We start from the raw sequence: 144179 nt of genomic DNA, 5'->3' as shown, positions 1-144179 counted from the left end.
AATGTCAGAGTGGGAATTTAGAGCCGGGGTTATCCCTAAATGGACCACAAACCAGCAATGGTGTCTGATGCTTGGAAGAGTCAGTTCTTTTCTCTGTGCCTCACTTGTCCAAGGACAGGTGAACCAAGATTGGTCCAGCCATCTAAGTTTCCTTCCAAATTGAAAATTCACAGCTTGTCACAAAAATTTGGATAGTTTCCTACATCATAAATTTAGCAACAAAATAAAACAAAAACCATGCTGTTGTTTAAAGAACAATATTTAGGAGTAAATGGACTCTCTAAGATACAGAGATCACTGAGAAGGCTCTGGAAGGGTCTCCATGATCAGTCATTGTAGTGTTCAGTCAATTATCATTTTCATTGAAACAGGCAAGAGTTCCTTTCACAGTTGTCCTTTTGGGTCATTAGCTGTGTGTTGTCATTAGTCCTGGGAAGAAGAGATGCATGAAGTTTTAAGGAAACATCTGGTCTCTCCAACTGGATAATTTCTCATTAGAAAGCTCTATAAAACTGCTACCAGTAACTTTTCTTTTCATGTCCATCACTTTCTATACATGACTTCACTTAATCCACACACCTGACCTATCAGGCAACAGTTTGTAGTCCCATTGTATATTTGTAGGAACAAAGAAGTAAGCAAATTAACCATAGTGCACACAGCCAATAAGCAGAGGTATCAGGATGAAATTCCAGGTGTTACTCCTTTTCTCAACTGCTTCCAGCTGTGTGATATGGTTTGTTTATCTTTCTTTGATTTTTTTAAACAGGGTATCAAAAACTATGGTTTATTCTTCCATGGATTTATGGGCCAGTTATAAAGTCTTACTTTTCCAGATTTTCTGCCTGCCTGCTTGCCTGCCACGGAGAATTAAAGTATCAAGAGAGCCACAGAGCTGTGAAAATTGCTCCGGCTGCTTTGCTAATTGTCTTCAGGCAGCAGCTGCTTGCAACTTGGGTTTAAAGCAGGGAGGCGGAGGCAGGAAGCAGACTCAGGGCAGAAAATAAAGAAACTGTTTAAACATATTCTTCTTTAAAGAAATAAATTTTGCTAGGTTCGTTTTTGCAGAGGATTTCTTTACTGTCTGAAAACTGCACAGAATGAAATGAACTTAGATATATTGAATTACATTTCTCACTAGCACATAAAAAATGTTAGATCTTGGAGCTGAAGAGACGACTTAGTGGTTAAGAACACTTGCTTCTCTTCCAAAGGATAAAGGTTCAGTTCCCAGCACCCACATGGTAGCTCACAACAGTTTCTAACTACAGTTCCAGGATATCCATCACTACCCCTTTCTGGCCTTCATCAGCACTGCACATGCTTACATACATGCAGGCAAAACATTCTTACATATTTCTCAAAATGTTAGACCCATGGAATTTTGTATTAAAAAAAGCAAAACATATCCATACATCATACCTAGGAATAGTTTGTTTTTAAGAAGTCATCCAAATGAAAAGGGAGTTTATGCAATCAGTCCTTTCAGTTACTACAGTGTATCTCCATTATATTATCCCAACATACATAAGCTGGTTTCTTTTCTGTTTCTTTGTTTGGTAAGCACAGTATAGCCTTGGGCTCCTGATCCTGCTGACTCAGCCTCCTCCTGAGTTCCCAAGGTTATAAGCACATACCACCACATCTAACTTTTTTAAACCTTTGTATCAGACTTAGGAAAAATGAGATAGGAAACTAGGAGTGAGACATTGTCTCAAGCAGTAAAAGCAGACAGCACTGTTTGACCTTCCATTCTTTGCCTTGTGCAGATGTGTGACTACCTTCTCCCGCTGTGCTTCTGGATAACCTTGCCGTGGAAGAATATTAGTGAACTTAACAAAAACTGACTCTGACTACTCTTTAAGAGTCTGTTATTTGAGCTGGGTGGCAGTGGCGCACGCCTTTAATCCCAGCACTCGGGAGGCAGAGGCAGGCGGATCTCTGTGAGCTTGAGGCCAGCCTGGTCTACAAGAGGACAGGAACCAAAAAGCTATAAAGAAACCCTGTCTCGAAAAATCAAAAAAAAAAAAAAAAAAGAGTCTATTAGTTTTAAGTGCGTAACAGATGAATATCATCTGTTAGAACATTGTTTTTAAAGCTAAAGAGAAACAATTCACAATTCATCAAAGTATTAGGAATCAGAAAATAAATAGTGTCTCTCCCAACACCTCTTAGCTATCACACAGCATTTTGTAGGCTTCTAAAAGATCTTTTACACAAGAATGATGAAGTTTAACATTTCACCAGAACCTTGATTTCCAAAGCACAAGGATGAAAAACATCGTAGAAATTTGTCTTCACATGATACTTCAAAGATATTTGAGATCTTACAGGAACAGAAAGCATGACCCGACAGCCAATACATATCTGCATTGCTTCACACCATTGAAAGCTTCTTCTGGTTTACCAGAATTCTCTGGATATGGAGATCTTGGCAAGAGAAAATTGTGCATGTTTGTGTGTATGTGTCTGAAGTAGTCTTGTCTACACAAATAATATTCATGAACTTGAGAAAAACAAACAAAGGATATGTTATCAAAATTCCATGATCAGAGATACTGTTGAAGAAGTAAAATTACTTCACTAAAGAATTAGAAGCCACTGGAAGCTTTTTCCTTCACATGCTACAACCCATTCTCCATACATAGCTGCATATTCATCAGGATTTTTGCGTCTACCAGGCTCAGATTTATGTGACCACATGCATGCACATCTAAATGATATATTTAAAGTAGCTGTATCCTTTGGAACTAAATGATTGTGATGGAAGAAATTAGTGTGTGCCCAATACATGACATCATGCAGTAGACGTTTTCTGACTGAGCCTATGAATGATGGTGTAAATACATCCATGGTTTTTTACCCCCTGAGAAGTCCTGCTTTAGAATTAAGGCTTGGAGAAAAGCATTATGGATCAAGGACATGGAGATTTGGTAAAACCCTAATCTTTTCTTCGAGAACCTCGTATGACAGTGTTTCACTAGGGACTCCTGTTCATAGCCACAGTTTAGATATGCCACCCCCACAAAACTATATGTTTCAACTTTATATTTATAAAACACTAGCTTTTCATGATAATTAAAAGTGCTTAAAATTCAAGTTTCTTTTTTGTCAAAATCATGTTTCCTGTTGTAAATTGTTAAAATTCACTTCTGAGAATGTTTCTTTAAATTTCATCATTAAATATCAGCAGTATGATTTTGAAAGATAACCATTTTAACATTTGATAAGAGAAATATTTCTAATGTAGTTAAAATGTGTAATCATAGACATGTGGAAAATCAAGCCATTTTAACAAGCTGATCATTCAGGATTTCCTACATGTTTTAAATATAATTGGGTTATTAAAAGGAACCATCATTTTATTCATTTTTTTCAGAGATATGCTTTGATTAGGTTAAATATTAAACCTAGAATGACATAATATGCATGAGTCTGTTTGTTGCTTATACTATTAACTACTGCTATATGTAATTAAAAACCAATGTTTCTGCAGAAACTCATTTCAGAAGTAAAAGTGCAAATGGAAAACCACGTACATGGTGTCTATTTTAACATCACTGCCATCTGTCCGGATGGGACCAGGAAGCCAGGTGCAATTGGATGTGGAAATGTGACAAGCAATGATGAAGTATGTGGTGTGTGTTTTTCTTGTTTAAGAAAAATTGTTTGGTGTGCTTTCTCACGAAAAAGATCAATCTACTCTTTAAAAAATGCTACTAACTATAAGAGTCTTGTTTGAACTTTAAAGTAGCCTTCTTGTCTCTTCTCAAAGTTTCTTCTTAATGTAAATGACTATTCTCTCAAATGTCCAAGTTAACATAAGTATGTATTGTGTTAAGTACTTATTAAATCTTAGTAGCAATACATTTTGTGGCACAATTGGTCTAATGAGGAAATCACATCCTTTCTAACAAGCAGTATCTGTAGTTATACTAGTGATAAAGTGTTTTTAATTTCAAATCTGCTCATTCTCAGAGGATGGGATTGAAAGTAGCCATAGGAAAGAATGGGACAGTTGATAAAAGCGAAGAATTCCAAAATCTTTCACTTTTTGATGGCCTCAAGAATAAGATAAAAGAAATTGGTTAAAAGCAGTCAAATCGGAAGGATGACACCATTTATCCAATAACGAGAAAGGGTGTGGGATGCCAAGGGAGAACGCCAGTGTCAGTGTTATCAAGAGGCAGGAGCAAATGAGAAGTGCACAGCAGAGCACAGCAGGCAGAGTGGACTCTCGGTGGGGTCCTGGGGTTGGGGTGTCAGCTCCCCAGCATCCTTTACTTCCGCTGCATCGGAATGACCTAGGTGAGAAAATTTCAGATTTTTCTTACTTCTCACTCTAAGGTTCTGTAATTTTATTACTTTAATTACATCCTGGTTGGGAAGGAGGACTTTTCAAAGTCCTAAAGATCTAAAATTAAGTCAAAAAGAGCACATTTTCCTCTTCAGTCAGAATAAATTTTTCCTCCTGGGAACATTATAAGCTGTGGGTAGTGTGACTGTGCCATAAGCCATGTATCTTTAATTAATTATTCCAAGCTTCTAATTCTGTAATTTCCTCTATATTTATCACTTAAAATACATCATATACTAGTTTGAATAATACACATTTGATTTCTGCTAGAGAAAAGCTTTTTGTAGCAATGTAACACTAAGTTAACTGCTGAAAACAAATCCAAGACTCTTGAATTTACAACAGTGATTTGTCTTCTTTCTTCTATGGCCTTCTTGCTTTGAATATATCCTCTTCAACTAAGTTGTAGAAACAGTTTGACTCCCAGGAGCAGTTTATTCTACTAGTCATAATTGCAGTGACCACATCATTTTACACATCTATGAATCCTTAAAATTCTTAGAGGTAGAGACAACCTGAGTACAAAGCAACACCAACCGCTGATTTTGATGTGATAAATCCAATGCAAATGCTTGCACAGAAAAGACTAAGTGTAGGCCTTTTATTTCCTGCTACATAATTTCCTATTGAAAAGCCCAGAATACTTTATTTTAATCTTGGAATTTAATTATTGCAATGAATGTCAGTTCAATACACATACACACATATACAGAAAGTTTATACACACAGTTATAGATATTAAATCAATCATGTTATGGAAAAATAAGGAATTAGAGAACAAGGAAGAAAACTGTCAGAAAAATAAACTGTAGTTCTAGGAGAAAAAAAAAACCTCTTAGTTCTTGCCAGTACATTGTTAGTTCTGGAATGGCTTCTGCAGGGTGACAACAAAGTGGTTCTGTATTAAGATCTTGAAATTGGAGAAAAAGTCCTAAGCCTCTTTCTCCTGAGTCACATCAGAGACAGTATTGCATTCTCCTACATGGACAACCTGTATACGCTAAAGATCAACTCTGGGCCTTTACTTTGGCCTCTAGAAAATAGAATATAAACAGATACTATTGTCCATAAGAATACCTCAGGGTTCTGAGCCAGAAGAGCAGAGACATGTTACTTTGATTCGCTGGCTCCTAATACCAAATGTTTACTAACCCCAAATTTTCAATTCAGAAAATAAACCATAGTTCCACAGTTCTCTGTGAAACCAGTTATCTAAGGGGCACAGACACTTGAGGACAAGCGGGCATATGGCGATTTACAGGCCATTTAGAAATCGTTGCTTCCGTTAATTCTAATTGATCAGTGAAGTAAAAATGGAATTAAAGGTTCGTTCTGCACCTACATGTGAAAGAAATTGAATGTGTGATTTGTAAATATTGTTTCTCTAAGATATTGTTGATTCAATTATTACTGAATATAGTGTTCTAAAGATGTGAATATATTTACTTTTTCCTTTGAAATTTAGGTTCTTTTCAATGTAACAGTTGTGATGACAATATGTGATGTCACGGGAGGAAAAAACTATGCAATTATTAAACCTATTGGTTTCAATGAAAGCACTACAGTCCACATACACAAAAGCTGCAACTGCCAGTGTGAGGACTGCAAAGCATGCGAAGGACGGTGTGCTGAAGCCGCCCTGGATCCCAAGTGTCCACAGTGTGATGACAGCAGATGTTACTTTGATGTAGACCAGCTTCCCTCTGAAACTTGCAAGTTGCAGGAGGATCAACCTGTCTGTAGTGGCCGAGGAGTCTGTGTCTGTGGGAAATGTTTATGTGACAAAACCAAGCTTGGAAGAGTGTATGGCAGATACTGTGAAAAGGACGACTTTTCCTGTCCATATCACCATGGAAACGTGTGTGCTGGTGAGTTGATACACACAGGCAGTTGGAATTAATTACAACTATATTGCCGTATACATGTGTGTATCTTTAAATCTGATGTGATGAAATGTTGTCACTCAACCCTAAATTAAAGTTCAAAACCTCATAGTCTATGAAATTAGGTCAAGGCAAGATCATATTTATATTTTTAGTCTGAGTACAGCAACTATTTTTTAAAATCAAAAGCTAAAATTAAATGCGAATTTCATGTATCCCTTGATCTTGGAAAGATTTACGCCAGCAAAGGAAGTTACGGGTGATGGCTGACACATTTCCTAGAAGAATGGGGGGTATTCTTCTCTAAAGGTCTGACTCATTCTGACAAGTAGTACCCTTCCTGCTTGCTCAGAGGGTTTTTATTTCTGTCAGGATGAGGGGAAGTAAGCTACAAAAATATAATTCCATTCACTGGAAAATCCTTAAAGCATCACTGTCTCTGATATTGTAAGTGCTCTGCCACTCCCACCTCGCCAGCTGATGTTTGGAGAGGCCCCACCACCAGAGTGAGAGTGTGCAAAGGACGCACTCTTCAGAAAGCGCTTGATTGCTCAGTAATCCAAGAGTTTCCTCTGGCCACACACAGACCAGTTTTGGCAGTGAAATATGATAAGATAAAAATATCAAGATTATTTTTTGACTAATTCAGTTCACTCCACCTACTGGTAAAAGTCCAGAAAAACCTATGCAGCATCTGAAAATTAAAATAAAATATATCTTAAAATAAACCACCTGTTATTTTAATTCCTTGATTGTTTTTCTGTGAAAAGGTAAGTTTACTTATCATAAAAATCCCTCTTTTGTATGTGCATATTAGTAAGGAAATATGTGTTAAATTATTGGAAAATAAAAATCAAAAACTATAAAATTTAATTATCTATTCTTGTATAGGCAGAAATCTTGTAAAGTACAGAAACACATTATTACAAGCAGTCTTTTTATTCTATCATATACACAAAATGCTTTGTACGCTAGACATTTCTTCAGCTGTGACTAGAACTGTGGATAGGAAGGAGGATAACTTCAGAATAAACCAGCAGTTGTCTATTATATTTTATAGAGAAAAGAAATATTTTACAACGACGAAGAGAATGACATTTCTAGCATCAGTCAACAGAACTGTCTCTCTAAGCAATTTCATATACAGTGAGAACCTGAGGTTCTGCTCTATAATCTCAAAAATCGATGTATTGACCCTGTCTATATGACTGTGACCACACACCTCACACACACAGAGGCAACTGAAAATCTGCTTTTAATTGCTTGTGTGCGCACAAGCTCCAAGGCTCACATGCATTTTCCCTACCACATTCCCTTGCGGATGAAAACTCATGTTCCCAGGTCAGCTATAGCAGGGAATCAGATAGAGTGGGTGTCCCTTTGCCCAGCCTTCATTTGTTTCACACTTAGCAAACTGAGCTGGTTCAGCAGGAGGCTTTAGAAACAATTAGCCTGTGAGGTATTCAGCAATAAGACAGGGAAAGAGAGAGGAGAAAAGAAGGCAGAGAATAGAGGGAAGAAAGAGAGGAAGGACAAGGAGACAAAAAGGGTAAAAAGGAAGGGTACTTATAGTAAAGATTTACTATAGATTTATAGTAAAATAGGCTTGAGAAATACTATATAAAACATAAAGTATACCACCTTTGGAGACTTCTGTTTCACATTAACATATTAAATTTTGGACACTTTCTATAGTCTAAAATCCATTTAGTAATGTGTAGCCAAGATTTTCTCAAAAAGTTAATTGTCTGCATACAAGTTTCCAGCCACACACTCACATGCACATGCACACGCACGCACACACACACACACACACACACACACACACATCCCTTTTTTCTTTCTCATTATATCACCTAGTAACAGTTCATAGCACAGATTCAGCCTGTCTTGCTAATCCCCTGCATTCATTCTGAGGATAAAGGAGATGATTTCGGCTTCTCAGGAGACTTATCTTTTTTTTTTTTTTTGAGAATAAGAAAAAAAAAGTTTCCGCCTCCTCCCCGCCTCCCCTTTTCCCCCCCCCCCCCCCCCCCCCCCCCCCCCCCCCCCCCCCCCCCCCCCCCCCCCCCCCCCCCCCCCCCCCCCCCCCTCCAAAGAGCAGTCATGGTTCCCTGCCCTGTGGAAAGTCCAAGGTCCTCCCCGCTCCGTCCATGTCTAGGAAGGTGAACATCCAAACTGGCTAGGCTCCCACCAAGCCTGAACATGAAGTAGGATCAGAACCCCTTGCCATTGACCTTGGCTTCTCATCAGTCCTCATTGTTCGCCATGATCAGAGAGTCCGGTTTTATCCCATGCTTTTTCAGTCACAGTCCAGCTGGCCTTGGTGAGCTCCCAATAGATCAGCCCCCACTGTCTCAAACCACACCTGAATCCACAGAAGCAGTAGCATGGCTGCCCTGTCACTCTGCAAAGCTTTCCTGGGGCCTAGTATCTGTGACGAGGGTAACCTGGAATCCACCGACCAAATACTTTCTTGCTGATTTTAAGTCAGCTTTTATGGCTTCATTATATTTATGTGCTTTTAATTTAAAATTTGAAAGCATAATGGCATTTAATAAGTTAGGCAGCCACCAAGTAGGTGCTTTCTTCATGTATGTTAGCATAATATGTTGGTAGAAGAAAATTATCTCCAATAGAACAGCTTCGAAAACAAACACTCCTAAATATTGGCACTGCTTTGTCAAAACAAATTGAAACTGGTGCTGTTCCCATTCATAGGAATATTAAATGTTCCCAGGGAAATGAAGGCAGCTTACAAAGTTAGTGGGCCTGCTGGCCCTGATCCTGCTGTGTCTCTGTTGTAGGGCATGGGGAGTGCGAAGGTGGCAGATGCCAGTGCTTCAGTGGCTGGGAAGGAGATCGGTGCCAGTGTCCATCAGCCTTAGCACAACACTGTGTCAATTCCAAGGGCCAAGTTTGCAGCGGAAGAGGCACCTGTGTGTGTGGCAGGTGTGAGTGCACTGACCCCAGGAGCATTGGCCGCCTCTGCGAGCACTGCCCAACCTGCCATCTCTCCTGCAATGAAAACTGGTATGTTCTGTCTCCAGCAGGAGCAAAACAGCCCTTGCTGAAAGCTGTTTTCATTCTCTGTTCTGCCTTTTTAAATCTTAGTTGCTGGATCCTTAGTTATTCTAAAATAATGATAATGATGATTTAACAAACTGTGTGGGACATTCTAAGAATTAGGATACTGAAGTTCCTATCTTTGGCTAGTAAGTTTCTTTGGAAAAATTAGAACAAATCTGCATAAACTACTTTGTTTGGTTTTTTAAGATAGTTTTCTGAAAATAGAGACTGCCAGCTAGCCTACTAATGGCAATTTGGCTGTGTGGCGTACAATAAGCTGTTAAAACTCTGTGTCTTTGGTTAAAAATTGATGTGGGATGTAGGGTCTGGGTACCCTGGAAACGAACCATCAGTCTCCACTTACAAGATATAAGACTAATAACAATACATTTGTGGAAGAATTGAAGTTGCTACGAAGCACTCAGGATGCACAAGTGGAAAGCCCTGTGTTACATGACCGTTTGGTGCTATGAACATATTTTCCAATGACAATCTGAGACCTACTAAAAGAAAAAAAAGCCCCTGTGTAAATGTCACTGTGTCTATGGTTTGCTTGTTCCAGTTTTTAAAACATGTACTTTCCCACATCAGTAATGCAAATAAGAATCTTAGAAATAAGCATAGTAATTTATTTAAATCATTCAGAAATGTAATGTTTTACTATAATGGAGTTTATTCATTTGCTACTGGGTCTTTAATGTAGGTCTCACATATGTTGGGCAAGTACTCTACTAAGCAACATATCCTGTCTTTTTTCTTTTTTAATTTTTGAGACAGTGTTTCACCCTGGCTGGTTTCACTCTACAGCTCAAGCAGCCCTTTGAATCTTCCTGCCTCAGCCTTTCATGTAGCTGGGATTCCTGGACCACCAGGCCTTGCTCCTGGGATTAGTTCCAATTGGACCTAATCCAAATGTGTCCATTAGTTGCTGTTTTGTTGTTGTATTTTTCACAGGAAGTATAAGTGTGTTGCCTTTTTGTAGTAGTAACCCTTTGACCTTCCTGCACAGGAGCTGTATGCAGTGTCTCCACTCTCACAATCTGTCTCAGGCTCTACTTGATCAATGTAAAACCTCCTGTGCTGTCCTGGAACAGCATCGCGTGGACCAAGCTTCAGGTGAGTGTGGGGAGGTTCCTGGGGCTGAAGGGTCTGCCGAGCACTGCTTCCTTCCTCAAGGAAGGAGCGATGACTTCTTACTATTCCCTTATAAACACTTTGAAAGCAACTTTTACCACTCTGCCTCAGATACGCTTTAAAAAGTGTACTTCTTTGTATACACACTATTTCCTTGATGGTGCTCCATTTTTTTAATCTCCCATAGATGGAATAGCAGAGTGGCCGGAGTCACCTCTCATCCTCACAGCTCTCTTCCTGTGCCGCCTGCCTCCACCAAGGAGCAGGCGAATTATCCAGACAAACATCCAGAAGCCAAAGCATAGGTGCCCCGTGGAGAATAATTTCTCTAGGAGATCTGGAGCCATGATTTTTCCTTATAACCTACATTTGCTGCTGACCCTGCTGACCCTCCTCATATCTATCAACACTTTATTCTCCTGTTTCAAGTCAAACCGTATTTGAAGTGATAATCTGCTGTTGTAACATACCTAACTTCCAAAGGTTATGAGGCTGGACATGTAGTCTGTTGGGAGAGCACTTGCCTGACATGGGTAAAACCCCATGTTCAAGGCCCAGTACCACATAAAACTGGGCATCATGGCACATAACAGAACTTGGAATGTGGGGTCAAGAGGATCGTAAGTTCAAGGTCAGCCTCAGATACATAGGGAAATCAAGGCCAGCCAGGGCCACATGATACCTGCCTGTTACCCTAAAAAGAAAAGAAAAAGAAAAATGAAAGGAAAAAAGATAAAACTTCAAGGTGAATGATCTAAATCTGACAAAATAGAATGTGTTAGTTTTAGGCTCAAGACCTTAGCCTAAAGCATAGTAAGTGAAAAACATCAGCCCATTTGTAAAGCTTCCTGAGACAACACCTCATCTATAAAACACAGGGTCAGAACAGCATTTAAAAATTAAATGACAAAAAGCCAATGAACATAAAAGAAATATCTCAAGTCAGGGACTGAGAGATGGCTCAGAGGTTAAGAGCATTGACTGTTCTTTCAGAGGTCTTGAGTTCAATTCCCAGCAACCACATAGTGGTTCACAGTCATTGATAGTGAGATCTGATGCCTTCTTCTGGCATGCAAGCATACATGGAGGTAGAATGTTATATACATAATAAAAATAAAATAAGAGTCCAGTCAAAGGTGAAGTATAAATGGGAAAGAGTTATGTTCATAAACTGCTTTGAGTGCCCACCCACTGAGATGGTGGGGCTGATCTCATGGGAGCTCACCAGGCCAGCTGGACTGGGATTGATGGAGCATGTGATCAAACCGAACTCTCTGAACGTGGCTGACAAGGAGGGCTGACTGAGAAGCCAAGGACAATGGCACTGGGTTTTGATCCTACTGCATGTACTGGCTTTGTGGGAATTTATTCTGTTTGGATGCTCACCTTCCTAGACCTGGATGGAGCGGGGAGGACCTTCGGGGAGGACCTTGGACTTCCTACAGGGCAGGGAACCCTGACTGCTCTTTGGGCTGGAGAGGGAGGGGGAGGGGGAATGGGAGGAAGAAGGAGGAAAATGGGAGGAAGTGAAAATTTGTAATAATAATATAAAAATAAAAAAGTAACAATGAGAAAACAATTAAAAAACAGAAAAACCAAAAAATTGCTTTGAAAAAAGTTTATTTGGGTACTCCCCCCCCCCAAAAAAAATCACCAAAGTCCCTTTTGCACAGGTCCAAGGTGTAGATAGAAGTTATACTTGCAGTCAGGTCTTTAGAAACCAACCTTTTGTATCTACTACTTCAAGAAATGAAAAGCCAGTTCTTCAGAGGAACAGCAGAGTAGCAATACCCTACACATCTGAGTTTCTCATATTTCATTCCTGTCATGCTGATCTTAGCCCACAGTAAATTTGAAAAGAGTCCCATGTGCTGCCAGCTGAGGCTGCAGCAATCTCACCAGAAAGCCTAGTGCCTTCTAATAAAGAAGGGCCCTACATGTCATTAATTATGTTAAGTAAACACTACTCTGACTTAAGGGTTATTGCACACAGTATTTCCTTAAATCTCTTTAGAAAAAGGCCCAGCCTGACCTCGGCTATGAAAAGCATGACCAGGGGCAATGTTGGACCATCCATAACAACATGGGGAAAATGCATGCAGATTTGAACTCTCAGAGAGTCCTCTGAGGGCTTCCCTCCACTTTACAACTATTTTGCAAGGAAAGGAAAAGGGCATTTGTTAGGCACCTCAATTACACTTAATCACACTCAATCACACTTACAGGATCTCCTCTCAGTTTCGTGGCTAAGCTCCCACCAGGCAAAAAGCCAGGAGTGGGAGGGATCAAGCCATGTGTCCCTCTGAGGATGGGTTCAGCCTATAGAGTAGACTAGGTCAACTAAGGGACATCAATCTGTCAGGAGATAAGCCATGAGGGTCACTAACCTGAAGGGAGCTATAGAAGATCAAATAGCACCACCTTTGTACACTCATTTTGTATTCTGTCCCCATGACATTGTTAACAAGGAAACATTATGCTGCACTGGCTTCTGTTGTTTCCATTCCAATACATAGGAGTGGGTGTGTCTTTGACCTCCTCAAGGTTTTTTGTCACTAATTGTAAGCAATGGTCTCTATTAAGTCCACCTAGTTAGAAAAGACCTCTTTTCCCCATTACTGAATCTTTGCCTTGTTCAAGAGGCATACTGAGTAATCACTGGACATTCGGGCCAGAATCAACACTACTTGCATGCTAGCTGCTCTGCTTATGGCCTTGGTACATCCTCTCCCTAGAGGCTTTTTCAGAGGCAACTGCTACATTCAGACTCCATCCCTGAAGCCTGCCGAATGGGTGGAGAAACATATGCTTCAGTCCAGGAAGTGATTTTATGAATCTGGGGCAGTTTGTGAGCTCTGTGGAATACCCATTATTGCGAAACTATGTTCCTCAGAGATGAGAGTATACTTCGGGTAAGCATAGAGCCTGCAACTTTTCCAAGGACAGTTTGCCAGACCTTGCTAAAACAAAGGTTGAGCATGCTCCCTCTCCTAGTACAGCTTTTCTTTCTTTAGCTAGTGATTATTTGTTCTTGGAGGAACACTTAATGAATTTGTGCAAGCAAACAGACTAGATTAGTTAACTAGTAAAGAGTGAGACATGATATTTGGGTTTTATCTGAGATTTGACACTCCCACTTCTCGCAGTCATGATGTGTAATAGCACTGAAATCTTATACCAGGATTTAGAGGAAATATTTACTTGCCTATTAGAGACGTCCTGAGTCTAGCTTCTGCAGATGTTTACTTTACTTTCCATCATGCTGAACAACAAAGTTGGAGAAAGCATAAAAAGAGAAACACATGCTAAATGCTTAGGGCTGCTCAATATTTTTTTAATTATGTTTTCCACATAGTGTGGAGCATTACACACCACTACAGTTCCTTCTGTGACTATTGTAAAGAGACAAAGTCTCTTACATGCAGGTAAGAGATTTGTGCATAGCAAACTACAAATATGTATACGTGTGTGTGTGTGTGTGTGTGTGTGTGTGTGTGTGTGTGTGATCTTTAACTGTAGATATTCTCCAAGAGGGGTTTACTTTTTTGAGTAGGCACTAATGCCAGCCTCCTGATTTGAAAATACAGATTTGTAAATAACATTATTTCTGTTATAGGAATGTAAACATTTATTTGACAGGAAATTTTGGTTTACTTTTTAAACTTTTTTTTAACCTATCAATTTGTTGTCTTTCTTGCAGAATGTTTACCTGGCCCAAGCTACCTGCGAATATTTTTCATCATATTCATAGTCACATTCTTGATTGGGTTGCTTAAGGTCCTCATCATCAGACAGGTGGTTCTGCAATGGAGTAGTAACAGGATAAAGTCTTCCTCAGATTACAGGCTGTCTGCTTCCACAAAGGTTGGTGAATTCAGAGAATAGCTGTCAGAGTGTTGCTTCCTCTTCTAACACTCAGATTCTTCACTAACACTAATATTTCTTCTCCACCAAGGATAAACTGATTCTGCAAAGTGTTTGCACAAGAGCTGTAACCTACCGACGAGAAAAGCCCGAGGAAATAAAAATGGATATCAGCAAACTTGATGCTCATGAGGCTTTCATGTGCAGCTTCTAAAAAAAAAGATTTAAAAAGCAGTAACAATCAAAACAATGCTGCTGGAAACTGGATGATTTTTCGCACAACTGCTCCGAAAAAGTACAATATAAAATGTCACAGGAGGAGACAAATTATTGAAGAGTGTGCTATGAAGACTGGCAAGTGTCTTCACAACCATGTGGCTCCCCCAGCTGCTGAACTTTTCAGAGATCGATGTGTTTTACTACTGTTGGATACTAGTGTTGTAGCACTTTACTGTAATATATAACTTATTTAGATCAGCGTAGAATGTAGGTCATCTGAAAAGCACTGATTACACTTTACAGGTTCCCGCCATCCCTGCACTTCCCAGAGTCAGTGCTGGGAAACAGGTTGGAATGATGTGTCTACCACGGTGCAGTGATTCTTGTACATAACCTGCTGATGGAAAAGATCCAGGAGTCACTGAAAGCAGTCACTCACACCACTTGGCGTTGCGTAGATGTGCACCACCAGCTGAATAATGGTAAGTGTTCCACTTCAGCTGGAGGTGAACAGATAAAACCTTAACCTTAAGGGGTGTTGCTTTTAAAACTGTGGTTTGGAGCATGTGCATTTCTGTTTTCTTCTCTTTTGCAAAATAGATGTCGACTCTAAACATTTTCTCTTTTTTACATTTATATTCTGTTTTTTTTTTCCTTCTGGAATAAGTCTATAATGTCATAGATGACTGGATTACATAAGTGCTAAGTTACTACTGCCATAGAAATCTATATGACAATGTCACTTTATTAGAACTGGTTTTTAAAGCTGAATGTTAATAAGGATCACTGTAAAGTGTCTTCTAAGTCCACAGCTTCTTTGTCAGAAGACCCAGAATTTCGTATTTTCTTACCTGTCAAACTGGATGTGCTGTTTCACTGTCTCACTGATCTCACAGTACCTGAAATCCACAAGGAGTCTAAGGAACTGCCTCAAGTGGACGGCCCTCTTTTCTGGTTTTCACTCCAGTTGCATATCAACATTTTCAAATGGAAAGCTGTACTGTTTCTGCCCTCCTGTGCCATCTAAGGGCATTCTCTGAGTCATCCCAACCCTCCTCATGAGACCCACAACAGCATGAAATTGGAGAAGGGTGGGTGATATCTTGGAAATAAGCTAATCCCGCCCCCTTTTGTGAGTCAAGAAACTGAGGCCCGGAAAATTTAAATGATTTCACAAAAACACAAAGCAATGAAGGGGCAGTGTTAGAGATCTGCCTTGCAATTGCACGCCAGCATTGCACAATAGCACACTACCTCTCGAATCTGCAAAACACCCGTGGTAAAGGTTAAAATTTGATTTATTGGTGTCCTGAGTATGTTTCCGTGACACTATTTCTAAGCAAAGTAGAAATGGATTTGTGTAGAAGCAGCTTCTTGTTTTTCTCATTAGCCACCTTCTGATGAGGCTTTAGTGCCCTTCCCTACACACAATGGCTGTAAGAACAAACCTCCTGGACCTGTTCATGGCTCAGTTTAACCCTTCTTGTAGAGGCTTGGCACTTAAATTCTAACTTCTAACTATTTTATTTGTAATACGTGTTTTACCTGTGACAACAGAAGAATCTAAAGAAATGTCTCTCCCAGATTCGCTGCTTCCCAGCACTTGAAAGTTTTAGATATTTTCATTTTGATGAAGACTAACTTCAATTAGATATTGCACTCTAGGGCCTGGAAAGCCTTCAGCAGACATGACAAGTCCTTTAGAAGTGTAGTGGTGATGCTGCTAACTTGAACTGTCTCTTCTTTCTCCAGGGGAGATGGGCATCGTCAAAACACTGCATACTGTGACTCTGTGTCAGGAAACTGGTCACTGAAAGCTGGTGTGAAAAGCATACTATGCTGCTCATGACATACAGTATCCGTTTATAAATATATAAATTACTGGATGCTTTGCAGTTCCCCCCCCCCAAAATGGAAGATATCCACTAATTAAATGCTGACAACTTAAAAGTGAGCGGTGTTTAAAAGTGAACGATAGATTATCCAGGATGAATGGGCAAAGGAGTATATACATAACGGGAATCCATGAAAAGCAAGGATTTGTACTCTTTTAGCCCTTCACTAGTTTGCACTAATTTTAAGATGGAGCAAGGTTGTTACCACAGGAAACACAAACTTCCTTGCCGGGAATTCAGTGCCAGATGATAATATGTACTTAACACATGGGATGTCTTGTGGTTTCTCTTTCTCTTCTTTTGTGTTAACTTAAGAGCTAATTCTTAAAGATTGTAGGGCTCATATTTTACTTGAATAATTGATGTTCTTCTGTTTAATAGTTTGTTAAAGGAGAATTAATATTTTATTAAATAGAATTAATTAACAGGGAAGGGGAAATAGTAATCTTAGATTAAATAATTTATGTACTTAGAGACTATTTTCTAATGCTAAATAACTGCAAGAGTCTTTTGAGAGTTGTTGACAATGATGCAATTAATTGACTTTAAATTGTTAGAAAAATTAGTAACTTGAATGATTTTTTTTTTGGCATGGCAGCATTTTGTGTCTTGGTGTGTAATTATTCAGAAATATTCCATACATCCACTCCATATACAAGTTGTATCTTCTGAAATATTTTTACACTGCAGTATACATTTATTTATAGACATTTGATACAATTTTTAAACATTTTCTACTATTATTTATTAAGCCATAGAATGCTCTAAAAAACTTAAAAATTCACTGAAAATCAAGTTATATCCCCAATGTTCAATTTATTTTAGTTTATAAAGAGAACTAAGAATACATGTCTCTATAGGCAAACCTTTCAAAACTTATAAAATTAAAATTCTTTATACATTAAATGCAAAACTTTACCAAAGAATAAATTTCAAGTATTTTAATATTTACTTACTCTCTATTGAATATGTTCTTGTATATATCAACAGACATCCCTGAGACACTGAAATCATTTAATATTGCTAGATTATGAATATTTTTCTCCATAGAATATTTCTTCTGGTACTTGGTAGAATAAATTATACCCAATGGATTTTCCTTACTTTCCTGGTTCCTGTTTGTCCCATTCACACTTCTCTAGAATTTGGCCATAAGCTTCAAACTGTTATGTTCAATTATAAACAATAGCTGTCTAATAATATGACTAAGTTTTCCATTTCAAAAGATTTATGAATTTAAACACTCATTTGAACAAAGACAGCCCCAATGAAAACAAAGAATTTAAAATTTTCACAACTAGTAATTTATGTTTTTATAAAGGTAGCAACTCACTAGGAAGTTCAACCATATGAATATTGAATTCTCTTTGTTTACTCTTAATACCTAGTTTACAGTTATCCTTATGTCCTTAAACACATCATTTCATTTCATGTGATGAAAAATCTTCAAAGAAATATAGAACTAATTAATATTCCTTCAAATCCTTCATTTTTCACAATCCATAATTCCTGCATGGCAAATTAGTTATGATAACTGATTAAACATATCTACTGTATGTGTTGCTGATTCTAGGACACACACTTTTTCAATTTATAATCTCCAAAATTGTGATGTCTTTTGAAATTATCATCTGCAATGCAGTGTTTGAAGTTGTGTAGGAATAAACACTACACTACTTCAATTTAATTTAATATTCATGGATACACAGTTTTTCCTTTCCTTATACATGTTTATGAATTCATTTGTGATAACATGTAAAGCCAGTGTCCAATACAACTGAACCACATACCACTCAACACTGACCTAACTGACTGTCAGCTCATATCCTTGCATCTCCAAGTTACAAAAGCTCTTTTAGGCTCACATTTATGTGTTATGATAATAGCAGTGATCTAGGCAAACCTAAGTTAACTATAAAAATACAGAGGCTTTTCAAGCTTCCTGTAAGGATCTTCAGTCTTTCCACTTTTTTGAAGAAATTGTTTGAAATAATCATCTCACTTTTAAATAAGTTAACTGGAAAAAAGATTATATGAAAATATCATAGTTAGATTTAATGGCAATTGTATGCTTGATGTCAGCTGCAAGAGAATAAATGATGCAACCAGTGGTCTTGTGGAAAAGATTTCCTCTTAGGTCCCCTAACTTTCTTATTTTTCCTTATCCCTTCTGTTCATTCTCTGTTTTCTTTGCCTCGAATAGCTTGCCTTTTCAGCCCATGTAATGACTGTTACAAAACTCTATAGTTAAAATATAGTACTTATGAGAAACAATTGTTCCACTTTCTGGGCAGCTTTCAATCAAATATGTGAGAGTAACAACACTACTCTGTGTCTACCTGAAGTACCCTCCTGCATAAAATGTATCCTTCTATGCTAACACTTTCAACCAGGTGTCTGTTCTTCACAACCAATTTTAGTACAATTGTCAAACACAACGCCATAAAAGAGAAGAACACTGCATCATCAAGGATGGGATCATATGATTTGTGTAAAGAACTTTAACTGACTTTACACCGACAAATGTGATTTTATAGCAAGTCTGCACAATGACAACTATGGTACATAGACTTTTTTGAAATATTGAATAAAATTATTTTCGTTCTAAATTATAAGAAAGTATAAATTTGCACATTAATATAGAAATTCATTTTGTGTATATTTAACATACCTTTAAACCTATTTTACATGTACTAGCTACTTTATTAAGGTTTTTAAATCTCTGCAAAAATGATTAGACATTTTTAAATTATCAATAATGTAATCTTACTTTGTTTCACTTAACAAATGCTGCCTTTGTAAAAAGATATTTAACATAGACTGTATTTTTAAATCAAAATATTTGAATATAAAATAACTCAAAGATAAAAAAAAACCAAATTCTTCATGAACACATTTTGTATTGTTTCTGGCTTTGAATTATATGAAAGGTGAAATTGCCTTAATTGATACAGAAGATTGATAAATATAACAATTTCATGTACTATACTATGAATCTCTTCAATGACTGGTTGACTACTAATTTCTCTTTTATGTATTTATTAAAAGCTGACACTGTAGATTGTTGTGAGATGTTTATTTTTCTAACAGAGCTTATAAGAGTTGTGACAAGGCATTGAATTGATAAACCTATCTGTTTAAATGTAGGTGTTAATCAACATGAAATTTTAAGTTTTAAAATAAAACTTCAAGGCTCTAATAAAAATATAAAGTGTATTGTGCTTTATTTTCCATGTGCTTCACAACCCTCTAAACCTTGGGAAACAATACTGACAGAGGAGAGAATGTGGCAACAGTGACATGCTGTCTCCGACACAGGACATGGAATAATTTTTAAAAGCTACTATTTTTAGGCTATGAAAAAGAGCTGTTACATCCTAAACTTCTCTTGCCCCTTTAGGTGTGTGCCTAATTATGGAAACAGAAACTATATCCTCATGACAGGGTATTAAAAACATTAGTCCATTTTAAAACTGACATTCTCTGCCTTTAAGAGATTTCTACCATCAGATAAAGAACAATTTTATATAAACATTATTAATACCCATTCCAGAATGTCACCACTAAGCAATGGATATTTGTTAAAAGGTTTTAGAGGCTTCTTTCATTTAACCTAAGGGAAAGAATAAAATAACAAGGTGGAGGATGTCCTAAACACTGAATAAGACAGACTATCTTTAAAAAGCTCTTGATGATTTGAAGAGGTTGTACATACAATGCACCATTAGATAGAAAACACACTGGAAAGTTCATAGGAAAGTTACTAAAAAGTCGATCTCACAGGACTTCATTTTGAAAACTCACCCCAGTTGTTTTTGGACTACACCCAGTCTTTGAGGATCAGAGTTCTTCTACCCTGTTCTAATCATGGAATCTTCTTTCTGTGTTTCCATAGAGTACACTACAATTTCCAGACTCCATTGCAGTGGAAAGAAAGAGGATGTGTTCAAATCTGGCTTCACTTTCCCTTTTCCTTTTACCATTGTCTGTGACAACTAGAGAAACTGTGTTAGCATAGGAAACTCTGTCCTGAGACCTGTAGATAGCTTCCTCTTCACGGAATAGTGCTCACCTTAAAACTGGTCCCAAGCATGTAAACAGTGTAGTTGCACCATTTGACACAGCAGCAGATAACTTGCATTCTACTAATTCTGACTCATTATATAATTGTCCCAATGAATATTCACCAACATAAATACCTTTTTCCCTAATTGTTCAAAGAAGGTAAATGAGTTACAGAGAGGTTGAGGAACTAACAAAAATGTATCAAACCAACAAATGGCCAGGCCTGTGTCCACTTTTCTTTTCACAAATGACCAACTGTTGTGTGAGCCCGCTTGTTTGTTCCTGACTGCTCAGCCCCAAAATAATCACACAGAAACCATATTATTTGCAATACTGTTTGGCCAATAGCTTAAACATATTTCTGGCTAATTCATATTTTAAATTAACCCATGTCCATTAATCTGTGTATTACCATGAGGCTGTAGCTTACCGGGTAAAGTTCCGGTGTGTGTCTCTGGAGGAGCTACATGGATTCTCACTGCATTTCTTTCTCCCAGCATTCAGTTTAGTTTTCCCTACCTAGCTCTACTCTACTGATGTGGGAGTGATTTCTTATTAATAAAGAAACTGCCTAGGCCCCTTGATAGGCCCACCCTTAGGTGGGTGGAGAAAACAGAAGAGAATTCTGGGAGAAAGAAGCTTAATGAGGGAGTCGCCATGATTCTCCCGCTCCAGACAGACACAGGTTAAGATCCTCCCTGGTAAGCCAGCTCGTGGGCTACACAGAATATTAGAAATGGGTTAGAACAATATGTAAGAGCTAGCCAATAAGAAACTGGAACTAGCCGGGCCAGGCAGTGTTTGAAAGAATACAGTTTCCGTGTAATTATTTCGGGGCATAAGCTAGCCATGCGGGCAGCCGGATGCCGGGGACGCAGCCCTGCCGCCGCTCCTATTTCAACACTCTACCCTATCACAGATTATTTATTAACCAATGGTATTTACAACAAACAGAGGGGAATCCCACATCAACCAAACACATATATTTTGAGGATAATTAAACCAGTTCAGTTACCAGAGTCTACTGGGTCCCCAAGCCCCAGAAGATGTGTGCAGTGAAGAAAGTAGAGGAGCTGATACATGTGCACAAATGCTATATGGAAATAAATGGCAACTGAAATGCTCTGTACATTAAGATGCCTCAAGTAAGGGAGGACAGAGGAGTCAGAAATTAACATTGGCCTCACAGGAAAAGTATGTGTGGCCATGGAAAAGAGAGCATCAGGGGGGTCCTAGGAAATTTTAAAGCATGACCACAAGGAAGAGGGAGTGATAACTGCATTCAGAGATGGTATAGGATAATGAAAGGCAGTAACCTAAAGAACTTGGAGTCAAGGACAGGCATGCTATCCTATTGGTATTCCAGTGGTATTACTAGAAGAAACATGGTTGGACTATAACTCCATAAACTCTACTTCTAAACATTAATTTTATACTTTCAAATACTAAATGTAAATACTTATTCAGTACTATCGAGTATTTAGTGAATTTCCTTTTATTAAATTCAAATGGTATTTAATACTAATGTTTAAAAAAGCATACAAGATAAAAAAGAATTCAAATTCTGACCTCTGAGTGGCACTCACTTTCATATGTATATTTATATTTTTGTTTTATTTTCTATGCGATTGATAATTATTATTATTCAAGCATGAAAATAAATTTTCCAAACCAACCACACAGTTGATTATTGCCCTTTTTATTTCAGAAAAATTCACATCTGTAGCTAAGAAACACAGGATAAATAGTGATTACTGTTCTTCCTGAGGTTTTGTGTATTAAGAACTACATTTTTCTTCAAAAATATATCAAATATTTTGTGTGTAAAGATTTAAACCTAAATTTGGCGTAGTTTTTGCTGGTGTGTGCACATGTGTGCACACATGCATGTATGAAGACCAGAGGACAACTTCAGATGTTTTATGTGCCATTTACCATTTGAGACAGGGCCTTGCACTGGCCTGGAACTCACCAAACTCACTGTATCAGCTAGGTCGGCAAGCCTCTGGGATTTTCCTATGTCTACCTCCCCAGTCTGGGGCTTGTACAGTGCATGGAACCGCATCAACTTTTCCTTAAGTTGCATTTGGGAGTTGAACTCATGTTTGTAGAAAAAAACACATTACTGGCTGACCTGTATTGCTCCCAGTCTAAAATGCTGCTTAAGAGACAAACTGTGTTCTATTCATAAGTTTGCCATTATCATGTTAATCAAGGAAAGAATAAACAAAATAAGATAGCAAATATCAAGCATTGTTAACCTCAGATTTCAGGGGGAAACATTTTTTTTTTAAATAGGAAAGACTTGTCCATTTTTAACAAACATGAAAAGAAACCAGAGAGAAACATTCATATTGGGAAGGTTTGGGTAAATTGAGATATGATCTAATGTTGGCCATTTCAATCTACGTCAAAGTACAGTCCATGAAAAAGAGCACAGAATTTTTCCATGAGAAAGTAAAGATCCAAATAAAAGTACAAAGAGAGGGACTATTGGCTTCTGCCTAGAGAATCTCAAGGCAGCTTGGGAACTGACTTGATCTAAGCAATAAAAGTTATTCCAAGAGAATTCTAATGCCAGGCTCAATAGTTACTTTTGGCATCTGTCCAAACTGGATCAAACTCCCAGACTGGTTTCACAAGCCACATTATTCTTGCCAGGCCTTGACTTGTAGACTAAATTCTCACATTATCAAAATATTTGGCCAGACCAAACTAAAGCAGGGAATTTTAAAACCATGTCAATGATCATACTTTCAATGATTCATAAAATAAATCTAATTGAAAGAGCAGCAATATGTGTTTTAGCATGAATATTGTGGCCATATTTATGGGTCATTATGCATTGCATGAGAAAAGCAGATGGCACCTGTGCTCTGCTCTGTATCCCCTGCAGCACACTGAAGTTCATGCACTAGGGCCCAGTGCCACTCAGACTTCTGGTCTTAGTCAGACAAGCTCTCAGACCAGACTGGTAAGAGGAAACTCTTTCTTTACTAGGTTTTTAAAAAAAAATTACATGCTATAGTATTGTTATGATTATAAAATTCACTGTAAACACCACTAAAATAATGAAAATAACCCACTTAAGAAAAAATCTTAATTTGTCAATTTTTTTGATATTAAATGCATTGTTGTCTATGAGCCCCTGGCTTTCACAGATGAGCGCCTGAGCCAGTTGTAGCCATCAGTAGGAAACCCTGCTGACAAGGCAAATTTTGGTATCTAGCTGTCTCAGTCAGGGTTCTATTGCTGTGAAGAGACTGGCTACTCTTATAAATGAAAACATTTAACTGGGGCTGGCTTACAGTTCCAGAGGTTTAGTCCATTATAGTCACAGTGGGAACCATAGAGGCAGACATGGTGCTGGAGAGACAAACACAAAGACCATTCAGTGGTACACTTCCACTTTAACAAAGCCACACCTACTCGAACAAGGCCAAAGTTCCTAATCCATCTCAAGTCGAGTCATTCCTTAATGACCAAGCATTCACATATATGAGCTTATGGGTACCATTCTTACTTAAACCACCACACTAGCCCAAATTTTCTGCATTAAAAACTCTAGAAATGGGGCCAAGAAATGTGCATTCAAAAGCTCTCTACATGGTTCCAGTGACTTCCAATATTTAAAACTCACTCCATAAAGACTGGGAATTGGCAGCAGCAGACCATGAGGTATGGACAGTTTTATCTGATTTTAGTGAGAGCACGGTTGTGCTACAAGCATGTGCTCAAATTTGTTTCAATTCTGTGACATTTTCTCTTATTTTGGTAGTATTTCTACTTTATCACAGGTTTGACAGAAAAAAAAGTTCTCCAGGGGAAATGAGTAATAGCGGAAGAGGAGAGTGTTAGATTGAATGGAAGTATAAATGGAAAAAGTATAAATGTTCCCAACTTAATTCTCAGTAATACTCTAGCTCCAAAATAGAACTATAGGTACCTACCTACTTAGCTAGGTATTCACTGGTATTTCCTGTATTCATTTCTCTAACATATTAAATGGAATTGGGTTCTAGCATAACTGAGGATATGCATTGCTTTAGAGAAAAAAAACTATCTTCTCTTACAAGTGTTTACCAATTATCTAGAGTGGGAAGGACCCTCATATTAGTCAGGAGTCTAAGTGAGACTACTAGAAGAGGAATAGAGAACATTATGGGGGAAAGAATAGGAGCCTCGCAGTACCATTCTATATACTATGATTATATGTCACAGATTGTTACACATTAGGTACTGTCTTAGTCAATATTCGATTGTTGTACAGAGACAACATGATCATGGAAACTCTTATAAAGAAAAACATTTAATTGGCAACAGATTACAGGTTCAGAGGTTTAGTCAATTATCATCATGGCAGGAAGCATGCTGGCTGGCACACAGGCAGACATGGTGTTGAAGAGGTAGCTACATCTGTATCGGCAAGCAGAAGGAAAAGAGAGACACTGGGCCTGGCTTGGCCCTTGAAATTTCACATTCCACCACCAGTGACATACTTCCTCTAATAAGGCCACACCTACTCTAACAAGGCCACATATCTTAATCCTGTCAAATATGCTACTCCTTATGAGTTTATAGGAGCCATTTTCTATTCAAACTACCACATCACACTCCCTGGCCCCCTAAGGTTTGTAGCCATATCATAATTCAAAACTGCACTCAGTACAACTTCAAAAGTCTTCACAGTCTATAAAGAGTTTCAGCAGTATTTAAAAGTCCAAAGTTCAAAGTCTCTTCTTTATCCATTTATTTATTTATTTTAGAAATTCACCTATATTGCTCTCTGTGGATAAAGTAGGATATATCACTACAAACATCAAGCTCCATATGGATCATCAGTAGATTCCTAACATTTAGAATTAAGAGGGTATAAATCAAGGCCTGAGGCAAGGAACTCTACTTTGGGCTGGAGCCAGATTGAGACAACAAATTCCACAGGAGTGGGACTGAACCAGCTACTTAGGCTGGAGTGGGCCTGAGAAAACAAGCTCTATGGGAGTGAGAGCTAATCCAATCCCAAGACATTGGTGGACCAGGACTGAGCCAGCAACCTTGTCCAGAACAGACCTGAGACAGCAAACTCCACTGGAACAGGTACAGGGAAGTAACCGCTAAGCAAGAAAGCCAGAGCCAGAGACTGCTGAGGGACCAGATGTGAATCTGGGACCTTCAAGGAAATAGACCTAAGCCAGAACCCTGTGGGTCTGGGTATGAGTGTAGGACCTCTGAGGAACTAGGCCTAAATCGGAACTTCTGCCCATCTGGGTATGAATCTGGGACCTTTGAGGAAGTAGGGAGGAACCAGAGATCTCTGTGGGTCCAGGCATGAGTATGGAACCTCAGATGGAGTAAGCCTAAGCCAGGACCACTGTGGGTCCAGGCATTGGTCTGGGACATCAACGGGAATAGGCAGGAACCAGAAACCTCTGTGGGTCTGAGTGTGAGTCTGGAACCACCAAGGCAGAAAGCCTGAGCCAGGCCCTCCACGAATTTGGGTGCCCGAGTCTGGGATCTCCAAGGGAGTAGACAAGGGCCAGAGACCTTTGCAGGAGGGGATCCAGACCAGGATTTACAGAAACAGGTCAAAGCTGGTAACTTAGACCAAAGTAGGACTAAGACAGTAAACTCTAAGGAAGTTGAGCAAAGATCAGGAGCAATGAGTGATCTCCAGGAAAATGGAGTGAACAACAGGGTATAACTAGACCCATGGCACTGACTGTACCACAAGAAACAACCACCTGAGCTTTGGGTACACTGGCACCTAGAAGATTAATCAACAGAATCACAGACAGCCCCAACCACATTAGAGGAAAAGATGAGTAGAAAAGTTAAGAACACATGCAACACCACAAAGAGCAAAACGACACCAGTAAAACCTAAAGACCCTAAAAGAACAAGACTTGAATAACCAAATATAGATGAAGCAGAAAAAATAACCTAAAAATTTAACTTCAGGAGAATGTTTGAAACTCTTAAAAGAGGAAATGAGGAAATTCCCTCAAAGAAATGGAGGAAAAGACAAACAAAAAATTGGAAGACATCAGCAAATCCCTTAAAGAAAACCAATAAAAAGCAAACAAATATAAGAAACTATTCAAGACTTGAAAACTGAAATAGAGACAATAAAGAAAACACAAGCCGAGTTAATTATAGAAACAGAAATCATGAGAAAATGATCAGGAACCACAAATGCAAGCACAAACAGGCAGAATATAAAAGCACGAAGAGAGAATCTCAAGCACTGAACATACAATAGAGGAAATAGACTCATCAGTCAAAGAAAACATCAAATCTAACAAAGCTTAACCCAAAATATCCAGGGACTATGGAACATGATGAAAAGGCCAAACCTAAAAATAATGGTATAGAAGAAAGAGAAAAAGTTCAACTTAAAAGCACAGAAAATATATTTAACAAAATTATAGTAGAAAACTTTCCCAACCTAAAAAAAAAGATATACCTATGAAGATACAAGAAGCTTACAGAATACCAAATAGACTGGATTTAAAAAAAAGTCCCCTCACCACATAATAAACAAAACACTAAACATACAAAGTAAAGAAAGAATATTAAGAGCTGCAAAGGAAAAAGGCCAAGTAACATATAAAGACAGATCTATCAGAATTACACCTGACTTCTCATTGGAGCCAATGAAAGCCAGAAGGTCATGATCAAGCATTATGCAGATACTAAAAGACCATGGATGCCAGTCCAGACTATTAAACCAAGCAAAACTTTCAATTACCATAAAAGAACAAAACAGGATAGTCCATGAAAAAAACAGATTTAACCAATATCTACCCACAAACCCAGGTCTACACAAAATAATAGAAGGAAAACTCCAACCCAAGGAAGTTGGCTATAGCAACAAAAACACAGACCATCAATTGATAATCTCATAGCAGCAAATCCCAAAGAAGGTGAAAAAGCACAAATTAACATCACCAACAATAAAACTAACAGGAGAGAGCAATCACCAGTCATTAATATCCCTTAAAATAAATGGACTCAACTCAGCTATAAAAAGGCAGAGACTGACAGGTTGGATACAAAAACAGAATCCATCCTTTTGCATACAAGAAACACACCTCAACCTCAAAGACAGACATCGTCTCAGAGTAAGGGTTGGGAAAAAAATATTCCAATCAAGTGGACATAAGAAACATGTCAGTGTAGCTATCCTAATATCTAACAAAGTAGACTTCAAACTAAAATCAATAGAGACAAAGAAGAACATTTCATATTAGTCACAGTAAAAATCCATCAAGAGGAAATCTCAGTATTGAACATCTATGCCCCAAATACAAGGGCACTCTCATTTGTAAAAGAGATACTTCTAAAGCTTAAAACATACATTAAACCCCACACAATAATAGTGAGAAACTTCAATACTCCCCTCTCACCACTGAACAGGTCAGTCAGACAAAAAAGGAACAGAGAAATAAGAGAACTAACAGGTGTTGTGAGTCACATGGACTTAACAGACATATATAGAATATTCCATCCACAAAGAAAAGACTATACCTTCTCAAGCACCTCACGGAACCTTCTCAAAAATTTACCACATACTCAGTAACTATACAAACCTCAACAAAAACAAAAAAATTGAAATAACTCCATGTATCTTATCAGATCACCATGGTTTAAAATCAGAAGTTAACAGCAATACTAATTCCAGAAAGCCCACAAACACATGGAAATTGAACAATCCTTACCTGAATAATCAATGGGTCAAGAAAGAAATAAAGGGAGAAATTGAAGACTTCCTAAAATTCAGTGAAAATGACCACACATCATATCTAAATTTATGGTACACAATAAAAACAGAATTAAGAGGAAAATTCATAGCACTAAATGCCTATATAAAGAAGCTGGAAAGATCCTACAGTGGTGAATTAACAGAACATTTGAAAACTTTAGAACAAAAAAAGCAAACTCAACCAAGAGAACTAGATGGCAGGAAATAACCAAATTGAGAGATGAAATCAGTAAAATAGAAACAAAGAAAACAATACAAAGAATCAATGAGAAAAAAAATTGGTTCTCCAAGAAAATCAACAAAATAGACAAACCTTTACCAAACTAACCAAATGAAAGAGAGAGAATATCCAAATTAACAAAATCAGAAATGACAAAGGGGACATAACAACAGTCATGAAGGAAATACAGAGAATCATCAGGTCATACTTTGAAAACCTCTACTCCACAAACTGAAAAATGTAAAGGAAATGGACAACTTTCTGGATAAATATCACTTACCAAAATTAAATCAAGACCAGATAAGCAAATTATACAGACTTTTAACTGCTGAAGAAATAGTAACAATCATCAAAAGTCTCCCAAACAAAAAAAGCCCAGGGCCAGATGTTTTCAGCTCAGAATTCTATAAGATTTTCAAAGACGAACTAATTCCAATACTCCTGAAATTATTCCACACAATAGAAACAGGAGGAACATTGTCAAACTTTTTATGAGGCTACAATGTCCACTCTCTCCATATCTATTCAATTCAATATTCATATATATTCTCCATATCTATGAGGTCCTAGATAGAGCAATTATATACCGGAAGGAGATCAAGGGGATTCAAATCAGAAAAGAAGTCAAACTCTCACTGTTTGAAGATGATATTATAGTTTACATAAGCAATCCCAAGAATTCTACCAAGGAACTTCTACAATTCACAAACACTTTCAGTAATGTAGCTAGATACAAGATTAACTCAAAAAAAAAAAAAATCCGCAGCCCTCCTGTACACAGATGATAAAACGACTGGGAAAGAAATCAGAGAAACAACACCCTTCACAATAACCACAAGTAGCATAAAATATTTTAGAGTAACTCTAACCAAACAAGTAGAATACTTATATGACAAGAACTTTAAATCTTTAAAGAAAGCAATTGAAGAAGACACCAGAAAGTGGAAAGATCTCCCATGCTCTAGGGTAGGTAGAATTAACATAATAAAATGGCAATCTTACCAAAAACAATCTACAGATTCAGTACAATGCCCATCAAAATCCCAGCAAAATTATTCACAGACCTCAAAAGAAATGTACTCAACTTCATATGAAAAGGAAAAAAAAAACAGGATAACCTAAACAATCCTGTACAATAAAAGAACTTCTGTAGGCATCACAATCCCTGACTTCAAACTCTACTACAGGGCTGTACTGAAAACAGCCTGATATTGGCATAAGAACAGACAGGAGGAACAATGGAACCAAATTGAAGACCCGGATATTAATCCACACTCCTTCGAACACCTGATTTTTGACAAAGAGGCAAAAAATATCAAATGGAAAAAAGAAAGCATATTTAACAAATGGTGCTGGCATAACTAGATATCAACATGTAGAAGAATGAAAATAGACCCATATCTGTCACCATGCATAAAACTCAAATCCAAATGGATCAAAGCCCTAAACATAAAGCCAGTTACACTGAACCTCATAGAAGAGAAAGTGGTAAGTACACTTGAACACATTGGCACAGGAGTCCACTTCCTAAATATAACCCCAGCAGCACAGACACTGAGAGAAACAATTAATAAATGGGACTTCCTGAATCTGAAAAGCTTCTTGTAAAACAAAGGACATGGTCAACAAGACAAAATGACAGCCTACAGAATGGGAAACGATCTTCACTAACCGCACATTAGACAGAGGTCTGATCTCTAAAATATTCAAAGAACTCAAGAACAAATAATCTAAGAAAAATGTAGTACAGACCTAAGCAGAGAACTCTCAACAGAGGAATCTAAAATGGCTGAAAAACATTTAAGGAAATGTTCAACATCTTTAGTCATCAGAGAAATGCAAATCAAAACAACTCAGATTTCATCTTACACACCTGAAAGACTGGCCAAGATCAAAAACACTGAAGACAAAATATGCTGGAGAAGTTGTGGCGTAAAGGGAACACTCCTGCATTGTTGGTAGAAATGCACGCTGGTACGGCCCCTTGGAAGTCAGTGTTGTGATTTCTCAGAAAATTAGGAAACAACCTTCCTCAAGACCCAGTAATACCACTTTTGGGTATATATCCAAAGGATGCTTAATCGTGCCACAAGGACATGTGCTCAACTATGTTCATAGCACCATTGTTTGTCATAGCCAGAACCTGGGACCAACTTAAGTGCCCCTTGACTGAAGAATGAATAAGGAAAATGTGGTACATGTACACAATGGAGTACTACACAGCAGAAAAAAATAAAAACATCTTGAATTTTGCAGGCAAATGATGGAGCTAGAAAACATCATTTCGATTGAGGTAATTCAGACACAGAAAGACAATTATGACATGTACTTATAGGTGGTTTTGAAATTTAAAGCACAGAAAACCAGCCCACAAATCACAATCCCAGGAAATTTAGAAAACAATGAGGACACTAAGAGAGACATATGTAGATCTAATTTACATGGGAAGTAGAAAAAAAAACAAGATCTCCTGAGTAAATTGGGAGCATGAGGACCTTGGGGAAGGGTGGAAAAGGGAGGGGAAATGCAGGGAGGGGAGCAGAGAAAAATATAGAGCTTAATAAAAATCAATTAAAAAGAGTGTATAAATCCTAATATTTAGGATTAAGATTCATGCAGAACAAGTCAGCCATAGATTAGTTCTAATGACAAATAAAGCTATTGTAGTCTAAATTCTGTCTCCACCATGCAAACAAAATGGGACATAGCTGAGCATGTTCTTCCTAACTCTGCTATGCTCGCTGTATAGCTTGCTATATAATGTGAAATAAAAATAAGAATCTTCTTAAGAATAAATTGGACATGACTCACAACCCTCTATTACCTGACCAAAAATATTGGAATTTTTTTAAATAAAATTATCCTCTGTACTTCATTAGAATTTTTATTTTTCTACATTTCAATTTAGATTACTTTGCAAACAAAAATATTTGCCTTGATTTACAAATTGATTTTTCAAATACCAGATGTTTCTCACCTGATATTTCTTAAATTCTGTTTATATGACTAAGTATTTTAATATTTTAAGACAACTTCAATGCTTTTAATATTTAAAATAAACACCTTGCTATGTATTTGTCTTTGGGTAAACTGTGAAAAGACATGTTAACAAGCTGAAAAATGCTATTGCTTTGTCCTCCAATGACACGAATTTCATTGGGAAAAATGATGTGGAACTCTGAGTCACTAGATGACTAGAATAACACCTTACACGCCTTCCTTTCTATTTCCTCTGTTAATGAAAGATAAAGATGCCATTTACAGTTCTTCCTACCTCTTATTCTCTTAGTAAGACAGATCATACATTTCTGCTCTTCTATTTTGGTAAAGGGAGCAATGATGGTTTAATTAGTAATTTTAAAAGGAGAGCATAATAGCAGAAACCCACATACTTCCAAAGAATTGCAAGAAATAAAATGGGTTCTTAAAAGCAATGGTGACTAAAGGTGGCTTCAAGTGTTAGATATTGGTGTGGGTGGCTCAAGAACAGGAGAGAGAAACATGGGGAAAAACAACTCAAGTGAATTCATCATCACTTATTACCAATTCCACCACCACACAGACACATGCATACATGCTAACATGCACACAAATGTATACATACACATGCACACTGAGATATAAGAATGCATAGACACATACTAACACACATGCACACAAATGTATGCATACACATGCACACACAGGCAAATGCATTCATACACTCTCTGTATAGGTAAGCTATCATATTAGTGTTATGACAGCTTCCCAGAGCATCTCTGGATTAAAAAAAAAGTTTATATCATTAATTTATCACAGTTTGCAGAAGTGAAATTTTCCAATGATTGAGTTTTGAGAAATATCTACACCCAGGACAGCACCAGCCCAACTCATATTCAGAACATTTCTGGTCCTTTAGACTTTTAATCCATTCCCCAGTCAATCTGTTCCCTCCCATGATGGTTATACAAATATGATAACTGGTCAGGGTTACAGCACCCACATCTCTGGCCAAAGATTATGGTGGCTGCTTCTGTAAGGGTGCTTTAAGGTGAGAATTTTGTTTGGATCTGGGGACATTTAGTAAAGCAGATTGTTCTCCTTGATGTAAACGAGCCTCATTCAGTGAACTGAAGGCCAGACCAGGTCAAAAGTATGACTTCATAAAGGCGTAAAGTGATCTTAAAATGCTGCTTTCTGCAGGGCTCATCCTGTTTCTGCCAACAACTACCATTGGACTTTGGCTACATGTTTCTTCCTATCAGACTTTTGACTTGTCAGACCTCCATATTAGCCGCATTTTAAGTAACTGGCTTTCAAAAAGCAGATACCATAGGTTCTGTTTCTCCGAAGAACCCGTCCCTCCCATTCTACAAGCTCTGGTTCATCTACAAGCCCTCCCACTGCCAAATACTTTCCCTTAAACAGTAACATTTCTCCTCATAGGAAAATGCAGTGTTTCAAGAAAGACACCGGGAATACTGAATTTGTTGTGATATTGAAATTCTCTTCGCTTTCTTTAAACCCGGGATTATGAGAGTACTTTACAGAAAAAAAAAAAAAAACCCACTAACTTCAGGGGTCTGGTTAGACAGATCTTAGTAAAACATGCTTATGGTAGGAGACTCTTTACTATGAGCAATATGAAAGCAGCTCCAGCAGCTCCAAAGGTTTCTGAAGGCATTTGTACTCAGTCCTCTCTTCCTACTGATCTCAGTCCCTGACAACCACCAATGATCCCATAGTCTCTTTTCCAGAATGTAATAAGCATGGAATTGTGCTCTGTATTGTTTGCAGATTATCAATTTAAAATGTGTTACATTTATTTATGCTCTGGAAGATTTGTTTAATGATGTAAAAATGCATTACTTTTGTTTATGCTTATTTCTTTACCTTAATGAAGTCAGACTCTTTGCCTGTGTAAAACACCCGATGGTCTTTATTTATTAAAGCTGAATAGTAGGCTGGAGCAAGAGTAGGCAGGACTGGCAGGCAGAGTAAAAACAGAAGGAGCAAAAATAACAGCAGCAAGAGAAAAGGAGGCCATCAGGGGCAGTCACCCAGCTACACAGCCAGCCACAGAGAAAGAAGTGAAGAAGGGCATTCAGAAATAGACAAAGTAAAAGCCCAGAGGCAAAAGAGACATGGGATAATTTAAGATAAGAAAAGCTGATTAGAAACAAGCCAAGCTAAGGCCGGGCATTCATAAGTGGTAATAAGCCTCCATGTGTGACTTATTTGGGAACTGGGTGGAGGGTCCCCCAAGAGCAAAGGAACAAAGAGCCCCTCAAAAAATCCGAAAGAGTGAAATAGCAACATTTTGGCATTGCACCATGGGGCTGCAGTAGAAGAAAATACAACCCTGTGGGCCCTTTCCATTGACTTTCTCACCTAGCATAAGGACTTTGAAATTTATCTATGATCATATGTATCCACAGCTCATTTCAATTTAGAAGTTGCCAAGTCCCACCTTACAGTACATGCACCAGTATGATTTTCCACTTATGCTAACATCTTGTTTCATTTTGTTCCACTTTTTAAAAAATGTTTTACTTAGTGCAGGGGGAGGTTTCCAGGGTCTATGCATGGAGGAGAGAGGACAAGTTGGAAAAGTTAGTTCTCCCTTCCAGCATGTAGACCCTGGGGCTTAAACTCAGGTATCAGGCTTACTAGCCGAGTTATTCCACTGACCCTGCCTAATAATTTTGAAGTAGTTCTGTCTATGGTAATTAATTATGAATGGAAGTGCCATCCTCATTCACATACAGCTCTTTCTACAGAACGTGTTTTTGTCTGTTTTGTTTACTTTGATGGAGGAAGGACATTGGTTAATTATAATAAAGAAACTGCCTTGGCCTATTTTATTGGTTAGAACATAGGTGGGTGGAGCTGCTCGCTCCTATCTCTACATTACTTGCCTAGGAGTAGTGTAATAGGGCAAATGATAAGGAAGCATAAACATCACTGTGTAAGACATGATCAAAGTATATACAAATGGCTGTGCCATTTTCCATTTTCGGCAGCAAAATATGAGCGTCGAAGGTGCTTGGCATCCTTAGTAGAGACAAGTTGTGTCACAGTTTTAAGAGCCATTCTGCAGTTTCTGGGCTGGCTCAGACAGTAAAGCATTTGTCATGCAAAAAAAGACTACCTGAGTTCTTTGGGTCCCCAGCAGCCTTGTAAAATGTCAGGCATGCTATAGTGCATCTGTGACCCCAGTTGTGAGGAAGCAGAAACAGGAGGATCCCTGGGGCTTTCTAGATAGAAAGTCTTGTCAGATCAGTAAGCTCCAGGGTCAGTGAGAGACCCTGCCTCAAAAATAAGGTGGACAGCAACTGAGAAAAACACCTGATAGTAACCACTGACTTCAGTATGCACACACAGTTGCATGTGCACGCACACACATACACACGGACTAATCTACAGGATACATTCAGCTAAGACATTGAGGTAATTTTTTTTCATGTATTTTCTGATAGCTCTATGGCTAGCCTCCAAGATAAACCCCAAGTGATCCCAAGATACTGATGTTCACACCTCTGTGTGGTTCTTTCCTAAACTGTAACTATTAGGACACCATAGAAAACCTCTGAGATTATATCATAAAACTATTATTGTTGCCCCCCTTGGCTTGCTCATTTTGATGGAAACCAGCTGCTTTGTTATGGAAACATTCCCAAAATCTTATAGGGAGAGCTACATGATGAAGAATGTCGGCTTCCTGACATTAGCCAATACTGACTTGTGCAGGCAGGCTATTGAACAATTTTTATGTCAAATCCTCAAGTGCCAACTAACAGTTCAAAGTCTTCAGCCTTGGCCAACATCTTGACTACATCTTCAACAAAAACCAGGACTACTCAACTAATCTGCTCTTGAGTCCTAAGCTATGAATACTATGTGATAATACATGTTTTTAGTTATAGTTATAGGTGCAAATTTTGTTTGGATTGCTATGCAATAATAGACAACACAAATTTCTATATTCTCCTCTGGAAACTTCAAATAAATTTTGTCAACGAGACTTGACTGAGAATCACTATGGAAACAAAATTCTGAGTGTGTCTCTGAAGGTGTTTCTGAAAATATTTAACTGAAGAGGAAGACCTACCTTGAGTATCCCATGTCCTCCTCACAATGAACAGTATCCTTGAATCATCAGACAAAATAAACTCTTCATCCCTTAAGCTGTTTTGTCAATTATTTTTGTTAGTTAGAAAAACTTACTAGCAGCCAGGTGGTGGTGGCGCACACCTTTAACCCCAGCACTCAGGAGGCAAAGGCAGGCTGGTGTCTGTGAGTTTGAGTCCCGCCTGGTCTACAAGAGCTAGTTGCAGGAGAGACTCCAAAACTACAGAGAAACCCTGTCTCGAAAAAACAAAATGAAAAAGATGTAGGGAGGGGAGGGGAAGGGAGGGAGGAAGGGAGGGAGAAAAGGAAGGAAGGAAGGAAGAAAGGAAGGAAGGAAGGAAGGAAGGAAGGAAGGAAGGAAGGAAGGAAGGAAGGAAGACCTACTAGCAGTTTTAGAGGCCATAGTGTGAACTCCTGCCTCATAATATTTGGCTTTAGAGCCCACCTTATTTCCCTAGAAAGGGAAGCCTCACAATTCATGCTCTTTAGGATGTAAAATACTATATGAAAAAGTCAAGGTACTGGAGCTCTGGGAGGCCCATTAGGGGAAAGGTACTTCCTTCTGCAATCTGAGCTCAGGACATTCTGATATGCTCTGTCTTGGGGTTTATATTGCTGTGAAGAGACACCATGACCACAGTAACTCTTAGAAAGGGGCTGGCTTACAGTTCAGAGATTTAGTCCATTATCATCATGGTGGGAAGCATGGTGGCATGCAGGCAGACATGGTGCTGGAGAGGTAGTTAAGAGCTGTACATGTGGATCAGCAAACCACAAGAAGAGAGAAGGAAATGGGCCTGACTTTTGAAACCCTAAAGCCCCACCCCCAGTGATACTCTTAAATCAACAAGGCCACACCTACTTCCACAAAGCCACACGTCCCAATAGTACCACTCCCTTTGAGCCTATGGGACGATTTTCATTCAAACCACTATATACTCCAAAAATTTGAATGCTACGTACTATGTACTATTGTCTCCTCCGTTAAGAGTTAATGCAAATGGGCCTGCCAATTTCCCATCTAGGAGCCCATCCCACAGGAACTATGATTTACCTGAAAACAGGCTGAGATAGGAGAATTAATATCTCCTTAAAGAGACATTGTGCTTACTTCTCCAAGCAATCTCCCTGTGCAATTGTTTGTGAATCTTCACTGCTAAGCATGACAGTTTTCTGAGTTCCAGCACAAAAGTCTAATTTTCATCTTCTTTCTGTGTTCTTGATTTTCTGTTCCAGTTTTGTCGTTGTGCAGCAGCCAGGACAGAGTTAAAGTAAACATTACACATAGCGTCGTGCATTGCCTCTATCGTCACGTCACTGAAGGCATCAAACTGCGACCACTAAGTTTTTAGCTGTAGGCTCTCCACAAATTTCCTCTGGTGAGTTGAGGAAATTCCCTTCTGTTCTGAATTTATTTAGCACTTTTTCAGGACAAATACTCAATTTTATTAAATTCCTTTACTGGATGTAATCACGGGATTGTATTGTGATTGCATTTGGTGCTTTGATGTGGGACTTGCATTGATTTTCTTTGTTTGGACTCGGTGCCCACCCACCTGTTTTGAAACTTCTCCAGAGCAGATTTCACTTTCCATTTCCAACCGTATTGGGGAAGAGATGCAGTGAACATAAACCTGGTTCTGCACTCTTCCTCTGGCGATGCTTGGCCTCTCACGTGCAAGGCTCTCTTGCAGTCTCTTCCAGGGAGCCACTCTCCTTTTGAAGTCCGGTTTACTACCATCTCTTCTACGAAGTGTCTCATCTCCATAGCCCAATATTTTGGACATTAATGGTCTTCTAATCCACATTTTAATTGCAAGAAGTCATCCTACCAAGGGAGAAATTGCCAGAATGTGGGTTAAAATAAATACATAAATAAACCCGGAGTCCAAGAGGAGAGAACTAGGAAGGCAGGGTAGAATATCTGCTGCCACAGCCGACATTTTCTCCTAGCACAGTCATATCGGGGACAGCTCTCTGCCGCTGCGAGGAGATTCCAGTCCACCATTTGTAATCCTAGATGAGGCTGCTCCCATCCTTCCTGTCCAAGAAACAATTCTGGAACATTGTCACCTTTTTTTTTCTGTTGAACTGGGAAGATAAAAAGAATCGCCTGCTCCAAAATCTTTTATAAAAATACATCAAAATGTTACAATTATTTATTAAAAATACTCTGCAGCATCTTGCATGGGACTATTTACTAAGCACAAGCAAGATGAAAAATAAAATCTATTTATTCTCTGAATTTCAGTTATTTACATTGTTCCAAATACATTTTTTTCCTTCTGGTTTTTTGAGACAGGGTTTCTCTATGTTACAGTCCTAGCTGCCCTGGAACTAGCTCTGTAGACCAGGCTAGCCTCGAACTCACAGAGATCCTCCTGCCTCTGCCTCCCGAGTGCTGGGATTAAAGACATGCATGTGCCACCACGGCCTGGCTTCCAAGCACTTTTATATTTGTGTTGGACCCATTCCTGTGTAGCCTTCTGTTCCAAAACACCACTTGCTCTATCTACCCATGCAAAAGTGCCAATCAGTTAAATACAAAATGTTTGGTCCATATATATATATATATATATATATATATATATATNATACATATATATAAATTCAGCATTGTTTTATACAACCAATTTATTTTTAAGCATGAAATAAAACCTACAATTTGCTAATATCATTCTGCACATGCTGTCCTTATGCTTGTTGAGAATATCCCCTTAAAACACAGCAAACTTGTTTTCTTTAAAACAAACAAGCTCTGAGAATTAAAACAATCCTCAAACCTGAATAAAACAGTTGTGACATTGCAGGTTTCCCCGTGGTGGAGCTGGCAGTGCTTGGCAGGTGTCTCACCACCTATGCTTGTGGGCTTTTGCCTTAATAACAGATGATTACTAAATTACCTGGACATAGAACTGTATGCACACACTAGAGTGACTGCCTGGGACAGCAGGACTGCCCAATGTTGGATCAGAGCTATTTCAACCCTCCAATCAGCATCGTAAGTCACAGCGGCAAAACTTTGGTGATTTCCATGATCCAAGATGAAAAACAAAGAATAAAGTCGTATACTGTAACTAAGATTGGGGATTTTTCTCTCTTATTATAGAACTCAGCAAATTCAAGTTCAGCTGGAATTTAACAACACTGAACACCAGAACCAAATGTACAGCTTGAATAGAAAATGTCAGTTAGTTGCAACAGAGGTTACAGGATAGGACACATTATAAATCCCAATTTTATATCACTTGCAATCAAAAATTTTGTGAGTTTTGGTTCTACCTTGAGAGATTCTGTAGCCATCTGCCTGAAGGAAAACAAACCTGTGTATTCCTCTATCCTCGGCCCTCTGAGTGTCTGAATTTTGGCATGTTTTCCTAGTTTAGCCTTGTCAACATTAAGTAAATAATTTATCAGTCCTGGGGAAGCTATGGTAGTAGAAGAATAAACAGTTTACAATGGGATGCTTTTAAAGCCTACAGCTGTGTAGAGAGCTTCCTTCAGCGACCACTTACAAATCACCCCTAAGAACCAGTAAGAGCAATCCACAGCACTGGAGCCAATAGGCTATGTGGGAAAACCCTACAGAAAGGACAGATAGCCTTGCCACCTCTCGCTAGTCCCCTTGTTTTGCACAATCTCCATCACACACAGAAGGCTAGCCTCTGCGTGGTCTTTGTTTCTATCCTCTTCTTTCAAGGTGTGTTTGTTATATTATCTGAGAGGATTCTGTAGTGGCATCATCTGCATTTTAATAAATAAAGCTTGCCTGGGGATGGGGAAGGTAAAACTGTACTAGCACTATGCTTGTACTGTAGCGCCTGCACTATGAGAAGGTTTGTGTTAGTGCGAGCCAGGCAAGGGCCTGGAGATTTAAACACACAAGCACTCAGAGACAAAGACAAGGGTCATCCTTGAAACAAGAATGCCTTCTTTATTGTGTTCAGGGGCAGCTTATATAATGCTCTGGCCATGCCTCAGCTTTCCGGATCTTTCAGGTGCAGACCCATCAGAACACCCCTCCACCCCCAGCTATCAGGGTCTCCTGCTCAGCAGGCATAACAAGTTGTTTACTCTGGCAGGCAAGGGGTAACAGGAAATTTAGGGTCTGGGGTCCACAGTCCCCAACAAATAGCTCCACTGTCAGCCATACCACTGTAACACACACACACACACACACACACACCAGTTGCCATAGAAACCAGGTGCTGCCTGCCTTTAATCCCAATCCTAGAGAGGACTATAAAATGGAAGAAGACAGCTCTCAGACTCAGACTCATTCTGAAATTCCTGAAGGTAGGATCATCATTTTCAGACTGGTCGAGGTAGGAGCCAGTGGCTGACTGCTTTGCTTTTCGGATCTTCAGGTTGAACCCCAATTTATCTCTCTGAGTTTTTACTAATCGTGCATCAGTATTCAGTTCTCAACATAAAAACAGGAAGAACAAATAGACTTGAAAACACTCATGATAAACATCAAGTATAAATAGTAAGTCTGAAAGTGTCTTGTGAGACACAGGAGAAACCAGTGTTAAACACAGATGCAAGTCAGTGGCCTGTGGGATATGTCAAACATAAGTTCTAAACAAAGATGGGGATGGATAGTGCACATGTCAATGAAACATGAGATACCAAGGAAAGTATTTCTGAGAAACAGCATTTGGGAGATATTAGATTGCTCACACCTACATGTTACATTCATAGATAGAATCCAAAGCTTCTCAGTAAGCTAGCAGGCAGACTGTAGCCTGATCCTGTGTTTCTCCCAAAGTCCCCAAATTTATTGTACTGATGCCTTCCATATTTTTGAGTCACTTGGCCACCCTCAGTCCTATCTTTATAATCATACAGACAAAGGGAACGTGTAAAAGGCAGAGAAAGAAGTAAGGCATAGGAACATGTGTGGGAGGATTCTCAGTGTGCTCCTTCTCCCCACATTCTGTCTTGATCCATCCTCTGGATTCATCGTAATCTCACTGGTTTACATTGGCTCAGTGCACTGGAAAGATTTTAGTTTACTCTCTGCATTGTACTGCTCCGTGGCTTTAGGGATAGCTCATCTAGTTGTACACTTGGAGGCTACCTTTACATCAAGGTCATTTCTGCATGTTGCCCCTATACACCTCAAGTGTCAACTCAGCCTTGCTGCCATTGTAGAGTCAGGAAAATAGCATGGGGGAGTCCTACAAGTCCCAGATACTGCTACTGAATGTCACACTCTTTTAGTTAAGGTTTCTATTGCTGTGAAGAGACACCATGACAACTCTTATAAAGGAAAACATTTAATTGTGGTGGCTTGCTTGCAGTTCAGAGGTTTAGGCCATTATTTCCATGGCAAGAAGCCATGCTAGAGAAGGGACTGAGAGGAGCTCTTACATCTTGACTCACAGACAACAGGAAGAGATTTTTCCCAGCAAAAATTGGGAAAATGAGACCTCAAAGTCCACCTCCAAGTGACACACTTCCTTCAACAAGGCCACAGCTACTTCAACAAGTCACACCTCCTAATAATGACATTCCCTTTGGGAGGCATTTTCTTCCAAACTACAACACACACTTGGGACCTCATATTCATTCAAAACCTAAGCCACAAACTACCCCCCAGATATGAGGCTTCTTTTTATAAGGAGGTCAATTTTCTCACACAATCTCTCATGTTTTAAAGCTCGTTAGTTGGGAACCTTCCATTTTACTATCTTGCTTATGCATGATTATTTAGCCACTCTTTTTTGGCTTGATTTACAGTTATGAAACTATTAATAGAATTACACTGCGATGAAGTAATACAACAAAATAATGCCTAATTATCTTTGTTCTATATTTTAGTCAATGTCACTTGTTGGATATAAGAAGTTTATCAGAAGGAAATGCATGAATTCAACAAAGGGATGCCACAGTAAGTAAGTGAATCTGGAATACTTAATTTTCTAAGTAAACCCACAAATGAGAAAAATATTTTCTTCTGTTAGGAAAGAGAAAGATCACAATCACATGCAGGCTCATTTTGCAGTTTGTTATTTGTTTTTCTGTTGTTCATATTTAAGACATGAACACTAGGCATATAGCAACAGTTCTCAACCTGTTGGTTGCACTTCCGTTAGGGGGCACAGTTCTAACAACCCTTTCACAGGGGTCACATATCAGATATACTGTATATCAGATATTTACATTATTATTCATAACAGTAGCAAAATTACAGCTGCAAAGTAGCAATAAAAGTTTATGGTTGGGGTCACAACAGCATGAGAAACATTATTAAAGGGTCGAAGCATTAGGCTGACTGAGCACTGGCTTAGAGGAGGTAAATGCTCTGAGGATCTGAACAATAAGTGTAACTGCATAGTGATGTGGAAGTCCCCTCTGTGTGCTGTGAAGATGTTCTAACACCACTGGTAACTAAAGAATCTGCTTTGGCCAATGGCAGGGCAAAAAAAAAAAAATTAGGTGGGAAACTAAATTGAAGGCAGGGAGAAAAAGGCAGAGTCAGAGAGATGCCATGTAGCTGCCAAAGGAGAATGACGCTGGAATCTTATGAGTAGGCCACATCCTCATGGTGATACACAGATTAATAAGAAAGGAGTTAATTTAAGATGTAAGAGCTAGCTAGAAATACACGTAAGTCATTGGCCAAACAGTGTTGTAATTAATATAGTTTTGTGTGATTATTCAGATCTGGGAAACCAATGTGCAGTCTCTGCTTACAGCACAGAATTCTTCGCTGTGTACACAAATTAAAAAGTGGATAATAAACTTGCAGTGGATTCCAAAAGGCTTTCTTCTTTACTGATAGCCTACTACTTTATCATAAATAATTCTACTCTGTTAGTCCATGCACCAGTCACTCAGATGCCTTCTTCATAAACATCATTTATTTGTAATTTCTTGATAATACAGAAATCAGATAAAACAGAATGTCTTAATTCAGTGACCAACGTTCACTTGTACACTATTACTACGTCTAGTAAAGCATAAAAATAAAGTCTCATTTTATGCCAAAATCATATTAACATTTTATTATTAACCTAAAGTGATCATAAAGGTTCAAATGCTTTTGGTACTTAGTCACGCAATTTTCAAAATACATTTTTGTTGCTCCCTGGAACTCCTTGGGAATAAATATAACAGTACTGGTCATATGATTACAAAATACCATAGTCTCTCTGTGCATCTATTTCCTCATCACATAGAAATTAAAATAAGATATACATTTTATATAGTAATTGAAATATTTAACATTACAGTTGTATAGGAGGTACCTATACTAAATGCCTGGAACTTAATCATTTGTCTCTCTTCACTTGGACCTTATTCAAGATTTCTTTAATGTTTCTATGACATGTTCAATCTTTAGAGAGTAATGATGTTTGGATGGTTCTGTAATTGAGAACATTTGTTGTTCTTACAAAGGAACCAGCACCCACATGGTGGTTTACAACCATCAATAACTCCAGCTCCATAGAATCTTGTCCCCTCTTGTAACCTCCCTGGCTACCTTGTATGCATATATTGCATATTCATTTACGCAGATGAAACACTCACACACATAAAATAAAATAAGTAAATCTAAAACAAAATAATAATGTTAAAAGCACTCAACACTTACAAAAACTAGACTAAGTTAGGATTTGAAATAACAATACCTTAAATCATATTTTATGAAACTTTTCTGCATCTCAGGCATTGTGCAAGGTACTTTACCCATATAATCTTATGTAATAATTCAAATAACCTCACAAATATATAACATGTAACAGATAAGGAATGAAGACTTATTATAAATAATTGATTTTCCCTAAGAAAATAAAATCAGATCTTAATTTAATGAGTTCATGAAGTTTGTCTGAAAGTCAAAATATTATTCTTCATATACATGTCAAAATGTTTGAAAACATTTCTCCTCCCTATAATTAACTTTTGATTTTCTAGAGTACCTGGGACTCCTGCCTGCTAGGAACTCTGACATCATGATGGACCTGACTCTTCACAGTATTCATCAAAGAGGCAGAGACTTCAGGAAGCAACTCCCATCAAGAAGAACCAAGATAGGAGGTGCCTGCTGGAAAAGGGGGACCTCGCAGTGTGGGAACTGATAAAAGGAAATGCCTTCGAGAATAATCGTGAATGAATTGCTGGGTTGTGGGAAGTCTTTGAAATAAGTAAAATTGTTGTGTATGCTGTGCATATAATGTCAGCACTTGCTGAAATCTCTGTTGTTCCCTCCAGGGTCGCCTCTCTAACATGTTCCTCTCACAATTGTGGCATTTCAATCATGGTGGTTAAGACAAATCTCTTCATTTTTTCCTCAAAATGTGCTTAATTGTCCTCATTCTTCACGGTGAAATTCAGAGTTGTACAACAACTGTAAAGTCCTATTGCACAGCTGGAAAAGGTGGTTCAGTATACAAAAGTGTATTGTTGTGTAAGTGTAGGATCCTGAGTTCATATCCCCAACACCCAGGTTATACAATGAACATTTGTAATCTCAGGGCTGGAAAGGTAAAGGAAGGCAGATTCTGGAGGCTCACTGGGCAACCCCAATGGGGAGCGATCCTAGCTCAAAACAGAAACAAACGTAACAGTAAAGTACGATATCTGCCTGTCCTCCACATGTGCATGAGCAGATCAGCTCTTCCGCAATTATAGTTCTTCATCGTGTAACAGGCAAGTGTGTGTGCGTGTGTGTATGTGTGTGTGTGTGTGTCCAATTGGCAATATATCAGGATTTTAAAAAATGATTTAGCAACAACTGATCTCTGAAGAAGTGAAAGTGTTTCCTGCAGGAGTTACTGCTCAATGCTTCCTTTGCGCTTTCTCAGCACGCTGCTGAAATCTAATCCATAGGAGGTCCTAAGCATTATTCTTTAGGCAGAAAGTGAAAATTCATAAACTATAAAACTGAAGTACATATTCCTCAACTGAAGCCAAGTGAGCGCCATGATTTTCTCTGAAGCATGATTAATAAAAACTCAGAGAGAGAAACTGGGGTCCAACCTGAAGGTATGAAAAACAAAGCAGCCATTCACTCACTGGCTCTTACCTCAACTTCAGTCCGATCCTGCTTCCAGGAATCTCAGAATGAGCCTGAGAGCTGTTTCCTCCCATTTTATAATCCTCTCTAGTGATGGGATTAAAAGCAGGCATTGCCTGGTTTCTATGGCAAACTGGTGTGGCTACTGGGATTAAAGGTGTGTGTTATTGCTGCCTGGTCAGTTTTATTTATTAAATAAAAATGAAATACCACTACATCTCTTCTTCTCCCTCCTCCCTTTCCTCCCTGCCCCTCTCCTCTCTTTTCAAAAGAAGTCTCACTGTATAGTTCAGGTTATACTGTGAGCTGTTGTTTTGGCTTTTCAACCAAAACTATATATACTGGATGAGAAGACAAAATTGAATAAGCCATCCTGTGACCAGGAGCTTGACCTAATACTCTTAGCCTATCTTCTATCTAGCTATAATATGGATTTAAGAAACTAATTAATTTTTATGATTTATTATGGTCAATTTATATTTTTAGAAGTCTAACCATGTTCATCTTTTCTTGTGCTGACTATAATATAATTGAATCATCTTTGGAAATTATGCTTATCCTTTCAGCTTTCATAAAATCCTATCATTAAGCATTTATTCTTTGGAACCAAGCTATGTCCTCAATATCCTTTGGGCAAGGGCAGATGATAAGTGCATACTTGATTCTATTGGCCATTCTTAGCTTATCAATGAGAATTCACACACCATTTTTGAAAGATATTCAATTAAGATAATGATACAGCATGAAGGGGAAAAGCAAGACTCTAAGAAAGAAAAGGCTCGGGCTTCTCCCTGGGCTCTGAAGCCAGGACAGAAACAAAACTGCTTAGCTTGTTGGAGAACTGCCAGAACAGAGTATCCTCTGTGAGTAGTGGAAATGCGGCAAGGCCCTGATCTCAAACGATCTTTCCATTTATCTAGTATCTGGCTACCGCTCACACTGCATGTGATGACAAGCCAGAATGGAGGAAGACATTCTTTGACGAGGAACTTGGCTCAGTACTCACTTTTCCTGAACTGCCCAGAGTTCCATACGTGGGATATGAATAGTAGAAGATTCTGGACTTGATTGTTGAACAAATGGATTATGAAGCACTTCCGTGCTTCTGAAACTTAGTATTCACACTCATTCAGGTACAAATATTCTCAGTAGTCTCTGTCCTATGAGAACCATGTATGAAATATTTTTTCTAAATATGCTGGAACTCAGCAGAACATGATGAATCTGGGTAAAAGACCAACAGCTTTCTAAGTGTAAATGTCAATCAGGAAGAAAATCTGTCTGAAGACACAATTTTATATCTTACAAAGCACAGAGATGAAATAAAGCACAGAAAAGGGAAATGGGGAAGATCAAAAGGAAAGAAAGGGCAAGTGAAGCGAACTCTTGTGCAACTTTTAAGACTCTGTCTGGGATTATCTTTTGATTTCTTTTTTCAAAGTTAACACTAAATGCACACTTCATGAATAAATATAACTATCTTAATAGTTGCTTTAAAATGCTAATTTTTAAATATCTTTCAATGGAATGTAGATCTTGGGAAATATAGTCACACAAAATAAGTCATAACTTAAAGCTTGCTAAACAATTACAACTTGAATTAATTTATACAATGGTGCAAATTCTTAATTTAAATAGGAGCTTTCTGTATTTTCTTTAAAAGACAGCCTCTCCCTATCACAGAAAGTCATCAATTACCTCCCATATCTTACACTAACCTGTCAATTCAAGCAATGCTTTGTAATGAAAGCTGATACTAGATACTTGAAACGCTCAAAAATACAAAGTCTCCAGAATGCACTTCTGTTATAAATGAAATAAACATTGAACAATTCTTTGCCTTAAAATTTCATTATATACAGAGTATTGTGTTCCAGAATAATTTCTGTAAATATAAATTATATGATTTAATATAATTTATATATATAAATTTTGTCATTTATATAATCATTAAAATAATCTAAATTTATGTATCAGACATCTACATTCTTTTATTTACCTGTGTCTTATGGTGCCCTTTTATGTAACAGAGATTGTTTTGGCTCTTTTTCATGAACAAAAGAATTTGACTGGCCTTAGTCCCAAGTCACTGGGGTGATTTCTTGGAAATTCCAGAATGATCATATGCCTCTGTTATTGGTGGTGAATCCTGGCCTTAGCCCTGAGTTTGTGCTTATGAGGTGACTCAGTGGGTGTTCTTTGATAGCTTCTGCTAAGGAAATGATTGAGTGATTAAGTTTGGTGGTTTGGGGTGGGAGTGGGAAATCTCGCTACTCAGACAGAAAGACCAGGCATGTGATTAGAGTTGTGGCTTTGAGCTTGGAAAGAGCACAATTTCTAGGGTAGAGGGACTAAACTTTGAGCTCTCAACTAAACAAATAATAATGTATTCAGTCAAGCCTATGTGATGTGAAGTCATGTTGCACGTCCCACAGTCCAGCTTTGAGTCACTCCTCTGTTTAGCAGTAACCACGGCCACATCCTACTCTGAGTGGGAGGACTCCTAACAAATGACCCTCCCCACACCCTGCCCTATGCACCTCTCTTTTTAGCTGACATTAATGTATGTCCTCTTACTATAATAAAACTACCATTATTAACAGAGTGCTCCCCTGAGTCATTCTAACACCCCTGAGTTTATTGCCAGTTGGTCAGAAGTTGGGGTACCTGGGCGTGTCATGAACTTGTAGCTTATGTTTGACACAAGAAAAGTGAATATACAGGGTTTTTACATTAATTGAAGAAGTTCAGTCTACTTATATCAGAATCTATTGTGTTCCCCTCACCCCACTTCCAACTGTGGAAAAGCTGACAGAAGAAACAGCTTTCACCTCAAAGGCATACAAGAGAAGGTTTATTCTGGAGCCACATATGTGTGCCCATGGCTTGGGACCATAGACTCAGTTTCCTCAAATGCCATGTTCCAGTGAGGTAGTAATTCCATGAACATTTTATAGTAACCAAGCAGAAAAGGTCATAAGGTCATACGCTTCAAACACATGAGTCGTTCTATCAGGCAAATAGGTTCCTGCTTCTGCCACCACGCTGCAACTTACCTCCGACCATGACGGACTCTTATCCAGCTGCCATCAGAGCCTAAATAAACTCTTCCTTTTCCAAGTTGTGTTGGTCATGGCATTTTATCACAGCAATAGAAAAGTAACTATTTGTTAAGAGACTGTCTTTGCATTCATAATATAGAGTAACCAGCAAGTTAGCAAGCAGTACACTGAGCCTCTAGAATCACTCCATCTCTTTCTTCTCTGTGCTAGAATGCACAGACACTACCCAGGTAAGTGTGCTTGTTCTACTGGTCTCTGAAACCCACGTTATAGCTTGTGGGTCTTCAGTGTGAGAAGTTGTTTGCACTGACTGAAAAGGCACAGGTCAAATATGCTTGTAGCTATGTAAGAGCTTTCTTAACAAGGGATTTAGTCTTTTCACTGCAGGAAAAGATAACCTGGCATTTGCCCTTACATTATCAAGGAAGCTTTTGTTTATGATTTTATTTTTTGAAATGAAATTTCAAATGAAGAGATAAGTTGCAATGTCTTTGATATGCGATCAAGGAACTATTCATCAAAAATGTTAGCAAAACCTTTAATTCCCTAAGCTCAACCAAAACTCAGTGTTACTCTTTGCCAAAAAGTGTTAACCTATCAGATTCACATAGTGAATTGAACAAGTAAAATGTTCTCTTACCCAATTCTCATGGTACTTTCATGCCTGGTAACTCTGGTTGCAAGAGTTGAAAAAAATAAGGAACTGAAAAGGACAGTCACAGCCACTTCACAGGAGCAATTTACCACTGCACCCTTCGTTCCTTATGAGATAAAGGCCATGGCGAGCAGAAATCATCACGAAGTTAATTTGCAGACAACTGTCGCAGAAAGGGGCAATGTGGAAGACTGACTAATGTGTGAACCATCCGCCTTCTGAATTTCCCATTACCCAGCTAGCTTTGCTATTCTCTCTGCTTGTTCTTAGCAAGGGAGTAACTCAAAGAAAAGGCAACTTTTTGTGTGTCTGGATTTCTCTTTAAGCAGCAGGAAGTGTCAGAAACAACGGCCCTTCCCCCCTCTTCCCCACAGCAGTACCTGGCACATTTACCTCCTCCTAGTACAAGGAATTTCAGCATGCCCTAAGTAAACTTAAGTCTCTGTGTTTAGTGGTGTATCCAAGACTATATTCTCATGTATTTGTTCTGTTTGTTGATGAAATCCTGCCTTCTTCTGAAAAGAGGCTGAGGCACATTAAAGTAAGAATATGTCAGTAACATATTACAATGGGAAAAAAGAGCATCCAGAGAGATAAATATACAGATAGGAAATGTATACAGAATCTATGGATAAGCAAATCATGGAATCCATTCCATGGGCTTCTTAGCTCCAAGTAGAGTAAAGGAGAATATAATCTCTCAAATTTTGTTCTTGTAGAAGCATGTCATATATCACATGCTCTCAGAAATAAGTTTATAGGCAGAGGTCATGATGGGAAGTTTTGTCTCGCAGGTTCTTGGGCTTAGCACCCATGTTAGCACAGGCAGTCAGATGGGCAAAGGGAAACGTGAGGCAATGAGAACAGAAAACAGAGGCTTCTCAACGAGTGGAGCTGAGGTTGAGAGTGACTCTTCCAAGTTTCTTTAGTCAGATAACACAAACCTTTAGCCCATTACCCAGACTCAGGTTGGCCATCATGGGATTCAGGCTGTTCCTGGAAGTGGAACAGTGTTGTACCACCCTTGTTTCAGCAGAATTCGAGGAAGAAGCTGTGGAAGGGAGCCTTAGCTGCAAGTGATCAGAAGGCAGCAGGTCTGATTTGGTTGTGATGGCTGTGATAAACTCAAGCAGAGTCTCCAGGGTCTACTACAAAACAGAAAAAAAAAAAAAAAACTAAGATACTCTATGAAAACAAATTTATTACAAAACAGGATGAAAAACAATTACTTTTCATTACTTGGCATTCAAAAAAATCTGAAGTTACAGGAAACACAGTAAGCATATCTCATGGAACTATTTCCTAGTGTACCTTTGCTAAGGGCCACAACATTAAAGCATCTGTGTACAAAAGTGGCTCTGTGAGAAGGTAGTCCAATAAGAAGGTACCTGGGGTCTATGCTACTGGACATCCAGCTACAGTCACTCAGTTACTCATTCCTTGATTAAAAAACTGGGTGCCAGATGGGTGCAAGTCATCATGTTTTGTACAGGAGCTATGACATTAAATGAGAAAAGACACCACAGAGACCATGTATTTTCTCAAACTCCCATGAATGCAGGTGAAATTACAACTTTCATAACGAGGACCAGGCAGAATCTAACTGGGAGCTGACAGGGAGTTATGGAGGTAAGAAGCAACTCCTTGAGAAAGGTCGAAGGAGATCACAAGTCCTTCTTGATGTCTGGTTGTCCCTTGAAGAGAAACGAGGCAGCAGATCCTACACTTGAAGGAAGCAGCAGAAATCAAGAAGGCTACTGTGGAAGGCACTCGTGCTCTCTGCTCATGCTCACCAATGTTGCACTTGAATGTCAGACCTGATTGCTGAAGACATCACACACTCTGAACACAGAGCTTGGAGGACCTGATGTGGAACTAAACTGGGAGCCTCTTCTGTAAGGACTAGCTCTAATAGTGTCAGATGCTAAGGTGTCAAGGGGAAGAAGCGATCAATAGTCCTACCCAACTGTAATATCTGTGAGCCATGAAAATGACTAGGCTGCACAATAGCCTCAATAGTTAAATAGTACAACATTTATTTTGGGAGTAATTAAGAGTTTATATAATTGGATTAGGATCAACTAGATAGGTGGGAATCCATGGATGGTACTGTAAACCAACTCAACTACTCATAGCTGTAGAGTAGGCCCTAGAAAAGAACGTATTACTGCCATTTTTCCTAATTGATACTTTCTAACTGTATTATAAATACTTGTCTTATGTCTACAGATAAATATAGCTCACTAAAGGAACTCCTTTTTCCCAGCTACTAAGGCTACTACTGAGATCCACAACAGGTCAAAATGCAAAGACTAAATAACCACAGTGAGCCCCTTGTCAGTTGGTACAAACAGAGCACAAACCCTATATACCTAAGTCTCAGAGAGCATCATGGAAGAGGAGACAGAAAGACTGTAAGAGCCAGAGGACAAAGACACCAGCTAGACACGACGAGTCAAAGTAGAAGCTCTTCATTTTTCCAACAGCCTTGTAATTCTGGATATCACACAAAAATGATAGGAACGTTAGACAAAAGAGATGTCTTTTGGTGTATACCTAAGAAACTCCACATTAGACTTTAGAGAATTTTCATCGTAGAGAAGTTTTTAGGACCAATCTGTTTGACTAGAAATTTTCAAATCCCCTTTCAGCAGAAGATCAGATGAGAATTCCCCATAGCTGTAAAACAGCTCCCTGGTAAGGAATCTGTCTGCCACGAGGAACATCTTCTCAGTGATTGAATCCTGACTTATTCAATAGCCATCAAATTAGGTATTGGATTAGTTTCCAATATGTCACTGTTTCTGATTTAAACATATCATTTGGTTAAAATTAAGAGATACATTAAGCATTTTGAGAACAAAAGGTAATGAATTTGTATTTTATTGAGTTTTACAAATTATAATTACTTCAATTTTAACTAGTATTATTTTTGTTGCTTTCCTACTTTTAAAGTCTACACTTCAGAAAAATATTCACGCTGGAAAAGCAATAAATGGACTGGGGCTGTAGATCCATCTCAGAATGCTTGCCTCGCACATCCAAAGCCTTGGATTCAATCCTATACGTTAAGTAATGAGTTAAAGTAATAAACTTCAGAAACACAACTCTCAAGGTCTGAGGGCTTCAGCTGCCAACCTTGGCGATAGACTCAGGATGAAAGCACAGAAAGCCTTCACACCCGTGCAGCTGTCTGCCTTGTATAGGTTTCTTATTTCTCTGGCAAGACTTTCTTGGGGAATTAAGTCATTTTTGAAAAGTTACATAGGCTAATTCTGAATTTTTTCAAAATATTATATACAATAAACTAACATAAATTAAAATATGAGATTTGCACTACACAGATGAAATGCAGGGGAGAAAGGAAGAAGTAAAAATGATGTAAAGACCACATGCATACATGAAATTCTCAAAAACTAAAAACCTTAAATCTACCTCAAGACCCAGACATACCATTGGCCATATAGCCAAAGGATAATTCTCCCATACAACAAGGACACTTGCTCAGCTATGTTAATAGTGGCTTTATTCATAATATCCAGAAACTGAAAACAACTTAGATGTCCCTCAACCAAAGAATGGATAAAGAAAATGTGGCATGTTTACATGATGGAGTATTACTCAGATGCTAAAAATGATGACATCATGAAATTTACAGGCAAATGGATGGAGCTAGAAAAAACAATCCTGAGTGAGGTAAATTAGACCCAGGAAAAGAAAAAATGATATGTACTCTCTTGTAAGTGAATATCAGCCATTAAGTAAATGATAACCAAGCTGCAATTCACAGGGGAATCCTGTGGAAGATGGGTAGAAAGATTGTAGGAGAGAAGGAAGGACAGCAGGAGACCACAGCCCACTGAATCAACTAAGCAGAATGCGTATGGGCTCACAGACTGAAGCAGCAAGCAGAGGGCCTGCACTGGGCTACACCAGTTCCTCTGTAAATAAATAGTGCCTGTTAACTCAGGATTTTGTGGGACTCCTAACTTTAGGAGTGGGTGTGTCTTTAACTCCTTTACCTGCTCTTTGGGTCCTTCTTCTGTTGATTTGCCTTGTCCAGCTTCAGTGTGAGGGATTTTGCCTTGTCTTATTATATTTTGTTTTGTCTTGTTTGGTTGTTGTCTCTTGAAGGCCTGCCTTTCTCAGAAGGAGGAGGGGAAGTGGCAGGCTTGCTGGGCTTTAGTGGAGACATATTGTCCTCACTATTCACAATTTTCAAATGTCAACTCAGCTCTTAATACCTAGAAACACATTTTCCCTGGAACCCTTACTGGCAAGACATCAGAAGCCCAGAAGAATTTCCTACCAGGCAACACATTCTCATAAGTACCAGAGATGGCAACAGAAACCAAGGAACAAAACACCCACCCAACAAAGACAAGACAAGATAACAGCACCTAGAATTACAATCATCCTAAGCCTTTTGCTTACACACTAAAGCAAAAGCAAAATCGTGAACCACATTCAGAGGGACTAGTTTGGCCCTCTGTTTGTTCCTTCCCAGTCCAGCTAGAGTTGGTAAGCTCCCATTAGCTCAGGTAAACTGCCTCGGTGGATGAACCCATCAAGGTCTTGACCACTCTGCTCACATTCTCACTCCTTCCACTCCTCAAGCTTGGGAGCTCAACCCAGTGCTCTGATGTAGGTCTCTGCTGCTATCTCCATCTGATGTTGGACAAAGGTTCTATGGTGATATTTAAGATAACCATCAGTCTGACTACAGAGCAAGTCAAGATTGGGTTTCCTCTTTTCTACTGCCCACGATCTTAGGCACCGTCATCCCTGTGGATTCCTGCTCTAAGAGCTAGGTTTCTGCCAATGCTCCAATGGCTCCCTCAGTCAATATGTCCCTTTCATTTCTCTCATCTCTGTCTTTCCTCCATCTCAACTATCCCACTCCCTCAAGTTCTCCTCAACCCTTCCCTTCTTCCCTCCTCCTTCCCTTCCACCCTTCTCTTTCCCCTAGCCCCCATGCTCCCAATTCCATAGGGTGATCCCATCTGTCTCCAGTCTCCAGGTGGGCCTATATATGTATCTGCCTGGGTTTAACTAATTACTCAGCCTCTCCAGGATCACGAACTATAGACTAAGGTAATTTGGATTCATAATTCATTTTTTGACCACTACACCATTTTATCCTCCACCATTTCAATCATTGGAAAGATGAAGGCTTAACTCTTCAGCTGGTGAAATATAAGCCATGGACTGTTTTGTTTTGTTTTTTAAGTGGGCCACAAATGCATCTTGGATATTCAATAATATTAGGAAGTACTTGAAATGAAGTAAGAAAGGCCCAATCTACTACAAAACTTTCCTGATGTTCTAAATATTTCCAGAATACTGGGATTTCCACAACCAGTCATCAGTGCCCAGTTACCAAAGAATTTATTGTATAAGTTACAGAGGATTCCCTGGCCACCACCTTTACTTCCCCTAACTCCGCACCAGGAAACGCTATGCCATGCAGGAAGCACAGTCATTGTACACCTCCCAAACAGAGTATCTAAAGGGTGTGTGTGTTGTCTGTATCTGTGTCTCTGTGTGTGCAAGTACACACACATGTGCATGTACCCTTTGTCATAGTTAGCTTTAGCTGCCACCTTGACACAAATCTAAAGTCACCTACGAAGAGAGAACCTCAGCTGAAGAATTGCCCAAAGCAGACTAGCCTGTGGTAGTGTCTGTGTGGCATTTTCTTAAATACTAATTGGTGTAAGAGGATCACACCCACTATGAGCAATGTTATCTCTGGGCAAGTGGGCCTGGAATGCTTAAAACAGCAAGCTGAGAAAGTCAGTGGGAGCAAGCTAGTAAATAGCGTTTCTTCTGAATTCTGCTCCAAGCTCCTCCCTTGGGTTACTTCAATGATAGACTCTAAGCTATAAAACAAGCCATTTTCTTCCCTAAATGTTCTTTTGTAGCGGTGCTATCACAGCAACCGAGATGCCAACTAGACAACTTAGCATGAAGAATTAAGATATTTACCCTGCTCTTGGGGTAAATTTAGCAGTATTTATCAGTCACCCCTCAAATTTTCCTAGCTTTGAGTCAAAGTTGTTTTTAAGGATTTACTTTAAAAAATAGTCAGAGGGGATTGAACAGCTCAGTTGTTAAAAGTGCCAGCTGTTCTTCCATAGGACCTGAGTTTATTTCCCAGCATCCACAGAGGCAATGCATAGAGATATATATGCAGGCAAAACACTAATACACATAACATAAAAAGTAAAGATCTTTTAAAAAGTACTCAAAGATATATAAGATGTTTATGAATGAGATATTTGATAATGTTGGTGGTAAGTATACTGTCTAGTTCAATGTTACTGGTATGAATAGGCAAAAATATCCATGAAGGGGAAATAATTCAATAAATGGTTGTGTATTTACAAAACTGAACACTAAGCAGAAACTAAAAAGAATGAGGAAGGACAAACACAAGCTGATATTACTGCTTTTGAGATTGATTACCATATAAATAACAAGGCACTTCAGTTTAAGGCCATTCTTTATCATGTCTCCAGACTCTGTGGACTGACACTCCTTGGGGTGTCAGATGAGTGCTTAATTCAGCTGGCAGCTGGCCTGGAACAGGAACACTCAAGATCTGACTCAGTTTATCAGGTGACAGTGATGCAGAGCAACTTCAACTTTCTTCCATGCAGATTTTCCTCACCTAGAAGTCTAGGCCAGCTTAACTTATGTCATGGTTGTACATTCACATCAAACCTATGCTTGTATCAAGCTAGCTGGTGCCCATTAGCCAATGGAAGATGCATAGTCATGCACAGACAACAAGAAGAGGACTTGAGAGTCAGTTCTGGTAGGGATGATTCATTGGAGGACATTGATGGAACTATCTTCCATAACTGTTAAGTAAGCTAATGCAAAAGTAGAGAAGCCTAACAGGAGGGCCTTTACTTTTAAAAGCTCTCACACATTACATGTATTGCTGAAACAATGAAAAGAAATTTGTGTGGCAAGTAGTGTCAAGAATAGATGATAATTTGGAGGGATGGTTGCTGGAGCTTACACCCACACATAGGCTAGGTAATTTCTCTACCACCCAGACACCCCAAAAGGAGACTTTTTATGTTTGTATATGCCTGCTACCTATATTTTTATAATAACGATGTCTTTTATAACTTAAAATTGTGAAATAAGATGAGGTTATTAAAGAAGTGTACAAGAGAATGTTAATTGATATAATTAAAAAAAATATAATTAAAAAAACGTTAATACCTATGAAGAGCAGTTTTTCTCTTCATGGCTTCCTCTGCCCTTTGTATTTTATAGACAAAATGCACAAAAACTTTGAAATCAGAGAAAGTAACAATAAAGCAGCAGGATCAGCTCAAACCAATGTCTCCCTCTTCTTCCTCACAGATACTTCCATGGTAGCAGCATTTCCTCTGTAATTTACATCATCTAAATGCTCATCTGTCTGAAGTCAAGAAATGTCACTAGTAACTCAAAACTGCTATGTGAGCATGGGCATTCTAAATGTGGCCTTTGGACTTCCCAAACTCAAATCCATGTTTACTAATTTAGGAAGCCACTTCCACAAGACAGCTGTCATCATGTTTTAACCACGGGCTTTCATAGCAAGGAAAAACTGCATTTTGTTTTATACTATTTCTTGGATTTTTATTTTTATTACCGTAAATCATGTGGCTGTGGAGCAGGAGTATGCTCATGTAAGTGATGGTGCCTGCAGAGGCCAGAGGCAGCAGATACGCCTGGAACTGTAGTTACGAGCAGCTGTGACCAAACCTGACTTCTCTGCACAACCAGTCTGCACACTTGACTGCTGAGTCATCTATCCAACCATCTAGGTATTTCTTGAAGGTGCACTAGCTTACCCTTCACATTCAAGCTTTTAAGATTTGCAAATGTATCTGTTTTCACTCATTTTCAAAAACAGACAATATCAACATGGTCTGGTCTCATTTAACTGGGTGCTAGGTAAGGGTAAAAACAAGGTTGATTTTTCCCTACTTCTTTCAATTAAGAAAGATTTTTATTTTTAATTTAATATTATACTTATAAGAATTAATCATAGCTCATGGAGAGATAATTAAAATTAATATTTACTCATATGGCTTGTATTTGTATAAACATTAAACGTAAATCCCAGGACACAAACCACATTTAAAAGCAGTGATCAACTGTGTACACCCAACACAGTCATTGGTCATTACTGGCCCTGAGGAAGACTGAAGATTAGGGATCAAGGTTTCTTTTGCCCTGTCTATAACTTTTCAGTTAAAAAGTGCAAACTGAAAGTACTACTAGATCAGGATGGTGGAGAAACAACCATCGATTAAAGTATGTTTTCTTTGCTGTAACATTTGAAATTAAAACACTTTAATTAGAGGAGTATAAAAGTAACTCAATCGCAACTGGAACCATCATTGGGATGGCTGAGATATAGCTGAGCAAGACTACTGGGGTGACGTATGAAATAAGCCAGGCCCAGAAAGGAATCAGATGCTCTTCTGCCAAATTCTTACAGAGTTATTTTTAGGCCAGGACCTCTATCCAAGCCATGTATACAAGAGGACTGCACTTTCTTAATATGATGTTTCTGGGGGAAAAAAAAAAACACAGCCCCAGTTTGGCAATGAGTATTTATCTTTTGAGCTCCCATTGGGGATTCAACAGGAGATTGAATCAACTATTCCTCTGCTTTGGGGACTGGAAGCACGGCCAGCAATGCAAATCTAACTAGAACTCAGACAAATCCCAAATCCCAAAATTTCTTGACAAAGAGATAATATCCAGGGACAGAAATTTTTCATTGAATGGCCAGAGTTGACCTTTCCCAAAGATGGTATAAAAATATGACCTGAAGACCAGAAGGTGGGCTCCACAGGATGCTGCCATTGTAGGTATAGGCTAAGCAGTTCATATAGAATTGGGCTTCTGGCATTACAATGATGAACCATATGCAAAGTGCTCCTGAAGCTCTGTGCAAGGACTCTCGCTAACTCTCTCATGGTCTTTCCTGTAAGGTCTGGGGAGATAAGAAGGCATATTAATTATGTTTGATCAAGGATTATGGTTGGACAGAAGTTCAGCTATGATGATGAGACCCCCTAAGAGGTACTGTAGGCCCTCGTGAAGAGAATGGTCACTACTTTATATGCAGGGTCTCCAGATTCTCAGTCACCTGATCTTTCCATTGGATTATTTCAACTCAGAAAAATAATTAAAATTTCTTATCATATTTTGCAAATGACAAATTCTTTGTTCGATTTATGCTACACCTAACATTAACTCTGGATCTTTGTCTACATCCTCTCTCTCTCTCTCTCTCTCTCTCTCTCTCTCTCTCTCTCTCTCTCTCTCTCTCTCTCTCTCTCTCTGTTATTTTATGTCTGTGCACTTGTAGTTGCATAGTTTTGCCTATGTATGATACTGAGTTGTGTCTATTTGTGCATGATATCATTTAAGTTTCTAAGCATTTCCCATATATACTGTTCTATTCCCTTAGATTGAAAAATTTATTTGATCAGAACTAATTATTTCTTAAGCACACAGAAATTCATTCCAAAATCAGTCTTCACTAATGGGCAAGTACTTTCTGTCATCAGAGATTGTTGATTTAAAGAGCAGAGTTGAGAAATTGTTATTGAGGGGCACTTCTATTACAAGATAAAGAAAAACCAAACTGTAACTGGTTTTGAAGTTTCCTCTCTTCTGACTTTCATAATGCTGGAATGTGTTATACAGGCTACAGCGGGGACGGGGGCGGGAGCATCAGTGCCTCACCAAGCTGTGAACCCTATAAACTATTAAATTGGAAGACAAGATGTGTTCATGGCTGCAGAAGGAACACAACTATGGGGGAGGTAACCAAGTACTCAGTGATTAGATTTGAGACCCACTGCACAAGATGGAATTTGCACCTGGTACTATAAATCTAGTAGAAAATCCATGGCTGACAAAGTTGTAGGCCCTAAAGGAGAACTTGCTACTATTGTTTAACGAAATTGGCATAGTGCCAACTAACATTTTAAATATTCATATTTTATATATAGTCACATTCTACCCTCAATCTTTATCACATCAGTTTCACTTTGCAATGAATGGTGGTTAATAAAGAGAGTTATGACTGATCACAGTGCTAAGAATGAGAGACAATTGAGTAATCCATTTTAAGCAGGACATTAATGCCATTCCTTTCTTTATGGCTCAGAGAGCACAGGTAGAGGGAGACTGTAAGAGATAAAAGATAGGAGAATGAGATGCCAAATGCAGTCTTTTAGCAATGACACAACCATTGCAACTACAATTACATAGCTACTGTAGCTGCCTACACTGGGCCTACACCACAAATTCAGATCTGTCAACAGTTGATTATGTATCAGGGAGGTACAGTACCCTACTTCTTCATACTAAACTGTTGGTTACTAATGTATTCTAGGGGAGAGGCAGCCGTAGTCTTCAGCTGCATAACCACTAATAAACATACTAAGCTCCAAGAGATCATTCCAAACCCATGATCACCCAGACAGACCTAGTTAAACTCAGTGGTCATGAAATAAAACAAAAAGGCATAAATGTGGGAAAGGGATCTTAATGGAGAGGAAGAGACTGGTAAGGGTGATATAAGAGAGTCAACTCATAATAGTAATCAGAATGCATTACACACATGGAAGAAATTGTCAATGAACCGATTCAATATGTATTTTATTTAAAGTCTTCATTTGAGGCCTAAATGAAGTTGGTTGATTGGTTGGTTGGGTTAGGTTGGACTGGTTGGTTGGTTTAGCTATTTATTTTGTTTACTTCTTTTAATAGGAGAGAAAGAAGAAAAGTTTGGAGTCCTCCTGTGAAACAAACAGAAAGAAAAAAAAGGGGCTATTTCTTTTTTTAAATATTTATTTATTTATTATGTATACAATATTCTGTCTGTGTGTATGGCCAGAAGAGGCACCAGACCCCATTACAGATGGTTGCAAGCCACCATGTGGTTGCTGGGAATTGAACTCAGGACCTTTGGAAGAGCAGGCAATGCTCTTAACCTCTGAGCCATCTCTCCAGCCCCAACAAGGGGCTATTTCTGAGGCATTGTTCTAGTTTGGCCCTGTGGCAATGTGTAGGGCCCAAAGTCATGGCCAGCAGGGAACATTCTCTGCAAAAATCTAGGCCAGAGCAGGGACCTACTAAGGGATAAGTTTGTAAGTTCATGTCTGCAACCGAATTCCTGAATATCCTGTACTTCAAGAAAGTTATGCTGAACTAATTTTCTTTAGAAGTACAAATAAACACGATACATTTTTAATTATTCAAACTATATAAACAAGTCCTTTTAAATGAATCTATCTATCTATCATCTATCTATCCATCTATAGATCTACCTCATCTATCTATCATCTATCTATCTATCTATCTATCTATCTATCTATCTATCTATCTATCTACCTATCTATCTATCTATCTACCTATCTATCTATAAATTTTTAACAAATCATGATGGGCTCACACTTGTCTACTAAATATTTCCCATACCTTTGCCCTTCATGGGTACCAGAATGTAATCATAATCATAATAATAACACATTCAACCCTTATTAGAGGATTATGATAGTCTTTCTTTCCACAGATGTTTTATTTCCCAGCTCATCTTGAATAGATACAAATGACCCAGTGACTCACTCCATTGCAGCCCAGGAGACATAAAGGAAAGTTTGTTGACAACATTTCTTGACATCTCTAACATTTACTTAATGGCTGGAACACCTCTGTTACTCCTTTACATTTTAAATGAGATCATAAATGAGATTTAAATGAGATCAGTGCTCCCCAAGCCCTTTTTTGCCACTGTATGGGAAGGGCTGAGAAAAATGTGGGATTAATGTTTCTAATGCTGTGCTTGTGAACAAACATTAGAGATCTTATAGCCAGATTTAAATGCCATGTAATAAATTCTTCCATGTTTAAGTCAACTTAAAAAAAAAAGAAAGTTATGCTGAAACCACAACCAATGTCAGTTTGATATTGAAATTAAGATCTGAACACAGGAAAAGGTAGTAGGATGTAGAGAGCCAAAGGGACAAGAACTCTCATTTGAAATTGCCCTGGCAAGTACAGGTCTCCATGAATTTGTAGAACAAGCAGAACTTCCTGTAGTGCTCAGTAAATACTAATAGGAAGAATGCTAACAAAAGGGACTTGGGAAAAAACTCTAAGAGACGCCATGTCATAGACGTGGTGAAGGATATCTTTTGTTGTCCTTATCTTAAAATCAACTAGTCCAAGTTTTATTAAGATAAATAAAATTACAAACATACTTTCTAAGTGTACTAATTTGATTTAAATATGTAAAAGGTCATATATTATGACCTTGTATTCAAACATACAACATCTATATGCCATTTTTCTTTCCTACCTCTTCTTTTTGGAGTACTAAAAATAATGTATATCATTTAAAAACAAAAACATAAAATATGAAAAATTATTTAACTTAGGTATTATCTACATTGCATCTACAGCAAATTGCTAGACGGTGGCATAGTTCCCACTACGGTGATGGAGGCTGGCAACTAGTATTTGCTGTGAAATAATCCTTTTAATCATTCTGAATATTTGTCACTTGGATTGACTAATAGCCAAAAAGAAAATATAGGTGGGAAAAGCAAACTAGGAGAATGATTGGAAGAAGAGGGAGGAGCCAGAGAGACACAGCCAGCTGCTAAGGAAGCAGGGCATGCACAAAATAAGGTAACAAGCCATTAGCCATGTGGCAAAGCATAGATGAGAAATATGGGTTAATTTAAATGTAAGAGTTAGTTAGTAATAAGCCTGAGCTATTGGCTAAGCATTTACAATTTATATTAAGTCTCTGAATCAAATTTGGAAAGCAGCTGGCAGTTATTTGGGAACAGGTGGTTGGGATAGGAAAACTCTACCTACAGTCAGTCCTTCCTCTCTCTTGTCCAGTTTGGTGAGGATGATGGAGCTGCTGAAATTGGTTCAGTAACTAGACTACTTCAAGAACAATATTTCTGCTATTGTCTTGGCTTTTCTCCCATTATCATTACTTACAGTATCAAGATGTCTGTTATTTGCTATCTTGATTTGTCACTTTTTAAAGCTAAATAGACAATGTGTGAGCCTTAAATTATACTCTCGTTACAGACCCTGTGAAGGTAAAAGATGAGCCTGCTTGACTCTACCTCCCACCGAAACAACTTGTCAAACTGCCTATGGTTTAGACACCACCTGATTGAGTGACCATTTCCCCAACAAGCCACCTTTGAGGGAGGGAAGGAAGTTTGTCTCACTTTCTGAACCACTTTTTTTTCCAGGTGGCATATAGGATAAACTCCCACTTGATGCTCCTTCTTCCCCACTTCCTTCAGAGGTCCTTACTCATCTTCCCAGCTTCTAAACGTGAGGACATCCATGTCTCAAGACTATCTTTATCTCCTTTAGGAGATACCATTCAGTTTCATGGTTTGTTTCCTTGGCAAACAAATCTATACAAGTCCTGAGGCCCACACTCAGCTCATTCACCTGCCTCTAAATTCCATTAAATAAGCATCCTGTACTAAATATATCTAACCCCAAACTTACTTCCTCTTTCTCCCCAGACTGCCACTTATGATTTTCACTTCCCAATTAGTCTCAGTCTCTTTTACTGAATTTCTCATGGTAGCAGTCTTGTACCTGGCTTACATTTCCCTTATATTTCTATACATAATCTAATGGGAAATCCTATTATTCTGTTTCCAAAGTAAATACAGACTTTATTACTATCTCATATGCTAGCACCCTGACCCAAAGGTTCATCGCTTCATACCTGGTTATTATGTCCTAATGCTACTGACCACACACAGTACCTTTTGTTCACTGCTTGCTGATACATTTTTGTACCAGTCTATACCATGTTTAAAAGTACCTCAGCTGACTGAAAATTGTTAGTTAAGGTGATCATGTCCTCTTTTAGATTTCCAACTTCTTTACTAAGAAGCCTGGATTTAGTCTGTAAAGACTGTATCATTTTTCTATTGTCAAACTATATTTTTAAGAAAAAAAAATATTGAGGACAAAACTAAGCCCTAGAAATAAGAATAGTGGTGTGGAAGAGGCATCACGTGCGTCTTGTAAGACCTCACACATGGTGTAAGTAAAAAGACTATTGAAACCTTGGACTGTTAGATTGTCTGACATATTGCTCTTTTTAAAACAGTAACTTATGAATTATATTTAGAATAATAAATATTATCACCAGTGGTTTAATTAGCTGGAGTAAGTGCAATAACCATTACCTGCCAGTAGGTGTCACGGTGCTCTTGGAGCCACATGCTTGGTTTAGATCTGATTTACGTTAAATGCTGAAAAATATGCTTAAATCAAGAAGTTGTTTAACATAAATCATAGAATGTGTGCTTCGTGAAGGTCCGTGGCTGTTCAACAGTCCTAGGGGACAGTTGATGGACGAAGATGGCACCTCCTGTTCAGGATAGAGGGCATGTTGTCCGTGTTGTCCATAGCTGCAGTGGCGGAGCTGGGTTGGGTGCAAGCTCCTCAGCTGCCACTGCCAGCAATGGCTGGTGAGCTCCTCAGCGCTTTCCACCTCGGCTTCCTGTGTCTCTCCACCTTCACCACTTTAGCCTTTGCGAGCACAGAAAAAACTGGACCGCTAAGTCAGCCAACAGCTGCCAATTAGGGCCGCTGTGCAGGAATTCTATGCTCCAATGAGTGCTGCATAGCCGCCATTGGCCAGAGCTGCCAGAGACTCAAATGGCCCCACATTGGGTGCCAACTGTAGCTATTAGTTTAATTTGGGAAATAACCAGGCCAGTTTAAAGATAAACAATTATATTTTTAATTGTTATAAGGGGAAACTCACGCCACAAGAATGGGAAGTCTGAATTCTGCTGTGTCCTATGGGAATCACCCAGAAAGTGAGCACCTGGTCTGTCTCAGTTTTTCTTCCTGAGCTCCAAGTAGCCACACCTAACTAGGTTCTACTTCTTAAAGGTAATTGGTTAACAGAGCTTCCCCTATCACATGACAGATCAAGTCACCCCTCTGCTCAAACGATTCTATGGTTCTCTATCTCACAGTAAAACAAATTTTCAAAACAGACAAAAGAAGCCACATGACTACACCTTCCATCCCTAACATCCTCCTTCAGTCTCCTTGATTGTCCTTCTGAATCAGGACATTTAAAGAATGAAAGCTATCTGAAGGTGATATTTAATAGCTCCTCTTGTCCTGTCACGTGTAATATTTTGCTATGTGCAATTAATTTAGTCTGGTAAATGCAGCCCCTCCTGCATGCCTTGACCTTTCCATTTGTTATTCTGGAATTTTAAGTTGCAAGACTTTGCAAAATTCCAGAAAGTTTCTCCCATTTTAGAAATAAATTACCATTATTGCCACTGATATTTCATGAATCCCTGTTACTAATCAGCTTGTTTCATGAAATTTATTTTATATTTTCTATATTAACAGTTATGTATCAGTATGTCACATATTAATATATCAAATATTTGTATATATACCTAGCAATCTATTATAACAATGATGACATAAATATATGTGTGTGAGGGTGTGTGCATGTGAATGTGTGTGCTGATGCTGGGAAATTTAAATGTATGTTTTGAGTCTAAATATGGAGGATAAACAGTTTTGTCTTCTAATTCATTTATTCCTTCTAAATAACCCATATAGAAATTCTTGTTTCCCACTCACTGTGTACATATGGCATAGCAAAATTATATTTATAAACTATACTGGTCTCAGTTCCCTATTATATTTAGTCTTCTTTCACTGATAGCAGTGTTAGGACTTGAAAGTAGTTATGCCACTGCTTGAGGTGTGTTGTGAGCTATTTGCTTTTTTCATGAAAAACCACTAATTGAAATAACACTGACAATGGTTGATAAATTAGGAGTTTTCACACTTGGCAATTGGGTGGGCATTTGTCTTCAAATGAGTAAACAGGCATCTCTCTCTCAGGACAATAGCTGTCAGCATTTGTACCAGTGATAAAATCAAATCTTCCAAACACAACCGTGATTTCAGGAGCTTCCCTTTGTCTCTGCCACCAGGACCTCACCAGTTTTCTGTAGCAGGGCAGTTTGCCCTCGTGAAATCAGTGACATTAAAGGCATGATTATATGAAATGCTCAATGTTTAGAATATTTGTGTAATTCAGAGAATCAATATATAACAGATTCCCAATCAGCATGTTAAAAATCATGAAGGAAAGATACACTCAAAGTAAATGAGCCCAGGAGGTTTTACCTTTAAAAGAGTAAAGAAGTTACTCATTTGGTTTGAGATTCTAAATGACAACTGCCTTCTGGGCCATATTTATCAATAGATTTTTCAGGAACTATCTGAAAATTCTATTAAAATTCTTCCCTCTTCTAACTATAAATATCTGTGGAACCAAGTTTTATTTATATACTTCAAACAATATCAGGTTGAATGCAAATTCTAGAATCCAGCTGTCTTCTAAGAAGCTGGGATTGAATGATTTTTTTTAAACAATATTGTAACGGCGTAAGCGAATGCAGACAGATTGTCAAAATATAGACAGCTTTAATGGAGGAATAGACTTACAGAACCACTGTTCCCGCGGAGACCAGGAAAGCAGAAGAGAGCGCTGGGAGCACGCTCACCAATTTTATAGGAGAACTTTAGCCTGAGGCGAACACGCCCCCTAAGGGGTGGGACTTATCCCTACACAATATATTCAACAATGTCAGTGCTCTTACAAAAATCTTTTAGTTTTGTAAAATGTAGAGTGTTTTCTTTGTAAAAATGTGCTGTGTACTGAGACAATGGGGATGTACTATCGGGAACTCACCAAGGCCAGTTGGGATAAAACCGGACTCGCTGAACATAGTGGACAATGAGGACTACTGAGAACTCAAGAACAATGGCACTGGGTTTTGATCCTACTGCACGTACTGGCTTTTTGGGAGCCTAGGCAGTTTGGATGCTCACCTTACTAGACCTGGATGGAGGTGGGTGGTCCTTAGACTTCCCACAGGGCAGGGAACCCTGATTGCTCTTTGGGCTGATGAGGGAGGGGGACTTGATTGGGGGAGGAGGAGGGAAATGGGAGGCGGTGGCAGGGAGGAGGCAGAAATCTTTAATAAATAAATAAATAAATGTGCTGTGTAATGTATAATGCTTTCATTATTTTTAATAAATCTACAATTAAATATTTATAAAAATAAATCAAACTTTAATATGAAAGCTATATACACTTCATTATATTTGTCAGAATTACTTAGAAACTCTCTTTTAAAAGGAAAATGTCATAAGCATGACCAAATTTTTAATATCAATTTCCCAGGAATCTTTAAATAACAGCTTAACCTAGCTATTAGAATATTCAAGAATACTTCATTCTGTCTATTAATCTTCTCATTTAGAAATGAAATAACTGGCTTGATGTCAGAACAAGAGACAGGTCTGTCTACTTCTAAAACTGGGCCAATTAGGACATCTCTTGGCTCTTTCTTCCCCAAGCTACATTCCATAGTATCACATTCTAGTATCCCCAAGCAATATTATGTCATGGAATCCAGCATTAAAATTCTACATTAGTTCTTTCTGCTCCAAATCCTGCATGATTCTATTTTCTATAGTAATTTATTGTATGAAGACAAAGACTACCTCTCCTCATCCCTAAATTTCTATTTTACATGTGAATAGTTGTATGTTTTCCCTTTCTAATTAACCAAATATTAATACCAATATTTATCAACCATTTTAAGCATTTTCAGTCATATGTTAAGTTTTGATGTTTGTTTATGAGATAGGGTCTTGCTATGTTACCCAGGCAGCCTAAACTCACTATTCTCCTGATTCAACCTCTTGAGTACTTGGATTACATGTAAAGCCAACACACTTAGTCTTGCTGATTGATTTTAACCATGCCCCTATAACCTTTAATGACCTCAAATTATTAATTGTAGAATACTAACCAGCTCATAATATAAAATGGGAATGTAAAATGCTGAAATTTTCACACAGTTGCTTTTTTTCTCATTTAGGATTCAACTCAATCATTTTCCATATGCTCCATAATAAAATAACATGTAGCAGAAAGTGATTCCATTTTGAATACTCATAAGTGAACACAACAATAAAGCTGTCTTCCCAGTTCCTCATATCCAGGAAGCCAGATCCTCTTGTGGATAAGAAAGAGCAGGTCGCCTTAAGTGGGCAGTGATAAAATGATGAAGGGCGCCAGAGATGAAGTTCACTTATGCCACAAATCCACTTCACTTTCCTCATCCAGCCTTACAGATGGTTCTGAGTGCTGGGGTCATATCTTCATTCACTGTAGCTTTAATCAAGAATGAAGGGCAATCCGCTTTTGACAAGAAAATCCTGTAAGCAAATCTGGTTGCCCAATAGCGTACGATTGTGAATCATTTCCCATTTATGTCACTAAAGTGATCTGACATTATATTTTTCCCAAAACTTTGCAACCAAAAGACGCTTAACCACAGAGGATTTACTACCCAGCAACCACAGCCAATAGCCTTGAGGGAGCTTGGGGCTTCCCAAGAAGGGGATTGTAGGGTGCCTGGACTGCATGATGTGACAGAAAGTGACTTCCAAAAACAAAACATCTGATTATTTTTAATCACAGCTCTGTCATTTCCAGACAAGCCACTTACCATCTCTGAGCTTCGCTTGTTTCAGTTAATGTAATCCACTCACTTGGATTCTGCAGGAATGACATCCGAGAACGCCTTACAGAGAAACACTGACAAAAGGAAAGTCCTCCCTGGGTATTTGTTAAACTGGATGAAGTTCTTGTTTCCCCTCAGCTCACTCAGTCTTGAAAACATAAAAGCACCCCTTTTCTCCTAACCATCACCCAGGATTCTGTGGCCTGATCCAAAGTATGCAGCTATACAAATGAGAAGATAGAGCAGTCTAAAGCCAAATTCTTAATTTCAAGAGATTACAAGTAATTTTATCACTATAACTATGAATATCAACTTAGAAAAATTTTCAAAATCCTATTATAAACTGTTTATTATTTTGCTAGTACCCTGCAGTGTAAATATCCCTAGTAGTAGTGGTATTACTTTAAGCTTATCAGTGATGGATACCACAAAATGACTTCATTAAACCAAATACAGTCAGGAAGAAAAAAACAGGAGCCATAGAGGGGGATGGGGCATGGGAGGGTTAGCCCCTGATCCACATTCTGCATTTCATGTCACCCTGTAGAGCTAACAGAACACAGAACAGCCGGCTGAGCAGGACAGAACCATGAACGTGGTTTCTGCAGGCAGTGTTCCCAGCCTAATACAGGAAATGGCTTTAACTACAGCTGCCAGATTTAGCAAATGCAGATTGAGGAACTGAAATAAAATTTAATTACAATAAATGTAAATCATTACTTTTACTTCTTCATATGCAGGTTTGTTGCTACCTGAAATTCAAATTTAACTGAATGACGTATTGCATTAGGTAATACTTGACATCATCCAAAGCCCATGGACAGTAGAAGCCTCAGATCTTTGTTGAACAGAATAATGTGGTCACTGACACTGTCACTGTGAAAGAAAGATTGAAGGATCAGGCAACACCCACAAAAACAGACATATCGCCCCCATCACTCTCTGAGTCTGTACTCTGTGGCTGTGTCATTGTTCGTTCCTGCAGTTAATCATGCTGCAAATAGCAAGAACTGCCATGCTCAGACACTCCTCCTGTCCCTGAGAACAAAATAGCGACCCATACAAACAGTCTGCACTAAAAGAAAGTTCTTACTCTTTGAGGAAGGAGCAGGTCTTTCACATTTAATATACCTATTGTACTTCATACAAATGCTCTGAGCTAAGACCTGAAAAAACAAAATAAGTATGTATCCTGTTCTTTGCAACACGACTCTGAACTTGGTAATGCCAAGTATAGGAAGATGAGGAAACTATACTCCATGTTTTTCAAGGGCTTACAGTTAGTAAAGAATATTCACAGACCAGAAGCAAACATATGCTGAGGCCAATCATGTTCAGACATCAAACTCAATAAGGAAGTGAGGATGACCTTGAACTTTTGGTCCCAGTGCGTCTAGGGTTTGCAGACTTAAGCCACCATTCCCAATTTTATGCATTGCTAGGGATCAAACTCAAGACTTTGTGCATGCTAGGCAAGTACTCTGCCACATTCTTAGCTCTAGAACTAGAATTTTCTATTCATGATAGAAGCCTATCATTCATAACTGATCTCTTTTTTGCACTGAATCACAAAAAGAAGGGCAAGGTGTGAGTAACATCATCATGCAGCCAAATTCACAGCTATAGGAGCTGATTGGAGGGTCTACTCATTGTTTGCAGTTTATTTCTTTAACTTCTGTTGCTAAAATATTAAATATTCCTATTGTTATATAAAGCAAATAACAGCTGTTGTGTTACAATTATAATTAATGTACTGGATTAAACTACTTGGAGTGGACTGCCACACTTTGGTAAAGCCTTTGTTTTCACTCTTTATCACTATTTTACACTGTAGCTATTAAAAGCAATAGTTTCTTTTCACATTTCCAAATGAATTAGAGGATCTTTCTTTTCCTTGAGTCCCAGACCCTCATGTGTGCTGGGAAGTACTCTTCCACTGAGCTAAATGCCCAGGTCTCTTTCTTTCCTTAACACATTACAACCTGGGGTGCTCTTTGAAAATGGACTGCTTGTATTTTCATCTAGAAAAAGCATTCAGGTTAAAAGATTCTGAGTTTCATGTTCACTTCAGAGACACCCTTGAAGTCACCCAGCTCATACAGTTTATGCATATCTGTCAAGTCATCAATTTCTTGACAGAGATCTTCTGGAAGAACATGATGTACCTGCCATTGCACCTTTTCTTTGGCGTCTACAGGAAAGGTGAGGCCTAACGATGGTGGGTTCAGGCGGAGAGAGGACACAGGGTCAGGGTCCTGAAAAGAATGCTGACTTCTTGGTAATTATATTTAAATCTGTAAAGTACCATTGAGCTTGCAGCTTAAGATTAGATGCTCTGGTCACTCAATGGGTCCAGGGAAACAGTACAGCCCACACATGAAGCTCATTTTCAGAGCTCACCACCTAAGCCAGAAGAGAAAATGGAGCAACAGGAAAAGAAATCCCAGAAGAAACCAAGATGGCAGAATATTAGAGCACAGAATAAGGCCACAAAAATGCAAAAAGAACTTTAAAAATGTTAGGCAGGTGGCTCACAGCTATATGAGAATCCGTTCCCAGAAAACCAGGGCTGCATTATACAGCAAGCAAAGGTTTGCTCCAATCCTATAGGCTGGGTGCTCACTCTGCTAGTAATTAGTTTTGCTGTTTAAAAGCTTTGAATAGCGTGTAATCCTATTTATCAATTCTTAGGGTTTTTTTGCTTGCATTTCTAATAGGATAAGTAACTATGAAGCTGACGCCACTGAATTAAGCAATAAATCAAGAGACTATCACAAACGAAAGAAAAGAAAAGAAAAATGAGGACTGGAAAGATACTTGTATTGTAAATGGCTTACCTACCATGCTCAAGGCTATCTATTGAGCCCAAGACACCCAAAGGAAGAAAATGTTTGTTTGTACACACAAAAAGGAAGACAGTAACTGAAGGATTATAAGGATTGCTAAAAACAAAGACTTTTTATGGTAATTCCACTTTTGAAAAGAATCATCCAGAATGTTACTCCACAGCAAACAAATGTGCAGACACACCAAAGGCAAAGTGTGTCCTCTCTCTGGGCATCTCTTCATTGTCTGCACTCCTTCCTCTGCGATGTCAGTCTTTCCATCCAATTCATTTCTTGTGTCTCCTTGCTCTTACCTCTCTTGACCCCTTTACATAAAAGCCAATAAAAATAAAATATTAACAACTATAGCTACATGTTGTTGCTTTGAAACAGACTGTCAGGTAGTCTAGAGTTCCCTAATACTTACTGTGTAGCTCAGGCCGACCTTAAAACTCCTGATCCTTTCACCTCTGCTTCTTGAGATGTGGAGTTACAGGTTTGTGCCACCGTGGCTGGCATTATTACTGGTTATTTTTTACTTAAAATGTATTCAAATTAACGAATTATCTTATTGAGGCTTATATTGTCCAATTTATTTTTTAAATATTCTATGTGTATGTTTATGTACATGCTCCTGTTCATGTATGTACATGTGTATGAGACTGCACATGAAGGATAGAAGGCTTCCTCTATTCCTTCATTTTTAAAATACATTTATTTTTATTTTGTGTTGAGAAGAGTTTGCCCGCATATACGTACATGGACCACATACGTAACTCCTGGAATTGGAGTTACAGGCAATTGTGAGCTTCCATGTGGGTTCTGGGAACAGATCCTGAGTCCTCTGCAAGAGCAGCAAACACTTTTTACCATTGAGTCATCTCTCCAGACCCTCCACCTTATATTTTGAGGTAGGGCCTTTTACTGAACCTGAAATTTTCTAACTAGACTGGTTATCCAACAAGCCCCAGGATTTGCTGTCTCCCTCTCTCTAGTGCTAAGATCATAGGCACGTGCTGCCAAGCCTGGGTGTGCTTGGTTGCTGTAACCTGACCTCTGATCTTTATACTTATGCAGCAAATACTTTACTTATTGAGACATCTTCCCAGCCCTCAAGAATAAATATAGATTTATAGACTCTTAAAATTGGCCTTTCAAGATTAACACCCCAAAACAGTGATTAAACTTTGCTCCAGTTTGAAGTGAACCAAGACTTTCCAATCTGGGGTCATTCTAAGTATTTTGTTCTCACTCGAATTCTGTTTTTTTGCTGATTGAGCAACCTATATCTAGTGACAGTGACCCCAAAATCATTCTTGAATTATAATTCTCTCCTATTCATTTTTTTTCTATTTTTAAGAAAAGTTTCTCAAACATTGTGGCCACTAGCAATAAGATGCTGAGTTGGTTAGGCGAGCTATCTGTTGGCCTCTCCTGGGCTCACTCACAGGGATACTTTCAGAAAGTTCACTTTAGTTGCCCCTACTCCATCACAGCAAATCTTACTGGATCCTGCTGGACACCCATTTTCTATTCTTCTGATACTCCCATCTCACCAGACTGACTTTCTTCCGTCGCCCAAAGAATAGTGCTCCATGGGCTGAACTTCAATGGACAAAGTCACAAGTCACTTGCTTTAGTCCTCTTCGGAGTGCTAAATGTCACACAATCTGTTATGAATGTGCACATTTGTGGACTTTATTCTTATTTCTCTCAGTAGAATGCAAGCTTTATGGAAGCAGAAACTTTATCTTTTAACTTTCATGTCTTAACATCTACAGGAGTTCTATAAACTGATGGGTGAAAGAATCGGTGTTCCATTTCCTTAACCACCAGGTCCTGCTAATTATGTGTTCTTATCTGTCATTTCTCAGGATCATAAAGCAATCCTGTAATGGACTCTGGCCCTATCCCTTGCAAGGATTCCTCCTAAACTCCATTCTATTCTCCTGTAAGTCAGAACAGGGCTAATTATGGCATGTTATCAGCTTTATAACATCAGTAACCTCTTTGCCATCAACAGAATAAAGTGTTAAGTCTTAACCATGGAAATGAGAACTTTCATGACAGAGTCCAAATCTCTGGCCAGCTCTTATTTGCCACCACTCCACTCTGGAACAATAGGTCTTGTTTCCAATGTGTGAACTTGGGTGCAGGGGTGGCGTCCCACCTACTCTCTCTTTACAGAGTGCTCTAGGTCCTTGGTGGGATTTGAACCTGTGTCAAAGCTGGAATGTGCAGTGTTTTTCTACCCCAGTGGTTCTCAATGTTTCTGATGCTGAGACCCTTTAATAGAGTTCTTCATGTTATGCTGACCCCCAATCAGATAACTACTTTTGTTGCTAGTTCATAATTGTAATTTTGCTACTATTATGAATGGTAATGTAAATACCTAGGTTTTCTACTGGTCTTAGGTGATCCCTGTGAAACGGTTGTTCGATCCCTAAAGGGATCATGACTCACAGGTTGAGAACTGCTGTTCTAGCCTTTTCTATCAAACTTGCTACAATCTATAAGAGCTAATATTTCTACCACCTAGCTAGGGAAATTGTTTTATTATAGTTGTTTTCTTATAAAGTTTTGCTTTTCTCTCCCCACCATCATAAACTTTCTTTCTTCCATATTTTTCTTTATCTTTTAATTTCCATATTTTTATACCTTATAGTATAACAAGTTTTATAAACTTCAAGTTTTAACATGAAGTAGATGAAGGAGAAATGTTAGTTGAAAAAAAAAACATTCTGAACAATAGATTTCTGAGATCTAAATGTCAAAGTCCAGAAGATATCAATGAAATTTTCTATACCAGAGATAATTCCAAACCAAACAACACATTGAACACAGGCAGTATGATCACAGTGAAGGGGAATGATAACATAATAGGATATTCTTAGCATGTATATGAAAACATTTGGTTGCTTCTCAGTCTCATCAGAAATTCAAGCAGACCATTTTCCAAAAGCTACAGACTGAATATATGATTTTCAGATGTATATCCATTCAAATAAGTAATTGCAATAGAATCTTATAGGTTACTTTTACCATTGGAGGATCACGGAGCATAAAGGACTTGAAATCCCTGAAGGTGTGGCCCTGTATCTGCTAAAGCTCACATTAAGTCTGCTCTTGAGTTAGTGGAAACCAGAGTAAATAAAAATTTCTCTCTACAGCTCTCCGTTTCCCACAAGTCTGACGGGTCACTAAATACATAAGTATTATTTTGTTCAGTGGGGTATAGAAGCCTTTTGCGTGTACACTGACAAGTGTGGGATGTTTTTAGAAACATTTGCCCTCATGTTGGGAATTTCAGCTTCCACCACATTGTGACTTTCCTTGCGACTCCACTATATGTTATATGTCGCCCAGTTTGAGGCAAATACTGGACTACCTACCGCATGACATTTCCAGCCCAGACTGACAGTCTGCTGCAGCTGGTGGTCTTTAAATACAGCATTCCTCTTAGTGATCTTCTGCGGTATCATGAATCTCAAACTGTGATGCTGACAGGAAAGTTAAGAACAGAATCTTCCACCATGGAATAATTCTTCCTGGTCAAGGACAGTCAGACCCCAAGAGAGCACTTTGTATGTTTTTGCTCAATGAAATATTGAAACTTCTTTCCTTTTGCAGCTTTTTGGAAACATATCAGCTAGTATTGACCTTGTAAGTACCGAGTTTCTTGTTGACTCTGATTCTGCCTCTGTAATTATCAAAGAAAGGACATTCTTTTTATATTTTCAACAAGCATATGACTAAATGTGGTAAGTTAAATATCTTTATTTTTCTAAGGAAAATTCTTTGAATTAGTATGTTTTGTATTTTATCAATAATAGTCATAAGCAAAAAGAAAATGTTCGGAATAACACTACAGGTTTCTAATATGGCCCTTAGGGTACTATTATTCTGTTACATTCCCTTTTCCTAGAATGGCAATTTTGAGCATAGTGTTAATTATTCTATTAAAATAGACACATTATTACCTGAATGCCACATTATCTGGAGATCTTATCTGTTATGTAGTTAACATATCCACATGATGGCTTTACATATGGCACTATGTGATCATGCCACAGTATCGCTACCTCCTACACCATGGCCTAATCACTAATACTTGGGCCTCTTTCCCCCTGAACTGATCAGAACCAAGAATCAATCACTGGATTCTGGTGGGGCCCATAACCTAGTGAACAGATTGAGCATGAGACATTAATTTATTGTTTCCTTTTTCTACAGTGTAAGTCAATTCCCAACTCTTAAATCAAACTAGCTATATCACACACAGCATTCAACACATGCAGGAACCTCCTTTTGTATAAAGTATACCTTGTTCAACACAGAGCAACAAGAAAAGCCACAGAAGTAAAGCATGAATTGAGATCATACTAAAGATATTCATAGACCCGAGAGAAACTTATCTAAAAGGAGGAAGCAGACCAAAGCGCATCAGAAATATAAAGGCTCACTATTCACCATTATCTGCAAAGAAAACACACTGAATCTAGGATCTCTCTAATTGTTTATGCTTTATCAAAATATATATGAACTCGACCCTGAATTGTCCAGTCCTGTCTTACCTGATTCTGTGTCCAAGAACTGGCTCTCTAACCAGCTTTTCAGCTCTGGTACTCATCAGAAAGCAATCCCAAGTAATAGGTAGTCACCACTTTAAGCCAAATGCTGTCCAGTACAAAGAAGTATGCTCTCAGAAATGAAGATTAGTGTGCAATGTCTAAGTCTAGTCTCATTCTTCTTTTTATAAATAAATAAACTGCCATTTAAGTTTATACATCTACATTTGCCTCTTTTGAATTTAGAAACTGGGCTATTTTTCAGGTATTCCCAGTCATCCGTCTACTCATCTTACCTTAGGATGGGACCTGAAGTTTAATGGTTGAACAGGACCCTGCAAGAAGATATGAGAGGACTGTGTAGCTCATTTCTGGAAGATTTAAATAAGAATTGCTTGGCCTGCCGTACTGAATGTATTGGATACAGCTCTTCCTCCTTACAGGGATTCACAATCTGTCACTATTTTAAGAGTAAACTATACTATAATACAATGAGTTGTGGGAGTCATTGTATACATGGAAAACTGAGAGCCTGAGAATGATGGGAAATGGGCCAGGCGCACTGGGGAGATGGTGCAGTTGCTAAGGAACCTGCATAAGGACCTGTGGTAGGGTCCCCAAAAACCATGTGAAAAGCCAGGCATCTAGGCAGGTGCTGGTAACTGAGGGTGGAGGGTGTGTGCCAAAAAGTTAACAAAGCTTATTGGCCACTCAGTCTAACCAAATTTATGAACTGCAGGCTCACTTAGAGACCTTATTTCAAAACTAAAAGAAGAGAGCAATGAAGGAAAGATACCTCTTGCCTCCCTGCATACATGGGCATGATAATCTTCACACTTCTACATGCCCCACTAACAAGGATATACAACACATGCACACACAAGAAAAAGAAATGGTCCAATTTTGTGCACAATTATTCAATTCCTAAACAAATTGTCTAGTTAGCTGATTTTCTTCATCTTCTGTACAACAAAATAGACACTGAGATATGAGGCAACTTTTCCTGGGAGACAGCATTAACAACAGATAGTGATGAAAAGTCTGTAGAAGCCACACTAATTCCATATTTCCACTTTCCCGGTGTTTCACATTAAATTATGTGTTTAATTTACATCTTGCTATCCATTCTTAGGTTGAAGTCTTGTTTGCTAACAAGGTACTTATGATAGGTATAATCCAATCCAAGCCTTCCCTAGAAATCCACTGCTTCTAACAAGGTATAAGCTAAGAACAGCAAGTAAACAACTATGTTTTATGTGTTAAAAGCGAATGTGCCCTGGTCAAAGACTGTGAGGTGGTTGGAATGAGAATGGCCCTCACTGGCTCAGTAACTTGAATACTTAATGCCTGGTTGGTGGAACTGTTTGGGAAGGGCTTGGCCTTGTAGGAAAGGTGGATTACTCAGGACAGGCCTTGAGATTTCAACAGACTCCTGTGATTTCCAGTTCTCTTTCTTTCAGCCTTATGGTCATCAATCAAGATGTGATCTCTATTCCTTCCCTCCATCATGATAGACTCTAAACTTCTGAAACCAGAAATTATGGATCTCAACATTCCTAATGCTGTAACCCTTTCATACAATTCCTCATGTTGTAGTGTCCCCAACCACAAACTATTTTCATTAATAGTTTCATAGCTGTAATTTTGCTACTGTTACAGATCATAATGTAAATATCTGATAGGCAGATGGTCTTAGGCAACCCCTGGAAAGGGTAATTCAACCTCTCCAAAGGAGGCATGACCCACAGGTTGAGAACCACTGCCATAAGTCAAATTAAATGTTTCTTTTCATAAGTTGCCTTGATTATGGTGTTTTATCACAGCAATAAAAAAGTACCTAAGACAGACTTACTATTCCTGTTTGATGAGTGCAAAAATGAAAGGAGGCAGAATCTATTAAGTCTCTTTTTGAAGCATATAGTTTGCATTTGCAAACTTCTTAGTTTTTTGGCAGGTTCTAAAGAACAAATTATACCAGAAAAGTAAATTTTGATAGCTAAAATAATTTTGCCATATTTAAATTTTTCTTATTCCTTTGAAATTTTTATAAATCTGTGTTATTGTCTAATACAACAGACTTAAATATGACTTAAAGATTTATGAAGTGATACTGTAAAGAATATGCTGTATAAATGTGTTGTTTGAGTAGGCTACCTATGATCCAGTAGAATTGGTTTTAGGCTGTTTGAATAATTTTTCCATCTCATGCATCATTGGTTAAATTAAAATTTGCTTTCAGATTGTTTTCCAATTCTTATTTTAGTCAGTAGTTTTTGTGAAAACTTCTATTGAATAAGTTAAAAGACAATATTATTGCATTTAAGTAAACATAAAAAAGTAAGAGTCTAACCAGGTAGAAAATAAGTTAACCAAATAGCTGATGGAAATCCATTCACTATGTTATACCATACAGCAGTTTATGCTTTTCTATTACAAGAATTTGACTAGCTGGTTGATACTACAAATTACTAATTTGATCAGAATGAAGTGGCTAATCTGCTTATGATTTCCTTTTTATAATCATTTTCTGTCATAGTTTTAAACAATAATAAATATTTTTTTTTATTTTAAAATGCTTTATTATAGGAAGCAGGAAGAAGTTTTCATTCTACTCAAGCAATATTCCAGTATCTAAAGAACCAAAACAAACAAGATTTATTTCTTTCTTCCAGACAAAAAGTAGAATAAGGACAGATGCAAACAGGTCCTGACTACCGACTAGGTGGCACACACACCTGACTGGAGTTTTAGCTCTGCCATTGTTGGGAACAATATCAGACAAGATACTCCAGAGTCCCAATATTCTGTGATGGAGGAAGGACATTGGTTAATTATAATAAAGAAACTGCCTTGGCCCGTTTTATTGGTTAGAACATAGATGGGTGGAGTAAACAGAGAGAATGCTGGGAAAAAGAAGCTGAGTCAGAGAGTCGCCATGGTTCTCCCACTTAACCAGACGCAGGTTAAGATCCTCCCTGGTAAGCCACCTCATGGGCTACACAGAATACTAGAAATAGGTTAGAACAATATGTAAGAGCTAACCAATAAGAGGCTGGAACTAGCCGGGCCAGGCAGTGTTTAAAAGAATACAGTTTCCTTGTAATTATTTCGGGCATAACCTAGCCATGCGGGAGGCCGGGTGCTGGGGACACAGCCCCGCCGCTCCTATTTCAACAGAGTGGCGCCCAGACGTGATGGGCTAAATCCACCTAAAAACCTGAGAAGGCTTAAAAATAAGGGAGAGAGAGTTTAACAGAGACTTTTGCTGTTTGTTGGTGGCGTGCTGTAGAGAAATTTCCTGATTCAGCAACAGGAGCAGAAAAAAAGCTGCGTCATTTTAAAGTGCGGCTTCCTGGGGGCTGTGCTGCCAGCGTGAACTCTGGCTTTAAAGCATTTCAAGGCTTTTATGGGACTGATGTTTGTGTTCCCGCTTGGGATTGGAGGAGAGTGCTCTGAGACCTTGCTGATGGCTCAGCACTCCCCGCCTGCACCTGGGCAGAAGGCCGAATCAGGCTTACGCAGGCAGAAGAGCATGGCGGATTAGAACTGTGCAATGCTCTGCGTGTCAGATTTGGATGTAACTTGGATGAAAAGTATTTCTGTGCTGCACGCTCAGTCTCAGAACTAAAGTGCTGAGTGCCACTCCTACCTGGCGGCCCCAGAGCTAACACAAATTTTGAAAATTTCCTGACTCAGCAGCAGGAAAAAACTGGCTGTTTTAAAATGCTGGCTTTCTGGGCTGTGCCACCATTGCGATCTCTGTCTGGCTCCTGCGGGAGACAGAGCTTATGAATGGAGCATTTGGATTAAAGTGCTACAATTTGTTTGATGGCAACTAGACTGCTGTGTGCCTAAAAGGGGGACATTGCGTGCGGCAGCTCAGAGGCACAAGCAGCTCCGCCATGCTACTGGTGCAATGTGCAAGGATCAGAGGCACGAGCGGCTCCGCCATGTTGGACTGGGCGGGGCCAGCATTCAGTATCTGTTTTTGACCTAGGAATGTCACAGCTTAGATTCTTTAGCGCTTAGTGATTTAAAGGCGCAAAACAAAGTGCTCCTGGATAGTAAAAAAATTACAGATTCACATTATAACAGATTCAGACACTGTTGGATGAATGTACATAGGCTTGGGAGAGAGAAGAAAAAGAATATAGAGAATAAAGTTAATGGTTTTAAAAAAAAGGGTAAAGTCTTTAAAAGAGACAGAGTACAGATAGTTATAGATTAAGAGAAAAAAAGAAAAATGAGCCACGTAAAAATGGAAAATTCACAGAGAGTCTGGATTATGTACATTGTGATTTCTTTAAAATTTTTGACTGTGAAGGAGCTAAGTACAGAGAGACATTTCATTATATGGGCTGCTAAGCTGAACCTGCACATATGTTCTAAAGGTATCTTGACTTCAGAATTTGAATCTAAGGTTATGATGCTTTGGAAAAGTCCTTCTCTTGTTTTCACAAAGGATGTGACCCTGTGGATTGCATCTATCCCGGTATGGTATGATAGACCACGCCCTCCTGAAAGGTTGCTGTGAACACCCTCAAAAAATTACTTCACTCAACTGCCAACTGAGATGAAACTAGCACACAGGTTATATCATGAACGACCTAATTAACGACGCCCCTATTCAGCAGGAAGCAGTTTGGAGAGAAAAAACTATGCCCATGTTCCCAAATATTGTTTATAAATGTTCTTTTACATTTAAAGGGGGATATGATATAGATATGAATAATTTGCATTGGTATGGATTTTATGGTCAATTTTGTTATGTATTTTTGATCTTGATTAAGGTATTGTGATTGTGTAGTTCATTTAAAAATGTAAAAAATATGTAATATATAATTAGGAAATATAGGTTGTTAATGAATAATCATCGCTAATAGTTAAGTTTGCAGTCATGTTAATTAGATTTTCTAGATATATAGATATATTTCAATTAGATAGGCATTCTTCATATCTCTCAAAGGCTGCAGAATATGGCATTTAAAATATTTTAATGACTTAGGACTTTTCATGACAAGGAGACACATCTGCTCCTGGCAGCACCAGCTACTTCAAGAGGAAGATGGGCATCGAAGAGGATCCTTATGAAGTTTGATAGCCATTTGGGCAAGAAACTGTTCTTGCCTCGACTGTTGCATAAACTGGACAAAGAGAACCCTCAGAGAGAGGACTGCTGAATTTGCCTAAAGGTGAGATGGTCTTTCGGGGTTCCTGCTTCATGAAAGAGTCTGTGAGACATTCTACAGGATACAGAAGAAAGTGACTGAACTGTCTTTGGAATTTCCTGCTTCGTGGAGGTGTCTGCTGGATACTATGGGCCTGAAGGCTGAAGATGGATGCCCCAACGGTACAAAAGAACTTTGGGTGACTGTCCAGGCAGCGAGATGTCTCTGTCATTTATTTCTTATTTGCTTAGGTAATATTATATCCTTCTGGAGTCTTTGATGGAGTTGAAGAATGAATAGATAGTTATAGTTTTCCTTAGTTATGATAAAAGATAAAATAGATATATTATAACTGTAATTCTTGCTTGATAACTGTTTTGCTATATGTAATTTTACTATGTTAAAATGAAAGCCTTTCTTTTTTGTTTAAACAGAAAAAGGGGAAATGATGTGGGAGTGATTTCTTATTAATAAAGAAACTGCCTAGGCCCCTTGATAGGCCAACCCATAGGTGGGTGGAGTAAACAGAAGAGAATGCTGGGAGAAAGAAGCTTAGTCAGGAGTCACCATGGTTCTCCCACTCCAGACAGACAGACGCAGGTTAAGATCCTCCCTGGTAAGCCACCTCATGGGCTACAACAGAATATTAGAAATCGGTTATAACAATATGTAAGAGCTAGCCAATAAGAGGCTGGCACTAATGGGTCAGGCAGTGTTTAAAAAAATACAGTTTCCGTGTAATTATTTCGGGGCATAACCTAGCCATGCGGGAGGCCGGGTGCTGGGGACATAGCCCTGCTGCTCCTATTTCAACAATTCTGCACCTGTGCAGTGAGAATAAAACAATTATCACAAGAATAGGGCTGTCACTGCATAACAAGAGAGAAGGCAGGGGAGAAGCAAGGCGTTAGAACAGTTGCCTTGTGGATGCTGGTATCAGACTACAGCAGTTTCCACATGTTAGCTCTTTACTCAACCTATTATAGAAAGCAAAGGAGATGATGAACAAAAAGCACTCAGCATGGTGTCTGGGTTTGTTTGGTTTCCTCAGGCAGCCATTAAAATAGCAGAAGCTGAGTGGCCTAAAAACACAGCGCTGAAATCTAAAAGTTCAATATCAGAGGATCAGCATGATGAGCTTTCTGGAGCCTCATTGGTAGATGGCCTCTTGCCCAGGTCTTCAAATTGCCATCCCTCTGCACCTGATCTCCTTCCTCTTCCCAGGACAGTAGACAGGTTTAGCTGGAGCCCACCTTAACAGCATTAATTCTTCCTTTTTGAAGACTCAAACTCCAAATAGAGTCATATTTCACCAGGTGAGCAGTTAGGACTAAAACACAAGAATTGTAAGAGACACAATTTGTGATATAAAACTTATCTACAGAGAGGGAGGAGCGACAATATGAGCAAAGTGGTCAGGATCATGATCATGATGGTGATATCCACAGAAACAGCTGACCTGAGCTAGTGAGAACTCACTGACTCTGGACAAACCTGCATAGGATCAAATGAGGCCCACTGAATGTGGGAGACAGTTGTGAGGCTTGGACAGTCTGTGGGGCCGCTGGCAGTGGGACCAGGATTTATCCCTAGTGCTTACTGGCATCTAGGAGCACATTGTTTTTAGAGGGAAACCTTGCTCAGCCTAGATATAGGGAGGAGGGCTTTGGTCTTGCCTCGAAGCAAAGTGAATTGTCAGACTTTATTGACTCTACATGGGCAGCCTTATCCTTTCTGAGGAGTGGATGAGGAAGTGGAGTGGGGGCAAGCTCTGGGAGGTGGGAGGAGGGGAGGAAGTGGCAATGGGGATAGCCGTGTAAAATGAGAAAGGACTATATTAGAAAAAATTCTTAATTTAAAAACTTATCTACAAAAAAGAAGTCTAGCAGTCACTTTTTGATGATATTACTACTATTTCATTATCATTATTAGATGGCTAATTGAACAGTCTCTCAATTCTCAAATGCACTGAGAAACCAATACAGAACTAAAACTATATTGTTTTCATATATTTTCTCTCACAAACAACATTTTTGGTCTTAATGGCAATGACATAGTACTGCTGGCCACATGGTGTGACTCAGGACAATCCCAAATGCGAGCTTCTGGCACTTTCCCACATTAGTGAACATACTAATGAAGTCAGGGTCAGAGTTCACTCCTTGTTTAGGCCAATGGCTTCATTTTGTTCTGTAGTTGAAGAGTTTACCCCTTTCCTGCAGTTCACATCACAAATGGAAGCCATTGTTTCCTAATGGGAACAGGGCAAGAGCGTGCACCATGGTCAGCAGGAATCTGTGACCACAACCAGAGAAGCAACCCCTAAGTATGTGCCCTTCTCTAAATGAGTTAACAATTTATTGTCCCATCATTTTTGCTTTTTGTTTTTTACAGACGAGAAAAAAAATGTGTAAGAAACAAGGATTTCTCAAATGAGCAATGACCAGAAAGAGACTTGACTGATTTTCCCCCTTTTAAGTCCCTCATGCTAGACACAGTGGTTCTCAACCTCTAGGTCAAATTCAGGGGTCCAACAACCCTCTCACAGGGGGGGTCACATATCAAATATCCTGCATATAAGACATTACATTATGATTCATAACAGCAGCAAAATTACAGTTATGAAATAACAACAAAAAATAATTTGATGGTTCAGGATCTACAACATGAGGAACTGTATTAAAGGTTTGAAGCATTAGGAAGGTTGACAACCACTTCACTAGAATCAAATGAATCTATTTCCATCTATGGAAAAGCCAGAGCCCATGGTAGCTTTACTTTTCAGTCTTGTAACTTTCTTAGAAGACTCTGAAACAGTGTAGTCTGAGGGTACAATGAGGGGAACATGGTTTATTATAAGTATGGATACACATTCTGGTTCTACTCTGAAAGTCACTGCTGTAAAACAGACATGGATGAAAGATTATATACATTTAAGCAAACCATCCCCAATATTCCTAAATTAATATAAATCAGAATCACAGAAGTGCAGCTTGTGAGACAAAGGGAAACGAAAATCTGCGCTGGCTCTGCCACCAGCAGGAAAAAAGTCAATGAAATGTGTGGGAACTATATACTTTCTTTTTCTTTTGCTTTATATTATTGTCTTTATATGTTATGATTTGACTTATAACCAACAATCCTTCAAAAACATTTTTACATTTATTTCACATTTATTTCTCCCCCTTTGCATGTATATGTATATATATACACACATATATACATATATATAATGTATATAAAATCTGGATTGGGTTAGTGTTTGCGTGTGTGTATACATGCTACAGCAACACATGTATAGACATCAGGGGACAACTTTCAGGAGTCAGTTATCTCCTATTACAAAGTGGATTCCAGAAATTGAACTCAGGTCATTAATCCTTACTTGCTTTAGCCTGTGAGTCATCTCACTGGCCATCATCCAACACTTCTGCATTTCCCATGATTTAGATCACTATACAAAATTTCCTGGGATGTTATTAAGATGTTATTGTATCATTCTAGACTCCTACCTTCATTGCTAAAGTCAATGATATAATTTGAGTCTGGGTAATATGACCCCAATATCAAGGTCAAGGTCCCCCTATAACATGACTAAGAGATGGAAGGAACCTCTGGGTGGTGACACCTGGTAGGAGTCTCTAGGTCACTAGGAGAACTGCTCTCAAACCTCACTCCTTGTCTTCTCTATGCATGGCTCAATATATGGTAGTTAGGAGATATGTTCTCCAAATGAACTATGTCTACCAGCATATTACAATGATGAGAACTGAGACAACCTGACACCCTACCTCTGACCTTCCAAATTGACTAGAGATCAGGGAGCAACTTGCCACCATGCATGCTGTGAAATAATCCTTCTGTTCACTGTGAAGATGTGTTGCTATTGTTGTTAATAAAGAGCTGACTGGCCTATAGTTGGACAGAAGAGACTGGACAGGAAAGTGAAGCTAGGAGGACACTGGGAAGGAGAAGTGCAGAGTCTCAGGAGGTATAAGCAAGATGCAGAGGAAGGAGAGCAGGTACCAAGCCATGTGGTAGAACATAGATAGAAATATTTGTTAATTAAAATTTTAAGAGATAATTAGTAATATGTCTAAGCTATTGACTGAGCACTTATAATTAATATTAAGTCTCTGCGAGGTTATTTGGGAATCAGTTAGTGGAATAAAGCTGATTGCAGTCCTGACAAAAACTCCACCTACACATGTGAACTCTAGGGATTAAACTCAGGTCATTGAGCAAATGCCCTAAGGTTCTCTTGAACTCGAAGCCTGACTGAGCCACAAATAGTCACCACATCATACTACCAGTACAACAGCAGTCCTCATGGTTGTCTGCAAATGTCTGCAGTTCTGCAACACATCCAGCCCTAATGACCCTCAGATTTTCCTATTTGGACAAATACTTTGAAGTCCATAAAACAATTAAAATAAACTTCACTTTGTATTAAAGGAGGATACTTAACAATGGACCAGAATTCTAGGAAAACTGTATTGGTCTGAATATAATTAAAGCCACTTTTGAGGAAATCTAATTTACTATAAGCAAAATTATAAAGAAAATAAACTTTTTGGAGGAAGCAAACTACTATAAAACTAGTGTAGAATGTCAACTCTGTATCTACCTGGCCAGTGCTCTACTGTGTCACAAACTTTTGAGTTTTTCGTAGACAGTAAAAGCTTCTCAGTTTTCTTTCTCATCACTTGACAAATGTTTTTATTAAACCATTTGTTACAGGGTTGCAAGTAATGAAAGAGAGGTGGCTCAGAAAGTCAAGGTGACTTGTCTACATACTACACATACTAGACCGGGCAAGAAGAAAGGATTCCAACCTGTGTTTCTACTGCACTGAGTCAAGGGAACTCAACCCACGGGGTAAATAGGAATGAAGAAAGATACAAAAGTGTTTACTTTATCATGCACTGGCTTGATAAATTCAGGTATAGCAATAAGTACAAAAATATTTTTAAAAGACACTGTGCTTTTGTAATGAAAAAGCAATATAGTGGTTCTTCCTGATAACACCAGTTTATGGCCCCTAAAGACTTTCTTTCTATAAGAACTACAAAGGAAACTTAGCTTGCACATCATGGATCTATATTTCTGACAATCAGAAGTCTTTTAGAGAGGCCTCCTTATAACGCTTCCTTCACCCCCACAATTGGTCTACTTTTTCTAGTTATGTACTTCTGTAGTTACACATTGACAGATGCCACAGAGTTAGAAGACAAAGGGCCCATTGCCATCTCACACCGAGCTACCTTGCAGCTACTTAATCTGTGTTAACTTTGTGTACACACAGTTCTATTCTAGAAGGCTGGAGAAAACAACACTACTTAGAAGCTATAGGAAAATTGAAATTAAAGCTTTGAAAACCATGAAAATAATATCTAAATAAAAATCTTAAAATGTGAACAGATATAATTTTTAAGCTGTAATATATTTTCAGTAATATACAGAAACAAGGTCAGCAAAATAATTCTTAGATACAAGTGAGAACTATACTATAGCAACATTCTGTAGTTACAAAGTTTTGATAAGTCAAATCTAAGGATGCATTTAATAAAATGAAGCAAAATTTACTGTCTAGCATTTGGTATATCCAAAAAAAACCTTTGCTATTAGCAAAAAAAGAAAATCAATTTGATATTGAGCAAAACACCAGAAAATTTCTGAATATTTATTTACCTGATTTTCATTAAGTTCCCAAGTAAATTTCCTCTTCCCTACCTTTGTTGCTGTTGCTGCTGTTTTCCAGAAATAAGATGCAGGTATTCAATGAAATTTAGACTGAAAAAAAAAAAGAATATAACAGACATGAAACTCAGGGTCTTAGAATGGAGTCCAGAGACAATCCTCACTTAAGAATCAAGTACTTTAGACAAGAATACTATAAAGACTGACTTTATGAGCATCACTATGCTGGGCATGGTAGTCACCATTTCTAAGTAGAATTAACATTTGATGTTGATGCTGAGTATTGTATAGGCTGTACTGCTTGAGTAGGTGTGCTTCAACCAATTTAAGACACCAACAGAACAAAGGCAGAATTCAAGGAAACTTCTTCCTGACTGCTTGAGTTGGGATAATAGCCTTTTCCAACCTTTGAACTCAAGAGAAACACTCAATAAGGAATTGGATCTTGGACCAGGATTCATACGAGCTCTCATGTGCATTGCTTCAGACTTTAATTGAAAACATATACTGCCCTGCCCTGGTTTAGACTGCAGGTAGTGAGAATTCTTCAGACTTTAATTGAAAACACATACTGGCATGCTGTGGTAGCGGGAATTCTCAGCCACCAAGGTCACCTAAGAAAATTTCTTATAATAAACCTCTTTGTATCTAAACGAACAAACAACAACTCTGAGATACCTTCTTATACCTGTCAGAATGGCTAAGATCAAAAACACCAATGACAGATTATGCTGGAGAGGATGCAGAGTAAGGGGAGCACTCATCCATTGCTTGGAGGAGTACAAAGTTGTACAACCACTTTGGAAATCAGTATAGTAGTTTCTCAGAAAATCGGGAATCAGTCTACCTCAGGATACAACAATACAACTTTTGGTCATATACCCAAAAGATGAACACTCATACCACAAGGACGTTCAACTACGTTCATAGCAGCATTATTTGTAATAGCCAGAATCTGGAAAAATCTAGATGCCCCTCGACTGAAGAATGGATAAAGAAAATGTGGTACATTTACACAATGGAATACTACTCATTGGTTAGAAACAATGACATCTTAAAATTTGCATGCATGTGGATGGAACTATGAAAAAACATACAGCAAAGGATAACCAGCCTATAGTCCAAAACCCCATAGAAGCTAGGTAACAAGGAGAATCCTAAGAGCAGCATACATGAGTCCCCCTTGGTAGGGGAAGCAGACAAAATGTCCTAAGAAAATTTGGAGTGGGGAGAAGAGTGCATGGAAAGGGAGGGGGAAGGGAGAAGGGGAGGGAGTAAAAGAACATGAGGGAATGGGATGCCCAAGATGGAAGAAGGACAGTGAGGGAGAGAAAGGAAAGAGATATCTTTATTGAGAGAGCCATTAAAGGGCTAGTAAGAAACATAACACTAGAGAAATTCCCAGGAATCCTCAAGAATGATCCCAGCTAAGACCCTAAGTAATAGTGGAGAAGACGCCTAAATTGGTTTTCCCCTGAAATCAGACTGACCTTAATTGTCATCATAGAACCAGCAACTGATGGAAGCAGATACAGAGATCTACAGCAAAGTGCTGGCCCAGCTACCTGAGATCCACCCAAGAGAAGGGGGAGCAATAATATGAGCAAAGGGGCAAGACCATGATAGTGACATTCACAGAAACAGCTGACCTGAGCTAGTAAGAACTCACTGACTCTGGACTGATAGCGGAAAAACCTGGATAGCATCAAATGAGGCCCACTGAATGTGGGAGACAGTTGTGAGGCTTGGACAGTCAGTGGGGCCGCTAGCAGTGGGACCAGGATTTATCCCTAGTGCTTACTGGCATCTAGGAGTGCATTGCTTTTAGAGGGAAACCTTGCTCAGCCTAGATATGAGGGAGGGCCTTGGTCTTGCCTTCAAGGGAAGTGTTAGGCTTTCTTGACTCCCCATGGGCAGCCTTACCATTTCTGAGGAGTGGATGAGGAGGAGGGGTGGGGGGAAAGGTGGGGGAAGTGGGAAAATGGGAGGGAGTGGGAACAGGGATAGCTATATAAAATGAGAAAAGATTGTATTAAAAGAAATCTTAGTTTTTAAAAAAAAAGGAAAGAAAAAGGCAGGGGGAAATCAACCTCAAAAGTAAATGAAGCAGAGGAAAACCTCCAAGAAAGAAGCTTGCTGGAGAAGCCAAAGATGAGTTTAACAGACTCATTTTTATGTAAAATACGTTTATGCTTGGAAATGCTCCTCTGCCTTGTTTGGGGGAGAAAAGAGGCATTTACACAGAAAGAAACAGAGGTTCATTCAGTCCTTAGAGGCAAGTGTTGCCCCCCCCCCTTTTTGAATATACTTAACAAAAGTGTGATGTCACACAGAGCTTACTGAGCTGAATAACTGTAGGATGCCATGGTGCTCTTAACATTTGAATTCCCACTCCTACTCAATGGGTGTCTTTTCTCAGAATAGAGGTTTACTTTACTGAGTTGGTAGAAAGCACAGGGAGATTTGAAAGAAAGAATATGTGACAGTTAAAGAGTGAGCCTACCTGCAAAAATTAATAATCTGGTGATTTAGGGATCAAGTACTCTCAGTGGCTATGCTGCCAATAACTTTTTTATTTTATTACTTTTAAAAGTTTCCCATCCAAATTCCCACTCCCCGCCTCCCACTCCCTCCCACTCCTTCCACAGTCCCTCTCACCCCACCCCCCTCCAATTTTAAGAGAGGGCCATGCACCCTACCCTGTGGAAAGTTCAAGGCCCTCCCTACTACATTGAGGCCAAGCAAGGTTTACATCCAAAGAGAACAGGATCCCAAGAAGCCAGTACATACCATAGAGACAAATCCAGTGTCACCATCAGTGGCCACTCAGTCTACCCCAACTGTCAACTCCTTTTAGAGTTGATTCCCAGTCCAGTTGGAGTTGGTGAGCTACCATTAGCTCAAGCAAACTGTCTCAGTGGATGAACCCCTCATGGTCTTGAATTCCTTGCTCATACTCTCACTCCTTCTACTCTTCAACTGGATCTTGGGAGCTAAGTCCAGTGCTCTGATGTGGGTCATTGCCTCTGTTCCCCTCTGTTGTTGGATGAAGGTTCTATGGTGATATTTAAGATAATCAGTCTGACTACAGGGTAAGGCCAGTTCAGACACCCTCTCCTCTATTGCTTAGGGCCTTAGCTAGGGTCATCCCTGTGGGTTCTTGGGAATTATTCTAGAGCCAGAATTCTTGCTAACTCCATAATGGCTTCCTCAATCAAGAAATCTCTTTCCTTACTCTCATATCTGTCCTTCCTCCATCTCGACTATCCCATTCCCTCAAATTCTCCTCAACACCCCCATCTCCCCTTCCTAATACTCCCTACCCCCATGCTCCCAAATTTTTGTCTGTTTTCAATTTTCTGGAGGGTCTATATATGTTTTTCTTTAGATTCACCTTATTACTTAGTTTCTCTGGGATCATGAACTATAGGCTTGATGCCCTTTTTTATGTCTAGTATCCACTTATGAGTGACTACATACCATATTCGTTTTTTTAGGTCTGGGTTACCTCACTCGAAATAGTGTTTTCTAATTCTATCCATTTGCATGCAAAATTCAATATGTCATTTTTTTTAACTGCTGAGTAGTATTCTAATGTGTAGATGTGCCACACTTTTCTTATCCATTCTTCAGTTGAGGGGCACCTAGGTTGTTTCCTGGTTCTGGTTATTACAAATAGTGCTACTAAGAACATAGTTAAAATGATTGAGCATGTTTTGGGTATATACCCAAGAGTGGTATTGTTGGACCCTGAGGTAGGTTGATTCCCAGTTTTCTGAGAAACCACTACACTGATTTCCAAAGTGGTTGTGCAAGTTTGCATTCCCACCAGCAATGGATGTGTGTTCCCCTTGCTCTACATCCTCTCTAGCATAAACTATCATTAGTGTTTTTCATCTTAGCCATTCTGATAGGAGTAAGATGGTATCTCTCAGTTGTTTTGATTTGCATTTCCTTGATAGCCAAAAAAGCTGAACATGTATTTCAGTATCTTTTGGCCATTTGAAATTCTTCTGTTGAGATTTTTCTGTTTAGTTCAGTACACCACTTTTTAATTGGATTATTTGGAATTTTAATGTCTAATTTCTTGAGTTCTTTATATATTCTGGCAATCAGTCCTTTGTCTGATATGGGGTTGCTGAAGATTTTTCCCATTCAGTAGGCTACCTTTTTGTTTTATTGTCTATGTCCTTTGCTCTACAGAAGCTTCTCAGTTTCTGGAGGTCACCATTTATTTATTGTTGCCCTTATTATCTGTGCTACTGGGGTTATATTTAGGAAGTGGTCTCTTGTGCCCATGCATTGAACTTTATGTTCCACTTTCTTTTCTATCAGGTTCAGTGTGGTCAGATTTATATTGAGGTCTTTAGGCCATTTGGACTTGAGTTTTGTGCATGGCGACAGGTATGGTTATATTTTCATCTTCTACAGATTGACATCCAGTTATGCCAGCACCATTTGTTAAAGATGCTTTCTTTTTCCATTGTATAATATTTGCTTCTTTGTCAAAAATAATCAGGTGTTTGTAGGTGTGTGGATTAATATCTAGGTCTTTAATTCAATTCCATTTGTCAACATCTCTGTTTTTATGCCAATACCAAGCTGTTTTCATTACTGTAGGTCTGTAATATACCTTGATATCAGGGATGGTAATGCTTCTGGCAGTTCATTTATTGTACAGCATTGTTTTGGTTATCCTGGGTGTTTTTTGTTTTTGTTTTTCCATATGAAGTTGATTATTGTTCTTTCAATGTCTGTGAAGAATTGTGTTGGGATTTTGATGGGGAATGCATTGAATCTATAGATTGCTTTTGGTAAGAGTGCCATTTTTCCTATATTGATCCTTCCTATCCAAGAGTTTGGGAGATCGTTCCTTTTTCTGGTATCTTCTTCAATTTCTTTTTTCAAAGACTTAAAGTTCTTGTCAAATAGATCTTTCACTTCCTTGGTTAGTGTTACCCCAAGATATTTTATGTGACTTGTGACTATTGTGAAAGGTGATGTTTCTCTGATTTCCCTCTCAGCTTCTTTATCCTTTGTGTATAGGAGGGTTACTGACTTTTTGAGTTGATCTTGTATCCTGCACTGCTAATAATCTTAATCATATTTAATCCCCAAAGAACAGTGAGCTACTTAGGGGCTTTTGTTTTACAAAACACAAACCTATAGTGGGACAATGCGAACATGGGCTGATCTGAATTTAGTGCCGATAGATCAAAGGAAACAATAAACACCCAGAAAAATACACTTAAGGAGCTGCAGCTGAAGAAAGGAGGAAGGCTAGTGTGCCATTTCTTGGTTTGGATTCCTTGTTTGTTTGTTTTGATCATTTTATTCAATTTCTTTCTGACTAGAAAAGAAGTCAGGTCAGCTAGCAGTATTGTGAAGGCTCATGGCATGCTGTGCCATAGCAGGGCTTTCATATGCCAGCTGCACAACTGTCTTCCAGTGTCCCGCCCTTGGCAGTTCATGACAGCTAGGGAATGCTGTAACTTGCTGGAATGACACAACACATGTATCTACTCACTCCAGACAGGGAATACAAACACCATCCAAGTACAGCTTGTGCCAATGAGTTTTACTGGGGTTACTTTAGAGAAATATGGGTGAAGGGTTACTTAAAGGAGCAGAAACAACTCAGAGAAGCTGCTCATCATCAAAGCCATTCCCAGCATGGGGAACAGCTCACAAAAGCTGGGAAACCTGTAGCATGCTGCACAGCCTAAAGGCAGATTTACAGGTTACAGAGTCCTTTCCAAGTAACTCTGATCTAAACGTCTTCCAGGATGCTCCACTGGTTTTTGCTTCTTCTATGCAGTTGGTCTGATCTCAAAGTTATCTCTAAAGCTTAGGTTGTCTGAGTGTTCTTCGCAGCTCAGCATCACTTCACTGAGAGACTTTAATGTTTACTCTGGCCAGGAGGGACCTAGTGAATCTGGTCAGTTTTAGTGACTTCCTGAAGCTATTTTGAGTTGCTTATCTTCCTGCTTATAGAGGTGCCTGAAGGATGGAATGTTTCAATCTCTAAAGAAACTGTTACACAGGGAAGCAATGAAGAATGCACACAAACATAAGACCAAGGCTCAGAGATAGTGAGGCTCACCAGCTGACAGATGTTAAGTTCTGTGTAGTGGGTAACTTCTAGTAGTGAAGGCAGAAGGCAACTATAGTGCTCAGCCTTGTGTCCTGCTTCCAAGGAGCCTGTGGCAAATGTCAGAAACCTCAAACCAACCTTAATAAACAGTAGGAATTTATTCAGAAGTGTGGGACATTTCTGGAGCTGCAGAATACTTTTCTTACTACTATTGTTTTTAACTTTAATGACTTTTTTCTTGCTTATAAGATATTTTAAAGCTTGGGCTGGCAAGATGGACCAGTGAGTATAGGCACTTACCCCACAAGTATGACAGCCTATGTTTCACATTAGAGTCCACTGTGGAAGAGAACGAACTTCACAGTGCTGCCCTCTGACCTCCGCATATCCACTGTGCAACACACAACTCCTTCCCTGAGTAATAAATAAAAGCAAGGTAACAAATTTTTTAAAAGTAAATTTTAAACATTTTGGTTGCTTTAATTTATTTTTGGGGAAAATTGTAAGTTGAGTTTTAAAATCATAGTTGCTATTCTTCATTGTCATAATTGTGCATTTCAAAACTTCTAGAAAAGTTTTAGGCTTTGTTTCTTGTGTATGTACTTCACCTCAGTTACTGTTCTAGTTGCTCATGTGGTGTCCTAGTCTCTCTATTTTTCACAGATTTCTTTTTATGAAATAGATTCAGGATAATTCTTTGGATTTATCCTCCATTTAGTAATTTTCTCCACAACTTTTTATTTTCTTCTTTCAGTTTCCTTGACATGTCAAGTAAACTCTGTCAAGTGTATTCTCTACTAGATGCTTGCCAGGAAACTCAGATAGAATGGTAAGATTCAGTCTGCATGAAGTTGATGTTTGGTTATGAATTCTCAGGAGAGACTGGTCTCTCTGCAAATCTGAACCCTGGCCATCCTCGCGTGTTACCAGGCCGAAACAGGCAAGCTTCCTTGCTTTCTCGGTGCGGGCCTCTGGCTTGACTATTTCTTTCCTCTTCTGTGACTAGTAAAGTACACTACGAAGCTTTTACTTTGAACAACCACTGAGCATTCTCAACTGTCTGTCTCTGCCTGCTGTGCGGGCATTAGAGGAAACTCGCGTGTCCTGGGCTGGGTAGAAGCAATGTGTTAGAGCAGGAAAAAAAAAAAAAAAACTGTCTGGTCAAGAGAATCAGATCTCTGACCTGGGTGGAGACTTGACAACCAGCTGGACAATGTCAACTTCCTGGCCAAGGGACCAACTCCTGCTCAAAAGACCACCCCTAGGAAGGCAGTTTTGTTTTAAGCACATTAAGGAGATAGGAATTATCTATCTCCTTACTGGTTTTTACTTTAACAAGAAACTGGATATTCCTTCCCAGAATCTTATCCCTGATGCTATATTTTGTAGATTACAGTCACAAGCTTTGTAAGTTAATAGAATTTCCTTAATCATTCAGAAAAACTTAATGCCTCCTCATTTCTCTCTCTTCCTAGCATGCTTTTCTTAGCACTCGGATTCCCACACATTTTGGGAGTTCTTACTCTTTCTCTGGGCTTCCCTCACTATCATGGGACCACTCATGTCTACCTCCATCCCAGCTTAAATGGCAGATCTTTCTCTGTCTATCCTCCATTCTCCTCTGGGGTGCTGCTGGGTTTTACAGCTTTTCTACCCTAGGAGCATTTCTATTAAATTCTCATGAAATGGAGCTTTTGTTGAGTTTATTCTTACATACTTTTAATAATCAAAGTAAAAGCCCCAGGAGTGATCCCTGTCGTCCCTATATCAAATACACCTTTAGCACTTGGCTTGCCTACCATGCTCTGGGACAGCCAGGTACAGGTTCCACAAAACCAGTTCTTGTTTCACTTGTTTTTGAAACTCAGCAATGCCTTAAAAAGTACAGTCATATAGTATCAATCATTTCTTTCTCATCTTAGGGTTTCACTGTCGAGCAGTTCTGATTCTCTGGTGCTGATAGAAAAGTTTGGAAATGATGTCCCTGTCTTAATATTCTACTTCCTGTGCAAGTCATTACTCCTCACGGATTTGTGTTTCCTTAGTGGGTGGCTCTGTGGCAAACTGACATCATCACACCCTCCCTGGAATGAGTCAGCTAGTCAGAGGTTAAAGAGAGAATTAGCTTCTTTCTGCTTGCAGCTTTGCTTTTAAAAGAAATAATTTCATCTCTTGACTAAAACAAAAAAAAATCTATTTATATATTTTACAAACAGAGCTGTTAGCTGTGGTAGGATTCTATTTCTTTTTAAAAACAACTTTAAAAATTTTATTTATGATTATGTTTATACAATGATATTACATCACCTTCAATATTTGATTTCTACTTCTGTTTATAGTTTTTTTATTTTTAGAACATTGTAAATATTTGTCTGGGAGTTTATCAGATCTCCCTTCTCTGACAAGCTGATTCTCAAGATTCTTACTTGTCACTCAGCCCACTGAGTTAACACAAGCATTTAACAAGTGCTGGCAAGTCTATATGCTTCCCAGTGTCACACACAGCTTAGCCTCGAGCAGGATTTCTATGTTTTAAGTTAATTATTACCCTCTGTTTTAGGACTGGCTTTTGTGAAATTTGATTGAGTTAACTTCTCTTAGACAAAAATTAGCAACTTGGTTTGACTGGAGTGTGGGTCACACTTAAGAGGTTTTGATTGGATGTTAATAAAATTAAACTATATTATGCAGGCATTCCCAAGATCTAACAGAGAACACAGAAGATTGCTTGAGATCTCAAAGTTCTGTGACTCTTGGCCTGAATATGTTGGCCCCTAGAAACCCTGTGCTGTATGTGAGGATGAAGGAGCCCATGGATCCAAGGATCTTGTGATTTAGTAACATGAAGTTCAAGTGCCAGTTTCATTTAAGCTCCACTTTGAGGCAGTAGTGAGTCCCTGTCTCCGACCTCCATCTTTGGAGGCCCTGTCCCTGTGCCCACCAAAACCTTGACCACTACCCCAGTCTATTTAAACTACTCCCCTAGAAAGTCCCTAGTGGTCACTCCTCCCCCTCCCCCCCCCCGTGGTCACATTCGCTGGTTCCCCTTGGGGCCACCCAAGAGCACAGGAATCCCATTAAACCTGGTTATCCTTTAATTTGGCTTTTGATTTGGCTTGATTGGGATTTTTGCGTCAGTGGAGAGCTCACGTTAGGAGCTCTGCTAACATTTGGGGGTCCCACCGACATAGGGCGGCCTTTCCCTGTGGCCTATGGCCATGCATCAAAAGCACCCTAGTCCACAATCTGAGCTCTCCACACCACGCTAAAACAGGTTCCCAGACTATAGCGGCTGTGTCTTGGTGAGTCCCTTTTTCTTGTCTTTGATATAGGGCTTGGGGAACCTATTCGTACTTACTTTGGTGGATTATCAGACTCTTGTAGAAGACGCGGGCCTGCACCCAGAGTCCCTTCTCAGCAGCTAGGCCAGGCCTAGCAGAGATGGATTTTGTTTGCTTTAGGGACACCTAGCATTCAATTTTCACGACCCCGTTTAAGCCTAAAAGCTACAGACTTAGGCCACGCAGTCAGGCATAGACTTTAAATTGGGCACTTGCAGTTCAAAGCCAGATCTGCTGTCGCCCTGAGATGCAAAATCTTTATAAATTGGGGCTGTCCAATACAATCTGTCCCAAATGACTAATTTCCCTATGCACTAAGATTTGGCCTCAATACTGTCTTGACAATGGGGCGCACTGGCCACCAGAAGGAAGCCTCAAGCTTACCGTCCTCTGGGACCTAGAAAATTTTTGTCACTGTAGGAACAAATGGGCACAGCTTATATATGTCCACAGTTTCTGGGCTCTGTGCTCTTGCCCTTCCCTCAGTAGCCAGTGTCTTGCAGTAACCGTCTTGGTCACTAGGGCCGCAATGCCTCCAAATTCCCGGTGGTCATCTGGGAATTGGGACCCCGACATTTCCAGCTGGGCCATGCAGCCAGAGGCACTGGCCCCTCTCCCACTCCCTCTGGTGGAGCAACAGTCTCTACATTCCTCTCCTACCCCTCTACCCTCTCTCAAGGTCAACTTCACCTTACCAACCTTCCTACTCCCTTCCCCCTCCTACCTCATCTCCCCACCCTTGGACACACTGGGCTAGCCCTTCTCAATCCTCCCTAGTTTCTTCCCATACCAGAGCCTACATAGCTCCACCCTTCTCTGCTCTCTCGGGGAAGTGGCAGGAGTTGAAGGCGTTATGAAAGTTCATGTTCCCTTTTCTCTTCCAGATCTGTCTCAGACGGAAAAGTGGCTAGGTTCCTTTTGTACTAATCCTTCTGCTTATAGTAAAGAATTTTATTATAGAGGTAAAACATTATGGCGTGTTGCCTCCTTCAGGGTATAGAAATGGTCTCAGAAAAAAAAATAAAAATCCATCCATTTTGTTTAAATTGTTTACAAGAGACCATGGCCCAATATACCAGGCTAGAGCCGGCCTCCCCAGTGGAAGCCAAGGTCTTGGCTACCCATTTTACTTCTCAGTCAGCACCAGATATTTAAAGAAGTTAATAAAGGCTGAAGAGGGTCTCCAAACTCCTATACAGAAACTGGTAAAAATAAAGTTTTAATGTTCTAGAAGAAACAGCTGAGTCTTCCTGGCAGACAAGGCTACAACAAGCAGTTAATCTGCAAGCTCAGGCCTTAGGAGCTGCCCTAACACCATGGGAAAGGGGACAAGGGAAGCCAACCACAAAGCTCTACCCTGATGGAGTCCAGCCTAAGTCTACCTCACAGACAAGCTGTTAATCACAATGCACCCATGTGGGCTTGTCCTCTATGCCACGCCATGAAGGTACAGCTCCACCAACATCAACAAGTGAAACTGTGCCAACCTTCAAACTCCTCAGCCTTGCAGAGGATTGACGCTGCCCAGACTTGGTATATCCCATAACCCCATCCGAGCCTAAGGTAAAGCTTCAGGTAGCTGGTAAGTCCATTAATTTTCTTTTGGAAATGGAAGCTACCTATTCTGCTCTAACATCTCACTCAGGCCTTATGTTTCCCTCACCAATTTCAGTTATGGGGCCTGTTCCTCCCCACTTAAAACTTTGCCACTTCCTGACATTCTTGCAGGACAATTTTTCTCTCATTCTTTCTGATACCTGCTTGCCCAGCTCCTTTACTGGGTCAAGATATTCTTAGCTAACTCCTAGGTCTCTCAAACCTCGATTGACAGGACCTCACATGACACCTGCCTTCTCACCTCCCCCAAGAAACAGATGCCTGGTGTCTCCAGGATGACAGTATACAGGATGCTTTTCCAGCCACACCTTTCACTGAGCGTGGACCCACCAATACCCAGCTTTCCACTTCCCCACGTCACCTCATGCCTGCAGGAAGTAGCCAGACTTGAGTCAAGGCCCTTTTTTCCTAAAAGAGCCTAAATGTTAGTCAAAGTATATCTCAGCTTCCTGTTACCACTTAAATAAACAGTCTGGAGTGTAAATCTGGGTCTCTGGCCTTCATTCTTGGAGGACCTGCCCCTGTGCCTGCCAAAATTTGGCCCCTCCCCTGGGGAGGGACAAGGTAGCCCACCAAAACCTTGACCACTCCCCCAGTCTCTTTAAACTGCTCCCCAGAAAGTCCTTTTGTGGTCTCTCCTCTTTCCCCCTGGTGATCACGTTCACAGCTTCCTGGTTCCCCTAGGGGCCACCCAAGCGCACAGGAATCCCATTTAAATCTGGATATCCTTAAATTTGGCTTGTTAACATTTGGCTTCATTAGGATTTTTGGTGTTGGCAGAGATCTTGTGTAAGGAAAAATTCCTAACAATAGGGAGGGTAGCAAGTGTTGTACCATGAGGAAATACTTCCAAAGACACCTGACATCACAAAACCAAACTAAGAGACTACTTTCTGTGTGTCTGGATGAGGTAGTTAGTTGAAAAGTCCCAACGATGCTTCCAGATAAGGCTTTTCCTGAAAAACAATGAACCCACTTTGTGTGTGATATGACAGTGGCCATCTGCAGACATGTTGCCCTTCTCTGTTGAAATAAGAGCGGCGGCGGGGCTGCGTCCCCAACACCCCGGCCGCTTGGCTAGCTCATGCCCGAAATAACAACACACAAACTGTATTCATTTAAAAAACTGCTTGGCCCATGAACTCTAGCCCTCACAGGCCAATTCTCGCATCTGGACTAGCCCATTTCTAATGATGTGTGTAAGCACCCCAAGGTGCGCTTACTGGGAAGATTCTAGCCTCCGTCCATCCTGGTGTCTCTGCTCCAGAGAGCAGAGCTGTTGGGTCTCTCCGGGAGCAGAGCAGAGTCTGACCTCACTTCCTCTTCCGCCCAGAATTCTATTCTGGTTTCTCCACCCCCTATGTTCTAAGCTATGAGGCCAAGCAGTTGGTTTATTATAATTAACCTTCCTAAAAGGGGAAATGATGGAGGAAGGTCATTGGTTAATTATAATAAACCAACTGCTTGGCCTCATAGCTTAGAACATAGATGGGAGGAGGAAACAGAATAGAATTCTGGGCGGAAGAGGAAGTGAGGTCAGACTCTGCTCTGCTCCCGGAGAGACGCCATGCTCAGCTCTCCTGGGTAGACACAACAGCTCTGCTCTCTGGAGCAGAGGCCCTGCTTTGCTCTCCCAGGCACACGCAATGAAACTCTGACCAGGATGGACGTAGGCTAGAATCTTCCCGGTAAGCGCACCTAGGGGTGCTTACACACATTATTAGAAATGGGCTAGTCCAGGTGCGAGAATTAGCCTGTAAGGGCTAGAGTTCATGGGCCAAGCAGTTCTTAAATGAATACAGTTTGTGTGTTGTTATTTCAGGCATAAGCTAGCCAAGCAGCCGTGGTGTTGGAGACGCAGCCCCGCTGCTCTTATTTCAACACTTCTCCATGTGTGGCTTTGCTATCTGGAAGGGTCTGGTGATGAATAATTTTAGATGTTGGCTTGACATAATCTAAAATCATCTGAGAAAAGCATAGCTAGAGAACTGTATAGATCCAGTTGTCAAGGACAGGCCTTTGGAGGATTGTCTTCATGAGGAAAACAAAGGCGGGGAGACTGTGGATGCCCCAATTGTCTAGGCAGTGGGTTGAAAAGTGTGTATACATGGAAAAGTGAACTGAGTACAAGCACACATATATTAATTTGCTCTTCTCTGCTTTCTGGTGATAGATGATGCAGTGTAACCAGCTGTTTCAAACTCCTGCTGCTGCAATGATGAGGGAGTCCCCACTTGTGTGGTGATTTCCATTAATGAATAAAGAAACTGTCTTGTCCTGTTGATAGGGAAGAGCTTAGGTAAGCAGGGAAGACAGAACTTAATGCTGGGAGAAAGAAAGGTGGAATGGAGGGAGACACCATGGGTCCTCTGCCTGATACAGACACCAGTTAGAAATTTTGCTGGTTAAGCCACTGCCACGTGGCGACACACACATTAATGGAGATGGATTAAATTAATATGTAAAAGAATTAGCCAATAAGAAGTTAGAGCTAATGGGCCAAGCAATGTTTTAATGAATACAATTTCTGTGTGGTTATTACGGGGCTAAGCTAGTTGGGCAGCCAGAACAAACAAGCAGGCCCTTCTTCTACACTGCGACTTCCCCCACATCCATGATTATGGTCTGTAGCCTGGAACTGAGCTAAAATAAATGGCCTCTTTCCTAAGTCACTTTAAATAGGATATTTCTTCACAGTAGTAGAAAGGAAATAGAGACAGACTCATTCCCAGGGGTGAGCAGAGAGGCTTCCAGTCTATGCAGTCTCATACTTGCTCCTCTGGGTATTGTTTGCTTTCAATATTGCATCCCAGCCATGTCAGTCATCTCCTTTAGAGCAAAGACTTTCTCCCACTCAGTGCTGACTCTTTACTGCAGAACACAGACTCAAATGCAATGAATGCTCAATAGAAGTTTTCTAAAAATAAATAATAAATAAATCTGTTCACCTTAGCTTTCACAATCTTCAGAGTCTCTTTAACAGTGTAAATCAGGGAGACATAAAAAGAATACTGGAAGTAAGAAGATAAGTTCTACATAAAAATACGAAAGAAGGCTGCGAGTTTGCTGCTTTCCTTTTTTATTCTTGCATAGAAGAATGAGAGATCTCAGTGTTTTCAAGTAGATAAAGAATAGCAGAATAAGTATAGTCCCAAAATAACCACACAGAAACTGTATTAATTAAAACACTGCTTGACCCATTAGCTCTAGCTTCTTATTGGTTAACTCTTATATTAATTTAACCCATTTCTATTAATCTATATATCACCACATGGCAGTGGCTTACTGGGTAAAATTCTCAGCATCTATATCTGGAGGATTCATGGTGTCTCTCTGACTCTGCCTTCTTCTCCCAGCATTCATTTCTGTCTTCCCTGTATACCTAAGTTCTGCCCTATTCTTGCATTCACTGTAAGGATAACTAAGCACTGAACACCAAGACTGTAACCCTGGGACTCTGCAAGATCCAAACCAGAGACTCAATTTAGTAAATAGGTTTATGCAATTTGAGGGCAATAGGCTAAGCAAGTACCTCCAAAATCTCTCTTCTATCTCTTTGGTTTATGATTTACTCTTAGAAAGTACATTTGAAACTAAAAACTAAACACTGAAAAATTATAATCAACTTTGAACTAGAAAGCATAATTAGATTTTCATTCAACTTTATTAAAATCATGGTTCTGACTAACAGAAGAACCTTAAAATATACTAAGAAAAGACTCTTAGGAAAAAATATATATGGGGCACCTTCAGCCCAATGCTACTGATTCAAGTATAAATGAGGAAAAATTAATCTGTGGTGTGAAATGCAAATGATTTTAGAAAGAAAGTTTCAGTATTTTTAGGCACAGTCTACAGAAAAGACAATTAAGTTCTTAAGAAATGCAAGTCCAATAGCTATTTCTATACCCATTCTGGGACATCTTGTCTTTGCACTCTTGTGTGTACAGTTAATTCTATATGTGATTCATAAACCTGTCTCTGAACTAAAGGAGGGATTTCTTCAAACATGTCCTAAAGAATATTATTGCATCTTATCTTGTGCTTCATTCAGTATTTTTATTGCTCAATATCACCTATTCCAAACAATTCCTAGGAGAAAAAAGTAAAATCTATAAAATGCCTAATTATTATGTCTCACTTGTGATTTCTAAAATATTTGAAAAGTCAAAAGACTAGTTGTGAACACAATATGTGAATTTTAAATGAAATGTTGACATGTAAGGGATCTGACCAAAAAGAAATTCTTTATAAGTATGAGCCTCTGTCTCTCCAATGCAACATACAGAGGGGACTCCCACATCATTTTCTGACTGTGAATGAGCTAAGTACAGAGAGACATTTCATTGTATGGGCTGATATATATATAATCTTGACTTCAAAATTTGGGTGTAAGGATATGCTGCTTTGGTAAACAAATTATTCTTTTGGTTCCACAGAGAACGAGAACTTTGCATTCCTTCCAGACTAATGTGGACTGATGGAACCAGATGCCCCAAAAGGTCTCCATAAACCTCCCCTAAAAATTACTTCACCCAAAAAACAGCAGAAAGCAATTTGAAGAGACCTACGCCCAAATTCCAAAATTATTGCTTATAAGTGCTTGTTTATATTTAAAGGGATATATGATATAGATATGAATAATTTGTGTGTTGGTATGGATCTTGGACTATTGATACAAATTTAAGGTTAATTTTTGTATGTATCTGTTTACTCTTGATTAAGGAATTGTGTTTGTACAGCTCATTTTAAAATGTAGTATATAATTAATAAATACAGGTTAATAGTCATCTAAAATAGTCAAGTTTGTGGTCATGTTAGTTAGGTTTTCTAGACATATAGAAATATACTTCAGTTAGATAGATAATCTTCAAACCTTTCAAAGACCTATGGAATATGGCATTTAAAATATTTTAAAAACATAAGACTTTTCATGACAGTGAGATAGATCTGCTCCTGGCAGCACCAATCTACTTCAAGTAGTGATAAGCAGTAAAGAAACTCCTTATGGAGTTGTCTAGCCATGTGGGCAAGAAAACTTCACTTGCCTGGACTGCTTGATGTTATGCTGTATGAACTGAAAATGTAGGACCCACAGAAAAATGACTGCTGATGTTGCCTAATGAAGGTGAAACAATCCTTCAGGTTTCCTGCTTCACAAAAGAGTCTGCCAGACATTCTGTAGGAAACAGAAAAAAAAGTGACTGACAAAATGCCAATACAGGCAAAACTGTCTTTTAAACTTTCTGCTTCATGGAAAAGTCTACTGGATATTATAGGCCTGTAGACTGAAGATGGATGCCCCAATGTTACATAGACACTTTTGGTGACTGTCCAGGCAGAGAAAGGTCTCTGTCAATTCTAGAGTTTTGGAAGTTGCTTACAATGCACTTCCTGTTTACTTTAGTAATATTATATCCTTCTGGGATCTTTGATGGAGTTGAAGAATATATAGTTATAGTTTTCCTTAGTTATAATAAAAGATAAAGTAGATACAAATATTGTAACTGTAATTCTTGCTTGATACCTCTTTTGCTGTATGTAATTTTATTATGTTAAAGTTCAAACTTTCCTTTTTATTTAAACAGAAAAGAAGAAATGGTGTGGGAAGTCCTTCTGCATATGTGTTGCTTTTATTGGTTAATAAAAAACCTGCTTTCTGTCAATGGCTTAACAGACTATAGCCAGGCTGAAAGAAATATATAGAGGGAGAGTAGGCAGAGTCAGGAAGAAGCCATGGAGCCACCAGAGGAGGAAGATACAAGCTGCTAGTCAGAATCTTGCCAGTAGGCCATGAATCTCATAGTAAAATATAAAATAATAGAAATGGGTAACTAAAGACATAAGAGCTAGCTATCAATACACTTAAGTGACTGGCCAAGCAGTGATTTAAATAATATAGTTTCTGTGTGGTTATTTCAGTAGTCTGGATGTCCAGGAAGGAACAAGCAGTCTCTGCCAACAAATTGGTGCCTAACAAGCCACCAAAGGAGAAAGATACAAGCCACTAGTCAGAACCTTGCTGGTAGGCTAAAAGCTTCATGGCAAAATATAAAATAATGAAAATGGGTTAATTTAAGATATAAGAGTAAGCCAGAAAGATTCTTAAGCTATTGACCAAACAATATTACAATTATTACAGTTTTCTGTATGATTATTTCAGGAGTTTGGGCAGCCAGGAAATGAAAGAGCAGCCTCCTCCAACAATATTGTGTCCAAGACATTCCTGGACTTCATTATAGAGCCTAGGCTTGCCTTGAACTCATAGGAATCTTCCTGCCTTAGCCTCTACATATTGAGATGGCAAACATGGGCAACTACAGCAAGCTAACATTTGAAGAATATATTTTGTTTCTTGCTCCTGATTCATGTTCTCCCTTCATCCCAACTCCTCTTTCTTTCTCTTCTTTCTCTCTCCCTATATACATAAAGCATTGAAAAAACATATACAAGGAAAGAAAAACAATTAAAGATTACACTTTCTCATGTTACTATTTGTATAACAGTTTCATAGCCATATATGATGGTTTTACATGCTTGGATAAACCACACACACTAATACTTATTCATGTATTTTTTCACTCTTTTGCCCACTACTGTCTGTTGGGTTTTGATGTTTATATGCACAGAAAGAGGACATCCAAGGTAGATAGACAAAAAAAATCTCCATGTTCACATACAAGAATACAATATTCTATGAAGAAATAAGCAAAGGGCTGGGGATTTAATTCAATGGCAGTGTGCTTGCCTAGTAAGTGCCAAAATCCTGGATTTTAACCTCATTGTTAGTGTAGTTCCTGCACTATGGGACAGTTCATGTGTTGTGCAAGGGGCTGAGGATTAAAGAACACAAGAGATGTGGGTCATTCGTGAAGAGAGACTGCAGAATGCCATTTATTCAAGCTTAGAGAAAGCCTTATATACCTAAATGCTATACAGTAGAAATGCCCTAGGCAGGTGGGAAATTACCAGGCTCAAGACAGAGCAAACAACTCTCCTGTAGCTAACCACCAGGGTGGACAGAGGGAGCATAAGAACAAACAAGATGTTTTGCCAGAAACTACAAGGTGTCCTCAATATGAACCCTGGTAGGAAGGGTAGACCTGTGGGCCCTAAAGGTTCCCCCCCCCTTTTGTTATACATTACATGGCAAGGCTTGTCTTAAGTGGCATTGGACACCAGGCAACACCCTTACCCATCATGAGAAATTGTCCAACTCAAAACACATTTCCTGTCTTAGGTTGGGGCAGCCCTGCAAAGAGCTTTCCCACCATTGGCTCACTAGTCACCATCACCGAGTTCAACCAGATTTGTGATGAAGAATCCTCCAGGGCAATAGCCAAGTGGTGACACTGACCTGGGTTTGCCTCTGGCTCTGGTGCCATAAAATCACGAAGATGATGCTCCAGCACATATAAGCAGTCCTAAGGAGGCTGTGCCTGCCCAGTCCTTAATGAGTCTCCCCACAAGTTGGAGCCCCTTAAGTAAGGTCTCAGCACTGGTGGGGGGAACCCTGGTATTATAAGAAATTCTGCATTCCAGGGCCTGTGAATAGCAGCATTAAATATTTTCACTGTATCTTTTAAGTTTGTAACCTTAGTGGTGGTAACACATATGTAACGAGATGAAGGGGGAAGGATAGCATATGAGCTTCTCAGAGTAAGTTTATTTCTTATTGAACCAAAACAAATTGCAAATTTAACTGCAATATTTCTTTTTGAATATGGCTATGTATATCATTTTGATTGGCCAAGGTATTTGCTACCTGCCCCGATAAGATATCAGCCATGTAGCAACTGACTGACTAATGGCAACTCCAGCAGCTGTAGCTTCTGTGGCATGGCCACCACTATGGCTGTTGTAATGCCAAAATCTCTTAGATGCAGGATGAGTTGATCATTATGGGCTGTGTTGACAGGTAGAGGAACAATCCCCAGCACTTGGACCACCACAGCCAGCTCCTCAGAACCCCATCAATTCCTCAATTGACAAACCTGCCCAGAACAGTTTAAAACTCTGGAAATATCAGCAGGATGAAAAACAACAGCAAAAAAGAAAGAAGCAGTAACAGAAACTCCTGCCCAGAAAGTACAATTTTTATCTTTTCCTTTATGCTGAATTCTCAGAGTGCAAAATCAAGACAAGCTTGAGGCCCCCAAAGATACCAACTTTCAAAAGTAAGCATGTTGCATGTGGTTACAGTAATGAAAAGACCTGCTGCCCATGGATTGATTTTTGTCTGGTGGCTTGGAACCCCACCACCATAGATCTGTCTGGGACAAATTAAAAGTCCACAGGAAGGTGGTAATGCACTCAGTCCAAAGTATAGGCCCAGGCCAGCAGCGACTGATCACCCAGTGAATTCTGCTAACAGAAGTATTGGTATTGATGGGCATCCATAAATTCTTGAGACCGACCACTGAGGCACTGGTGGCCTTAGGGGCAAAATCAGCAATGGAAACTGCTTGCAACAATAGAGGTAGACTTATGAGGTTCTTAATTTTCTTGAAACACAGAACTCCAGTTAAATTCCAAATCTCTGTGTTATAATTTTGGGTGGTATCTAAAGGCACAGCATGTTTACCTATGCTAAATTTGGTAGATAAGAAATAGGGCCACACAGGGCTATCCAATCCCACCATCATTAGAAATGAAGGATTCTTTACCAGTTCTCATCTGATCCACTGGGCATAAGGTTGAGTTCTATAAACGATTCCATTAAAGCCACAGTGAAAAGGGCATGAGTCTCATAGGCCATAACTGCTTCTTTTAGTTGTTTAATGACTTTAAAGGCTAAAGGATTATGTTGCTTGAACTGCTGTCCTTGTGGATCAATAACCTCCATGACAGGATAAATTTGCCTCTTCCTTCTTAGATTATTTAGTCTATCTTGGATCTCTCAGATTTCTGCCTTCTAAGTCAATAGGGGTAGAAGCAGCAGCACAAGGATTTGAAGTGACAAGGAATGGATTCTGCCACAGGGGTCTTACAGAGACAACGCTGTTTGCTTTCTTCCTTTCTAAAATTTCCCTTTCTAAAGTCTCTTCTTCCTCTTCTATATCCCTTTTAGTACTTTTAGCTTTCTCCTTCTCAAAGCTCTTCCTAGACTTCCCAGATTCTTCATCCTGAATCTCCTCAAAGGTTTTGCCCAAATCCTCTAATTGTTCTTTTACTTTTATATTAGTGCTGAGAAGAGCGTCTTTGACTAAACACCCTAACGAAAATATTGCTATGGAAAATTCTTCTGGCCTTTGCTCTTTTAAAGTTTTTTGAAGGTCAGATTTTACCTGCTCCCAATCATAAATATTAAAGCCCACTGCTTCTGGAAACCAGGGACTAAACTCTATAACTGTCTTAATAAACTTTTGTGCTGTCTTAGTTTTAATAACATTGCCTTGCTTCATTAAAAGAACTATCAATTGATCAGTCAATACTTGAACAGAATTACTAGCACCCATCTTCAATTCCCACTCACCATTAATTTCTTACCTGCTGGCCAACCTTCTGAGGGAGATCTCTCAGGGGTCCCTACTTCCTGATTGCACTGGGGCCTCCACCTGTAGCACTTGCCCTATGGGACAGTTTGCCAGTCAGGCAAGGGGCTGGAGATTAAATAACACAAAAGATGTGGGTCATTTGTGAGGAGAGACTGCAGAATGCCATTTATTCAAGCTTAGAGAAAGCCTTATATACCTAAATGCTACACAGTAAAAGTGCCCCAGGCAGGTGGGAAATCACCAGGCTCAAGACAGAGCAAACAACGCCCCTGTAGCTAACTACCAGGGTAGGCAGAGGGAGCACAGGAACAAACAAGATGTTTTGCCAGAAACTGCAAGGTGTCCTCAATATGAACCCTGAGAGGAGGGGTAGAACTGTGGGCCCTACAGTTAGAAAAAGAAAAAAGTAAATATTTAATAACAGCAACACGTGTTATAGTGGAGAACATCCCACAGGGATCTAATCTATCTAGGAAGTCTAGTAACACTTCCTTCAGCAATGCCTTCCTTTTAAGACTGTGTGTGTGTGTGTGTGTACAAGCATGTGTGTGCACATATGTGTGGGTACCTGTGTGTTGGAGGCAAAAAGATGGCATTAGACTCCCTGCAACTGGAATTACAGGAGATTTTGAGCTACTGAGCTTAGGAACTGAGACTGAACTCTACCCCTCTGAAGAAGCAGCAAGTACTTTTAACCACTGAGCCATCTCTCTAGTCTCAAGGAAATGTCTTTTGAGGTGTTAAGGAATTATTAAGATTAGAGGAGATGAAGATCTGGGCATAAACTCATCACACAAAGAACAAGGTATGTGTGAAAGGCAGGATCAAGCACAATTTTTTCCATGAAAGGGAAGATCCAAATGAGGCTGAGGCTTAGTGAATTAGAAGGAGGTTATAGGTAGTGGGGAAATCGGATCTTGTAGGGTGCTGCTGGAAGAATCAGGGATTGAGTTTCATAACACACATGAACTATTTTCATGCTGCCTGCCATACTGGTTTTCCTACAGACTTAATCCCTGAAGCATGAACTGCCAGGCTCCTTTCCCTTCAGGTCCAAGTAGATTTGAGCAATGGAGCCATCAACTCAAGGGGAAGATAAAGTGGCTTCATCTCCACATTTTATCACTATCTATTTACTTGCTGCCATGGCAACTGATCCAGTCCTAGGAGACTGAGCAAGAGTACTCAGTGATTATCAGGATTTCTATTACTGTCCATGGGAATTAAGATTTTTAACACATGAATGTGAGGGTTATATTTGAGTAATACCATGTTGATAAATTTTTAGATACTGTCATAATGAGAAGAAACATTTTGAATTTTGAGAGCTGTGACACACTCTAAAATGATTCTATAATGGCTCAAATTAGCTAATTATTGAGCTCTATTGGGCACTATAATAAAAGCTTTGCAGATATGAATATTAATTATCTCATTTAGCTTCCAACAATTCCATTTCCTTTTTCACACATTTTACATATACTAAGGGGACTAAAATGTTCTCAGCTTAGTCCAACTAAAAACAGGAGAGTTGTCTACCTCAACTGGAGTGGCTTAAGACACGGAAAGCCCTCTTTGTGCTTGATTAGCGTTTTAAACCATTAGTGTTCTAAGCCACTTTATCTTTCCCTTGACTCGATGGCCTTATTGCTCAAACCTACTTAGACATGAATACACTTTTTGTATTAGTTCACCCTAAGTCTCCAACTTTCATATTTCACATAAATAAAAATTGAGTCTCAGAATGTAGCATGACCTACTCAAGATGACAGTTGTAATATCCACGATAGTGTCTTTTTCTTCATTCAGTGATGTGCTCAACATCTCCACATCAGGGCTGTGCTACCTTCCTTCATGTCTATGATTATGTTTGGAAACCTCAGTGGTATTCAACTTTCAACCCAGTTACATTTGTTAATGATTTTTACTCCCCTCAACATTTCTTTGGTATGATTCCTATCTGACTATCATGTGTTGGTGTGGGAGAAATTTCTGTATTTTGTCAATCATGTTCTAAACAAACTCTGATTGGCCAGGCAGGTAATATAGGCGGAAAAACCAGACAGGAAGTGGAAATGATGCAATGAGAACAGGAGAATTCTGGGAAGGAGGAAGTTGATTCCTCCCAGTCCTGCGCAGACCACCAAAGAAGCAACATGTGAGCTGCCCCTCTGAAAAAGGTACTGAGCCATGTGGCTAGCATAGATAAGAACAATGGGTTAATATAAACTACAAGAGCTAATAAGTATCCTGACCTAATGGGCCAATCAGCTTTATAACTTATAGAGATCTCTGTGTGATTTTCTTTGTTGCTAAACAGCTGTGGGGCAGGACAGAAAACCCCAACAAGCAGGCCCCTCTCATTGTTACAATGTGTGAACACATTCAATGTGAGACTGTTAATGAAAATGTAGTGAGTGGGGTTGTATCCTTGGGCATACATTATGTGTTCCTTCAAGAGTCAAGAGGTGGGGGCTGGAGAGATGGCTCAGCAGTTGAAAACATATACTGCTCCTTCAGAGGATCCAAGTTTGTTTCCCAGCATCCACATGAGGCAGCCTCCTATAGTCCATCTTCCAGGGATCCAACCTCTGTTCTTGGTTTTGAAGTGCTCAAGTCTACATACTCAGATACACATATATACACAGTTTAAACAAACTATTTTTTAAATGAGTCAAGGGGAGGTAATATTTCACCTGGGAAAATAAATCATACTACCACTAAAAATGAACCTCTGAGAAATTCAGTACATTCATCCTAACACGAATACCAGTCTTTCATAAATGACAGTTATAACTAGTCTATAGTTTCATTAAATTTATTTCTTTTGCTAACAGAGAACAAGTAGAACAAATAATTTCTTAGACAATTTTATTTGCATCTTGTTATATCTTTGTATTATTAATTAATTCACTTTTTCTCTTATGAGCATACATCTACTAAGACATGCCCCCAGCCTCTCTTGAAATCTGCAATGAAAGAGACATGCAATTGATCCCTTCCTCCTTGTGTGGAATTTTTAGGCCATTGGTAGAGAGTACTGGAGATTGCAGTCCTGCTTCTGGAAGGTTAATGTGCTCCATAGGTCTCCTGTTTTAGCTGAGATACACAGCCCAGACACTCATCCCCATACTTCATCTCTCCCACCCTTACCTCCTTTGCTTTCTTTCATCTTTTCTGTTGAACTCTGAGCAACTTTGCAAAGTACTGTCATGGTACCAGTGTGATGACTAGCTCACAGCCAAACAAGAAAGAGTGGCTTTTCATGTTTTCCACTTGGTTCACCTCTTTAAAGTTTAACCATTTTATGTTTTAACTCCTTCCCACCCACAGTGACTCTATGCTTCTTCCTTATTCCCAGACACCCCATTATAGATCTTTCTTCTTTCTTACAAAGGTTTATACAATCAAAATGGTTAATTGTTTACAAAAAGTCATCCAAAAATAAATGTTAGTTGTCTAGTGTTCTGTAGCCAGATTTTTCTTTAGACTGCCAGCTCACACACACACAAAATAACACAGAGACTTATCAATTATAAAAGCTTGACCTCCCTTAAGAGGCAGTGGCGGGGAGGAGGCAGAAATCTTTAATAAATAAATACATTAAAAAAACGCTTGACCTATAGCTTGGTCTTGCCCCACTAGCTTTTAAATTACCCCATTGTTATTCATCTCCCTGTTGACATGTGACTAGTGGCTTTTATCTCTCCTCCTGAATGTTTTGCTCCTCTGCATTACACTGGCAACTCTTCCTTTCTTCTTCCCAGAGCTCTCTGTCCAGAAGTCCTACCTAACCTCTTCCTGCCCAGATAATGGCCATCAGATCTTTATCAGATCAATCACAGTGACACATCTTCACACAGTATAAAGGGATATTCAACAACAGTGTTCTGTAAAAGTAGGATTACCTTATGTGATAGTCTGAGAAGAGGGTTTATATTTGGTCATCATACCACCTCTGTGTTTTAACTGATTGGGACGGTCATGTTGCTTTCTTTCCAATGTTACTTATAGCTTACATACTCTGACAATGTTCCAGACATTAGGGTTTCTCAAACTTTACAGTGCATCATAAATTCCTAGAGGAACTGTTAAGATCCAGATTTGTGGTTGCCACAAATGCTAATTGGTAGTTCTGAGAAAGCCTCATTAGTTGTATTTGTTTATCATTTGAATTTGAAATGTTCCCAGCTCCCATCATGTTTATGAATACTTGGCCTCCAGTTGATGTCACTGTTTTAGAAGGATATGGTACCCTTATGATACATGGGGCCTACATGAAGAAGAAAGTATGGACAGTGTTTTAAAATTTTAGTCCCAATGTAGTACCAGCATTAAAAAAAAAACAATCCTACCAAAAGCAATCTACATACAATGCAATTCTGATCAAAATTTTAATACAATTTTTCACAGATCTCGAAAAAACAATATTCAACATCATATGGAAAAACAAATAACTCAGGATAGCCAAAGCAATCCTGGACAAGAAAGAAACTTCTGGTATCACATCCCTGACATCAAGCTCTATTATAGAACTACAGTAATGAAAACAGCTTGGCATTGGCATAAAAACAGACAGGTGTACTAATGGACTGTAATAAAAGACTGAGAAATTAATCCGCACTCCTATGAACAGCTAATTTTTTACAAAGAAACTAAAATTATACAATGTAGAAAAGAAAGCATCTTCAACAAAGGATGCTGACATAACTGGATGTCAACATGTAGAAGAATGAAAATAGATCCATATCTATCCCCATGTACAAAATTTAAGTACAAATGGATCAAAGACCTCAATATAAATCCAGCCACACTGAACCTCATAGAAGAGAAAGTGGGCACAGAAGACCACTTCCTAAATATAACACCAGTAGCAAAGACACTGAGAGCAACAATACCTAAATGGGATCCCCGGAAACTGAGAAGCTTCTGTAAAGCAAAGGACACAGTCAATAAGACAAAAGGAAGTCTACTGAATGGGAAAAGATCTTCACAAACCTCACATCAGACAATGGTTTGGTCTACAAAATATGTAAAGAACTCAAGAAATTAGACATGAAAAATTTTAAGTAACCCAATTAAAAATGGGGCACTGAACTCAACAGAGAATTCTCAACAGAAGAATCTCAAATGGCCAAAAGACACTTAAGTAAATCTACAACATCCTTAACCATCAGGGAAATGCAAATCAAAATGACTCTAAGATACCATCTCATACGAATCACAATGGCTAAGATACTCTAGAGGATGCAGAGTAAAGGGAACACTCCTCCATTGCTGGAGGGAGTGCAAACTTGCATAACCACTTTGGCAATCAATATGGCAATTTCTCAGAAAATTGAGAATTGACCTACCTCAAGCCCAGCAATACTACTCTTGGTTATATACCCAATGTATGCTCAATCAAACAAGAACATTTGCTTAATTATGTTCATAGCAGCATTATTTGTAATAGCCAGAACCTGAAAACAACCTAGATGCCCCTCAACCAAAGAAGGGATAAAGAAAATGTGGTGCATTTATACAATGGAGTACTACTCAGTAGTTTAAAAAAATCTTGAAATTTGCATACAAATCGATGGAACAGAGTGAGATAATCCCTCACTCGTGAGTGGATATTAGACATAAAACAAAGGACAACCAGTCTGTAGTCCACAACCCCCAGAAAAGCTAGGTATCAAGGAGAACCTTAAGAGAAACATACATGGATTCCTCTTGGGAAGGGGAAATAGGCAATATCTCCTGAGAAAATTGGGAGTGTGGGGGTAGGAGGAGAAGAGAGGGATAAGGAAGGAAAAAGGGGAATTTAGAAAATGGGATGGTCAAGATGGGGAAAGGACAGAGAGGAAGAGTAAGGAAGGAGATATCTTGATTGAGGGAGCCATTATGGGGCTAGCAAGAAACCTAGAAACTAGAGAAATTCCAAGGAATCCGCAAAGATGATCCCAATTGAGACCCTAAATAGTTGTGGAGAGGGAGTGTGAACTGGCCTTGCCCTATAGTTAGATTGATTACTATCTCAAAATGTCATCATAGACCCTTCATCCAGCAACTGATGGAAAAAGTTGTAGAGATCCACAGCAGAGCACTGGGCTAAGCTTCCAAAATCCAGTCAAAGAGGGAGAAGCAATAATATGAGCAAAGGAGTCAAGACCACAATGGGGATACGTACTGAAACAGTTTACCTGAGCTCATGGGAGCTCACCAACCCTGGCCTAGCAGCAGGGGAACCAACATAACATCAAACTAGGCTTTCTGAATGTGGGTGACATTGGTATGGCTAGAACAGACTTTGGTGACAGCATCTATTCCTATTGGTTATACTGGATTTTTGTGACCCATTCTCTTTGGAGGGATACCTTGTTCAGCCTAGATATAGTGGAGAGGGCCTTGGTCCTTCCTCAGAGCATGTCCTGGACTTTGTTGACTTCAAGTTGAAAGTCTTTCCTTCTCTGAGGAGTGAATGGGGGTAAATGGAAGGTGGAGGGAGTGGGAGGAGAGGAGAATGAGGGAACTGGGATTAGTATGTAAAATGAGAAAAGATAGTTTTAAAAAATAAATAATTAAAAAACTTAGCCCCACATCTGGATCTGCTTGGCTCTGGATCCTTCTCTTCCCTGTCCACTCCTATACTCAGTCCCCTGCCATGAATTCCATACAATTCAACAAGGGCCCATCATAAATATTCTGAACTGAGATGAAGATCCAGCTCCTGTCCAAATGCAATGCACAGAAGGAAGCAGGCTCTGAAATTGGACTAAGGGCCTCTCTACTGTCCCTGACTTCCATTAAACTGATAATGAGGTTTTCCTGTGCACACTCATGCAGTTGGGTTCTACACTCAAGATGAACCAGTTTATAAACAACTGGCTCCAGCTAAAACACCCTTTTCAACTTCATCAAGGCTGTGGTCAACTAATATATTAACAACATGGACCTGTTAAAGGACAATGGCCAGTTTGTAATGGGAACTGACCCGGATCCAAATGTCTCTTTGTAAAGTGGTGGGAAAGGCAAAGACAAAGGGCTGCAGAGAAAAGCAGCAACAGTACTTGAATCACATCATTATGAACATCAGCCGGTTTGACATTAGGCTGCAGAAGGGCTCCCACTTTATCCAGCCACCCATGTACTATTTACTGTCTTTAGTACTTATGTACTTTAGTCTTTAGATGGGCACCTGTAGTAAGAAGGCTGCTTGATGATTCCCAGCTGCTCAATAACCATACAGAAACTGTATTAATTAAATCACTGCTTGGCCTATTAGCTTTAACTTGTTATTGGTTAGCTCTTACATCTTAATTTAACCCATTTCTATTAATTTGTGTATTGCCACGTGACTGTGGCTTACTGTGTGAAGTTCTGGTGTCTGTCTCTGGCAGGGCTACAGGCCTTCTTCTGACTCCGCCTTCTTTCTCCCAGCATTCAGTTTAGCTTTCTCTGCCAACCTCTATTCTGCCCTGAGTAGGCCTAAGATGGTTTCTTTATTAACCAATGCTGTTCACAGCATACACAGGGGAATCCCACATCATGCACCAATGTGTCAGTCAGCCAGGTGGGCACAACAGCTCAAGAGGCCTTGCCACATATATATGACACCAAAGTGCACTGACAAATAGGAAATTTTTCCACATTCCTGACAATGGGATAGAAGCAGTGTACCAACATGATGAACAGCAAGGTCTTTGATCTGGGGCAACAAATTCATTACCCAAATCTCTGTGTGGAGATTGCTGGGTGGGGGGCCCAGAGGCTGAAGGGGCTCCACTTGAAGCTGAAGAGTGCTCAGGTGAGGTCTGGGGGAGGATGTGGTGTGGTCTCCATCTTACAAATAGTGTAGAGGTCACCAAGCTATTAACCGCCTCTGTTGCCTGCCTTCTGGGTGATAAACACATTATACATCTCTCCTGTTGAAGAGATAAACCTTTGTGTTTAACATCCCTGTTTTTCCTAGTCCTACTTTTAGAGGCTAAAAGTGACCAAAGTAACCCTAATTATTAAAAGAAACCATGAACTATTCACTAGAATAATAATAAAAAAAAAGGTGGCTTAAAAGTATAAGTGCCTAGGAAGTCCCCTGAGGGTGACTAAAGTCATTAAAGGATTTCCATTTGAAACAAATGTGTCTGAGAAAACACTGCACAAATAGAGAAAATCTCTGGGGTATCCTTCTTAAATGAAGATAACAAAGGAAATATCTTCCCTGGCACAGCAGTACAGTAGGAGACTACTGTAGCCAGAGTCCAAGGGAACCTAGCTATAACTTGAAGTGGTGACAAATCTTGATAGATTGGTCTATTGTTTCCCTCCTTTACTCGAATTCCTCCCTTTTGGAATGGAAATGCTTATTCCAATGTATAGTAGAAGGAAATAACTTTCTTTACCATTTCTTAGGTGCTCACTGTTAAGAGTTTGCCTAGGGTCTTAGAAGAGACTTTGGACTTCTGAATGGTGTTGAAACAGATTGGGAAGAATCTTGAAGTTGGACTGCAAACACTTTTAATTGTGAGTTGGCTGAGCCTCTGGAGGCCTTGAGCAGAGCAGTATCTATTGAAATTTAAATGCTCCCAGTTCAAAGGCTCATGCATTTGAATACCTAATCTGAAAATGATAGTAGATGTTTGAAGGTCACGGAATGCTTGGAACAGAGGGTTTAGTTTAAAGAAGGACTTCCTACTAGGCTGGCCTTTAATGTTTGGACCCACTTCTGCTTCTGACTCAGGTCCTTGCTTCTTGGTCTAACCAAGATGTAAAATGGCATCACATGCATTTGCTATCATGAATGCTACAAATCAAGTCCTCTGAAACCGTGAGCCAAAATGGATATTCCTCCTTTAAGATGATTCTCTGTTACATATTTTACAATAGCAGCCATAGAAGTATTTAACATACTATTTTTATTAAAGGCTCTCTGGTATACTGATACTGGTGATTTAATAACCTCACTTACTTTGGGGACTAATAATCAAAAAGTAGTTTGATATTCATGGGATCCTGGAATAGAAAATGGTGATAAAATTCTAAGTGAAAAAATGGAATGATCAAAACTGGTTCAATTAAGAAATGAGAAAATTCAGACCTGAAAATACTTATATCTAAAAAGAGAAAGAATAAGTTAGAGTGTAGTAGTACATAATGTTAGCAAAGATTTGAACAGCATCTCCTATCCCACTTTCAAAGAAATATGAATTTGTTAACAAACACTTAAAAATGGAATCTTCTCTCCTTCCCTTCGTATCTAGACTGTTGAAAAAATATGCTTGACCAATAAGGTGAGAAAATATTGACATTCTCAAAATTCCAAAGCTAAATCTTCAGGAAATGTATTTACCATTATCTCTTACATACATAAAAACCAATGCTAAATAACTACTTCAATACTCCATCCACTAGAGCTCGATCGGTAGCGGGAGCAGACAGCGGACCCCAGAGAGCCCTGAGAGCCCCACCGCCACCTAGTCACCATCACACCCTGGGAGGAGCCGCAGCCATCGCCGCCGGCCCCAGTCACCACCACAGCAACCGTGAGCAGCGAGGTTGAGACCCAGCAGCCTCTGTCTCCCCCCCATCCACCGCCGCTGCCTCGCCCCCTCCCCCGCCGCCGCCTCCCCCCATCTCCCTGCCGCCGCCCTCAGCGCCATCCAGCCCAGCTCCGCAGCTGCGCAGGGAGTGGTGGCGGCCCAGGCGGCCTCAGGTCCGCCCGCTGGTGGGGACAAGAAGGTCATCGCAAGAAGATTTTGGGAATGGTTCAATGTAAGGAACGGACACGGTTTCATCAACAGGAATGACACCAAGGAAGACGTATTTGTACAGCAGACGGTCATAAAGAAGAATAACCCCAGGAAGTACCTTCGCAGTGTAGGAGATGGAGAGACTGTGGAGTTTGATGTTGAAGGAGAAAAGAGTGCGTGCGGAGGCAGCAAATGTTACAGGCCCCGGTGGAGTTCCAGTTCAAGGCAGTAAATACGCAGCACACCGTAACCATTATAAGATGCTACCCACGTCGTAGGGGTCCTCCACATAATTACCAGAAGAATTGCCAGAATAGTGAGAGTGGGGAAAAGAACGAGGGATCGGAAAGCGCTCCTGAAGGCCAAGCCCAACAACGCGAGCCCCATCGCAGGCGAAGGTTTCCACCTTCCTTTTTGCGGAGACCCTATGGGCATCGACCACAGTATTCTAACCCTCCTGTGCAAGGAAGGTGCTGACAACCAGGGTGAAGGAGAGCAAGGTGGACCAGTGAGACAGAATGTGTATTGGGGTTACAGACCACGATTTCGCAGGGGCCCTCCTCGCCAAAGACAGCCTAGAGAGGACGGCAATGAAGAGGACAAAGAAAATCAAGGAGACGAGACCCAAGGTCAGCAGCCACCTCAACGTCGGTATCGCCGCAACGTCAATTACTGACCAGACGCCCAGAGAACCCTAAACCACAAGATGGCAAAGAGACAAAAGCAGCCGATCCACTAGCTGAGAATTCATCCTCTCCCAAGGCAGAGCAGGGCGGGGCTGAGTAAATGCCAGCTTACCATCTCTACCATCATCCGGTTTGGTCATCCAACAAGAAGAAACGAATATGAAATTCCAGCAATAAGAAATGAACAAAGATTGGAGCTGAAGGCCTTAAGTGCTTGCTTTTTGCCCGTTGACCAGGTACACTAGAACTATCTGCATTATCTATGCAGCATGGGGTTTTTGTTATTTTTACCTAAAGATGTCTCTTTTTGGTAATGACAAATGTGTTATTTTTTTTTAAGGTCTGGTTTTTCTCAATACACCTTTAATGGTTTTTAAATTGTTTCATATCTGGTCAAGTTAAGATTTTTAAGAACTTCATTTTTAATTTGTAATAAAAAGTTTACAACTTGACTTTTTTCAAAAAAAAAAGTCAACAAACTATAAGCACCTGTTAATAAAGGTCTTAAATAATAATAAAAATAATCCATCCACTCAGCACATGGTACAGAAGACTTGTCTCCCCTTCACAGAATCATGGGAAATTGTTGGTTGTTGTTTGGGGTGGGGTGGGGGAGTCCATAGTCGTAGATCACATGACAAGGGGTTTCCAGGCCCTTAGTTAATACTCCCTATATTTTATCATGTTGCTATCTTCATAATCTCCTTTCTCTTCTCATTTATTCAGTTTTGCAATATTTTAGATATATACAGTATTTCAAATATTAAGTAATAGATTAATAAAATAATTTTCTTACCTCTTGTATCATCCTCATGATCGAGAATGGAAGATAGATTGAGCTAATCAATGGCATGCATTAAACCGAAGTATTAATACAATGATGTACAGATGTGTTGAACTGGGGTTAGGGCTAGGTCTGTGGTGTGTGTCTTAATTACTATGACCAAGGCAACTCATGGAAGCAATCACTTACTGAGGGTTTGTAGTTTCAGAGAACCCACGGCCCTCAGAGTGGGAGCATGGCAGCAGGAAGGCACAGCACTGGAGCAGTCGGTGAGAGTTCGCATCTCAAGGCAACAAACATGAGGCAGAGAAAAAGTTAACTGGAAATAGCAGTTGTTGCTTCAAGATGGGGTCCCAGGTGTAAGTCCTATGTAACTATGAACACCTGATTTTTGACAAAGGAGTCAGAATTATACAATGTAAAAAAAAAAAAAGAGCATCTTCAACAAATGGTGCTGGCATAGCTGGATAATGACAAGTAGAAGAATGCAAATAGATCCATACCTATCATTCTGCACAAAACTCAAATCCAAATTATCAAAGACCTCAAAATAAATCAACTTACATTGAACCTGAAAGAAAAGTAAGTGGGAAAAAGCTTTGAATTCTCTGGCACAGGAGACAACCTCCTGATTAGAATGATAGTAGCAAAGACACTGAGATCAACAGTTAATAAATAGGACTTAATGAAATTGAGAAGCTCTGTAAGGCAAAGAACATTTTCAATAGGACAAAATGACAACCTATAGAATGGGAAAAGATCTTCACTAACCCCACATCTGACAGAGGGCTAATCTCTAAAATATATAGAGAACTCAAGAAACTGGACATAAAAAAATCCAATTTAAAAATGGGGTACAGATCTAAACAGAGAATTCTCAACAGAAGAATCTCAAATGGCTAAAGGACACTTAAGGAACTGCTCAACAACTGCTCAATGACTCTTAGATACCATCTTATACCAGTCGCAATGGCTAAGATCAAAAACACCGATGGCAGCTTATGCTGGAAATAATGTGGAGCTAGGAGAACACTTCTCCACTGATGGTGGGAGTGCAATCTTGTACAGTCACTTTGGAATTTAATAGGGCGGTTTCTCAGAAAATTGGGAATCAGTCCACATCAAGACCTAGCAATACCACTCTTGGGCATATACCTAAAGTATGCTCAATCATACCACAAGGACACTTGCTCAATTATGTTTAAGCAATATTATTTGTAATGGCCAGAACTTGGAAACAACCTAGGTACTCCTCAACCAAAGAGTGGATAAAAAGAAAATGTGGTACATTAACACAATGGCGCATTATTCAGCTATAAAAAACAATGACATCAGGAAATTTGAAATTGGATGGAACCAAAAAAAAATCATCCTGAGTGAGAGAACCTTCATTCAGTAACTGATGGAAACAGATGCAGAGACCCACAGCCAAGCACTGGGTGAACCTCTGGGAATCCTGTTAAAAAGAGAGAGGATGGATTATATGGGGGCAGGAATGTTAAGGTCATCACAAGAGAATCCACAGATACAACTAACCTGGGCTCATAGAAGCTCACAGAGTCTCAACCAATAGCTAGGAAGCCTGTATAGGACTGACCTAGACCATCTACATATATGTGGCAGTTGAGTAGCTTGGTCTATTTGTGGAACTCCTAACAGTAAGAACAGGTCCCTAACACTTTGGCTGGCTTTTGGGAACCTAGTCCCCGTACTGGCTTGCCTTGTCCAACCTTAATACAAGAGGAGGAGCTTAGCCCTACCTCAACTTGAGAAAAAAAGAAGATGGGAGTCATAGAAATCAAACTCGGGTCATCAGTTTTAGCAAAAAGCACCCTGACCCTTTGAGTCCTTTCACAGGCCCTGCATTAAGTCTCAATGATAAAGCGCTAACTAACATACCACACTTGATAAAATGTAGTACAGCAATACTGATTCCATGTGCACCTCCTATTTCTATCAAAAGCGAGTGTTTTCATTACTTTAATTGCTGTGACAAGACACCATGATCAAGGCAACTTTCAGAAGTTTATCAGCTTAGGGGAATTCAAACCACACCTAGACACTTAACAAGAACATCTGGAAAACGTTTTGTTTTATAGCTCGATTTCTGGGCACTGAAGCACTGAAAGCCACAGGGGGAAAAAAAGAGATAAATTTTATGTTTAAGAGACTCAGAACACAGCATCCCCCACCAAAGCTAATAGTGATAACACATAAAAACAAAACAGAAGTTTGACTGCAGCCAGTAGACGGTATCCTTGCCCTGCCACACAGTGAGTGTTGAAACGCTAATCAGATTCATTTGTCTGTTTCAACAGGAAAGACCATGGCTAACGGCTGCATCTGAAGTCATCAGAACCAATGGAAAGACATTTACAAACTTTCTTTTAAGTTGAATCATCTGTCAAAAGTTATGCATGTGGCCTTTGAAGTCATTTACACAAGTACATATTTTATTTCCTTAAGATGAAATCAACACTTCCATTGCTTCCATTTATGAGTTCAAGCACATTTCTTTCTGCTATGAAGTCTGAGAGTGTTCTGATGCTGTCAACACCAAAGACATAGGAAGCATTTGCTTTTTGTTCAAGGATACATGTAGCTCCAAAGTATGAGTCAATGTGGCTTTGTCACTTTAATTCTGAGCATTACAAACACCAATAAGAGTCTGTTGTTTTGCTGCCTTGCTTCTTGATTTGAACCAGTTGTAATTTCCTCTACAACACACTCAATGGCATAAAGACATTTGGACAAATGTTTAAAAAAAAACAGTATTCAGAATAATTACTCAGAAGATTATTGATGACCACTCTGGAATATTCAGTCCATAATTAATAAATTATAATGGAAGGAAATTAAAAAATTGTAATTCCAGACTTCCCCCCAAAATGAAAGCACGAATAATTTCTCTGAAAACTTTGAAAATTATAATTTTCTAAATGTAAATCTCAGTAAGGTATTTAAAGCAGTATTCTTTTCCTAACAACTCCATCTATTATGAATAATGGCTTCTTAAAGACTATGGTTCACTAACTTTCACATACTCATCCATAAAACTGAAGAGTTGACATTTTCTCAAAAGATAAGCTGAGAAAGAGAAAACTGTGTGGCACCGAAGAAATTCAGTTATTAACGAGTGTGGGCCACAGCTGTAACACATGAATCATTATGTTCAGTGCATAAACTATTTGCCTATTTCAGCCTCCATTAAGTGGTGGAGAGCTGGCAAAGAACCACCTGGATGGTGAGTCATGATAAATGGGATTTCTCTTTTGTAAGACAGACAACTAAGCACCTTCCCACAAGAAGAGCAGACTGATGGTACTAAACACAAGGACTTAGGAGCTAGCTTTGTTCATATTCAAAATGGAATATTGTGAACTATTTTCACTCTTTTCAAAAGAGAAGATCTAAAAGTAACATAATAAAAAAAGTAAATTCTGTCTTGACTACATTGGCAGCACCAGGTAAAATACTGAGTTCATAGCCCCACCCTCAAAATTATCATATATATTCAATAATTTTGTTATTTTGAGACAAAGTATCATAGACATCAGGCTTACGCAAGCTCTCCATGTCACTGAGAAAAATATTAAGGTCCTCTTCCTTTTATTTCCATCTTCCTAAAGCTGGGACTGCAGGTGTGCACCAACACTCCAAGTGCATATAGCATTGAGTATTGACCTAGGGATCTTTGTATAGTATGCAATCAAGTGCTCTGCCAGCTAAGCTGTATCCCACATTCCCAGGAGTAACCAGTAACAGAATTTCTGCTTTTCTCTCTTTGCTAGCTCTTTAGTATCTTTTTCCTGTGTGTATGTATATTTGTGTGCATGCGTTTGTATGTGCATGTGTGTGTGTATGTGCATGTTGATATGTATGCTCATCCATTTTTCTATTACTCCAAACTTTATTGTATTGAGACAGGGTCTCTCACTGACCCCAGAGCACTAGTGTCCTCGCCCAGGGAACCCCCAAGAGAGACCCTCTTGTCTCTGCCTGTGAAGTCAGCAATGCTCATTTTTTACATGTGTGTTGGAGACATGCTTGAGCAGGAAACACTTCACCAACTGAGCCACTCAGCATACACCTTTTAGAGAAATCTATAAAAGTTACTTTGCCACTGTCTTCAATTTTGAGTAACCATAATAACAGGGGGAAGACTTCTAAAAGTAAATTTTTGTTAACTTAAACTGTAGGAAAATAATTTAAGTATATGTTTGTCTAATATTACAGACTATGGAATACTTTTACTCTGGTATGTTATTTGATTCCCAACAAAAATTCTACAAGGTAGTTAGGGTGAGTGATACTTTTTCTGTCTCAAAAAAGCATATGAAAAAGTCAAAGAAAATAAATAAACATGGTATCAAAGTACAAATGGAAAAGACAAGTTTCCAAATACCAGACTCTAGACCATCTACACTTATTCTAAACAAAATATAAACCAAAAGCAATCTCAACTATCTGTCACAGAGCAGAAACAGGCAAAGAAACAAAAATCACAAAAGCATTTTATTTTTAAAGCATATACTGTTCTAAAAATGCTTTGCTTACAACCTGAGACACTGTAGTTGTTTAGAACAGGGAATCTTTGAGGAGCTTTGAGGGTAGGAGGCATCCTCCATTCTCCTCTGCAGAACCAAAGCTTTTGCATTATCAGAAAACTCTTAAACTTGTTAGTCTAGATAAAGCAGTACATTGAAGAGGAAAGAAAACCAAGCAAGAAGAGCATGGGACAGGCTGAAGGAAGTGTGTACTGGCTGGTCGGCTTCATCATTCCTCATTAGAGTTCTGACATCTCTGACTAGAATCAAAGAACAAGGGATATTTGTATCACCTAGTTACAGTGCCATGTGTTGCCTGGACTTACATAAAGGAATAAAAGCCCCAAATCCTCAGGTCTGCAGAAAATATTTGAAATAAAAGATCCTTATTTGCAAGAAATTTTCTAGTCCATTCTGTAACTATCCCTAAAAAGATTAATTAAAGAAAACTACATAATAGGTGAAGCATTTCAATTTGAGAAATTTATTGCATATATATATGTCCAAGTAGAACAGAGGGTGGGGTTGTGGTAGTTTTCCCCTTATGCAGCACAACTCTGAACTGTGCTGTAACCCTCAACTTCTCCCTGCCCTCCATCCTGGGGAATAACCAGTTTCTAATGAGCTCTTTTGCCACCATAGTTGCTCCTACCTTTAAGAGAAGCTTGATGTTAAATTATACTTTTTAAATCCATTTCTTTAGAGTGACCAAACGGCTTTATAAACAAAATATATTTTCTGTTGATAGTTGAGTAGTAACCAGAAAACAGCAAATTTCAAGAAGGCAAATTAACATTTGTTTCAGGAAGAAGCATATTTTATATTATTTTATATTATTTGTGCTTTGGGGCTGTAACTAATCACAAATTCCAAATGTTATGTACTTATATAAAGCTTCTAGAACAGTTGTCCTTTTAATAAAATGAGAATAGGAAAAACCTCTCAACAATGATAATAAAAACAGAAATAAAAAGTAATACAGAAGAAAGAGGTTCTCCTGTTTATTGCTTTCCCTTTTACAAAGTTGGACATTCTGTTCTTTGAATATAACAGGAGTCCTGTGCTTCCAACTAGAGCCCTAGGGAAGTTTATAATTATGTCCATCATCTGACGACAGAAAGTGACAAGGGAGTCCATCGTGAGCATCTTAGATCAGGACAGGGAAGAGAAATGCATTGCAAAAACCGCTGTTTTTAAAGTTATTTCAAGATGCCACTCATTATCAGGAAACAGACAGACTTGTGAGAGATCATTTTAACCTCTCAGATTAACAACTGTAGACAGAGGTTGCTTGTTTGTTTCCCGACTGCTCAGACCCAAATAACACAGAAATGATACTAATTACAACACTGATTGGCCAATAACTTATGCACATTTCTAGTTAACTCTTACATCTTAAATTAACCCATTTCTATTAATCTGTGAATCACCATGAGGCTGTGGCCTAGTGCTAAGGCTCTGGCTGATGGCCGGCATCTTTCTCCTTTCACAGCTACAAGGCAACACTTTGACTCCAGCTACTTTCTCTCTATATCTCTGTTCAGATTTTCCACCTGGCTTTACTAAGTCACTGGCCCAAACAGCTTCTAATAATAACCAATGGTAATAAAACATATTCATAGCATACGGAGCGGAATTCCACATCAAACAACAAAATCGGGTAATTTCCAGGACTAGTGAGATGGTAGAATGTTGGTGGTATAGCGGTGAGCATAGCTGCCTTTCAGTGCTAGTGAGAACCTGAAGTTGACAGCTGGGCGGTGGTGGCGCACACCTTTAATCCCAGCACTCAGGAGGCAGAGGCAGTCAGATCTTTGTGAGTTCGAGGCCAGCCTGGTCTACAAGAGCTAGTTCCAGGACAGGCTCCAAAGCTACAGAGAAATCCTTTCTCAAAAAACCAAAGTAAATAAATAAATAATGTTGACATCACATGGTCATGGAGGAATCTGGTGTAGTCCAGTCTTCATATGAAAGACAGTCAACCAATATGTATCAAAAGTCAGGCAAAATTACATATTTCTAGCTAAAATATGAAAATTGAGACATAGTATACATGAAGATGCATGAAACTAAATCCAAGTGACATTTTGTATTTTTCACTCCAAACATATCTTGAATAGTACTAAGTACTTGATACAGCATTAGAATTTTTAGTCAACTGAAAAAAATCCAAATTAGAATAGTTAAGTTATGAAATATTTAACAGGAATTCTTTGTGTATGTCTGTGCATATGTGTTAGTGAGTGAGTTTGTCTGTGTGTACAATGTGTGTGCCAGTACACAAGTTCACATACACTTGCGTGCATGCATACGACAGACAGAAGTCAGTGTCAGATGTTTGCTCTTGCTCTGTACTTGTTTTCTGAGATGGGGTTATCTCACTGAATTGGAGCTCACTGCTTGGCCAGCCGGAAAATCCTTGGGACCTTCCTTGTTTCTGCCTCGAGTGCTGGGATTGTAAATGAATGCTGCCCTGTGTGGCTTTCTACATAGTGCTGGGATCTGAACTCAGCTTCTCATGCTGGCGAGGCAGGCACTTGACCCACAAAGCTCCTTCCCCAGCCTCAGGAATTCATATTTTTAACTCTTCACATACCAACTAAGCTCTCTTCCTTTTAAATTAGAAAATTTGTTAGCATTGCTTAAGGAACAATCTCAATGTGTGTGTGTGTGTGTGTGTGTGTGTGTGTGTGTGTGTGTGTGTGTGTGTGGTGTGGTGCGTGTATAGTTAATAAAGAAAATTATTTAGTTCATTTCAGGAACAAAATTGGTATAATTTACACATTGCATATATATAGCATACCTGAGTTTTTAATTGCAGTTTATACCCCCCTTTGGACCATGTGTTTAAACACTTTCTCCCCAGCTAGTGGTGCTGCCCATGGAACTTTTAGGAGGCAGAGCCTTGTTGGAGGAAGTATATTTCTGAGGCTGGCTTTGAGGTTTGGCAGCCTGGCCCTATTTGCATGTGGACATCTGTTTTCAGGATTAGCCAGTTGTGATAACCAAGCTGATAAAATTATTTTCTCTCTTAGCAAGTCATTGAACACTGAAGCCCAAAGGAACGGGGAACATAGAGCTTTGAAACCGAGAGGAATCCCCAATGCAAGCATCTTTATATAGTTGTGGTAGGGAAGGTGGGGATGGTAGCAGGAGAGAAGTGCAGGCCATGAGGGATGTGTTAGTGCTGTCCTGAGAGAGCACACTACCTTACAAAGCAGAGTATTCTGCTATGCCCAGGAAGACAATGCACATAGACTGAGTGCCACAAGCAGTCCACAACCTTCATTTACAGTGACCTAGTGAGATGGCTACTGTCCTACTGGCCTTCATTCAGTGATATTTTAATCTGAATATTTCATTACCATATTTGCTTTAATGCAAATTGTCTACACACATGATTGCTTCCCCATTCCCAGGACATCTATATGGGGCAGTCACCTGTAAACAGTGCTGGAAGCCAACACACGCACCTCATCACACCTCAGAATAGCCCTCTCCAATAACCAGGCAAAGAATACAAAAATTTTGAGCCATTTTAAAATCCTGATAATGGAAGAGAGACAAGACTTTGTTTTTCAAGTTCTTCAATCCTCTGCATTTTGCAGATGTGCATTACACAACTGAGCTTAACTTTTTCTTTCTGATGATGATTTTTGAAATGGCCTAATCTTTAACGAAAGGCAAGTCTTACTGTTCCAAAGCATCATGCACTAAAAATTTACTCTGAGTTACTATAGATAAGAATTCACTCAAAAGTAGGAACCTAGGTTTTCTAAACAAAGTGTAAGCAGGGGCAATGGCAACGTCCAGCCTCCCACCTCCTGGAACTGTTCTTGCCTTCGTTCCAACTAAAGACAGCAGTAAATGTAAATGTTTACATAAGACATTTATTATAAATATAAAAATTCAGAGACTGAGTGCTTATACTGTAGACTCCTATGACTCTGCCCTCCTTTTCTAGTCAAACCTCTGTGACCTGAATCTAATTCCCTCAAGTCCTCAGTGCCAAGAATATCTTTAGCCTTACATTCATGTGCTGTGACCAACAATGTCAGTATTGGCAAAGGAAAAGATGTTGAAATGTTGGGACACTGGTTTCCTCACACCTCAGCATAACCAAGAACAGCCGTGCAGCCATTAGCACTGGTCTCAGGCAAAGGGACAGATGATCAACTCCGATACATGCTCTGAATTGGAAACAGTAAAGAAACTCTGAGAAATGGATATAAATAATCTATTCCCTTGATTGTGTATTAAATATAACAAAATCAAAAGTCCACTTTTGTCCAGATCATCAGGTTTGTTAAAATCTAGAGAAATCCATGGAAAAGTAAAGTGAGGATTAAACATCACTAAACAAATTCTTTGGGTGTGAAATTTTACAATATTCCCTTGTTTCTGAAAAGTCTCTAGTACTAACCTTAACACATCAGATATGGAAACACTTGGAAACAGAGTTTAAAGAGGTGATTAAATTAAGTGAAGTCATTTGAATAGGGCACAATTTTATATGATTCTGTCATGATGGTTAGGACACGGACACACAGAAAAAATAAGTCATGAAAAGACATAGTAACAAAACAATTATCAAAAAACTAAGAAAAACTCTCAGAAAAAACATTGAATCCTTTGATTTCCAACTTCTAGCTTTCATAATGGAGACAGGGAAACATCTGAGTTAAAAGCCAGTCAGTGTGTGGTACTGTACTGTGCAAGCCTTAGCAAACCAGTACATCTGTGTTTGCTAGAACCCTACACCTCAACACTTGCACTCATATATGCTCCCAAGTCCTGGGGCTTCGCTGATTTTCTCTAGAAGGGTTTAGGAAAATGTAGTGTAAACCAAAAACCAGTCATCCTATCCAAGGCACTTCCTCTTTTCTTTGAAATCATCCTAATATAATAATATAGGTGGCTAAGGGTGAGCACCCTATCATGTCTTACAAACGTCAAGCAGGATTAGAGTGAACTAAAGCATAAGACCATGTTCCCCCCGAGAATTTCCTGCACCATCTGGTCATAAGAATAATGCCAGAGGGACCATTCTAGAACAGTGCATGTGGCAGGTAAGGACACACTCTACAGATCTCCTCAGAGAGGCCTTATCTTTAGAGCGCATGTCTCCAAGTTACAACTTAGAAAGTTGTGGTTCACTGCAAGGAACCAAAGCAAACACTGGGGAAGAGAAAGAAGCTGAGAATGTTTGAACCTATGTTACATGAAAGGGGTCTTGTTATTTGGCCTTATTATTACCGAATAACCAAAAGAAAAATTCTAAACATGAAACATTCTACTGACACTGCAGAGCTTCCTAACACAGGACCAGTAGATTCTCCTCAGCAAATGGATGTGGAAACTCCTGCACTCTATCACAGCCTTCAGGATTCACAAGTCCCAAAACTCCCTAATGAAATCCTTATTAGAATTCTCATAAGCACTCTGTGATGTAAATTTGCGGATAATAGTTTTGAGAAGTCATGAAAAACTCACTAGATAATGATAGAGCGTATAGGTGTGCACAGTAGAGTTAGAGCAAAGGGGAGCTGATGTTCTCAGCCTTAAATAACACGTAGCTATTTTGAGCAAAGCTATATATTTTGCATAGCCAAATATATTACCTCTTTTTCTCAAAAACTATATTTGATCATTTTTTTCTCAGCTAAATATATTATACTCACTATTAGCTGCATTTTCCAGCCGGGCATTCCAAGCTTTCTTCAGCTGGCTATCAATTGTTTGGAAAAATAAAATGGAAATTCAACACTTTACAAATAAGTTTATCATATCAGGTGCCATGTTCCAGGCAGCAGCAATCCACTTGAGCTATGTCCTGGAGATCTATCCATTCTCTGGCAGCTTGGAATGCGGATGCCAGGAAACTTAATCCATACTGGCTTGCGCAGCTTCTGCTTTGGCTTCATGGGCACATAAAGAACAGGCTATTACTGGATGTAAAAGTGCTTGGCAAGTGCTCAAAGGACATGCTCTCCTCCCTACATAGCAGCAGTTCTGAGGAACAGGATGGAAAAAAACAGCAATGTCAGGTAGCTTATACATTAATCTTTTTAAATATAGATCCTTATTGAAATGCAAAAGAATATTCTCTGATTTATTAGCTTCTTAGTGTCTCTGAACTTTTCATCTTAAAGAGACTCTTAATTTAAAATGAATTTTTTAAATATAATTTTTTATTGAAAAAAAAGATTTCCGCCTCCTCCCCGCCTCCCATTTCCCTCCCCGTCTCCCTTTTCCCCCCCTCCTCCCTCTCTTCTCCCCCTCCCCCCACTCCTCTCCCCCTCCCTCTCAAGTCTGAGGGGCAGTCAGGGTTCCCTGCCCTGTGGAAAGTCCAAAGTCCTCCCCGCTCCATCTTGGTCTAGGAAGGTGGACATCCAAACTGGCTAGGCTCCCACAAAGCCAGAACATGAAGTAGGATCAAAACCCAGTGGCATTGTCCTTGGCTTCTCAGCAGCCCTCATTGTCCGCCATATTCAGAGAGTCCGGTTTTATCCCATGCTTTTTCAGTCGCAGTCCAGCTGGCTTTGGTGAGCTCACAATAGATCAGCCCCACTGTCTCCGTGGGTGGGTGCACCCCTCGTGGTCCTGACTTCTTTGCTCATATTTTCCCTCCTTCTGCTCCTCCTTGGGACATTGGGAGCTCAGTCCGGTGCTCCAGTGTGGGTCTCTGTCTCTATCTCCATCCATCTCCAGATGAAGGTATGTTCATAGCAGCATTATTTGTAATAGCCAGAACCTGGAAACAACCTAGATGTCCTTCAATGGAAGAATGGATGAAGAAAGTGTGGGATATATACACATTAGAATACTACTCAGCGGTAAAAAACAATGACTTCTCGAATTTTGCATGCAAATGGATGGAAATAGAACACACTATCCTGAGTGAGGTAACCCAGACCCAAAAAGATGAACATGGGATGTACTCACTCATAATTGGTTTCTAGAGATAAATAAAGGTCAGTGAGTCTATAATTTGATCTCTTAAAGAAGCTAAATAAGAAGGTGATCCCAAAGAAAAACATATAGCTATCCTCTTAAAATGAATTTCTAATGGAGAAGAAATAGCAGTCATCTTTCCAGAGGAGAGAATGGTATAATCATCAAAGAGGAATGAAGTGGAGGCAAATACTACTGGAAATGATGGATCATTAACATTTACATAAATGTATAGTCGTGGTTTTGTTTGCAGCAGAACACATAGGAGATGGGCAGCCTCTGAACAGCACCGGAATCTGCTTTTAATTTACTTTGATCATTTACTTACAGACACAAAAGAAAGGATGCAGAAATTCTATAAGTGATATTTCCCAGTGTCTACTTTGTGTTTATTTCTCTCAGGCAGTAAGCCTGCTCCCAGGGATAGATAGAGTTTATAGTAATGTTTTCCCTAGCCCAAAGTGTAAACCAAGCTCTGCTACTTTTAAGCCTTGTGACAGGAGTGGCGTGGCTCAACAGCGCTGCCTCTCTACTTTCTTAGTTATAATGCATGCTGAAATACCAAAGATTCTCTGCTAGAGCTACTCTGGGGACTACATTAGAGCAGTATCTAAATACAAGGCAAGAAGGCAACCACATTCCTTGGTAACATCCTATGAACATTCTTTAAAAGTGAATAACAATGCAAACCAAGTTGATCTACAAGGGAGGTCAGAAAGTTCATAGAGATTTTTGAAGCATAAAACAATAAAGAAATAACTGCCAGAAGAAGCTTAGAAATCAGGGATTGGTGACTGCACACTTAGGTTTCTAAGGTGCTGGCCAGCAAGCCTAATGCCCTAAGTTCAAACCACAGATCCCACATGGTGAAAGGAGCCAACTAATCCCTGAAAGTTGTCTACACACACACACTAATTAATTAATAGAATCTTATAAAGTCATTTGCATATATTTAGTACAAAGATTTTTACACTTTTTAAAAAATAAGCATTTTGAATTTTCAATGTTTTGCAGGGGAAATCATATTGACCTTTACTTTTGAAGAACTCATTCATTTCTTTCTTGTTACGCCTATGGCCTGTAGTTCCCTTTCTCTCAAATATTTGTGGAAGAACACAGAGGTCTCCTCCTCACTCCACTGAAAAGGAGGTCTGTGCATTTGCACACAGCCTACTGCTCTACTAAGGCTACCAACTCCACAACTGTCAACCATGTGTAAGCAAAGTTTCTGAAGCCTCAGATACACAGCTGCTCAGAGTTTAAATGCAAGACTCTCATTTGAAAACTGCATGTAAATGGAAATATTCCTGAGTGCGCCAGAAGCTGGCCAGTACTCCTGTTGTGGAGTGCTTTCTTAGCAGTCATATTGTTTCACATGCTTGGTTTTTATTTGATGTCGGGATGGAGGGACTGGGCAAGTCCATACACTCGCTCAACTCTTGGAGATTGTGTTCAGTTTCAGATACAAAAGAGAAGTTCTTTGATTTCCCTGTGGAGAAGAGGCTAAATGAAACAGCCAGCAATTCCTACCTAAATGTCATGATGATCACATCTATTATTTTATGTCATTAAGTTTATACCATATTTTGGGAAAGGATAGATCCCACTTCAATAATTTTTGGGTTTTGGTTTTTTGGACAACAAACAACACCAATGTAAACAAACACAAATTTAAAATTAATAAAAAAGAAAAGAAAGCTCAAGATGGTAAAACTGTGACTTAGTATTAAATCTAGACCCTGTGCAAAGTTTTGTACTCATTTTATTTTTAATCAGCTTGCTGGTTTTTAAAAACTTTAAAGTGGACTTTAAAAACTTTCAAAATCCCTAAGTTTACTCTTAACTAGAGTTATACTTTGGAAATATTGTGAAGAAACATATCCATTTGTGAATGCATGCTCCAAATAATATAATTGGATTTTAAGAGAATTAATTTAGGAAATATTGTGGAATTCCCCAATGAGAGAATCTCAGTAACAGATTATCTAGATCAGGTTGGCCCACAAGCATTTCTCTTTTGAGATTACCTTGATTATGTTAAGTGAGATGGGAGGACCCGTCCACTGTGGGTGGAGTCTGGACTGCACAGTGAATAAAGGGAGCTGAGTGTAAGCACTCAGGCACATTGTTTCTCTCTATTCCTGAATTGGAATGTAATGCCACTAGTCCCCTCAAGGTACTGCTGTTGCTACTTCCCTGCACCCATGAACTGGAATCTAAATCTGTGAGCCAAATAAACCCCTATCTACCCAAGTTCCTTTATCACAGTAATTTATTACCTTAACAAGACACACACACACACACAAAAAAACCAACAACAACAAATAACTATGACACAGAATCCCTATGACACTGGAGCTTGCTGTTTTAGCTAGACTGACTGGCCAGCAGGATCCCCAGGATCCTCCTGTCCTTGCCCTACATGCAGGGATTACAAGCATGTGTCTGAATGCAGCTTTTATGTGTATGCTGAGGGTCTGAAGTCAGGTGGCCATGCCTGCACACAGTGTACCCACTAAGTTGTTTCCCCAGTCCTCTATCCGTTTTAACTCTTCTTTAATCAAAACAATCTCAAGCATTATCTTTGCAGAATTTTCTTTACTAGTTCACTTGGCAATTGTTCAATTTTCCTAAAACTAGAGTATCCAAAATTGAGCCTCTCATGAATATATATTGTATGTTGATGCCATACATACAGATGCTAGAAGGATTACTCTCAGCACTTTCATAACAATCTCAAATAGTTGAACAGAAAAAATCTTCCAAGTTCCTTGTGTTGTAGTAGTAAAGATGAAACAGAACATGCAAATTAGGTTATATTTTAACTAATAATTAATAAGTTGATGATAGAAAGGTCTTAGCTTCTAATTCATTACACCTCTAATTATTAAAATATGACTAAGGAGCTGACTCTCAAGCCAAGAGCTCCAGCTGGCTTTTCAGAGAGTCACATGACCTCATAGTGACCACACCCAGTGATCAACAATTCTGTTCTAGATGCTTACTCCTAAGAGTTTTTGGCCCTTCTTTTTGGAGCACCTTTATACTCATCAAAACAGCTATTAAGAGTGTAGAATCTCAACTGGGCATGGTAGTGCATGCCTTTAATCGCAGCACTCAGGAGGCAGGAGCAGGCAGATCTTTGTGAGTTGAGTGACTTGCCTTGAAAAACCAAGCAAAAAAATAAAACCAAAACATCTCAGCTGGCTAGAGCAGCACCACCTGGAACTCCTGCACAACAAGCTGAAGGTCAGTATGATCTGCAAAACAACAGCCCATGCTGAACACACACTCCAACTGCAGAAGTGCTCCTGCCCCTGTGAAAGACCTCAAGAGACAGAATTTTTTCCCTCTAAGCTCAGATTGACTACTGGATTGGTCTTAGCATGGATCAATACATCAATTCAGATCTCCAAGAAAATGCTAATCCTATTTCCATGGCGTTTGACCACTATATACTAGCATTTAGCCACAACTCTAATGTGCCCACCTACATGATGTCAAATAATCCACAAGGAGAAAGGGACTTTCACAAGGAAGTGAAGATGAACAATTTCCAAGACTTTCTCAATAGCTTAGCAAGCAGAAAATTCAAGAAAATGTGATTAGAGAAGTTTACAGTATTTCTAAGTTATATCATAAGTATGAACTAAACTGTGAAACACACACACAAACTTCAATTTTTAAAATGATGTAAAATCCACATACATAATAACAGCCACATGGCTCAGCCAACATAACTCATTCTAAATAACTGAATGACAAAATTGTTTCTATTTTTCTTTATCTCTTAGAAAAGTATGAGCTTTGGAGGAAATGCTGGGTTACCGGTGTTTCACTGGCCCTGCCATTTGTTTCCTGTGTGTGCACTTAGAAGACCTGAGATGTTTACAGTTACCTGTCATTTGTTTCATGTCAAGAGCTGTTGTTTAATCAAAGTTAACATATCCTCCTTAACCATAGAACTAGACTCTAGATTTCATTTTGTCACAATATGCAGGGAGATGATCATTGTTCTTTTTCTGTATCTTCCTGTTAGCTATGTTAGAAATCATCCTGTTGTCTTAAACAAGAGCTTCAACTTCATACATACTCATATGATAAAAATCTGTAAGGGTCTGGATAAATAGTTCATTAGTTAGAAAACTTACTGTGTGATCAGTCATGAGGACTTGAGTTCAGATTTGAGCACTGACATAACAAGTCAACCATCCTACAACCATATACCCTATATATGGTTATCCCTATAACCCAGCTCCTAGGGGACAAAGACAGGAGGACTGAAATCTGATCATTTTCATCTTACTACATAAAGGAAGAGCCCCAAATTCAGGAAAAAAACACTCCTACATTAAAGGAATAAGAGAATACTAGAGGACATCCCAAACCCCTCTTCAAGCTACATGTGTGTATATACTGACACAAACAAACATATATACACATTAATTTAAAAAGAAATAAAAGCATATTTTTTTAAAGTTTTAAGAAAAAATATGACCTAGTAGAAAGAAACTAAAAGATTCTTTGTTTTATCAATCAAAGACCTAGCTTTGGGTGCTGGTGTTGCTGTTTCTTAGCTGTCTAGCATTGGGTGGATCTCCCAACATTTTCAAACCTTCAATTCTTCATTAATAAAATAAAAAAGTTAAGTGCATAGAATCATGTTGGAGATCAAGTGGCAATATATAGAAAGTCACTTTGAAGTATTAAACAGATGTAATTTATTAAATGCATATCAAAATATGTAATTATATTTATAGAAACACATTAACATTGAATATTAATGAAATCTGAAAGAAATCTTGGACTCAAGAACAGGATCACTGTACACCCACAAAGATCACAAGCTCTATAGAGCTCAACTTAAAAATGTGTAGAAGGCAAACACTGGTACCAGCACCAGCAGAAGGCCTTGGCTGAGGCATCCCTTCCTGAAGGGCTTTGTGAGCCCTCAGCTAGAGCATGAACAAACGCACTACTCATGTGATCCTCTGCTGAAGTCACAGCACTTATTAACAAAATGTGTGTTGTGACAGTTTCTCTCCACACAAATTCAAAGTCATATTCTCTGGAGCTTTGGATCTAATTGCTGTGTTTCGAATTCTTGACATTTTAATTTAATCCTAGAAAGTACACATTTAAGTCGCTGGTTGTAACCTGGAGATGTTGCTCCGAGATCAAGGACTTGCATGGCATGCACAGAAAAGGCTGCTCATGCAGAACATGCAGCTTTGTTCATCTGCATTGTAGCACCCAGGGTGAAGGAGAAGTTATTTTCTTTTATCTTTCATTTTTATGTAAAATATTCTTGTAAATCATGTATTTTTTTCCTTTTAGATTTATTTATCCTATTGAATGTGTATGACTGTTTTGCTTGCATGTATCTATGTATACCACATGCATGCCTGGTGGTGCCCAGCCAACAGACATCAGAGAAAGGAAATAGATCCCCCTGGAACTGGAGTTATAGATGGGTGTTGAGAACCAAACCTGGGTCCTATACAAGAACATCAAGTTCTGTTAACTACTGAGCCATCTTCTCTCCAGCACTCCAAAATATCCATTTCCTATGAAAAATAACTTGGATATTCTAAGGCCTTACTACTCAACTCAGCCCATAGATGAACAGCATCAGAAATACTTTCAAGTATGTTTGAAGTGTAGAATCTAGGGATCACTGTAAACTTTGCTCATGAAGATAAACATGGTAACCCAAGGCTGATAAGCTAACTAGGTGGGCAGAGGCACCTGAATGAACAAGCCCTGGTTCCCATAAGCTGACAGAAGAAAATCAACTCCTTGGAGTTGTCATTTGTTCTATACTGGCTAATGATAGCTCTCACACAGCCAGCCTCAGACATAGACAGAAAATAATAAAAAATTTAAAAGATCACAGTAATTCAGTTCTGAAAAAGGGGATATGCAATTAGAAGAATGAGAATCTCTGCAGTAGATCAGAGCTTACCTAGAGGATGGGAAGACACAAACTGGGAACCCCGGGTTTCAACACCTGAAACAAGATTTGAGATGGTCAAAAGGTAAAACCATAATCATGGACTGGTCAACTCCAAACTTGAAGATGGGCATTTAGAGCAATAATGGCTGAAATGCTTCCTTTAGCATACAAAACAGGTCTTTCCAAGTTCACAAGATGAGATGAAAGGGAACTCTACTGGTGAGCATATGTTGTGTTAACTTTAGGAATGAATCAATATTCAAAGTGGTGATTTTTCGAGCATTTCAAGTAAAAGATACTCACTCAGAGCCATACTGCTAAAAAACAACCATAAAGCTCTATCTGTAGCTAGCTTTCTCTTGGGTCACCAACAAGCTCCCAAGTCAATACACAGAAACTTATTAGATACAAATGTTTTAGTCTTATGCTGGTCCTATCAGCTCTTAAAACTTAAATTAACTTATTTCTCTAATGGGGGATGTCTTTCTGTATGGTGTGACTATGTGTTGCTTTTATTGGCTGATGAATAAAGTTACTTTGGCCTATGGAAGGGCAGATTATAGCTAGAAAGGAAAGCCAAATAAATATAGGGAGAAAGAAGGTAGATTTGAGAGAGATGCCAGCAGCCACTGAAAATGAAAGATGTCACAGCCTCACTGGTAAGCCAGAAACCATGTGATGATACAGAAATTAATAGAAATGAGTTCATTTATATGTAAGAGTTGGTTAGCAATAAGCCTGAGTTATCAGAAAAAAACAATTATAGTTTATATTAAGCCTCTGAGTAATTATTAGGTTAGGAAACAGCTACAGGAACTAGCAAGTGGAACAGAAAAGCCTCTGGCTACATTTGGTGCCCAATGTGTGACTCTCAAATTTCCATAAGGTCTAGTATGGTAGATTTATTTTTTACTCATACTGACAAAAAGGGTTTGTGGGCTGGCAGCACACTACCTGATGGCAACATTTGGGGGTGGGGTGGGATGTAAGTGTGACTTTCCTGGGTACCTGAAGCCAGATTGGGTAGAGTCAACAGTCAAACCTCTTGCCCTGTTGCTTTGGTCCTAGCCACACCCACTTAGCAGTTTAAAACAGTAATCAAAAAAATTACGATATACAATAAAGACAGATTCAGACCAAAAAACTCTAAATGGGTCACAGTGTGTTTAAAATGTACATAGGCTTGGGGAGAAAGAAAGAAAATAGGTATAAAGAGAGAAATATATGGTTTTTAAAAATATAACAAAGCCTTTAAAGAGACATTATGTAATAAAGAAGTAAAAACCACACAAAAAAATTGAAAATATACAAGAAGTCTGGATCCTGTATAGCATTGTGTTGATTTTTAATTTTTTTGGTTACTAAAAGCAAAAGACAGCTGCTGAGAGACATGAGACTGAAAGAGATACTCATAAAATATACCAACCTAAATATTTTTAAAATACTTTAACTTTAAAGCAAAAATCAAAAACTATATTTGTAAAATGGAACATAAAAGATGCATTGCTTTGGAGAAGCAGTTCTGCTTCTGTTTCCACAGAAAATGAAAAGCTATGGATTTTTTCCAGGTTAATGTGGTTTGATCAAGTAAGATCCCCTGAAAGGTCTCCAGTGGGAACCATGGCTCAGGTGATCCAACATCCAGAACAGCTTCAAAGCTACTGGCTGAGGTGTACCAACCTAACAAAATAGCCCAGACAGGACTTGACCATAATTCTAGATTTTTTTCAAGGTCCCCATAAGATTAGCAGGAAGTACTAACCCCCCTAGTCATCAAGAAGTACTAAAAATACACTATACCCAATTCCAAAAGAAAAAAGTTTATAAATGCTTGTTTTCATTTAAAAGGGTCAATCTCTTTCTAATGAAAAAAGGGGGATACAATATAAAAATGATGAAAAGCGTAACTGTTAAATCTACTTTAATCCAAAAAACACTGATAATCTCAAAATATATTGGTATGGATTTTAGTTTATTGATAAAAATTTAAGGTCAATTTTGTTATACTATATGTATATTTTTACTCTTGTTTAAGGTATTATGTTTATTCAGCTCATTTAAAAATGTAATGTATAGTTAAAATACAAATTAATAGACATCTAGAATAGTCAAACTTATAGTCATGTTAGATTTTCTATATATGCGGAGATATATTTCAGATGGATAGGTATTCTTCAAACACTTTAAAGACCTACATAATATGGCATTTAAAATGTCTTAAGAACTTATACTTTTCTCAAATGTGAGACATGCCTACTTTTGGCAGCACTAATTACTTCAAGAGGATGGTGGGCACTAAAGAAGCTCATTACGGAGTTTGCTTTCAAGGTGGCAAGGCTACCTCTCGCCTGAACTACTTGAAAAAAATGTTGTATGAACTGGACAAGCAAGATCAGCAGGAAAATGACTGCTAAACTTTGTCAAAACAAGGTTAGATGGTCGTTTGGGGTTTCTGCTTCACAGACGAAATTGCCAGACATTCTGTAGGACACAGAGGAAAGTGACTGAAAAACTGCTAATATAAGCAGAAGAGTTTCAAATTTCTTGCTTTATGAATATGTATGCCAGATATTCTAGGCCTTTAGGCTGAAGATAAATGTCCCAATGTTTGTTTTTTGTTTTGGCAGTTTTTTGTTGTTGTTGTTTGGTTGGTGGCTATTTTTTTTTTTTTTTTGGAGACAGGGTCTCTCTGTGCAACAGCCCTGACTGTCTTAGAATTCATTCTATAATTCTATAGATTAAGCTGGCCTTGAACTCACAAAGATTTGCCTCCCTCTGCCTCCCAAGTTCTGAGATTAAAGGTATGAGCCACCACCTCCTGGTTTGATGCCCCAATGAATAACTTTAGTGACTGTCAAGGCAGTGATATATCCGTCATTTCTAGAATTTTGGAAGTTGCTTGCAATGCACATCCTCTTTACTCAGGTAATATTAAATCCTTCTGGGGTCTTTGACAGAGTTGAAGACAGAGAGTTATAATTACAGTTTTCATTAGTTATGATAAAAGATAAATTTTTAAAAGATAAAATGTTAGAATCACAGAGATAGGATAGATGGTAGAATATTTTCTTTAATTTTTTTCAAATGTAAAAAGGCTAAATATTATAATTGTAATTCTTGTCTGATACCTTTCTTATATGTAATTTTACAATGTTAAAGTTAAAACCTTCCCTTTTGATTAGACAGAAAAAGGGGAAATGATGTGGAATATCCTTCTGTACACTGTGAATATGTTTTGCTTTTATTAGTTGATGAAAAGAGATGTTTTGCCCTATGGTAGAACAGAATATAGCTAGGAGGGAAAGCCAAACTGAATACAGAGAGAAAGAAGACAGAGTTGAGAGAGACACCAGCAGCCACCAGAAGAGAAAGAGGTCAGAGCATCACTGGTAGGTAACAGGCCACATGGAAATACTCAGATTAATAGAAATGGGTTAATTTAAATGTCAGTAATAAGCCTGAGCCATCAGCCAAATGGTTATAATTAATATTAAGTTTCTGAGTGATTATTTTATAAGAAGTTACAGGACCAGGCAAGACAAAGAAGAGCTTCTCTTTATTTATGTCTTGCCTCAGGGCTTTTTACCTTTTTTTCATTCTGAATAAGCACATCCGAGAAGGTATAGAAAGAAAACAAATTAAGATATAATCACTAAAACATAAAATAGGACTAATAACACAAAGACCAATTAACTCACACCTTTCAATAATAACTTTAAATATTAATGGCCTCAGTCACCCAATGAAAAGATACTGGCTAGTTAAATGAATTAAGAAACAAAATGTGTTTTTTTGTTGTTGTTGTCCACATGAAACTCCTCTTACCTTCAGGGATAGGTGGCCCCTGAGAGGTGAAGGAAGGAAAAATGCCATAGGCAAATCGAGCCAAGAAACAAGCAGTTGTTGCTGTCCTAATGTCTGACAAACAGACCAAACTAAAATCAATCAGAAGAGAAAAAGAGGAACTCTCCACTGGAAAAAAATATTCCTTTACACCAAAGCCATCACATCTATGCATTTAAGTATAGACAGATATGGTGTTCTTTCCAGTAAGGGAGGATTTATGAATGGGGTGCTGTAGCCCTAGGCCTAACACTGCCATGTCCCAGAACATCGCCTATTACTTCTATGCTGTCTCAAAGGTAGACATGACAGCTCCCTAGCAGAGCTAGAATTGCTAAGGAGAGAGAAAGATTTAAGTGCACAGCAGCCCAGGGAAGTATGGCACATAAACTTGTAAGTAACAACACCTAGGAACTGGATTACCACTATTTGGGAAGCAGTTCCCATAAGACAAGTACATTTGCAAGAAGTACAATGGTGACAGCGGTGGGACTTCAGGTTGAGAGATTATGCTAGTCTGTTTTTGTTTTCAACTTGACAGAAGCTAGAGTTACCTGAAAGAAAACTCTCAATTGAGAAAATGCCGCCATCGGTTACCAGTAGGCAAGCCTGTGAGGTATTCAACTTTTTTTTTTTTTTTTTAATTATCGATGTGGCAGGGCACAGCCCACTGTGAACCTTGGGCAAGTGTTCCTGGGGTATATTTTCAAAAGCAGACTGAGAAAGTCATAGCGAGCAAGCCAGAAAGCAGCATTTCTCCATGGCTTCTGCTTCAGTTCCTGCCTTCATTTTCTGCCTTGGCTTCCCTCAGTGATGAACTGTTTCCTGAAAGTGTAAGGTGAAACAAACCCTTTCTTCCCAAATTGCTTTTGGTCATGGTCTTTATCACAGTAATAAAAAACTAGCCAGGACAGAAGTGTGACCTTGCCTCCCAAAAGTCCATCTACAGAGGCTAGCACTAAGTACACAGCCTGTGATCTAGGATGTACGCGTGTGTGGAGCTGGGGCTTGTGCATACATTATAATTGAGTAGATTGCTGTGGAATAATCCTTCTGTGCACTATCAATATGTATTACTCCCATAGGTTAGTAAAAAGCTGACAGGTCAGTAGCCGGACAGGAAGTTAGGTGGGAAAGCCAAACAGAATAATGGGAAGAAGGAGGGCAGTCATAGGAGTCTCCACCCAGATGAAGAGGGAGTGTGAGATGAATAAGCCTTGTTAATAAAGGTACCACCACATGACAGAGTGTAAGTAAGGAATACGGGCTAACTTAAAATGTAAGGGCAATTTAGTTAGTGTTAAGCCTGAGCTATTTATTGGTCGAGCATTTACAATTAATGTAAGTCTCTTCACAGTAATTTGGAAGCAGCTCCCAGAATGAAAAGCTCTGTTTAGCATAAGTCTCAACTTCCTTGAATTCCAGTTTTCAAAAAGAATGAAGCTATATGATGAGCACTTGTTTTAAAAACAATAACAACAAAAACTCCAAGTAAACAGACAAGAGTTCTGTAACCTCTGTTCTTGGAATTTGCTTTTGTTCCCTTCCCCGGTATATTAATAGAAGTGGGTTTCCTTCAGGTTACATATTGTTGTTTACTTTTGTTATTTACATGATGTTTCCAAGCATGGGTTATTCTTATGACTTGATACAGCTTGAACTCAACTGAAGTGCTCAGACAACCTTGTTTAATGCTAAGAATATAAATTGCCTAATGTCCTAAATAAAGTTGGCTATAGCATACGACTTTAGTCTGCCTTATTTTTAGGCTCCACTGTCTCAAGTTCACCATCCAGTATGGCAGCATGGTGTGATGTTTATCCTGATGGAAAGTGGATGAAGCTGGAGTAGAGAACGTTCTAGTCCACACAGCATGGAACTGAGGGGAAGCAAGGCAGGAGACCAAGGGAGCCTGGAGTGCTAAATGAGAGCGGAGGTGGAGCCACGAAAAAGAAAGTAAAGTGGCCTAAAAATGCAGACCCGACCAGCTATCAACAAACCTAGAGCTGTGCTTGTACAGGTGGGTTTTGTTATGTAAAAAAGACTTTAGAGGACTCTGAGGTGGGAAACAGCAAACTCATGTATCCAGCACACTAAGCTCTTGTTAAATCTGCCTAACCCGGATAACGGCAGTGATGTTTACAATCGCAGGAATATTGCCAGTCATTTGTGGAAAGCACTGAATGGGTACCCTAAGATGAGTACTGTACTCAGTACTACAGACATGCCTGTCACCAGAGTGGGTCCCAGGTGTTGCATGGCATGAAGTCCAGGATTTTAATGTCTCAGTGACTTAGACCAGGCGGGCAGCAGGACTCAAAGTTCAGATTTATTAAAAGTATGAGCAGAGCTATAGAACACACCCTACAAAACAGAGCAGCCAAGTAACCACATGACTCAAGAGACCTGAGCTCTTTCACTGTGTGTAGGTAAAGGGAAGAAGCAGCATCCTTGGGGCATGAATGAGGGGGATTCTGACCCTGACTTACAGACATTTGCTATATAAGTCTGAACTGTCTGTCAATACATCTCATAATTTTAAGCATCTGGCCATTCCCATCATGAATGCACTTAAGACGGTAAACAGAGACTTCCCCTGACAGGTCTATGATGACAAATTCACCTTCACACCTCCTGGATCAATTCTGTTTTAAGAAGTCCTTGTTTATCTTTCCTTCTACCAGGAAATGCCTGACCCTGATTACCAGTCCCTGTAACATGAAGGGGGAGGAGTTGGGTGGGATCCATCCTGGACAGCAAACACATTTTTCCAAGGGCAGTTAATTGTCCTACCTCTCTAGGCTTCCTGAAGCTCTCCAAAACTTAAACTGGCTTATCTCATACAAACACAGTCTGCAGCCTATAGAATAAAGTTTCCTGAATAAGCTTGACATTAAATAAAAAATCTAAGTACTTCCTTACACATCACTGAAAGTATTATTATCATGGAAGAGAGAAGATATGAAAAACCTTAAGTTAAAGGATTTAAAAAATGGCCTTTCTGAGGAAATTACATTAGAGTTTCCAAGAAGTAATAGAAAAACATTAGCAATTCTTTTCTAATATTTTAAGTAGAAATTAAAACTTCATTATATATATTTAAATATTGCATATTACATATTTAATATGTAGTAATTATAGCAATTACATACATATTACTAGATGCATTATTGTACAATGCTTAACATAAAAAATTAAAGTTCTTTTTAATAAAGTTTTTCTTAATGAAATATGACATATCACTGCTGGATTCTTAATTGTGATTCTCCTCATATGACAGTAGTTAGTTACTATTTCATAAAAACATTAACAACTTAGGTGAAAAAAGAGGGATGAGAAGCTTACAGAGTCTGTTTCTCCATGCTTATACTTTTACCCATATGTTCTTCTAATATATATACATTTCAAAAATAGGAACTTGGATCTTTATTACTTATGCCATCAAGTTTTTGAGAATATACCCTCCCTATGAAATTCTGAATAGAACTTGGCTCAAATCTACCTTCTAGTGGTATATTAGCATGTCCACTGATCTTTGTAAACAGTAACCTAGGACACAAATTACACAGATTAATAACAGCTATTTGCTTGTGAACCAAAGTGGGGGTGGGGAATGAGTAATCTGTGTATTTTGGTGTATTATGAGAAATGACAGTTTTCAACATCCATTATCTTCTTCATGAATGGAGTTTCAAATACATCAGAGGGGAAATCCCTGAGTGCTTGCTAATTCTGTGGGTGATGACCACTGTGGCTTCAGGTCAGCTCACACAGTCCCTCATTCATTTTGTGAAACCAGTCACTCACAGCCACTCAATGTCTTTCACATCAGTTTCTAACAAAGGCATTGACCAGGCTTATTGTTCTCAAAGGTTAAAAAATACCCACAGAAGCATTTACATCATAGGCCAAGTATGTCCAGGTCATAGGAAGAACCCAATAACATGACCAGAGAGACTCCTCTAAATGCAACTAACCAGATGTTGAAAAGCACAGGCAGTAATCCTGTTGTGAGTTTCTGCTCTACTATATATTTCTACCAAAATATATGCTTTTACCAGAGAGGACTCTTTCCTAAGATATGATCCAAAACAATAAATTACTTTAGAAAAGACTTGGGAATTCTGAGACCTGCATTCCCTTCGCAGAAGTTCTGAAGGAACGTCAACACTCTAGAGCTTCTGAGAATTCCTACAGCTCTGCTTAACATTTCCCAACCCATCCAAACATTTTGCATATTTTGTAACCCAACACCTCTTACCATCTGTGGAGCCTGCTCAGAGAAGCAAGACACTGGTGATTTTTTAAGATATGCTTTGCAGAATCCTCTCAGGAGTTTCCAGGAAGGCCCAGAAAAGACTTCAGAGAAATGAAAAGGAACAGCAGAGGTCAGCACCCACAGCTCCATTCTAATCCTTCTACTTTCTGGATTTATCATATAGCATCATTTTGAATAAAGGAATCTATGACTCAAAATTATCTTATGTTTATAAAATTCTTTGACTAGAAATGAGATATTTGTAGTCTGACATTTATAGTTTGATGTACTGTACATGTTATAGGATTGCACAGGAAGGTTTGGCAGTATTCCCACAGCATTTTCTCATCAGAGACTGAATCACTGTGCATGATTATTGAATCCTGTTGACCCTTGCCTGGCTTTCCTAGAGAAAGAGTTAACACCACTGTGCCATTAATTTGGGCTTGGCCTGGTGACCTGCTTTGAAAGGGACACGATGTGAGTCTGTGGTTTATTTATGACCGTCAGGCCTTCCCTTCACCATGAGAAGGGTAGGCCCCACACAGCGGGTGCTCATCAGCCAAAGCCCAGGAATGAGAAGCATATGAAGCCCAAACAGACCAACAAAGCTCCAATCAATTGCTGAGTTTCAACGTTTTCTTGTTGGCAGGGTAAAGGCTGAATGGAGCAATTTTAAATCAAGTGGCTTTAGTATTACTCTCACATAATAATAAGATCCAACATAGGAGATGCTGAATTTTCTGCTCATTTTGGAATTAACTCAAACAATTTTCAAAAAGTGTAATAATGCTTACTTCTCTGCACACCCAGATCCCATTCTTTTTTCTACAATGATTCATAGGATAATAATAATAATGCCAATAATGCACTAGACGTTTCCATCAAGGGAATCAATGAATTTTTCTTTGTTCATGAAGCCAAATGCTGCTTTTGGGTTAGAATTTAATATAAAATTCATTATCCATACCTATAATTGTTTTCAGAGTCCATAATTAGGTCAAAATTGAAAGTCAGCTATATCTAATCAAGCTGTAATTCAAACAAAAGCCTACCCAACCGACATACGAGAAGTCAAAGGAAAAAAGAAAGGTATTCCTTTCCTCTCAAAATTTGAAACCATATCTAGTAAAGCAGGTACTTTACTACAATCGACTTTCACTTTAATGAAGGGTTTTAAATTTATGGAGACAATGATATAAAATCAGGGTTCATGGTTAGGTGAAAAGACTGGAATTATTCTAATTGTTTTTTTAAAAAAATCTGCTTTAAAAATAATTCTCTACCAAGTTACCAAGTCAAAGTCCAGGAGTTACTAGGGGATAGAGGGGCAATTAAGAGTACTTGCTGCTCTTGCGGATTTGGGGTTTAGTTCCTGTGGTTCACAAGGCTCACAACTGTCTGTAACTCTATCTCCAGAGGATCTGATGCCCTCTTCTGGTCTCTGCAGACACTGCCTACATATTGTGCAGACAAAACACTATACACATAAAAGAAAGGAAATATTTTAATACTTCAAATTTTTGTAAAATGAAGTCAATAGCTTCTCTCTCTCTCCTCTCTCTCTCTCTCTCTCTCTCTCTCTCTCTCTCTCCTCTCTCTCTCCTCTC

The 144179-nt window shown here is 39.0% G+C and overlaps 1 protein-coding gene and 1 pseudogene across 1 annotated transcript in view; both read left to right on the top strand.

Annotated features, from left to right (window-relative positions):
* Positions 1–19619, top strand: part of Itgb8 (integrin subunit beta 8) — a 62808-nt gene extending 43189 nt beyond the window's left edge. The window contains exons 8-13 of the mRNA XM_050120828.1: positions 3497–3631; positions 5823–6225; positions 9048–9273; positions 10319–10425; positions 14144–14307; positions 14399–19619. Of these exons, the coding sequence (XP_049976785.1) occupies positions 3497–3631; positions 5823–6225; positions 9048–9273; positions 10319–10425; positions 14144–14307; positions 14399–14521 (1158 nt within the window). The 3' untranslated portion in view covers positions 14522–19619. The remainder of the gene's footprint in view (positions 1–3496; positions 3632–5822; positions 6226–9047; positions 9274–10318; positions 10426–14143; positions 14308–14398) is intronic.
* Positions 19620–62802: 43183 nt separating this feature from the next.
* On the top strand, positions 62803–116482 carry LOC126487814 (Y-box-binding protein 1-like; annotated as a pseudogene).
* The last annotated feature ends 27697 nt before the right edge of the window (positions 116483–144179 follow it).

Source organism: Alexandromys fortis, unplaced genomic scaffold (assembly GCF_014885135.2).
Source record: "Alexandromys fortis isolate MF-2015 unplaced genomic scaffold, M_Fortis_MF-2015_v1.1 scaffold_182, whole genome shotgun sequence".
Taxonomy (NCBI): domain Eukaryota; kingdom Metazoa; phylum Chordata; class Mammalia; order Rodentia; family Cricetidae; genus Alexandromys; species Alexandromys fortis.
This window is presented reverse-complemented; position numbering and strand designations above follow the sequence as displayed.